Source organism: Thalassophryne amazonica, chromosome 10 (assembly GCF_902500255.1).
Source record: "Thalassophryne amazonica chromosome 10, fThaAma1.1, whole genome shotgun sequence".
In the NCBI taxonomy this organism is placed as follows: domain Eukaryota; kingdom Metazoa; phylum Chordata; class Actinopteri; order Batrachoidiformes; family Batrachoididae; genus Thalassophryne; species Thalassophryne amazonica.
This window is the reverse complement of record NC_047112.1, coordinates 114,105,145-114,249,323: the sequence shown is the minus strand read 5'-3', so window position 1 is coordinate 114,249,323 and position 144,179 is coordinate 114,105,145. Positions and strand designations below refer to the sequence as shown.

General features: G+C 41.1%; 2 protein-coding genes across 2 annotated transcripts; both read right to left on the bottom strand.

Annotated features, from left to right (window-relative positions):
- Positions 1–27,942: 27,942 nt before the first annotated feature.
- On the bottom strand, positions 27,943–88,391 carry dr1 (down-regulator of transcription 1). The gene is made up of 3 exons (XM_034180730.1): positions 87,686–88,391; positions 35,286–35,449; positions 27,943–29,027 (listed from the first exon to the last, which is right to left on the bottom strand). Exons 1-3 carry the CDS (start codon positions 87,903–87,905, stop codon positions 28,881–28,883), a joined length of 531 nt encoding a protein of 176 aa, XP_034036621.1. The 5' UTR covers positions 87,906–88,391; the 3' UTR covers positions 27,943–28,880.
- Positions 88,392–110,355: 21,964 nt separating this feature from the next.
- Positions 110,356–137,571, bottom strand: zgc:109982 (uncharacterized protein LOC553564 homolog). Its single transcript, XM_034180729.1, has 6 exons — positions 137,426–137,571; positions 127,731–127,892; positions 127,421–127,600; positions 127,237–127,330; positions 110,792–110,975; positions 110,356–110,714 (listed from the first exon to the last, which is right to left on the bottom strand). Exons 1-6 carry the CDS (start codon positions 137,520–137,522, stop codon positions 110,478–110,480), a joined length of 954 nt encoding a protein of 317 aa, XP_034036620.1. The 5' UTR covers positions 137,523–137,571; the 3' UTR covers positions 110,356–110,477.
- Positions 137,572–144,179: the final 6,608 nt, after the last annotated feature.

Sequence of the window (144,179 nt, the reverse complement as noted above, 5' to 3'; positions counted from 1 at the left end):
CAGGTGGTTCACAAACTCATGATGGCTGACAATGCTGTCATTATCCAGGACATGATGGAACATGATGTCAATGGGCAAGCTTGGGGTCCGTCCAAACATCAAGTAAAATGGTGCAAAGCCTGCGGTCTCGTGAACTGTGCAGTTATAGCAGAAGTTCAACATCTGCAGCATTTGTGGCCACCTAGATTTGTACTGTGGGGAAAGAGCCCTTATCATGCCTCCAAGAGTTCTGCTGAACCTTTCTGCAATGCTGTTGCCCATTGGGTGATAAGGAGTAATGCGGGACTCAAGAAGATCTTTGATGAGCCTACTTTCAAAGTTAGCTCCCTTATCAGAATGGGTCATTTGGGGAATCCATAAATACAGAAAAATTTGTCCCATAAGCAGCGGGCAACTTGCTTTGCAGATTGGTTCTTACAGGGAAAGGCATGCACCGGCTTTGAGAAATGGTCTGTAACAATGAGGACATCAATGCAGACCAGTTCCATAGGAGGCGAGGTGCGGATAGACTCAAGGGGAGCTCGAGCATCTGGTTCAGGTGTCTTCCCCAAAATGCATCTCTGGCAACGCTTCACATGCATCACAACATCTCTGCCCATACCTGTACAAAAGAATCTGTCACTGGCCAGGGAGAGAGTTATTGAATGGCCCTGGTGACCAGCTGCATCATGAACACCATGCAGGACCTGTTGTTTCAGAGACTCGGGTATGACAAACTGGAAAATTTAATTTAATTAATTTAATTAGCTTATAATGCGCCAAATCACAGCAAAAGCCATCTCAAGGCGCCTTACATAAAACAAGTCAACATAAAATTGAATAATTAATTAAAAATGAATAAAAAAAATTCAAATACATAAATAAAAACAGAAGTAAAAGAATAAAACAAATAAAAATAAAAACTATCCATAAGAAAGAGAATAAAAATAGGTTTTGAGTCTTGACTTAAAAATGTCCACGGACTCAGACTGCCTCACGGTCGCAGGAAGACTGTTCCACAGGGTGGGTGCACAATACAAAAAGGCTCTTTGACCTGCTGACTTCTTCTTCACCCTGGGAACACAGAGACGTCCCGCATCCTGCGACCGCAAAGCCCGGGCCGGCACGTAAAGTTCCACCAGATCAGCCAAATAAGGTGGCGCCAGTCCATGAACAACCTTATAAGTTAATAGCAAAACCTTAAAATCTGCTCTCACAGAGACAGGGAACAAGTGCAAAGATGCCAAAATGGGTGTGATATGGTCAGACCTTCTGCTATGTGTCAGATGTCTGGTGACAGCGTTCTGAACCAGCTGAAAAGCTTCCTGTTGATGTGACGATCTCTCCAAATTTAGTTGAGCTCCCAAAGTCGGGGAACTCAACTAAATTTGTGGGTTCAGAGCCCGTTGTAGGGGTGTCAGCTGCTGTGACTGCCATCCAGAAATGGACCAGGAAGCAGCCCTGGAAACAATGGCAGCACTTGTGACTGCAGGTGGGCAAGACAACTCGTGGAAGGACCAAACCTAAGGTTTTCCAGGGAGCTAGTTGGACTGTGTGTTGGGAATGTCACTGAGACTCCAACAGGTCAGCACATGTACAGGAAGGTGGTCCTCTACAGTATGCCAAAAATGAAAATGTGACTTTCTTAATTTCAATTTTTTTTTTCAATTTATTTTCATTTATATAGCTCCAAATCATAACAGAGTTGCCTCAAGGTGCTTCACACAAGTAAGGTCTAACCTTACTTGAGAACTGAAGGAACCCTATTTTGTTGACAGTATGGACTAGGTTGTGTTCTCAATATTCAGAGAGCATCTGATAATGTACCAGTTGATTCTATCAAAGCAGTTTTGCAGGCCAAACATGTCAGCAGCACCGTAACCAGATGGATTGTTGCCATGCTTCAATGTAGAAGGGTAATGAATTCTCTTGGTGACAGTATAGTGACGATGACAGTGAAGCACGCGTGTCCTCAAAGAGGGGTTATCTCTCCCCCAGAGCAACAGTGGTAAGGAAAAACACCCTCTGAGGAAGAAACCTCAAGCAGACCAGACTCAAAGGGGTGACCCTCTGCTTGGGCCATGATACAGACACAAGTTACAGAACAATTCACAAAACAAATATACAGGAAATACTGTTGGTGCACAGGACAGGAGGGTCTCCAGCACAAATACCACACTCATCTCTCGATGGAGCCACACCTTAAACAGAGAGGAAAAAACAGAATCAAGCATCAGAAAGACAAGAAATACAGTATAATTTGACAGCATTAAACAACAAGAAAAACAGGTATTACTAAGGTGATCGCCGGCCACTAGCCCTAAGCTTCACTTAAAGACCCAGAATTTAGGTAAAGTTGAGGCCGCGGCCCGCTCTGTTTGCTAATAAAATTAATTAAAAGACTAAAAAGTGTAGAACTATACTATGCCAGTATGCTAGCCATAAGAAAGGGAAAATAAGTGCATCTTAAGTCTGGATTTGAACGTCTCCACAGAATCTGACTGTTTTATTGATGCAGGGAGATCATTCCACAGAACAGGGGCACGTTAAGAGAAAGCTCTTATTCACCCGAGGGACACTAAGTACTCCTGTACCCTGAGAATGCAAAGCCAGTACGTAGGGTTTAATGAGGTGCCAGCCCATGAACAACTTTATAGACTAGTAGCAGAACCTTAAAATCTGATCTCACTGGGGCAGGAAGCCAGTGAAGAGACGCCAAAATGGGTGTAATGTGGTCAAACTTTCTGCTTCCTGACAGAATTGTTCATCTTGATGAGAAAATGTTTTGTGGAAAATTTTATTTTGATATGAGTATTCTAACCACTGTCGCACGCTGGGTGGAAATTGCCATAGTTGAGCATATTAGCGCAAACAAGCAATCGTAATGTACCTGTTCACAAATGAAATATCAATTGAAAAAACAATACTTTCTCCTTTAACTGACCATACAGGAGAGATAAAAAAAAAAGTATTACATGCCACTGTCCCCCTATTTGGTGAAAACAGTCATGGGGAGTGGCGTTTGCCTCTGGGAACCTGACGTCAATGCAACTCAACAACTTGCAGCTGGTGTTGCTGCTGCTGTTCATCCTTTGTCAGGATCTGATTGTAATCCTGGATAAGTGCAAGTCCTCACTCAGCAAAATCATCAACAGCAGTAATGTTATCCAGGACCTGCTGTGGCGACTGGAATGATGGGTCATCCTCCCACTCTGAGGGGTGCTTGAAGAGCAAGTCCATTGAAGTTTGAGATGTTGAATGTCTCTAAAATGCAACCTGTGGCAGATGTAACAAAACCTGCCACTAATGCCACTAATGAAGAAATGTATCCAGTCCATAACTCAAAATGTCACTCGCACATCACAATATCATGAAATTTCATCCAATTTATTTTTCCCCTAAGGAACCAAAAAATGAAGAAGCACCGGACCACCCTAATGTACAGCTTGTGTGGAGAAACCTGAGTCTTCACTCCACTTTTTGGGCCAGTGTCCACCATGGGGTAGGCCAAGGCACAGGTTTCTGGGTTCCTTTATTTTGGAACCTGACCAGATTAAAGTTAAAAAAAACCTGGCATCCTTTATCAATGGTAACAAAAGGTTTAACTAAGAAAGTTCATTTTGGGGGGAGCAATGAGCCCTTTTGTGTTCTCCACTCTGCTGGGCTGATAGTCCACCCCCTGTGTCCTAACCTAAAATAAAGCCTTTTAAAGAGAAAGAGGGTCTTTGGTGATCATCTGAAATAAACTTACCATATTTCCTTGATTAAATGCCTGATAGGGGCCTGCCTCATTTAATTGCTGGGTCAAAATTTTGGCTGGAAAAAAAAAAAAAACCCCACCTGCCTTAAATAAGTGCCGGTCTTGTTTAAAGGCCGGGTCTCTCATGTTAGCCGCCAGACAGCTCTGCCTGGGTGATTGGCCATGTGTGCAGTCGTGGGTCAATACGTGGATACGTGACAAGTGTCCAATGCTGGTCTCCTGCTCCAGCATATGTGCTGGCAAACAATATACAAAACATGCTTTTGGAGGGCGGTATGCATTTTCAGAGCCCCTCCATCCATGCCCAGTCGCCCTAAATAACAGATATTTTCCCGAGTTAGACGAGGTAGACTAGGGTGAAAGCATGTTATTTGCATTATTATCACTTAACTGAGATACACAACACGTGGAATCACATTAACAATATTAATGTCATTTAAAAAAACGCAAGACACCCAGGCAAACGTGTACTAATAAGTTGGCTCACTTTAACTTTTGTTGTGTTGCCTGGTACCCTCGCGCTGCTCTCCAAATTCACCAGGGGCGTTCTCATCAAGCTGGCTGCTTGGCTGCTGTTCGTTGTTGTACTATCCATGATAAAATCATCACAGAATATCCATATTGGGACGAACACACACTTCTCGCATTTTCATGACTGTGGACAGTTCTGGGTTGCGCATGATATGATGTCATCACTTCATGCACAGTGGGCAGGTATAGCCAGCTACCGTAAATGTAAATCCACACCTCGCGTTCTATGACTGCTGGGATTGGCCTCCAGTCCCCCATGACCCTTAATTTGGACTAAGAAAATGAGTGTGTGAGTGTGAAACTGCATTCAGGGTGTCAGCTGCAGAGGACATGACCACTGGTGGTGCACTGGTAGTGTTTTGATTTAGCACTGCATTGCTTTTTGTTTTTGAACAATCGAGACTATCTAGCTACATGCTACATGACAGATCTAAAGTAGGGCTGACAACGATTAATTAATTAACTAATTAATTCGATTACAAAAAATGTCAAGGCAAATTCTGTGCCTCAAAGGTCCGTTTAACGTTGTAGTACATATTCGCCCTATTGACGTATCCCATAATCCCTTGCACACCAGAGAGTCACTGCAGTCAAAACAACAGAGAATCCACATGATGACAATTGTAAATGAATATTATACTACAAAAATGTATTTTTTATGCTTTTTGTCACGTTAATAAGAGACTGCTGCATGATACCCTGAAAACTGCTAAACAATTATAACAAATATCCGTGTCTGCTATGTTTAATCTGCGTGTAATTTAATAAACGCATAACTGAATTCCAGACATAGTATATATTTTAGTCTGGAATAAAGAGGACAAACAGTGTTGTAAAGAACAATAATCAAGACAATAATCAAGAGCAAACTTCACTTTCCCCCAGACAACATGATCAGGAAGCGATTGTAGCTCACAGCAGCTCCCATTGAAAATAACGGAGAGACAGCAGTGTTTACATAAAATAAACACAATAACAATGTCTATAAACTCAGAGAATATATTCATGAGAGTTTTAGGCACAATATAAAAATAGTATTATGTTGCAATGTTAATGGTGTTGTCTGTGTGCAGTGGACGGTTAAAGTGCAGCGTGATCAGAGCGTCTCAATGCAGTTCTCAGTGTTACTGAGATCTCGCAGCGCGGCGACTTCTTTGAAGTTTTGCAGGATTTGAAACGTCAATAGGGCGAATGCCAGGCCTGTGTGTGGCACTGTAATATCCCCAGCAAAAACAGAAGACTAGAGCATTCGCATAAGCCGTGTAAGAGCTAATCTGTAGCACCAGAAGCTGCATCTTTCCAACGCGACACAGAATAAAATAAAGCCTTTTAAGGGAAAGAGGGTCCACATTTATCATCTGAAACAGACTTACTGCACATTTAATGCGAAACTCACTCCAAATATGACTAAATTACTAAAGTACTTTTATTTTATTTAAATTGTTAAATTTTTATTTAAATTGTGGGAAAACCCCAGAAGCCTCTAGCCCACATTTACACTGACAGGATGAGGAGAAAGCTGAGAGAGTCCTGGCAGACAGCTCTCATCTCTGTCCTGTCAGTTTGAGCTCTTGAAGTCTGGGAGGCGCTACAGAGCTCCTCTGGCCAAAGGTTCTTTTAAAAAAATCTTTTATACCAAATGCCGTTGCCATAATAAACTCAAAAAAGTGACCACTCCACAAATAAAACCTGAACTGCTTTAATTCTGTTTTATTTGATTTTATTAGATATTTTACATTTTATTTATTTTACTAGGTCTTACTCTACTTCTTCCTTTACTTCTATGTATTTTATGTATCTTATCGTTTTTATTCGTGTGTTTGTATGTCTATGTTTGTATTTTACTGTTGTCTTTTTTATGCTGGTGAGCCAAAGACAATTTTCCACATCGGTGGACAATAAAGAATTATTCTATTCTGTTCTATTCTATTTATTTTCGGAAATGCGCTCCGTTCTCAAAACGGTACGCGAGAAGCAAATGGCCCTCGCCTTTGCAGACGTACAGTGGGATGCACTGCTGCCTCGTCAGCTGTATGCCCCCCCCCCCCCCCCCCCAAAAAAAAATTGCCAGAAATGCGCACATGTACCATTTTGACAATGAGCGCATTTCCGAAAATAAATAGAAGTACTTCATTTAGTCTTCTGGAGTCAGTTTGGGTAAACTGTTGGAGTCAGTTTGGGTAAACTGTTGGAGTCAGTTTGAGTAAACCATTGCACCCATCCCAGAGCCCAGTTTTTCACAGGCTGTGCTCACGTTCACGTGCAGCCTGACTGAGGATCACACCGACCGCCTGCGTGTACGGACCGGTGTCAGGGCAGTGCTGAGTTGAGCTCCTGACACAGGGAAAGATCCAAAACTTATAAAGACGTGGAAAAATAAATTACCCAGGAAAACAGAAAGGGATACACTAAATTTGACAATATGCATGATGGCGCATTGCACCATTGCTAAGGGCCTCTTCACACAGTGCGAATTTCGTCGATTTGCATACAACTCCAAGGGGACTCACAGTGGTAGAGCTCGTATGAGCGCACTGACCGGCAGGCGTGCATGATGCTGGCATGATGGTTCGTGCACACAATGGAGTCTTTTGAGCATGTTTTTAATGCAGCTGCAGCTGTTTTCCATGGGACGAACTGCACCACATCGCGCCGCTGATGTGGCGGAAAATAAAATAAAAAACAGCTGTATAATTAGTGAATATCAATGGGTTGACATAAATAATACATAAAAGGGGACACAATACAGAACCCGGCTGTTAAATAACCATGGCTTAAAAAAAAACTCACTCACAGGATTTGAACCCACACACTCTGATTACCAGAGGAAAACTCTACCACTGTGCCACAATCACTGTCCTGTAACAGGAGCGTGAAATGGCTAAAATCAACAAGCAGTCAAATGTATTTTCTTAAAAAAGAAAGAAAAGTGCTGTGATAACTGACCAAACAGCTTTTGGTATGGTATATTTCTGCTGATATGTTACTGAGGGGCAGGGCACCGCTCACTGTCCTGTCAGACAGATGTGACGTTCAGATCGCCTGCTGCATGTCCACATAAACTGACAGTCCGGTTCAGCTGGAACAGCCTGTCAATGTGCGCGCTCTCCAGCCAGTTGCAGAAGCAATATGTTTTTCGATGTGAGGACCGCAAACGCACACACGGGCATGTCTGTCAAAACACGGTGCATGTTCTACAGCTCTGCTGTCCAGGACCAGAGATGTGAACAGCTGCCCCGCCCCCATGCAGGGGGGGAGCACAAACCACACGCATGCATGTGTTGGGGGGAGCACGTGACAAATGCACGTGTTGTGGGAGGGAGCCGACACTCTGGGCCACATCTTGGCAATTCTGCAGTCGTGGGGGGCTTAGACAAACTTCACTGCCAAACACGACAATGATTGTCTGCAGACTGTTGTCGTGTCAAAAGTGTGACTGGCCACACATTTTGTAAGTGCCAATCGAGTGGTATTAGATGTTCGTGTGTGTCAGGTGGAATTTGGCCAACACCTGCTGCAAGAGGGATCGATGGGTTCGCACAGTGCACACTGTGTATTAGCCACTGGTGTGCGCAAACAGTTGTAGCAACAGGTGTATGAGGCATTTGAGGCAGGAGCAATTTTACATGTTTTGCATATATTTCCTTCTTCATGCAAACGTTGACCAAACTTTGCACTATGTGTGAAGGGGCCCTTAGGGAGAGTCCTGGACTATTGATGTTTAAAAATGCAAAAGTATTTTTTATCCGATTGCTCAATTAATCTTCAGAATAACTGATAGAATACTCGATTACTAAAATAATTGATAGCTGCAGCCCTAATATAAAGTGGTTGTCTTTGGTTCACCACATCCAGGGATACGTGTGAAACTTAATACCATATTACAGTGCAGGCAACAAGCACTGTAATATATTAATAATCACCGGCCTTGAATAAAAGCCTGCCTTGTTTGGGTTCTGGGACTGCACACGGTTAGAAAAATAAAAAACGCCCAGGTTTTTTATCAAGGAAATACAGTGTTGTGTATTTAAAGTGAAACAGTCTGTTCATGTACACTGTGATGTGGCTACTGTCCACCTCACAGATAAAGAAAAAGGACATGGACTTTAAGTAGATCAAACTCAACTCTTCAAAAAAATAAAAACATAAAAAAATCATATTCCATCAGCGTTTTCATCAACAGGGTGTGACAACAGTGGATTTGACAATGCAACGTTTGTGGAAAATCTGCACTCCAGAGCCCAGTTTTTCACAGGCTGCATTCACTGACTGAGGATTTCACCAACTGCCAGCGCTCACGGTCTGGAGAACCCCGAAACGTGTAACAATGCGAAAAAATAATTACTATGGAAAACAGAGCGTGAATACCTTAAATTTGAAAATCTGTATGATGGTGTAGCACTATTGCTTAGGGAGGGTCCTGGCACTATTGATGATATATTGTTTAAAAACACAAAACTTCTTTTTATCTGATTAATTGATAATATAATCGATAGAATACTTGATTCCAAAAATATTTGGAATCAAATATGCATATATGCAGCCCCATATGCAGAGCTACATTATTTACAGAGGCATAAATTTGCTCAGTCACAACATGAAGTTATGGAAAGGAGGAGTAGAAGTTTGGCTTAGAAAGGTGTGACCTCCGAGGAGCAATATGCTGAGAAAGAACACTACAGATACAATGTTTTCTATGAGTAAATCGTCAATGGACTGCAGTTACACAACGCTTTTCCATCTGAATCAGAATCTCAAAGCACTTTACACCCATTTACACACACACACACACACACACACACACATCAATGTCACGTTGCTGCCATGCAAGACACTCAACTGCACACTGGGACCAACTGGGGGGTTAAGGAACCTTGCCAAAAGTGCCCTTAGTGATTTTCCGGTCTGGCGGGTGTTTGAACAGAGGATCCGTTGGTCTCAAGCCCACTGCTTAACCAGAAGACCATCACCTCCCCTATCCTGAGAGTGCTGATGAAGAACTGAAAAGAAAGCCAGAAGGAGTTACCTTGGGTGTTTATGGATTTAGAGAAACCTTATGACAGGGTACAGTAGTGTTCAGAATAATAGTACTATTATAGTACTGGGCTATTAGTAAAAAAAAAAATTAGAAAAGGGGGTGTTCACAATAATAGTAGCATTTGCTGTTGACGCTACAAACTCAAAACTATTATGTTCAAACTGCTTTTTTATCAATCCTGTGAATCACTAAACTAGTATTTAGTTGCATAACTACAGTTTTTCATGATTTCTTCACATCATTCCTACCAGGCTGCTCAAGGAAGCCCTACCATTATTTAATGCTTCGATCTTAAATATGATCAACCTATCTTTATTAGTTGGCTATGTACCACAGGCTTTTAAGGTGGCAGTAATCAAACCATTACTTAAAAAGCCATCACTTGACCCAGCTATCTTAGCTAATTATAGGCCAATCTCCAACCTTCCATTTCTCTCAAAAATTCTTGAAAGGGTAGTTGTAAAACAGCTAACTGATCATCTGCAGAGGAATGGTCTATTTGAAGAGTTTCAGTCAGGTTTTAGAATTCATCAATAGTACAGAAACAGCATTAGTGAAGGTTACAAATGATCTTCTTATGGCTTCGGACAGTGGACTTATCTCTGTGCTTGTTCTGTTGGACCTCAGTGCTGCTTTTGATACTGTTGACCATAAATTTTATTACAAGAGATTAGAGCATGCCATAGGTATTAAAGGCACTGCGCTGCGGTGGTTTGAATCATATTTGTCTAATAGATTACAGTTTGTTCATGTAAATGGGGGAATCTTCTTCACAGACTAAAGTTAATTATGGAGTTCCACAAAGGTTCTGTGCTAGGACCAATTTTATTCACTTTATACATGCTTCCCCTTAGGCAGTATATTAGACGGTATTGCTTAAATTTTCATTGTTACGCAGATGATACCCAGCTTTATCTATCCATGAAGCCAGAGGACACACACCAATTAGCTAAACTGCAGGATTGTCTTACAATGTCATTCAGAAAGGTCTTGTCTCAGAGTGATGCTGAAAAACTAATTCATGCATTTATTTCCTCTAGGCTGGACTATTGTAATTCATTATTATCAGGTTGTCCTAAAAGTTCCCTAAAAAGCCTTCAGTTAATTCAAAATGCTGCAGCTAGAGTACTGACGGGGACTAGAAGGAGAGAGCATATCTCACCCATATTGGCTCTCTTCATTGGCTTCCTGTTAATTCTAGAATAGAATTTAAAATTCTTCTTCTTACTTATAAGGTTTTGAATAATCAGGTCCCATCTTATCTTAGGGACCTCATAGTACCATATCACCCCAATAGAGCGCTTCGCTCTCAGACTGCAGGCTTACTTGTAGTTCCTAGGGTTTGTAAGAGTAGAATGGGAGGCAGAGCCTTCAGCTTTCAGGCTCCTCTCTGTGGAACCAGCTCCCAATTCAGATCAGGGAGACAGACACCCCTCTCTACTTTTAAGATTAGGCTTAAAACTTTCCTTTTTGCTAAAGCTTATAGTTAGGGCTGGATCAGGTGACCCTGAACCGTCCCTTAGTTATGCTGCTATAGACGTAGACTGCTGGGGGGTTCCCATGATGCACTGTTTCTTTCTCTTTTTGCTCTGTATGCACCACTCTGCATTTAATCATTAGTGATCGATCTCTGCTCCCCTCCACAGCATGTCTTTTTCCTGGTTCTCTCCCTCAGCCCCAACCAGTCCCAGCAGAAGACTGCCCCTCCCTGAGCCTGGTTCTGCTGGAGGTTTCTTCCTGTTAAAAGGGAGTTTTTCCTTCCCACTGTAGCCAAGTGCTTGGTCACAGGGGTCGTTTTGACCGTTGGGGTTTTACATAATTATTGTATGGCCTTGCCTTACAATATAAAGCGCTTTGGGGCAACTGTTTGTTGTGATTTGGCGCTATATAAAAAAAAAATTGATTGATTGAATTGATCTGCAAGGCATTCATTTTGTTGGTTTGGAACCAAGATTTTGCTCATTTACTAGTGTGCTTGGGGTCATTGTCTTGTTGAAACACCCATTTCAAGTGCATGTCCTCTTCAGCATAAGGCAACATGACCTCTTCAAGTATTTTGACATATCCAAACTGATCCATGATACCTGGTATGTAATATATAGGCCCAACACCATAGTAGGAGAAACATGCCCATATCATGATGCTTGCACCACCATGCTTCACTGTCTTCACTGTGAACTGTGGCTTGAATTCAGAGTTTGGGGGTCGTCTCACAAACTGTCTGCGGCCCTTGGACCCAAAAAGAACAATTCTACTCTCATCAGTCCACAAAATATTCCTCCATTTCTCTTTAGGCCAGTTGATGTGTTCTTTGGCAAATTGTAACCTCTTCTGCACATGTCTTTTATTTAACAGAGGGACTTTGCGGGGGATTCTTGCAAATAAATTAGCTTCACACAGGCGTCTTCTAACTGTCACAGCACTTACAGGTAACTCCAGACTGTCTTTGATCATCCTGGAGCTGATCAATGGGTGAGCCTTTGCCATTCTGGTTATTCTTCTATCCATTTTGATGGTTGTTTTCTGTTTTCTTCCACACGTCTCTGGTTTTTTGGTCCATTTTAAAGCACTGGAGATCATTGTAGATGAACAGCCTATAATTTTTTGCACCTGCGTATAAGTTTTCCCCTCTCCAATCAACTTTTTAATCAAACTACGCTGTTCTTCTGAACAATGTCTTGAACGTCCCATTTTCCTCAGGCTTTCAAAGAGAAAAGCATGTTCAACAGGTGCTGGCTTCATCCTTAAATAGGGGACACCTGATTCACACCTGTTTGTTCCACAAAACTGATGAACTCACTGACTGAATGCCACACTACTATTATTGTGAACACCCCCTTTTCTACTATTTTTACTAATAGCCCAATTTCATAGCCTTAAGAGTGTGCATATCATGAACGCTTGGACTTGTTGGATTTGTGAGAATCTACTGAATCTACTGGTACCTTGTTTCCCATGTAACAATAAGAAATATACTCAAAACCTGGATTACTCTTTTTGGTCACATAGCACTGCTATTATTCTGAACACTACTGTACCAAGAGAAGAGCTGTGGTTTAGTATGACAAAGTCTGGAGTGGTAAAGACGTATGTGACAGATGGTGACGCAGGATACGTACAAGGATAGTGTGACAGCAGTGAGATGTGTCATAGGAATAAGAGTCCGAGTGATATATCGGTTGGCCGATATGAGCCTTTCACAAACTTATCCGTATGCGCCTTATTTTTATTTTAACCTTATAAATAATGCAGAAAAACACTTTGTCTGCTGGAAATGGTGTCATTACATAGTAGAGGACACTCCCACAATGCTGTCAACGCCCTGGTCACACAAGCTGAACTAGGCAGAGGTTAAACGACCAGTTGCCACTCATTTTCAACAAGAGTGAGCTTTTAACAGCAACTAAAGACAAGTGTTTGCTATGCCGTGAGCTGGGTGCCCATGTATACATAAATACAACCTCTGCATTTAATCCATCCTAATTACAGTTAGGCACAATCCACCCACTGGGCAGCCACAGTCCAATGCCAGGGGGCCGACTCCAGATGTAAGAGAAAGAAGCAGACCCTAAATAAACATGTTTTTGATAGTGGGAGGAAACCGGGGTACCCGGAGGAAACCCATGCAGACATGGGGAGAACATGCAAACTTCACAGAGAAAGGCTGGGAATCGATCCCACGACCTTCTTGCTGTGAGGCACCAGTGCTAACCACTAATCCACCATGCCGCCAAAGACAGAAGACAAGTAGTCTATTTCATACAAATGCTGAGCAATGCGACAAAGTGACTGCCAATCTAAGTGTGTGCAGTTTAAACTGTGCAATATCAACCCTCAGTTATATTTCTTTGTCATAAGGGGTTTGATAATGAAATGTTAATTATCATTGCCATTTTTACGTACAGTCCATCTGGAAAGTATTCATAGCACTTCACGTTTTTCACATTTTGTTATGTTATAGCCTTAGGCCTTTTCCAAAATTGAGTAAACTCTTTTCTTTTCCCTCAAAATTCTACTCACAACACCCCACAATTACATTTTTTTTTTTACATTTTTGCAAATTTATTAAAAAATTAAAAAAAAAAAACCCTAAGAAATCACATGTACATGAGTATTCACACCCTTTGCTCAATACTTTGTTGATACACCTTTAGCAGCAGTTACAGCCTAAAGTCTTGAATATGATGCCACAAGCTTGGTGCACCTGTCTCTGGGGAGTTTGGCCCATTCCTCTTTGCAGCACCTCTCAAGTTCCATCAGGTTGGATGGGGAGCATCGGTGCACAGCCATTTTCAGTCTCTCCACAGATGTTCAATCGGTTTTAGGTCTGAGCTCTGGCTGGGCCACTCAAGGACATTCACAGAGTATCTAGGAAGACTCCTGGTGGATCCAAACTTCTTCCATTTATGGACGATGGAGACCACGGTGCTCATTGGAACTGTCAAAGCAGCAGAAATGTTTCTGTACCCTTCACCAGATTTGTGCCCTGAGACAATCCTGTCTTGGAGGTCTACAGACAATTCCTTTGAGTTCATGCTTGGTTTGTGCTCTGATATAAACTGTCAACTGTGTTATATGTAGACAGGTGTGTGTCTTTCCAAATCATGTCCAATCAACTGAATTTACTCCAGGTGGACTCCAATTAAGCTTTAGAAACATCTCAGGGATGATCAGTGGAAACCTTAAGCACCTGAGCTCAATTCTGAGCTTCATGACAAAGGCTGTGAATACTTATGTACATGTGATTTCATAGTTGTTTATTTTTAATAAATTTGCAATAATCTCAACAACATGTGTAGATGTTTCAGGAAAAAATGAATTTCATGCACTTTGAAATAGGTTTGTAACATAACAAAATGTTGGAAAAAGTGAAGCGCTGTGAATACTTTCTGGATGCACTGTATCGGCTGATATATGATGCTTGGAGATGATGTGATCTGTAGTGAAAGTAGAGAGCAAGTTGAGCCTGGTGGAATAGTGAGGTTGCAAGGAGCAGACATGGTAAAGGTAGATGAGAAGGTTTTGCAAAAGTGAAAGGGAAAGTTTACAAGTCTGTGGTGTTAACAAAAAGACAAGAGGTGGATGTGAATATGCTGTGATTTTCTTTGGGAGAGACAAGGATGGACACAGCACAGGTAGGACAGTTTGGCGACAAAGTCAGCGATGTGAGATTGAGATGGTTTGGACATGTGCAGAGGAGGGACCCGGGGTATATAGGGAGAAGGATGCTGAGGATGGAACCACCATGCAGGAGGAGAAGAGGGAGACCAAAAAGCGTGATAGAGTAAGATGTAAATGGTTGATTTGCTGTGGCGACCCCTAATGGGAGCAGCCAAGAAAAAAAGAAAAAAAAAAGAATGATTTATAAAATTTTAAAAGGGTCTGTTACAACAGAGATGTGTGTGATCACAGGAGCAAACTGAAAGTGCACATAGGCTGTACGCTTCTGTAAGAATTAGAACAACCAACAATGATCTCCTCCATCAACCAACAGACTGTGATGTTTGAACCAAGAATGATCAACACCTACACCAACTGTTCACCGACACAACAACCATGTTTCAATGAAATGATATTAATTGAAAAGTCATGAAAATAAACCATCACTGTGTAAAACACATGACACCCACTGTCCCTGGAATTCATCATAGAATGAAGAGAACAACAACATAGACAAATAAGCATTGTTGTTATTATAGGGAAATATAATATCAATCATGGGGGGTGGAACAAGAGAAACTGATAAAAAAAATATAAGAGATCTTACCACAGGTGATGGACAGCTGTGTTTACCTTCTGATCATAAAGAAATCCAATCAGTAACCACAGCTGTCCATCACCTGTGGTAAGATCTCTTATTACTGTTATCAGAACAGCAGTCACAATGCAGACGCTCCCTCCCCCGCCACCCACTGCACCCACCCACACAAAACCACGAGATCATTGTGATGTGACATATGTTAAAAACGTTAAACTAAATGAAATCACCTGAGGCACGTCCAGATGACCAAAGTTTTACAATTATTCAATAAATGAAACAAATGAATAATAATTACAAAAAAATAATCAACTTAAAAAATCTCAATGATCACATGTTGTGGCTTTTTAAATTCAAAGAGCAGTGATTCTGAGTTCACCTGCTGACAGTCTGTAAATCTGAAGAGGAATGTATCTTACAACATACACAGCATGCAGCTCAGCCGGACATCTGATACGTCATTACAGGTCACAATCCCAGAGTCACGTCACAAAAGCACTGAGAGTTTAATCCACACATCAAGCCGCTGGTGTGTCAATTCATGAGTCTGCTACTGAGTAAGGCAGACTGGAACAGCCACAAAGGCTTATTTTCATCCACGCTGCTGTCACGTTGCCAAGGAAACATTGTTTGACGTCAGCATCCCACTCCTGTCCAACAAACGTCTCTTTCCCCCCTCTTGGAAACACACTGTCCCTGCATTAGGAACCATGCACACCCTAAGTCCACCACAAACACAAGGTAACAATAAACAAAATGTTTGTTAGGATGGCATTTTGTGAAGGTTTAAGCTCTTTACAAGTTAGTCAGTATTCACCCTCTGCTGCTCAGATGTAGCGTTCAGAATAATAGTAGTGCTATGTCACTAAAAAGATTAATCCAGGTTTTGAGTATATTTCTTATTGTTACATGGGAAACAAGGTACCAGTAGATTCAGTAGATTCTCACAAATACAATAAGACCAAGCATTCATGATATGCACACTCTTAAGGCTATGAAATTGGGCTATTAGTAAAAAAAAAAGTAGAAAAGGGGGTGTTCACAATAATAGTAGCATCTGCTGTTGACGCTACAAACAAAACTATTATGTTCAAACTGCTTTTTTATCAATCCTGTGAATCACTAAACTAGTATTTAGTTGTATAACCACAGTTTTTCATGATTTCTTCACATCTGCAAGGCATTAATTTTTTTGGTTTGGAACCAAGATTTTGCTGGTTTACTAGTGTGCTTGGGGTCATTGTCTTGTTGAAACACCCCATTTTCAAGGGCATGTCCTCTTCAGCATAAGGCAACATGACCTCTTCAAGTATTTGACATATCCAAACTGATCCATGATACCTGGTATGTGATATATAGGCCCAACACCATAGTAGGAGAAACATGCCCATATCATGATGCTTGCACCACCATGCTTCACTGTCTTCACTGTGAACTGTGGCTTGAATTCAGAGTTTGGGGGTCATCTCACAAACTGTCTGCGGCCCTTGGACCCAAAAAGAACAATTTTACTCTCATTAGTCCACAAAATATTCCTCCATTTCTCTTTAGGCCAGTTGATGTGTTCTTTGGCAAATTGTAACCTCTTCTGCACGTCTTTTATTTAACAGAGGGACTTTGCGGGGGATTCTTGCAAATAAATTAGCTTCACACAGGCGTCTTCTAACTGTCACAGCACTTACAGGTAACTCCAGACTGTCTTTGATCATCCTGGAGCTGATCAATGGGTGAGCCTTTGCCATTCTGGTTATTCTTCTATCCATTTTGCGGGTGTTTTCCATTTTCTTCCACGTGTCTGTTTTTTTTTTTTTTTGTCCATTTTAAAGCATTGGAGATCATTGTAGATGAACAGCCTATAATTTTTTGCACCTGCGTATACGTTTTCCCCTCTCCAATCAACTTTTTAATCAAACTACACTGTTCTTCTGAACAATGTCTTGAACATCCCATTTTCCTCAGGCTTTCAAAGAGAAAAGCATGTTCAACAGGTGCTGGCTTCATCCTTAAATAGGGGACACCTGATTCACACCTGTTTGTTCCACAAAATTGATGAACTCACTGACTGAATGTCACACTGCTATTATTGTGAACACCCCCTTTTCTACTTTTTTTTTACTAATAGTCCAATTTCATAGCCTTAAGAGTGTGCATATCATGAATGCTTGGTCTTGTTGGATTTGTGAGAATCTACTGAATCTACTGGTACCTTGTTTCCCATGTAACAATAAGAAATATACTCAAAACCTGGATTAATCTTTTTATTCACATAGCACTACTATTATTCTGAACACTACTGTACATTAATGTCCTTGTTCGGGACAAATAAAACTAAATGTGCCAACTTCCAATGGAAGCAGCAACATCTGACTTTTACAGAGAACTATGGTCCAGGTTATCATCCTCCAACAGCGACACTATAACAGAGTCATCTATAATTTTAATAATATAACGCCTCTCAAACAGCCACGGCTTTGTGTACAGAACAAACAAAAGCAGGTAACAAGATACTGAGACACTGGAAAACACAAGAACATAATTTCTGTGTAGGCTCTCAGTTGTCCAGGTGGTTTCCATAGTAGAGAAGCTAGAATCTTCAACTGGACTGGGTTGCTTGACACGAGAACATTTCACTTCAAATCGCAGAAGCTTCCTCAGCTAAAATTCTTGCTCTGGTAGTCTGACTTCTATCTTGACCCTTGTTGAGAAGAAGGAGAAGAGAAGAAGAAGCAGAAGTTCTTCTCAACAAGGGTCAAGATAGAAGTCAGACTACCAGAGCAAGAATTTTAGCTGAGGAAGCTTCTGCGATTTGAAGTGAAACGTTCTCGTGTCAAGCAACCCAGTCCAGTTGAAGATTCTAGCTTCTCTACAAGAACATAATGTGCCGTTGAAGTTAACACGCTGGAACCTATTGGTCAAGAAATCAATAAGCATGTGTGAAAGAACAATATCTGCACCTGATTGTCAGGATACTGTCCAGAGTCCATGTGAGAATACAACTCCAGCCAAGGGACAATGATGGAAGTGGTATTGACACCATGATATAACATCTACAGTGGAGGGGCCTCAAATCACCAAGCAGACGCCACAGTCGGCTACAAGTCAAAATCAGAAGACCATCAATAGGCCATAAGGTGAAAGCCATATCATTTCATCCCGTTCTGACATATGGGGCACTACATTCTTTTTACTCAGGCACAAAGATAAACTGGTCCTGAGCTAGAGGGAAAAAGTTCTTTGTTTGTAACCCTACAGTTTTTATAAAATCATTGTCTGAAGTCGGTACTACTTACTTTATTCACGTAATAGTATTGTTGTCATGTGTGCTGCGGTTTGAGTTACGTGTAACCTGCTGGTCTGATAAAGAGAGCATAAAACATCCAAGATGGCAGTGACCAGGATGCATTCTTCTAACAGTTCAGAGGAGGAAAACACAGTGAAAATGTTTAAAAAGTGTTCACAAATATGGCATATGCACCTGATATCTGTTAAAAAGGAAGAAATACAGGATTTTTCTGCATAACGACGGGAAACGTTCAGAAACTGCATCGAACAATGGCTTTGTTTGAGTGGTGAGAGCAGGACCAGCTGAAACTTATAAACACTGTATCACTCTGACAATATTCAACACTTTTAGACAATACTTCTCTAAAATGTTATCATACGTACATATACGTATAAATATCAATTTGTGAGATTTTGTGTTGCTAAAGTGAATGTTGATCAATAACACATTTTCAACTAGCACCGTACATTTATTATTATTATTATTACTTATATAGATTTCTGTCAGGGGTGGGTAACTTGTTCCAGAAAGGGCCAAGAGGGTGCAGGTTTTCTTTGCAGCCACTGACTCCACCAGGTGATTTCACTGATTAATATCACTTTGAGAAGATGGAATCAGTTAATCAGTGAACTCACCTGGTGGAGTCAGTGGCTGCAAAGAAAACCTGCACCCTCTTGGCCCTTTCTGGACCAAGGTGCCCACCCCTGATTTATGGCTTGTGACAAAAAACTGCAGGATATATTGTAGAGAACTTTTAATCATGGGAATGAAAATCATTTTCTTGCCACTTTGGCCTACAAGGAGCTCCAGAACCTTGAAAGACTCCAAGTCACCATAGCAATGCCCCATGGATTTCTTCAGGGCAGGTCGGCCTGAAACCAAGGATGTGAGGCCAGAAAGAGCCGTTGAATATCCAACCAGAAGGTTGTTGATGCCTGCCGCAAGATCCGGTGTTCTGTCGAGATGAGGTTCTGCATATGTGTGCACTGAAAAAATTACTTGACGAAGTTCGCTTATTTTGATGGGCAAGTAAAAGTATAAATTGTTCATCCGAATGTAGTAATGTATAAAATCTACTCACTATAAAACGTTAAGTATTTTTAACCTGGAGTTAGCTTATTTCAACAGGCAAAATATACATATACATACATTTATGCTCCTAACGTAAAATACAGAAAACGTATTACTTACTAGGCTATAAATACACTGAATGTGATTAATAAAAAAAAACTTTGACAGAAAAAAACAAACAAAAACAAAATGTGCATGCGAAGTTGCACGTTGAGCGAGTTACATCATCTCCACATCTGCAGTTGCGCGAGGCACCTCATCTCGACAGGTGATGTCTTCAAGTCCGGGGTAGAGCGATGTGTGCATGCGCACGCATGCGCAGTAGTGCGACGCACCTCATCTCTACGTTCACCTCATCTCGACAGGACACTGGCTCAATGTGAAACTCGGAAAGTGACATTTAATCTGACCTCATATCAGTCTCAGAAAAACCAAAATGAATTAAAATTGTTTATCAAATTGGTTAGTTTTTGTGTGTGTGTGGGGGGGGGGAGAGATACAATTATTTTACCCCCCTCCCACAAATAATAATAATAATAAATAAATAAATACATTTTTAAAAATAGTTCAGACAAATCCCTGAAAGATCAACATCACCAAGACATTCACAGTGTATTTAAAATTCTGACCACAGCTCTAAATGCATTTTTACAATAACAAGAATAATTTGTCGGCGTAGAAACGTCTAAGGTTTTTTATAAGTTTTTCCACATCACATGAACAACACTTTCTTATGTTTAGAAGCAGCTTTTTGGCTCGCGCTCACCTGCTCCTGCCGGCTCGCGCTCACCTGCTCCTGCCGGCTCGCGCTCACCTGCTCCTGCCGGCTCGCGCTCACCTGCTCCTGCCGGCTCGCGCTCACCTGCTCCTGCCGGCTCGCGCTGCAGCTCCTCTTTAAAATCCAAGTTGAAATTCTGACGGTGGAAAACTTTGAGGAGGTGCTTTACTGACGTCACGTGACCCACTGAGGGACGGTCTGCTTAGCAGCGCCCTCTGCTGTCTGCTGGTGGCAGCTAAACCGGTTTCGGTTTACAACAGCGCCCTCTCTCGACAGAGTAATAAATATTCTGTCGTCATGACATACAGAACAATGTGGAAAAAAACGTATGAAAGATGCTCCTGCATTTTTATATTAAATCAATATGAAAATTTTGTGTAATTATCATCTTGTGACAACCAACGTTTACATAATAGACAAAACACAATTTTGATTTCTTTCCAATTAATTTGACTGAACATGAAAGATACTTGAAGAATTATAGAAGTTCTTGTGGCCATACCCTGACTTTTATCAAAGCCACAATTTAATGATCTATTAAAGAAATGTGTGTTCATGCAATTTATTTGAGATTTTATGACTTTATTGAATGCAGACCACTTGATTTGATAATTTTTTTTTTTGGTTTATTATTTAAAAACATAATTCACCCAGATGTATTTTAGATAAGTCACATGATTTCACACATTTCTTTGTTTTGTGAAGAAGCACACTGGCATTCTGCCTAAATGTTGTGCTAAAATCAACTGTGGCAACCACAAGCAAAAGCCGGACACAGTGCATTTGAAAGCGCTTCACTTTTTGCACATTTTGTTATGTTACAGCTTTATTCCAAAATGGAGTAAATTCACTTTTTCCTTCAAAATTCTACTTACAACACCTCAAAATGGCAACATTAAAAAACGTTGTGGGGTTTTTTATTGTTATTATTTTTGCAATTTTTTTAAAACTAAAAATCTAGGAAATCACATGTATTCACAGCCTTTGTTCAAGACTTTGTTGATGCACCTTTGTTGGCAATTACAGCCTCAAGTCTTCTTAAATATGATGACACAAGCTTGGTGCACTGATCTTTGGACACTTTTGCCCATTCCTCTTTGCAGCACCTCCAGGGCTGGACTGGGACAAAAATTTGGCTCTGGACTTATTGGTCCAGACTGTCCCACCACTACAATCCATGTGGAGATACTTTGCCAACTCACCCCCCGTTGAAGTACATATAAACATACAAGCCCTGCTATACTATACTATACACCCCTTTATATTCGGGAGCTTTGAATAAAATAAATGATGACCAGTGTTGCCACAGTTACTTTGAAAAAGTAATAAAATTACTGATTACTCCTTGAAAAAGTAACTTAGTTACTTTACTGATTACTCAATTGTAAAAGTAACTAAGTTAGATTACTAGTTACTTTTTTAGTTACTTTCCCCAGCTGCTGACAACAACCCTCTGCCACCTCAACATGACAATGATACCTGTTTTGCCAAAACTTACTTTATAGTCACCCTTTCTTAACTTCAATGAAAATAAATACTTGTTTTATAAAAAGTAAACTAAAGACCTCTTTCTTGACCTCATATTTAACTGTTGACAGCACTGTAACAGTAAAACTTGCAATTTCAAACCTACATTGTTTATAAATGTAACTATTAAATTCATTCTAGCATTTTTCTAACATTTAAATTCTCTCTAAATATTTTACTTGTCGAAATTAATATTATTTTAAGTAGTATTAGTAGTTGTAGTAAAAAAAAAAAAGGCTTCAAAACTGGACCTTTAATCTAGGGGTGTTGTGGGGGAGGGGGGCACATCCTTGCCCCACGTCCCCATTCCTTCTGGATTCGCCCCTGCTTTGGCGTTTGAGCACAAAGAATGGATAACATTTATTTATGCAGAAAACATGACCAGATTTACAGGTAAGAAAGTTTTATTGCGTTTTCACATCATGTGGTCCCCAGAAAGAGAGTTTAGTTGCATTTGAGTGGAAAATAGTTGTTGACGCATCGCGGAGGATCAGCTGTTTTTAACGACCAGATACAGAGCGGCTCAGAATTCTAAATAAAGGAGGAAAAAAAAGTATAAAAATGTCTTTGTAAAGCTCAGTGCAGGTGTGCTGATCACCGCGCTTTAAGAGGTGAGGACGAGTCGAGCAGCTGCAAAAAACTGTGGATGAAAAGCTCACAGCTCGCTTAAAGTGGACAGTTCTGTTGTGAAAGTGTAGTGACACGGACCCACAACAGGGGGCGCAAATGAACGGACAATAGAAGGAGTCAAATTTGAACACTTTACTGTTGTGAATGTCACAGCCATACACAGCAGATTATAGAATGATACAAAGTCAATGGATAAAGGTGTCGTGTGGGCAGGCTCGACGATAGGAGACGTCCGTCTAGAGAAGAACCGGAACCACACGATTTCCTCCGCCACCGAACCCGAAGGATACTGGAGCCGCCAGGTCCCGAGTCCCCCAGGTGGCCACCGTCTCCACGTATCTGGTACCGCTGGCGAAGAGCAAAGACAGTCAAGTGTGGGTGGGTGTACACCCCGTAACAACAACGGTGGGAATTCCACCTCCACCTCAAATCACACACTCGTGCAGCTCCTGTTTCAGCACATATCTGGTTGGGGTGTGAAGCGAAGCCGTCGCTGATCACACCAAATGCCAATCTCACGGATAAGGAACACAACAGGAAAGCGGCTGCAAAAAGAGTTCAGACTAAGACACAGTTTAGTTTACGGCTGAGAATATTACCTCCTTAGAAGAACGATATCTCGGCGACATGGTGGAGGTGTCATTCTGCTTTTATCTGGGGTGAAGTGCAGATGATCGGTGACAGCTGTCACAGTTGATGAGTGACAGCTGTCACCTCAGCTGTTCCTGTGAGGCGGCAGCGCCCTCTAGTGCCTGAAGCCTGCACTGCAGGCAGGACGCCCTATGGTGGTGGGCCAGCAGTACCTCCTCTTCTGGCGGCCCACACAACAAGTTCAGTCGAACCCCGACCTTCTTCCCACGGACCAAGAGCAGAGCAGTCTAAAAAGTCGAGCACGGTTGTGTAGCCACCCCGAATGTTTTGCTCATGTTCAAAACATTCGTGGAACAGTCGAAGTGGAAAAATATAGAACGGCAGTCGAGGTGGACTCTAACTGCACTCTGACTGTAGTATAAATACTCTCATGGTGCCAAAACAGCATTCAGAAGAGTATGATTGCTTTCGAGAGACATTCACCAAGGTCAGGCACATCAACTCCTGCCAGCATGTGCCGAATGACAGCACAAGGAGCTGCCGGACAGCACCACCAGTCCATCCCATTTGGGGAGCGCAAAGGACATATTGTAATGTGCAATGTCTGTGGCACGCATTCATTTTATGCACTAGACATGAACAATGCGCAATCAAACCAAAAGCACTGTGTGTCACTGCGAGTCAATGCGTCTCTGAGCAGCGGAGCAGTGTGCACAGCTGAACACGATGTTACAGCCATAATGAGCATGACATTACAGATACATTGTCAGTCCACCTCATGATTTAGAAGATGTACCTGTAATATTATGCTATCATGGCTGTAACACCCCGTTCAGACGGCTGCACTGCGAGTCAGCGTGTCATATAGATGCACGTCGGTGCAGCACTTATGAATGCGGTGTTACAGCCATAATGTTCAAGATATTACAGATACTTTGTCAGTCCACCTCACCTCCTCTCTCCTCTCCCTCTCTGTGTTTCTCTATCTCTGCCCCAACCTTTAAAAGTCCCAACTTCACCAGACCATGTATTCTTCAAACTATATTTGGAATAACCATGGAATTGATCAGCTGGTCTCTTAACGCTATTGACACCATTTTTTCAACAAGGAATCAGGGCTGGGGGACCATGTGTGCCCAGATGGAACCTATCCTGCGGGCTATGTTCTCGACTCCCAGGAGAAGTAGCGTATTGAGTGCTTGGCACCACTCTCCATGGAAGATGTCGAGGATTTAATCTTATTTGCCTTTATGGTATGAGGGTTTTTTCTAGTTAGATTATGCGCTGCCCTGACCTACAAGAAAATTGGCAAGACAGCTGCTACCAAAACCACAACCCCACATCTGTCCGTTATGATTAATGAGGTGAGCAAGGCGGTACAATCTCATAATGCGTTAACTTTTGAACTTAAACGCAAGTGGAAACCATCTGGGAGCAATTGTCTGCCCTGCAAAGGAAGTGATGTTGGAGATCAGTGAATATTCACAATTGGATCTGGACGGTTAAAGAGAGGCCATATTGGAATTCTATGTCGCTTTGCCTAACCCAAATATGGCAGCCTTATTAGCTACTGAAGGTCAAAAGGCCCCGCTGTTTTTCCTCCAGAAGGACTTCAACGGCCTTGGTGAAGCATTTCTTCTGCCCTCCCCTACAGACTCTGTGCACACATGGACAGAGACTGATATGAACTCATCTGCATACACGATGCACGCCCCCCCCCCCCCCCCCCCCCCCCCCCGCTCCTTTGTGTTTCTGGTCCCACCCCCAGCACAGCCTGGCCTCTGCTCTACCACTCCAGGAGGCCGCACACCTCAGCTGCGGCACCCCCACCCAAGCTCAGCTGCACAGGACTCTGCTGCAGCCTACTCACTTTGCCTCAATTCAGATGATGGACTGCTTCAAAGTTTAGCATACATAAACAAATCAAATGTACACTCAACAAAAATATAAATGCAACACTTTTGGTTTTGCTCCCATTTTGTATGAGATGAACTCAAAGATCTAAAACTTTTTCCACATACACAATATCACCATTTCCCTCAAATATTGTTCACAAACCAGTCTAAATCTGTGATAGTGAGCACTTCTCCTTTGCTGAGATAATCCATCCCACCTCACAGGTGTGCCATATCAAGATGCTGATTAGACACCATGATTAGTGCACAGGTGTGCCTTAGACTGCCCACAATAAAAGGCCACTCTGAAAGGTGCAGTTTTATCACACAGCACAATGCCACAGATGTTGCAAGATTTGAGGGAGCGTGCAATTGGCATGCTGACAGCAGGAATGTCAACCAGAGCTGTTGCTCGTGTATTGAATGTTCATTTCTCTACCATAAGCCGTCTCCAAAGGCGTTTCAGAGAATTTGGCAGTACATCCAACCAGCCTCACAACCGTAGACCACATGTAACCACACCAGCCCAGGACCTCCACATCCAGCATGTTCACCTCCAAGATCATCTGAGACCAGCCACTCGGACAGCTGCTGAAACAATCGGTTTGTATAACCAAAGAATTTCTGCACAAACTGTCAGAAACCATCTCAGGGAAGCTCATCTGCATGCTCGTCGTCCTCATCGGGGTCTCGACCTGACTCCAGTTCGTCGTTGTAAAAGACTTGAGTGGGCAAATGCTCACATTCGCTGGCATTTGGCACGTTGGAGAGGTGTTCTCTTCACGGATGAATCCCGGTTCACACTGTTCAGGGCAGATGGCAGACAGCGTGTGTGGCGTCGTGTGGGTGAGCGGTTTTCTGATGTCAATGCTGTGGATCGAGTGGCACATTGTGGCGGTGGGGTTATGGTATGGGCAGGCGTCTATTATGGACGAAGAACACAGGTGCATTTTATTGATGGCATTTTGAAAGCACAGAGATACCGTGACAAGATCCTGAGGCCCATTGTTGTGCCATACATCCAAGAACATCACCTCATGTTGCAGCAGGATAATACACGGCCCCATGTTGCAAGGATCTGTACACAATTCTTGGAAGCTGAAAATGTCCCAGTTCTTGCATGGCCGGCATACTCACCGGACATGTCACCCATTGAGCATGTTTGGGATGCTCTGGACCGGCGTATACGACAGCGTGTACCAGCTCCTGCCAATATCCAGCAACTTTGCACAGCCATTGAAGAGGAGTGGACCAACATTCCGCAATTGACAACCTGATCAACTCTATGCGAAGGAGATGTGTTGCACTGCATGAGGCAAATGGTGGTCACACCAGATACTGACTGGTATCCCCCCCCAATAAAACAAAACTGCACCTTTCAGAGTGGCCTTTTATTGTGGACAGTCTAAGGAACACCTGTGCACTAATCATGGTGTCTAATCAGCATCTTGATATGGCACACCTGTGAGGTGGGATGGATTATCTCAGCAAAGGAGAAGTGCTCACTATCACAGATTTAGACTGGTTTGTGAACAATATTTGAGGGAAATGGTGATATTGTGTATGTGGAAAAAGTTTTAGATCTTTGAGTTCATCTCATACAAAATGGGAGCAAAACCAAAAGTGTTGCATTTATATTTTTGTTGAGTATATATGCGCGGTTGTTGTAATTCTGATGTGTGCCATTATTACATTCAACCAGTAATAATTATGGATTAATTGCTGTATTTCTGAGGTCATTGGGTGTGAAGATAATTTTGCTGCACTTGTAATGACAACAAATCATCATTCATTCATGAATCACTAATATTATGTTATCAGATACTTATTAAATAAGAATCAGCTTTCCTTGGGAAATTGACTAGGATTTATTTATTTTTTTTGACGATATAACTCGTGGTGTGCTATTACTAAATCCAACACATTTCAACTGTTGCTTTTATTAAAATGTACTTAATTTTTTGGTTAGGTTAATAGATTCAATACTTTTTAATCAAATTTGTAGAACTTAAAATCTATTCAATTATATTATGTCACTTTGTTGCCACAATTTTTTTTGAGTAAACATTGGTAGACATTTGGTAGTTGTTTAGAGGCTCCCATGTTGCCACTCAGTAGAAGAGATGCAAAGAGAGGAAACATTTGCAAATGGTCACCTTAAATACCCTTTCTCATGATTAGATTCATCTGTGTAAGGAGGTCAAGGGTCATTGAGCTTACCAAACCAATTGTGTTCCAATAACACTATGTAACAAATTTTTATTTTGTTCCTGGGTACACAGTGTGTTTTCCTAACCTGTTATGCCTTAAATAAATAGAAAATAGTTGTCATTCCACAGAAACTTTACTTCTGTGATCAGGACAATGATATTTCGAAATTTGTGTTTTCAAGAATATTCTCGATTCACCTTCACTACTGAGTAGTCTTCTAAAATATTCTTGAACTGCTAGAACTGTCCAGAATGTTCTGTTTCCAGAATTATCTAGAAATTAAGAAAATTTTAGAACGTTAAAAAAATAAAATCAAAGTTTGTGCTGAATGTAGTCATTTTTTCCAGACTTTAGACATAAGCAGTTGAAATATAACACTTAGAAGCCAGGAACAAAAATTCTGTTACATAGTGTAATTAGGGCTAAATTATTCAAATCAGTAAAATGACAAGGGTGCCCAAATTTATGCATCTGCCCAGTTTTGTTTAATTACTCTGTAAATACTAGAATCTTCATTTCACTTCTCAAATATCAGTGTTTGTCTGCTATGATATATTTAACTGAAATTTCTGATCCAGACAACCAATGACTTATAAAGGAAAATCATGAAAATTATCAGGGGTGTCCAAACTTTTACATTCAACTGTATATATACACACACCTCACGAAGCATTGGAGTTTATTTGCAGCCTAAACCACCGTGTTGATATGATGACTGGGGTCCTTAATTTTTTTTTTTTTTGACAAAAAAGCTTAAACTTGGAAAGTATTCTTGCATTAGGTTAAGACACATACTTGTGGTAGTATCCCACAAAGTAGTTAATAAAGTGCTGCATTTTCAAAACTTTTCCTGGGGTTGGACATGTCTGCATCATAATATCACACAATTGTCTATAAAACAGGTTTCCTTTATTGCTTAAAGAATACAACTTTGAAATATATGTCTGTCACAACAAGGTTTTCTTTACACGGAGGAAATACCAGTCACAATGCAAATGTTTGATACTGCACCCAAACAGACATTATAAACCCGGCCACACAGTCAAGAGGTTAGTCAGCATTAACTGACAATCACATTTACACCTAAAAACAAAGCTAAACATGGGTGTGTTAGTCTGTCCTATGTCTTTGGTTCTGTAGGTTTCTCAGAGGTGTGGCTAATTGGCAATACTGTAGTTGGTTCAAGGTACTGGGGGGGAAAAAAAACAAACATTTTCTTCATGAACAATTCCACTTTCCATGATCTCTCACACGAGCCTTTCTGAAACATGTAGGCTGTCAGTTGAGAGTTGGGGGCTGGAATAATAAAATAAACACAAAACTGGAAAAATGACTATCAAACCAAAAGAAGGGAGAAATTACATTCTGAAATTATCCTATAACTGCTCTCCTAAAACCACAGAAGTGATCAAGTACAACGGCTACCAGATTTCATCTATGTGGGGCTGCACCAACAGCAGTTTCAATATGATCAATAAATCACTAACACAGGTGGCAAATTCTTCTTTCAACATGCCCACATCAAATCCAGAAATCTATAGATTACAACAGAACATCACAAATTAACATCAGCAAGTGGGAAATGGGGAAAATTTGACAAATCAAAAACTTAACTGCCTCTGAGCCCAAATCACTTTCAGTGAGTGGAACCTGCAGAAATCTTCAAATGCTTCTGCATTCTTCTCCACAGAGCCCATCCTCTACGAGCATCTGTCACGTTACTGATATTCCAGCACACAAGTTTTATTCCCATCGGCGACGGTACTGGGAGATCCATGTGCCAACACGGTCCCAGGGAAGGATTTACACAAGTCAAAGAGTCTTGGGATCACATGTCGTCATCTTCATCTTCGTCCTGAGAGGAGCCGGCCTGCTGGGCAGCACTGGCAGATGCTGCTGCCATCTGTGCTTGTTGGGCAGCTTGCTGCATCTGTAACCACTCCTGCTGCGCGAGCTCCTGCTGCTGCTGCCGTGCCTGCACACAGTCACACCACACCAACAGTCAGCTTCCTGCACAATTCACAGCATGCAATGCTTGTAGGCCTCAGAATGTGTATCACAGGACACCTCTGAAGAACGGATGACACAGGAGCAGCTCAAAAAAATACCAGTACCATGAAAAAGATCTATATCTTCAGCCAAGTGGTGAAGTGAACTTGTTTACAGTACAAATGGTTCTTGGTTCAAAACCCACCCCTACACATTCATCAATATGGAGCTGTGTAGGAAGCAAAACATATTCATGTGTTAGAATGGCTCAGTCAGAGTCCAGACCTAAACCCAATTGAGAATCTGTGGCAAAATCTGAAAACTGCTGTGCACAAACGCTCTCCATCTAATCCAGGGGTGGGCATCGAGGGCCAAGACACTGCAGGTTTTCCGTGTAACCAATCACCTCAGCAGGTGGGTGCTGATGAGCTTCTGCTCTGAACATAAACACCTAGTTGTCAATGAAATCACCTGCTGAAACACCTGATCTTTAATGAAATCACCTGCTGAGGCGATTGGATGCACGGAAAACCTGCAGTGTCTCAGCCCTTTATGGCACGATTGCCCACCCCTGATCTGATCTGACTGAGCTTGAGCTGTTTTGCAAAGAAGAATGGGCAAAAAGTTCAGTCTCTAGCTGTGCAAAGCTGGTAGAGACATATCCTGAAAGACTTGCAGCTAAAGGTAGTTCCACAAAGTACTGACTCAGGGGAGCTGAATACTTTTGCACACTGCACTTTTCAGTCTTTTATTTATAAAAACTTTTAAATCATGTATAATTTTTTACTTCACAATTGTATACCACTTTCTGTTGGTGTTTCACAAAAAAATTCCAATAAAATATATTTATGTTTGTGGTTGTAATGTGACAAAATGTGGAAAAGTTCAAGGGGTATGAATACTTTTGCAAGCCACTGTATGCTTCCTGTGCCTTTAACTCATCTTATTAGCAACAGAACAGGTCTCAACCTCACTTTGTCAGTGATGCAAGTGAGCCATGGAAGTTTTTGGCAAGGGCTAAAGGCCTGAAGACCCTGGCGAGGGGTCTGGTTCTTCCCCAGAAAAAAATTTTAAATCTCAGATGCATTCTGGTGCACTTTCAGGTCTATTTGCCCCCCCCAAAAAAATCCCCCCAAAATTACATTGTTTGTTGGGTCAGGTCAATTTTTCCACCCCAGTGAAGAGTCTTTTCACACAACTTCTTACAAGTTGTGTGAAAAGACTCTTCACTATTTTACCATGTTGGCAAGATGAAAAAACTAACACACATTCTGTCACATGGATACTGCGTTATTACTATTTCATAAAAATCCCGTATTTGCATTGGACTATCCCGTTCTAATTCACATTAATATTTCACACCCATGTAACAGAAACAAAAAACATAAAATGCAGATTTTCAGGGTAACATATCACGTTTGCATGGAGACACTTTGAAGTAAATTCATCCCAAAGACAGTTTGATTTGTGTGAAATAACTTGAATAACATCAACTGACAACAAATCCTGTAAAATAAACATGATATAAAATTAAAGATTAACTTATACCTTTTCCATATAAATGATGATTAAAAAAAGTCTTCTCAGCATTTTGATCCTTTTGGTCGAAACAGCCCCATTCCTGAAGTTTGCAGATGATACAACCCTCATCAGACTCATGTCTGATGGGGAGGAGTCGGCCTACAGACGGGAGATCGATCATCTGGTGTCCTGGTGCAAACAGAACACTCTGGATCTCAATGCCTTCAAGACAGTGGAGATGGTTGCTGTCTTCAGGAAGAACCCAGTTCCAGCCAACCCCATCACCGTGTGTGACTCCCCAGTTGCCATTGTTGCCAGTCCTTCCGCTATATGGGAATCACCATCAGCCAGGAGCTGAACGTCAGCTCTCTCACCAAGAGAGCACAACAGAGGATTTACTTTCTGAAAAAAGTTCAACCTGCCAAAAACAATGATGCTGAACTTTTACAATGCTATCACTGTGTCTCCTCCTCCATCACTGTCTGATACGCTGCTGCCACTGCTAAAGACAGGATCAGACACAACGTATCATCCACACAGCAGAGAAGGTGATTGACTGCAATCTGCCATCTCTACAGGACCTGTACACCCCCAGGGCCCTGAGGTGAGCAAGAAGATCCCAATCCCTCTCACCCAGGACACAAACTTTTTGTTACCCTCTACTCTGGCAGATGGCTGAGGTCCGTCAGGACTAAAACAGCTTCTTTCCGTCCGCACCTAGACTTATAAATAATGCCAGAGACCCCCCATTTACCCTGCCTCCACCACCACTCCCACAAAGTACAGACTGATCATCCCTGCATGTTCATCTGTAAGCCTGCACAGCCCCATTCCACTATATCTATTTGAGAGTAAACCTAGCTTTACCCATTTGTCTATTAGACTCCTTTACTTCTTACACAATTTTTTTTTTCATTTTCTTTTATTGTTACGTATGCACCAAAGACACCAGATCAAATTCCTTGTATGTGAGAACTTACTTGGCAATAAATTTGATTCTGATTGAATTTATTCCTGATGAACTTTAGTCTCTGCAGAACAACATTTCCTCCATTTCCTAGCGTCCCTCATTGGGTGCTGTGTGGACGAGTGGCGCCTCATAACATTATCCATCAGGATGTGAAAACGTGAGACTTAATATCCCCTGTGACATCTCAGAAATGTTTACAAACATCGTGAAATGCAGACCATAGATTAAATGTGATGGAAACAAAAATAACCAGGAAAACAAAAATAACCCTTCTTCTTCTTTCGAGTTTATTGGCGGTTTGCAAACCAACCAAATTTTGCTGGGAACATGATGCCGATGGAGGGCGAGCTCAACAAGTTTGTGAGGTATGGAGCCATATGTATTGGTGAGGTCCAGCCAGAGTACAGTGAGATCTCCTTTCCCTTTGTGAGCCTCCCTGATGAGTTGTGTCACCACACCAGTATGTTCCAAACAGCCAGGCACTCCAGGGATCCCACCTTTTGAACAGAGGTGTGAATGTAACTGTGCTTCAGAAGGAACTCTGCTGAAGAAAATCTTGCCTTTGATGCTTAGCAGCGAGACGCTTCTAAACTGACTGAAGTACTTGGAGTCCTCTTCCTTGGGGATCCACACACCCTCTGCACATCTCCATCCAACTGCTACTTTTCCCCTGCACCAGATCACCCCCAAGATCTTCCAAAGCTCCCAAAGGAGTTGCGGGCAGCACTTGTACACAATGTATGGAACACCACTCGGTCCTGGGGCATAAGATGTTCTGGCTCACTTCACAACCTCCTGGACCTCAGACCAACTGGGCTCTTTCATAACAAAGTCCACTGTTGGAGGCTGTGGGCTTATAAGAGCCCTCTATGGCCCAAGCTCCTGGTCTCTCTCTGGGTTGCTCAGGATGTTATGCAGGAAGGCATTTGCATCCTCAGGTGAGCACATGAGGTAGCCGCTGTGCTTGTCCCCTAGCAGCTTCTTGGTCAAGGCAAATGGGTTGGAGATGAATGCAGTGCGCTTCCTCGCATTTCCTTCCCCCGCTTTCAGTGCCATTCTGCCCAGCGCGACATGAGATTCTTCCTCAAGATGTTGCGAAGATTAGCAAGTGGTTGTTTTTCCTTTTCACTACTAACCTTGCATTGTCTTCTAAGGCTTCTGATAAAATATATATACTAAAACATATACACTAAATATAAAAATATATGCTAAATATCAAATATATCAGACTCTAAAAGCAGGGTTGTGAAATTAAAATTATAAAATCCAAGGAAAATCCTCACGGTGGTCTGGGGGCCTGTGCCCCCCAGACCCAGCTGTTTCAATCTTCCATTTGAACTAGGCCTGCACGGTTTAGGCGGTTCATCCGGTAAACGGTATAATTTTGGCTGACGGTAGAGACTTGGACTCCACCGACTAATCGCCATAATGGCCGCAGAGTTTTTCGATCCAGGAAAACTCCTCTGTGAAGTGGCTGTGTGTGTTTGAACCAGTTTTCTGCAGCGGAGAGGGGTGTTCTGAGATGAGGTGACTGACTCTCACTGCTGAAATGTAAGTTTGTGAGACGCCTGTTCTGTCGCTGATATTTGCAAAGCCGTTGTTTATTTATTTCAACTGACAGTGACCGCTGACCATAAATTTATTTAATTCTTTCACCAAAACATCAAATCTAGGCTCGTATCTTCGATGCACCTTCTGGCAAATTGTACCTGTAGTTTAGAGATCTGCACAATAAATGTTTTAAAAATTGCGTATGTTTTTTGTTTTTTTTTGTCATTTTTATTTATTTATTTTGATCAATTTACCTTTGCTAAGGGACCCATTCAGAAACACATTATAATTTTTACACTTAGGTTTATATGGTGATTTATACTGTTACCGTGAAGGGATTCAATTTATACCAGGATATGAATTTTAGGTCATATCGTGCAGCCAACTGTTAATGATAATGTTGAAATAACAGAATATGACATGGAAGTAAGACCTTGAATGACTTTCCTTTTAACTGTAAAGCAAATTATGCATTAACTCAAAACATGGTGTAGTCTTTTCTGTCTACATGATATTCATGAAGACTGAAAAGACTGTTACAGCATTTCAAAAACCATAGCTAAAGCTTGTACAATATTTTGAAAATCATGGTAAAATACCAATAACATATCCTATAGTAAAAAGTCTCCTACTTGTGTGAATTAGTGTAAATCCATTCAAAGCCACAGTGTCTTTTTTCCGATGAAAGAGTCTACATTAATAAAAAAAAAAAGTCACAAAATCTTCTCTGAAATCCTGTTTGAACATTCAATTCTTACCATGTTTCCTGATGGTACAAGATGCAGTTCGCTTTTCCGGTTTCTTTTATCTTTCGAATGTGTTCATGAAGACGACTTTAAATTCAAGCCAGTGCCAATTCCACAGATTCTTGATTCCTTATCCAACTTTTTGACACCATCTTTGTACTGTTCTCCCTGTGCGTTATGTAGCTTAACCCACATTAGCACAGTTAAAGAGCAAGCCAAACTCAGGTATTTACCATGAGCCAGGAAATGAGCGTCTTGCTCCTTTATTCTCATTAAGAGGTGAAATACCAAGAGTGAAAAACCACTGCGTTCATGAGCGTGAAAAGGTTTAGGACGTTTACTGTCTGATCGACCACACATCTCTGCAGCAGCTGCCAATCACAAGAAGCACAAGCTAACCACGCATCCTGCCCTGACGCATCCAAATACAAGTCCGGCCCTCTGTAGAATTACTATGTGTGATTTCTCAATGCAAATACAAGTTTCATTCAAAACACCATTAATTACCATTTAAGCAGTCTTAAATTCTTAAATCCTGCACAGAATCAAAGCAGAACAGTCTTTCTTGCCATCTTCCCTCTGGAAAGACAGCAAGAAATGTCTGTGTCATGGACGTCACTCCATGACACAGACATACTGCAAAATTCTTCTTTTAAAAACTTGATAGCTCTAAAAGTATGCGATGTCCACATGCTATGTTTAACTTAAGAACAGTGTCTTGCAGCAGCTAGGCACAAAACATCGCTGTAGCAACCAGCCAGTCCCGCTTTACGACAACTATCCTAACAGCCACACTTTGACAGAATCTGGACACTGATCTGTATCTGTTATACAGACCAGTGTCCGCGGATTCATAAAACTTGCACGAAGTCGATTAAAAACTCAGTGAAGATCACTATCCCCCCCCCCCCCCGCCCCCCCCATGATAAAACCTGCGGATCTGCAGAGTTTTCATAGCCCTGTCAAAGGAAGGGTAAAAGAAAAAAAACAAAAAAAAAAACACATAAAAGACAACACCCACATACAGACAGAAATTTACATTTCTTTATTTTTTTATTTGATGAAGACAATGCACATTAATGAACACTTTCTACATTTTCATGCCTTAGTGTAAATATGCCAGATTTAGCTAAAAGCTACTTTCCATCTGTAGTCCTCAGACACAGAACAACAAACAATTACAATAAATAACAGGTTGACAGGTTTGATTGTTTTTGAGCTATTTTTTAAGCTCATTTTTAAAAGCACTCAGGGTGGGACTGTCTCATATCCTTGTTGGAAGGCTGTTCCAGTTTGTACAACCCTTCATAGAGATGGTGTTTTGTCCTGTGGCAGTTTGTCTGAGGGGCACCTCATCCCTTACTTATTGCACAATTCTAATAAAGACTGTTGACTGCATGTGCACATTTATGTTTTAGTTTTTGTTTTGGCCGCATTAAGCAGATTCAGAACGTACCTTGGCAAACAGCTCCTGTTGTTGTCTAAGAAGCTCTTCCTCTGGAATGCCAAGATTCTCCAGTCGAGAGCTGGCCTTCCTCCTCTTCAGTGCTACAGTTTTGCACTCCTGCAACACATCTTTCACCTCTGTGATGTATGATGCAAAACCAAGGCTCTCCAGAGCTGTAATAAAATAAATCAAAGTCACTCAAGGACATACATATCTCTTAAGAGATAGTTGTATGAACACAGAAATATTGACACTTCAATACTATCCAACAAGCTGGTAGCAGCATTGGTCTTGGACACCAAAAACACAGATGGGTGGGTGCATGAGTGTGATAGTCTAACCAAACCAACTGGTGGAGGCAGTAACTAAAAAATAGTAAATACCATTGTATTGTAACTCACCAAGTAAAAAGAACTTCATCAGGAAATATAACACAGGTATGCGGCAAAAAGGCTTTCTTCAAATGGTAGTGATACATTTTAATGACGTTTCGCTAAATCTTGAAAAAAATTTTGTTTTTTGCAATTCTCAGGTTTTTAACTTTACTCTTTTTCCCACCAAAGAATTCACGAGGGCTTTAAACTTAATCCCAGAAAACCAGTGTTGTCAGTTTTAGAAGTGTTTATTTCTCACTAGATTTTACATAATATACAGCCCCAATTCCAATGAAGTTAGGACGTTGTGTAAAATGTAAATAAAAACAGAATAGCGCCCACAAAATCAGCTCTCTACTAATCATAATGCTCCGGTCAGGCGGAGGTCTTGAAAAATAAAGTCATACTAACTTATGGTTTTGTGAAAATACTGATAGAATAACTCCATTAATGTCAATTCTGTCATTTGTACAAAGTTAAAATATAACACATATCTTTTAATGTTGAATAATGCATTAATTCTTAGGTTTTGTAAAAAACACAGACCGCAAAGCATTCTGGGTAAAAGTGCCTCTGCTAAACACTGATTGGTTCAGTCATTCATTATGTAAGCCAACACGTTAATGTGACATGTGTTGGTTTAAAGATAAATGTGCTTTTGTAAAATATTCCATTTTTATTTGTAAAAACAGGCATTTTTACGGAGCCCTGGAAGTGTCATCGCAAAATGTTTTACATGTGGCGAGAATGTTTGATGATGTACGCACGTTTTATGATGTTGTAAAACGTGCACTCAATATTAGTAAGCAAGTAAATTTATTTATATAGTGCCTTTCACAGACATAAGTCACAAAGCACTTCACAGGTAAAATGCAATAATAAATAATAAAACATAGATAAACAAAGGACAAGGTTAACAGTTGGTCAGTTCTGAAAAGCCTTATTTTGACACATAAATGTTGGCTTTACACTGTGCGTGTTTTGGCCATTTTTCAGATGATTTTTCATTCGTGCGAGAATTTTTTGGACCGAGTTTCAGGTTAATCGCGCGTCCTGCATCGTGTAGTGGAGTAACAAGCTTTAACATCTCACGACCACCTCCTGCTGCTGAAGAGCTACAAGCATCCAACCGCAGAGCTGTCTTGTAATGTTTTTTTGTTGTTTTTTTTTTTTTTTTTTTTTACAAATTAAGTTTAAAAACAAATCAAAAGCCATTAAGCGAATACTGCCATGAACACTACTTGCCAGTAGATGGCAGTAGCAGCCTTGAAAACTTGCCAAACAAAATTCCAGATAATCCTTGTCTGCTACATTTAAGATGCGTTGAATTTAACAAACGCAAATACACTCAACAAAATATAAATGCAACACTTTTGGTTTTGCTCCCATTTTGTATGAGATGAACTCAAAGATCTAAAACTTTTCCACATACACAATATCACCATTTCCCTTAAATATTGTTCACAAACTAGTCTAAATCTGTGATAGTGAGCACTTCTCCTTTGCTGAGATAATCCATCCCACCTCACAGGTGTGCCATATCAAGATGCTGATTAGACACCATGATTAGTGCACAGGTGTGCCTTAGACTGTCCACAATAAAGGCCACTCTGAAAGGTGCAGTTTTGTTTTATTGGGGGGGGATACCAGTCAGTATCTGGTGTGACCACCATTTGCCTCATGCAGTGCAACACATCTCCTTCGCATAGAGTTGATCAGGTTGTCAATTGTGGCCTGTGGAATGTTGGTCCACTCCTCTTCAATGGCTGTGCGAAGTTGCTGGATATTGGCAGGAACTGGTACACGCTGTCGTATACGCCGGTCCAGAGCATCCCAAACATGCTCAATGGGTGACATGTCCGGTGAGTATGCCGGCCATGCAAGAACTGGGACATTTTCAGCTTCCAAGAATTGTGTACAGATCCTTGCAACATGGGGCCGTGCGTTATCCTGCTGCAACATGAGGTGATGTTCTTGGATGTATGGCATAACAATAGGCCTCAGGATCTCATCACGGTATCTCTGTGCATTCAAAATGCCATCAATAAAATGCACCTGTGTTCTTCGTCCATAACAGACGCCTGCCCATACCATAACCCCACCGGCACCATGGGCCACTCGATCCACAACACTGACATCAGAAAACTTCTCACCCACACGACGCCACACACGCTGTCTGCCATCTGCCCTGGACAGTGTGAACCGGGATTCATCCGTGAAGAGAACACCTCTCCAACGTGCTAAACGCCAGCGAATGTGAGCATTTGCCCACTCAAGTTGGTTACGACGACGAACTGGAGTCAGGTCGAGACCCCGATGAGGACGACGAGCATGCAGATGAGCTTCCCTGAGATGTTTCTGACAGTTTGTGCAGAAATTCTTTGGTTATGCAAACCGATTGTTTCAGCAGCTGTCCGAGTGGCTGGTCTCAGATGATCTTGGAGGTGAACATGCTGGATGTGGAGGTCCTGGGCTGGTGTGGTTACACGTGGTCTGCGAATGTGAGGCTGGTTGGATGTACTGCCAAATTCTCTGAAATGCCTTTGGACACGGCTTATGGTAGAGAAATGAACATTCAATACACGAGCAACAGCTCTGGTTGACATTCCTGCTGTCAGCATGCCAATTGCATGCTCCCTCAAATCTTGTGACATCTGTGGCATTGTGCTGTGTGATAAAACTGCACCTTTCAGAGTGGCCTTTTATTGTGGACAGTCTAAGGCACACCTGTGCACTAATCATGGTGTCTAATCAGCATCTTGGTATGGCACACCTGTGAGGTGGGATGGATTATCTCAGCAAAGGAGAAGTGCTCACTATCACAGATTTAGACTGGTTTGCGAACAATATTTGAGGGAAATGGTGATATTGTGTATGTGGAAAAAGTTTTAGATCTTTGAGTTCATCTCATACAAAATGGGAGCAAAACCAAAAGTGTTGCGTTTATATTTTTGTTGAGTGTACAGTAACGTCTATAAACCCAGAGAATATATTCACGAGAGTTTTAGGCACTAGAGTTTAATGCTGTTGTCCGTGGAGCCTGAAGAGAGTGTCTGAAATGCATTTGTCCTGTCGTGAACATCTGAGATTGCCCTATGCTACCCATAATGCATTGCTGCCGGGCACAGCATGTGCTCACAAAACCTTAAAAATTAGCATATTACTTTAAAACGAAAACATATATCTGATATTTTCACTTTATAAAACTTCAGACATGACAGTAATTTTAAATAACTTGTCCAAAATGAGTAGGTTAAAATTTGAACCACAAGTTAAAAATGTATGCCTCTGGATGACTTGGGTGATATTGCGATTATATCAGTATGGTGTTAAAGGCAGTGGTAGGCACACTTCCAATAATCCGATAACAGATAATTATTGAAGATAATGTTTTCATTATCGGATTATGTTTTTAGATAAATTTAAAAACCATCATCGGACTAATTATCTTCCGATGAATTGCCGTTCGATATCTTTTAGACCGATAACGTAGTAAACTAAGCTGAACAGTGAAAAACAATTTTGAAATTATTAACGCAGTTGAGACCTACCTGTTGAAAGTTTCCTAATAGATACGTTGTTCTAGCCTCTGTAAGCAAAGAACTGGGCCCAAAAAAAAAAAATCATTTCTTTTAACACCATATATGGTATAATCGCAATATCGCCAAGTCATCCAGAGGCATACATTTTTAACTTATGGTTCAAATTTTAACCTACTCATTTTGGACAAGTTATTTAAAATTACTGTCATGTCTGAAGCTTTATAAAGTGAAAATATCATATATATATATATGTTTTCGTTTTAAAGTAATGTGCTAATTTTTAAGGTTTTGTGAGCACATGCTGTGCCAGGCAGCAATGCATTATGGGTAGCATAGGGTAATCTCAGACGTTCACGACAGGACAAATGCATTTCAGACACACTGTTCAGGCTCCACGGATAACAGCATTAAACTCTAGTGCATAAAACTCTCGTGAATATATTCTCTGGGTTTATAGCCGTTAGTGTATTTGTGTTTGTTAAATTCCACGCATCTTAAAAGTTAAATGGAGCAGACATGGATTATCTGGAATTTTGTTTGGCAAGTTTTCAAGGCCGCTACTGCCATCTACTGGCCAGTAGTGTTCATGGCAGTATTCGCCCCAAGAAGTACTAAGCGTCTGGGTACCAGTAGATGGCAGTGTTCTATTTATTTTAACCCGGTTATATCAGATGGTGGTCAAATCAACTTTTTGGCTTTTTTTTTTTTTCCTACAAATTAAGTTTAAAAACAAAACAACAACAACAAAAAACATTACAAGACAGCTCTGCGGTTGGATGCTTGTAGCTTTTAGCAGCAGGAGGTGGTCGTGAGATGTTAAAACTTGTTACTCCACTACACGATGCAGGACGCGCGATTAACCTGAACCTCAGTCCAAAAAAATTCTCGCACGAATGAAAAATCATCTGAAAAATGGCCAAAACACGCACAGTGTAAAGCCAACATTTATGTGTCAAGATAAGGCTTTTCAGAACTGACCAATTGTTAACCTTGTCCTTTGTTTTATCTATGTTTTTATTATTGCGACTTATGTCTGTGAAAGGCACTATATAAATAAATTTACTTGCTTACTAATACTGAGTGCACGTTTTACAACATCATAAAACGTGCGCACATCATCAAACATTCTCGCCACATGTAAAATATTTTAAAAGTTAAAAAGTTTTAAAACATGCACACATCATCAAACGTGTGCACGGCATTAATAAAACATGCGCACATTCTCTCCACATGCAAAACAGTTTGCGATGACACTTCCAGGGCTCCGTAAAAACGGCTGTTTTTACAAATAAAATGGAATATTTTACAAAAGCACATTTATCTTTAAACCAACACACGACACGTCACATTAACGTGTTGGTTTGCATAATGAATGACTGAACCAATCAGTGTTTAGCACTTCCAGTAGGGGCAGAATGTTGAAAGAAAAATAATTATGATTAGTAGTAGAAAGCTGATTTTGTGGGTGCTCTCAGGATTCGTCTGGTGTGTTGTGCAGGGGGCAGCATAGTCAAACATTCTGGCTCATTCTTTGGGTCTTTTGTCGCTTTTGATGCTTTCAAAAGCGATCGTGTTAAAAATTAATTTCAGCTTCTTAGTAATTGCAAATGTACCAGAGTTAACACCGGAATTTATCGGTTATCTGTATTTTCCGATACATTTTTGGTGTGGTTTATCGGTTTATCTTTATCGAAGGTAACTTTCAGTTATCTTATTATCTGTTATCGAAGTTAATTTTTTGGTTATCTGTGCCCACCACTGGTTAAAGGAAATAATTTTTTTGAGGGGTGGGTCACCAGTTCTCCTTTGCCTACAGAGGATAGAGTGGTTTCTTTTGAAAACAGCTCTCTTCTGTTTGCAGAGGGTAGAATAATATACCTATTAGGAAACTTTTAACAGGTAGGTCTCAACTGCTTTTAAGTTTTAAAAATGTTTTTCACTGTTCAGCTTGGTTTACTATGTTATCGGTCTAAAAGTTATCGGACGGCAAATTCTTCAGAAGATAATTAGTCCGATGATGGTTTTTAAAGTTATCTAAAAAGATAATCCGATAATGAAAACATCAATAATTATCCGTTATCGGATTATCGGAAGTGTGCCCACCACTGTTTATAGGCATCGACATTAACGCTTGTCCGGGACAAGTGTAAAATGTGATCGGACAAGCAATAGCTCTAAATCGTTGTCCAACCGGACAAGTGGCATTTTTCTGGTTTAAAACCTTCACATTCTTTATTTTCATCGCTCGGAACCAAAATACCTGACCGCTGCCTTTTTGTTTTCTTATTTACATCACGTCTTGTCTTGCACCTCGTGAGAAAGCGTCTTTGGTTTTTCCCGCCACTCTCCACGCAGCGGACAATCGGAAAACATAATACGTGCACGAGACCGCTGTATGGAGTGTGTCACGTGATTGGGACGGTACGGGATTAAAATTCATGGGAGCAAGAACCAAGGTTTTAGGCAGCAAGCCGTCCTGCTATCATTTGAGTGGTCAATTTTCGAAAAAGATGCCAAAAAAAATAGCAGGCGGCTTTGTTTAAAAGGCATCTAAAATTAAGACTGGGTCAGATCACTGCAGCCCTGTGTGTGTGTGTGTGTGTGTATATATACGTTGAGCACAGAGTGAAAAACAACACAAACTAAACTGTGGCGCTGCCTTTATTTCTCTCTGGACTGTTCTGATGGTTCGTCCTGTTCTCACTGTGTGCGCGTGTCAGTAACAGTTATATTCAAATTATGAGATTAAATAAACTGGTCAAAATTCCTTAAAATGAGAATATATGAATGAACAGAATAAAAATCACACACGTGATAAAAAAAAAAAAACCTGATGTGGAGAAACTCTGCAGTGATGTTCAGAAGTAGAAATCACATAAAGCAGCTGAGAACTCTGAACTTTAACAGACTGTTATTTTACAAAGATATTTTAGATAACTTAATGTAGTTGTTTAATGTTCAAGCATAAAACGTGACTGAGGAGGAGAAAAAAAAGGACATGAACTCTAGTCTTAATAAAAATACAAGCTGCTGATTTTTATTTTTCAAAATTATTAGGCTGCAGCTGTGTTTCATTTATTTTAAAGTAATTTACCGCTTTTATTTTCAAAAATCACGAGTCAAATCAGTCTGCATTGTTCAGTTTTTCCTGCACGTTTGTATATTTTTTTCCTTCTTTATAAGAGTTTGGCCTTGTGTTTGTTCTACTACAAAGTTTTAAAAAACAATAAAATGTTCACACTTTTCCTTATAGCAGTTCTTTAATTTCAGAATGGAACAGAAACCACAAATAAAAAAGTAGGGACTGTATGTAAAATGAAGATAAAATAAAATGTTTTTATATTCCAGTTTCTCCACTCACACCCACAGAAGCCAAATATTCTTCCAGAGTTGTGTCTTGGTGGCTTCCCTCACTTGTCTTCTTCCAGCATGGACATTTAGTTTTTGAGAACTGCCTACCTGACAGATTTACCATCAAGTACCACACCGTTTGTATTTCTCAATGATTGATATTAATGGAGTCTAAGAAATATTCAGTGAGTTGGAAAAGTTCATGTATTCATCCTCTGACATTTCCCAAGGAAACTGTCTGTAAATATTATTAACTAATTCTTCCATTAACAATAAACTGCCCTGTCCCAACCTTTTTTTCTTGGAAAATGCTGCAGGCCTCAAATGTAGAAATGGATATATTACAAAAAAATAAATAAAAATAAAGCTGATCTCAAAAAACATGAAATTGTTGGTTTCATACAGTCTGCAGTTACAGAAATAGAAGACAAAGTAAATGTCAGGATCATTACGTGTCCATCACCACCACATTTCGAAAAACTATAAGACCACAGGCCATGCAATATTTATGTTTTGTGTCTTTTAGTGAAGTTTTTTTTTTTAAATTTGGATTAAGGCAATAAGTATCTCCCTGTATTACCACAGATGAACTGTTTCTGTTGCCACATCTTCTGAAATAAAACTGCAGAACATTAAAGCCTAAAAACTAAAAGAAGGAAAGTAGATGTGATAAATATTTAATCTGAACCTCAGTCCTAGAAATGTTTTTTCTATTTCAGCTGCAATTCTTATGATGGAATATTAAAGCTAAAGTACTTACAAACGATGTATGACAGGTTTTTATTAAGTCAGATTAAGTCACATATACTTGCCCCGTCCCAACTTTTTGAAACGTGTTACATCCATTTCAAAATGAGCAAATATTTGCACAAAAACAAAGTCTATCAGTTTGAACATTAAATATCTTGTCTTTGTGGTGTATTCAATTGAATATAGGTTGAAGAGGATTTGCAAATCATTATATTCTGTTTTTATTTACATTTACAAATCTCAACTTCATTGGAATTGGGGTTGTATGGCAAAAAGGTTATATTTACACACAAACAAAACAGTCTGCAGGTAGCCTGTGACGCCACCACACTAATGTCCGTGAAATGTCTTGTAAATCACTTCAGAGATGTTATTCGGTTCCAAAAAGAGCATTTTTCAGTTGTAGAAATGTTATTCCTCACTAGCTTTTACATAATATATGACAAACATTTTACATAAACACATAAATGAAGTGGTTTTAGAGAGACCTGCCACTGACGTCATGGTGCCGCTCTACTCTGATTGGCTGGCTTGGATGACAGCAGGATTAGGTCAAAACTACTGCAAGGATTCTCACCAAATCTACACCACCGATAGATATTAGGGCATGAAAGACACTGAATTTTGGAGGTGATCTGGATCTGGACTGGCAGATGTCAGAAATCTCAGGGTACACTCAGTGGATTTTAAAGACTGTATGGTTTTAATGACAAGGTGGAAATGACAAAGTTTAGTTTGCCATACATGGATTACTACTGGTCTACCAGCAGCAATAGACATTTAGTTTGACATCCCCATTTGTTTACCAGCAGAACTCTAATTATACCAGTTTTTACCAAAATATCTGTGCCATTTACATGATGTCTAATTTTGATGGGCTCCCAGAACTATTCTGTATTTAGTAGGTAACCACTAAATGGACTAATTTCCCTATCAAAGCCTACTGGATAACAATCTAATGGCCCAGGATCGTTGCTCAGAGCGGAAACGACTTGAAACAGGCATTCAAAAATAAAATGTCTGACAAAAATGCCCTCTCTGGAAATAGATTGCATTTCAAACTCAAGCATCTGTGTTATGTGAATAATAACTTTTTGTTTCAATTTGTACTCCTAAAATTTTCAGTAATGGGCTACAATGCTCCTACTGCAAAAAGTTAGCCTCGAACCCTCCTATTTAAACACACATTCAAGTATGCTCTGTGTGAGGGGGTAGATGCATACTGCGCTTCAATGCCGTGGACAGCAACTGCAGCCCACAAAACACTTTGTGGGAGAGCCTGTTTCCACCACACGTATCCTATGTCAATGAAGTCCCGAATCGGTTTAATGACCTTGTTAATACATTCATGCACTCGTTACTACATCCTTATGTAGTCCTTATTGCATCTTGATACACAACCATGTTACCACAGTGTATATTTTGAACATATCTATTATACTCCCATCCCACTCAGTCACATTTCCAACACATTCGCAAAACCAGGAGGACAAGCCAGAACCTCTATAACTTATTAGGAACCCAGTAGGTACAGCAAAGGGCTCAATATGTTCTCCAGGGATGTGGAGAATATGTTCAAAAAATATCCACGGTAAGGACACGGGCGAACTGGGACAGTTGGTATTAAATAAGGATGTATGAAGGAACGCACTGACTTATTACCGATTTAATTTGAAGTTCACCGACAGCAGAAACGCTGAGTGGACAGGCTCACACAGTCACTGTCTGTGGATAAAATGTGCTAATCAATCACTGTTCATGGTACTGAATACCCCCCACCCACCAAAAAACAAAACAAAACAAAACAAAAAAAATGTGCTTTTGAAATGTGAAATGTGCAAAGCATGTGCTTTGAAGCAACCTATGTGTGCCCGCTCACATTCATGGATGTTGCATATTTGAGTGTGTGCTTAAATGCAGCTAAAATAAATGAATTCTTTCAAAACTCTTCTTTCAAATCCAGGTTGCTTCAAAGCTTCTGTATGTACCCACCCCCATGCAGCACACTGGAGCATGTTAAAAGGAGAGCTGTTTTTGTACATGTAGACACACTTGCAGAACAAATGAAAGAAGTGCAGTGCATGGTGCAAGACAGGATGTATGTGGTGTGAATGTGGCAAGGGTGTGCGCGTCGCGATAGTTTGTACTAAGAACGTTGTCAGAATGAATTGCACTTGGAACGCATGCCTTAAGAAATTTGTACACACGTGTTACACTGTGCAAACATGGCAAGCACACAATCTGGATGAAGTATGGACTTGAAAACGATACATATTTTCATTCTCATCACATCCTCGCTGGGTTTATCAAATTTTTCAGGATGCAGTGTGTTCAAGGGTGTGTTCCCTCCCGCAAGAGGAAATTCTCAATTTTTCACACTTCAAAAGGAGCTATTTTGGTGAATTTTAACAGATGAAAAGATGATTTTATGTGGATTAAAAATGCTCTCATTTTAACCTTTAATTGTTTAGTCTTGGCCATGAATGACAACACACAATAAATCGTATCAAAACTTATTGTGACAAGATATTCCAAAACAATGTTTGTCAACAATAAAACCAAATAGCCAGGATAGTCAGTCCAATGTACATGTAAATCCTGGTCAAATCCATTCAAGACCATACTACAAATGATGTCTTTTTTCAATTTAAAAATCAGGTATGTTGATTTTCACTCAGTCCAATTTAAAATCCAAGTTGACACTATCTACAGTACTGAAAGGAATAAAAAAAAAAAGAGAAACAGACAGCTCTAGCTAGTTTGTGTGGTATTTCACTCTATTCAGTAATTTACGTGTGTTTAACCCTTTTTACCCCATCTTCTTAGTTCATTTGTATTTTCTTACCCTTTTCATTTTTTTTTTGTAAAAAGTACTAACTTACCTCAGGAGTAGATATTCGGTCTGACAACAAAGCAGTTGCAGGGCTGCAGGTTGCCAACATTATTACTTTGTCCAGCCATGTCCATGCAAACTTTTGCAGAATCTTTAGCAATTTCTCAGACACACTTGCCATCTTTGTCTTTTATCTTTTCCAGTGCATGTTTCTCACAAAAACAAAACAAACAACAACTGTCCAAACTTCTCACACACAGGATTTCACATATTTTTCTTACCGCTTAGGGTGCCCCTGCCCCGTCATGAACTACCCAGCCTTTGTTTTGTTCACTGCCTTTATTAACATTTACAGACATAAACTGCGAGATGACATGCTTAGCTCTTTAGTGTAGCAGCTCTTCTTCTACCTATGTCCAGCAAGCCTCTCGTGCACACCAAGTTGCTCTGAGTAACAGCAACGCCTGGTGGCTAATGTGAGAACTGTCACAAACACATCACTGATCAGTTTTTTTTCCTCACCGGATTTTACATATTGGCAGGTGATAAAAATGAATCCCAAGTCAGGAACACCCGATCGGCAGGTGATTCTCATCCCTGTCAAATTCTCTCCAGACATCCTGACATAACCCCAAATTATTACTGCTACTACTTGTATTCACAATAACCAGTGTTCTCATTTCTTTTTTGCTGCTCAATATTTCAATCAAACCAAATATACCTTACAAGCAATGTGAATTTGTCCTTACATTGACAGCCCTACCGCTCAGGTATCCATGTCATGAATGAAAGACTAATGTTAATTGGTGGTATACTCTTACGTTTGTTAGCCTTCTTGCTACGCAAAGACAAGATATTTAATGCACAAACTGATAAACTTTGTTGTTTTTGTGCAAATATTTGCTCATTTTGAAATGGATGCCTGCAACACATTTCAAAAAAGTTGGGATGGGGCAACAAAGACTGGGAAAGTTGATTGAATGCTCAAAGAACACCTAACTGGAAATAGGTGAGTGTCATGATTCAAGCGCCTTGGGGTGACCGTTTGTTGTGATTTGGCGCTATATAAATAAAATTGATTGATGATTGGTATAAAAGGAGCATCCCCAAAAGCCTGAGCCGCTCACAAGCAAAGATGGGGCAAGGATCACACTTGTGAACAACTGTGTGAAAAGATAGTCCAACAATTTAATGACAATGTTTCTCAACGTTCAATTGCAAGGAATTTAGGGATTCCATCATCTACAGTGCATAATATAATAGGAAGATTCAGAGAGTATGGAGAACTTTCTACACATAAGCTGCAAGGCCAAAAACCAACTCAACACCAGATAGTGATCAGTTGACAGCTCTGCCCCTCTCTTCACTCATGTGTCCAGAAAATGCAGTCTCAGATCAGATGATAGGATTAAAAAAAAAAGGATCTTTGGCCCAGCGTGCTCTTGTACCATGTACACTTATGAGCATTATGTTCGAAGATGATGTTCGTTTTGCACAGTCGGGTTTAGATCGAGGAGGCCGTTCCTCCCAATCACACCTCTCCAGGTGTCTGTGTCATTGCCCAAGTGTGCGTTGGAGTCCCCCAGCAGAACAATGGAGTCCCCCAGCAGAACAATGGAGTCCCCCACCGGAGCCTCATACAGGAGTCGATTCAGGGACTCCAGGAATGGCCTAATACAACCCCAATTCCAAAGAAGTTGGGATGTTGTGAAAAAATAAAAATAAAAACAGAATACAATGATTTGCAAATCCTCTTCAACCTACGTATATTCAATGAATACACCACAAAGACAAGATATTTAATGTTCAAACTGATAACATTATTGTTTTTGTGCAAATATTTGCTCAATTTGAAATGGATGACTGCAACACATTTCAAAAAAATCTGGGACAGTGGTATGTTTACCACTGTGTTACATCACCTTTCCTTCTAACAACACTCAATAAGCGTTTGGGAACTGAGGACACTAATTGTTGAAGCTTTGTAGGTGGAATTCTTTCCCATTCTTGCTTGATGTACAACTTCAGTTGTTCAACAGTCCGGGGTCTCCAGTGTCGTATTTTGCGCTTCATAATGCTCTACACATTTTTAATGGGCGACAGGTCTGGACTGCAGGCAGGCCAGTCTAGTACCTGCACTCTTTTACTACGAAGCCACACTGTTGTAACACGTGCAGAATGTGTCTTGGCATTGCCTTGCTGAAATAAGCAGGGACGTCCCCGAAAAAGACATTACTTGGATGGCAGCATGTGTTGCTCCAAAACCTGGATGTACCTTTCAGCATTGTTGGTGCCATCACAGATGTGTACATTGCCCATGCGACCATCGACATTAACGCTTGTCCGATTGTCCAGGACACATGTAAAAGGGGATCGGACAAGCAACAGCTCTAAATCGTTGTCCGACCGGACAGGCTGTTTTCTCATTTACATCACGTCTTGTGTCACACCTCGCGAGAACGCGTCTTCGGTTTTTCCAGCAACTCTCCACGCAGCGGCCAATTGGAGAACATGATATCACAGGGTTCTCCCCAGACAATGGAACAATGGCGCCGCACCACAGTGTTCTGACAGCGCCGTCACACTCTGCTATCAGGTAGGTTTTAAATCCAGCCAGGCTGTTTGTGCTGTACTGGCCGCTCCCTCCCATGCCACCCCACCTCCGGCAGAGAGCCGAGCAGCGCTGCAGCTCAGAGAGAACAGTGGGGAAAAAAAACTGTCAAAGTCTTCAGATAGAAAGAGCTCCTTCTGCTTGCATAGCTCCAGAAATTAATTTATAGGCTTTATTTTACAGTTGAAAGCCTTCATGTTTCCAAAGTTTGCTCAAATACGGTGTGAGAGTGAAGAGACTCTCATTCCCTCAGAGAGAGAAAGAGAGAGAGAGAGAGAAACAATTTTATTAAACTACCATCTTCACCACACAGCCTCAGTGAAACAGTAAAGTGTGAAAAACTGATTCAGAAAGTTTTTCATCCAGGATTCATCTTTAAAAGAGCAGATTTACTCCTTTACTTCTTCCAGAATTAGTTTTTTTATTTTCTTTTTATTATTGTTGTTTATGCACCAATGACACCAGATCCAATTACTTCAATCAATCAATTTTTTTATATAGCACCAAATCACAACAAACAGTTGCCCCAAGGCGCTTTATATTGTAAGGCAAGGCCATACAATAATTATGTAAAACCCCAACGGTCAAAACGACCCCCTGTGAGCAAGCACTTGGCTACAGTGGGAAGGAAAAACTCCCTTTTAACAGGAAGAAACCTCCAGCAGAACCAGGCTCAGGGAGGGGCAGTCTTCTGCTGGGACTGGTTGGGGCTGAGGGAGAGAACCAGGAAAAAGACATGCTGTGGAGGGGAGCAGAGATCGATCACTAATGATTAAATGCAGAGTGGTGCATACAGAGCAAAAAGAGAAAGAAACAGTGCATCATGGGAACCCCCCAGCAGTTTACGTCTATAGCAGCATAACTAAGGGATGGTTCAGGGTCACCTGATCCAGCCCTAACTATAAGCTTTAGCAAAAAGGAAAGTTTTAAGCCTAATCTTAAAAGTAGAGAGGGTGTCTGTCTCCCTGATCTGAATTGGGAGCTGGTTCCACAGGAGAGGAGCCTGAAAGCTGAAGGCTCTGACTCCCATTCTACTCTTACAAACCCTAGGAACTACAAGTAAGCCTGCAGTCTGAGAGCGAAGCGCTCTATTGGGGTGATATGGTACTACGAGGTCCCTAAGATAAGATGGGACCTGATTATTCAAAACCTTATAGGTAAGAAGAAGAATTTTAAATTCTATTCTAGAATTAACAGGAAGCCAATGAAGAGAGGCCAATATGGGTGAGATATGCTCTCTCCTTCTAGTCCCCGTCAGTACTCTAGCTGCAGCATTTTGAATTAACTGAAGGCTTTTTAGGGAACTTTTAGGACAACCTGATAATAATGAATTACAATAGTCCAGCCTAGAGGAAATAAATGCATGAATTAGTTTTTCAGCATCACTCTGAGACAAGACCTTTCTGATTTTAGAGATATTGCGTAAATGCAAAAAAGCAGTCCTACATATTTGTTTAATATGCGCTTTGAATGACACTTGTATGCAAGAACTTGGCAATAAATATGATTCTGATTTGACAATCAAATCAGTCCAGATTTAGCTCTTGTTCAAACAAGACAATTAGGGGTTATATTGTTTTTTTTAATAAGTATGCAATTCCACTCAAAAATTTTGAAAAAAGAGACTTCTGGTTATGGCGACCGTGTAAGGAGACGTGCGTAAGACCTCTCCGCATATCGTGATATAATTGTCGTCTTAATTCGAATTCTTTGCCGCACAGGATTACTCAAGTGGACGCAAGAATGCCTACAAAGGCTAAAACTAATCAAGAAGCCCTTGACAAGGCAAAACAACCAAAGTTAACGGAGTATGGACTGCGCAACGAGAATCAGAAAGCTAACAATTCTAACGACAGCATGCTACCAGGAATGATGGTTTCTGAAGAGGACAGAACTCAGAGCAACAAAGTGGATGCAATATTATCCATTGTTACTGCCATTAAAAGCGATCTGGACAACATATGCCAAGAAGTTAAAGCCTGCACTGAACGAATAACGCAAGCAGAAATACGTATTTCTACTAACGAAGACGAAGTTGAAATTGTACGTGCAAAAATTAATACGATGGAACCCAAACAAAAATCACTGGAGGACAAAGTAATGGACTTGGAGTTGACAGCAAGACACAGCAATATCAGACTTGTTAACTTGCCTGAAGGCACGGAGGGAAGAGAACCATGTGGATTTTTGGAGAAATGGTTACCAGAGGTCCTGGACATTACTCTCTCAAATCCGGTGTTTATTGAAAGAGCACATCGAATAGGACCACGAAGAGGAGAAAACGCAGCGCCCCGCACTCTGATAATGAAAATCCTCAACTACAGGGACAAGGAAGCTATTTTAAAAGCAGCAAAAGCTAAAGGAGACATTCGCTACGAGGGGCAGTGGATCCGCTTCTACCCAGACCTTGCCACGGGTATGCAACAGCTCCGGAAACAATTTGACGCTGTCCGTGAAGCTTTACATAAATTGGGACTGAGACACAGCGTGTCACACCAAGGAAAGCTCCTGGTGACTTACGAAGAAAAGACGCATGTTTTTACGTCCCCAGCGGAGGCGCGTGTGTTCATCAACAAGCTACAGGATAAGTAAAAAAGAAAAAAAAAAATTAACAGCGGATTTTTTTTTGATTTCCTTTTCAAGAATGGGTATTCCAAAATTGTTATTTTAATTTTGAAAATAAGACTGTATTTAGCAACTCTCGTCGTTGGTTAAATCAAAAGGGAAGACAAACTACACAGCTTCAGCAATGGAAAAATGTACAAACAGCAAAGAATCGATAAATACTGCTACAAGAGTGCGATCGGCAGCGGTTTTGTTGTTTTTTTTAGTTAGAACTAAGTGGTTAGACTGCTCCTCCCACAATGTGGAGCAGTCAGCGCAGTAGCAGGAAACGCAAAGAGAGGGGTGGGAGCTCCACAGAAGTGGAATTGGGAGGGGGTTCTGTTCATTTTCTATAATTTGTTCACTTTTCTAAGTTTGTGTTGGGCCAAGTTAAGCTTCAAAAATGTTTTTTGTATTTTGATACAGTCTCAAGGAAAGTCGGTAAATTAATTGTGAAAGTTTAAAATGATGTGAAAATTGTTATCTGGAACTGTAGGGGGCTCCAATGTTTCAGAAAGGTAAAACAAGTCATGACTAAGCTGAAGGATATGGAATCTAAAATTATATTTCTACAAGAGACACATTTAATAGAGGAGGATGAAAAAAAGATTATGAGAAGATGGCAGGGTAGAGTATTCACAGCAGCATTTACTTCACGGGCTAGAGGAGTTATGACTCTGATTCATGAATCAGTTCCATTTAATGTAAAAAATGTTATTAAAGATAAGAGAGGTAGATATTTGATAATCCAAGGATCAATGCTGAAAGAAAACTTGAATTTGGTAAACATTATATGGCCCAAATTCAGACGATGCGATATTCTATGAAGAACTATTTCTCTTGTTAGTAACATTACCGGGGCAATATGTAATAGCTGGGGATTTTAACTGTACTCTAGTACCGAGTTTTGACAGATCAACAGGTATGGATCACTCTCATCAATCTTGCAGAATGACTATTAAAAGATTTATGTTAGATCTGAAACTACTAGATATTTGGAGAGAACTCAACCAACAAACAAAAGCTTACTCCTGTTACTCAGCAACATTCCAGACATATTCAAGAATTGATTATTTCCTAATCTCATCTGATTTGCCCCCTAACCCCACAGAACATAAGATTTCTTTATTTGCTGATGATGTGATTCTGTTTTTATCAAAACTTCACTCTTCAATTCCAGCAGTTCTGGAAGTAATTCAGCTATTTGGAAACATGTCAGGTTACAAACCACGCTAAATCCTCCATTTTACTACTAAAGTCTCTGGAACGAACAAATCCTGCACCACAAATAACAAATTCTAATTTTAAAGTAGTTGATCAATTTAGGGATACAAATACTGCCAAAAGTTGAAAAAATCATTCAAATTAATTATGAAGCAAAAAAACACGAAATTAATAATTTAATAGATAGGTGGGTGAAGTTACCTATATCGGTGATAGGAAGAGTAAATGTCCTGAAAATGATTATGCTACCAAAGCTGATGTATCTATTTCAAAATATTCCCTTGCCGCCTCCTCCAAATTTAAGTGGATAAAAAAAAACTACAGTAAATTTTATTTGGAACAATGGTAAACCAAAAATCCGACTGTCTTTGCTTTACCTACCATTTGATCGTGGGGGGGTTAAAAAGCCCCAACTTCCTATTGTACTACTGGGCCACACAGCTGTGCTCGCTGGAGTTTTACTTCTCAGAAAAGGAGAAACCACACTGGGTAGAGAAGGAATCACAAAATCTAAAATTATCACTACCTCTGCTTCTATATTCCGATACAGCAAAAAAAAAAATACTTAAAACAGATAAAAAAAAAAATCCACGGTGAGAATCTGGATGGCAGTCAGAAAATATTTGAAAGAGACAAGCGTTTTCTCACAGTTTAGCCCAGTTTGGGGAAATCAGCTCTTCACTCCAGGAAGGGCAGATGGCACTTTCAAAATATGGGCATCAAAGGGATTAAAAACCTGTATCCACCAAAGTCAGATGTTTTTATGTCCTTTGGGGAACTACAATTGAAATTCAATTTGGAGAAAAAACATTTCAAATTTTTACAATTAAGAAGTTTTGTGAAGACCAATCAAGGCAATCTTAATAAGATACCCCCTTACACAAATAGAAAAGATGCTTCTAAAAAATATCTCAAGGGTATCATTTCAGAATTCTATACTCTTTTGCTGGGTAATGCAACAGATAATTCCAGAAAGAAATTGACTTCCTGGAGTGAAGACCTACTTACTAATATTAGCGAACTGGACTGGGAAAGAGTATGCAGTAAAGTTCATACAATGTCAATCAACAGTCGTCTAAGTCATCTTGCAATTTAAATGGCTCATGCGCATTTATACAACACCAGTGATATTGAATAGGTACAATAGAAATATACCAGATATATGTATAAAATGTGGTTCAAAAGGAATGTTGATACATTGTATGTGGGAATGCGGTCAAATAAAGGGTTTTTGGGTTGAAATAAAAAGAATAATTGGAATGATAACTGGAAAGCAGATTTTGTTGGATCCCAAAATGTTAATCAATCAATCAATCAATCAATTTTTTTTATATAGCGCCAAATCACAACAAACAGTTGCCCCAAGGCGCTTTATATTGTAAGGCAAGGCCATACAATAATTATGTAAAACCCCAACGGTCAAAACGACCCCCTGTGAGCAAGCACTTGGCTACAGTGGGAAGGAAAAACTCCCTTTTAACAGGAAGAAACCTCCAGCAGAACCAGGCTCAGGGAGGGGCAGTCAGGTGCTATATATTATAGGTGGTATAATGGCTTTATACCCAGAAAACCATAAATTCAGTAAAGCAGAATGTACCTTTATTGATTTTAGTATGCTGATTGCCAAAAGGTGTATAGCTTTGAATTGGAAAAATGTTAAAGGACCAGTCATCTCTCAGTGGTTAAAACAAATGTTATCCAGTTTACCTTTGGAAAGAATAACATATATTCGAAAATCAAAACAACACATATTTGAACAGATTTGGAGACCATTTATAGATTTTGTTAAGGACTTGAACTTTTCTGATGTGACCAATTGAAATACATTTAACAGTTTCAGTGTAAGTATTGTGTTGATTTAATCGCATACTTTCTATTCAGAAAGAAACTTTGTTCATGGAAGGCCCGAGATTATTTTTCTTTTCTTTTTTCTTTTTCTTTCTTGCTTTCTTATTAATATTTGTAAAATGTTAAATACTGAAGATTTTCACAGCGTTGCGGAGGACTTCGCACGTCAGGACGGAGGTGCAGGGCACAGAACAAAACCCAACGCCGTGATGAAGCCTCACAGGACATGTTGTGGCATGTCCAGCTCGTCCACAATTTCTCGGATAGTCACATGACTGAAAAGCCACCGAAAGCCATCTGAATTTTCCGAATGGTGCAAGAGCTGGGCATGCTAGGGCTTGTCCTGTGAGACCAACACGGAGGTGCTTTCGTCCCGCGCAATGAGCGGCTCCGTGGCAAATTTCTCCGCTCCTCTTTCCATTACAGGAACTCCTGTAACAGTGGAATGTGCCAAAAAAGTGCTATGTCCAGCTGTCTTGCCATTTCTCTGGTAGTCAGACGATGTCCCAGATCAACAAAGCGTTCACTTTGGAAATGATCTGGTCGTTTGAGCCTGTCGATCGCCGCTCGGTGCGCCATCCGCCGCTGTGGGCCGTCTTTAATCCAGTTGTAATTGTCCTTAATCTGTGTGATCCCCATAAGATCTTCACCGAAAGCCATCTGAATTTTCCAAATGGTTTCCACCTGACTGTCTCTCACACTTTCTGAAAAAATTTTGATGAAGCAAAGTGGCAGTCGATCAGCCAATTTCCTGACAATGAAAATCTGACGAGCGGGCTGGACCACTCCTCCCACAAGGCCTGCTCACAGGTGAATGACGCAACCGACAGGCGTGAAAAAACTCTCGCATGCGCACGAAGGTTCAAGCTTGGCTGATGCAATCACACGATTCAAATCCATATAGTTTTTGCAAAAAATAATAAAGGTCTGTTACTTTTGTAACAGACCTCGTAAAACCAGTCAAAATGACTCAGAACGCACGCCACTTCGGGTGATAAAACACTAAAAAGTTCTGGGGAGAACCCTGTATCATGTGTGCACGAGACCACTGTATATGGAGTGTGTGTTCGTAGCATCTTCTTGCAAGATGCTGTGGCGGGAAACATTAGATAACGAACATCACATCGATTAACATGCCTTTTGAAGAATATATTGAACAGAATGTCTTTTCTAAAACCTACGAAACCGGGCCAGATACCAGGGAAAGCACCAGTCAAACGCAAAGCATCAACCCCTGCAAGTGTAGAAGCTTCAAAGAAGAGTTATGAAGAGAAAGGAAGAGAGACGAAGTTTGTGAGTAGCTGGACACAGGATTATCTGTGGCTGTAGCACAAGGAAGAGGACAACACATACTGCCATGTCTATCGGGATTTTCCTTCAATTGCGGACCAGTACGGCATTTTTAAATGTTGAAATAAAATAATTTGATTTGCTTTGTCAAAAAATATACTGGCAAATGATCATGCATTGAACAGTGATGAATTCAGAAAATACACAGGAGAGAAGCAGATGCATATTGGCATTTACCAATTATTTAATTTTTTCCCCAATTATGAACAATCGCAGGAGAGAAAAATTATGAGCTATGTCTTGGTTAACAGATTAAAAGGCTCGAGGCTATGCATGCAATATGTAATTAAATGTATTTTTGGGAAATTCGATTTTAGCGCCCACACAGGAGAGAAGCAATTTATGAAAAGGTGTAATTTCAGTACTTCCACAGTAGCATGCCCCCAGACACCCCTAGGTGACACGCGCCATTGGCGTATCGCGTGCCTTCGGCATGCTTCACGCGACTCGTGCCTGTGGCACTCGCTTGTCCAGACAACCAGCTATTCTGGTGAATTTCAATGGGTATGAAGCCCTTTGGAACAAAGAAACTCACTTTAAACTGTTAAGTTAAAAACAGCAGTACTGATTATGGGGGTCTGGGGGATCTCCCCAAGAATGTTTTAAAGAGCATTTCAAATTTGTATATTCTGGTGAATTTTAATGGGTATGAAGCCCTCTGAAACAAAGAAACTCACTTCAAACTGTTACATAAAAACACAGTATTGGTTATGGGGGTCTGGGGGATCTCCCCTAGAATTTTGTTCAAAAGAGCAAGTCAAATTTTGTATATTCTGGTGAATTTTAATGGGTTTGAAGCCCTCTGAAACAAAGAAACTCACTTCAAACTGTTAAGTAAAAACACACTACTGATTATGGGGGTCTGTGGGGATCTCCCCCAGAATGTTTAAAAGAGCAAGTCAAATTTTGTATATTCTGGTGAATTTTAATGAGTATGAAGCCATCTGAAACAAATAAAAGACACCTCAAACTGTTAAGTAAAAACACACTACTGATTATGGGGTCTGGGGGATCTCCCCCAGAATAGTTTTAAAAGAGCAAGTCAAATTTTGGTGAATTTTAAGGCCGTGACTATGCGCACGGCGGCCGTGTCCATAACTCTCATTTGGCTATTTGCACGGCAAGACTCTGGCAGCAAAATGTGGAACTACTGGTATAAACAAACATACTGCATTCAAGATGTCATAACTTATTTAATATTTTTCGATTTTGATGATTTTTATTTATTTTTTTTATTCGGCTGTGTCCATAACTCTCATTTCACTATTCGCACGGCAAGAGTCTGGTGGCAAAAGTTGGAACTACTTGTACAAACAAACATACTGCATTCAAGATGTCGTAACTCATTTTTGATTCGATGATTTTGTTTTTGTTTTTTGTTTTTTTAAATTCGGCCGGGTCCATAACGTCTCATTTCACAATTGCCACAGCAAGACTGGTGGCAAAAACCTATTCGAACGGCGGCCGTGTCCATAATTCTCATTGAATGCAGTATGTTTATACAAGTACGAGGTCTGTCAATAAAGTAAGTCCTTTTTATTTTTTTCAAAATCTATATGGATTTCATTCATATGTTTTTACGTCAGACATGCTTGAACCCTCGTGCGCATGAGTGAGTTTTTCCACGCCTGTCGGTGACGTCATTCGCCTGTGAGCACGCCTTGGGAAGGAGTGGTCCCGCCCTCTCGTCGGATTTTCATTGTCTGGAAATGGCGGAATCAATCAATCAATCAATCAATTTTTTTATATAGCGCCAAATCACAACAACAGTTGCCCCAAGGCGCTTTAATATTGTAAGGCAAGGCCATACATAATTCTGTAAAACCCCAACGGTCAAAACTACCCCCTGGTAGCAAGCACTTGGCTACAGTGGGAAGGAAAAACTCCCTTTTAACAGGAAGAAACCTCCAGAACCAGGCTCGGGAGGGGCAGTCTTCTGCTGGACTGGTTGGGGCTGAGGGAGAGAACCAGGAAAAGACATGCTGTGGAGGGGAGCAGAGATCATCACTAATGATTAAATGCAGAGTGGTGCATACAGAGCAAAAAGAGAAAGAAACAGTGCATCATGGGAACCCCCCAGCAGTCTACGTCTATAGCAGCATAACTAAGGGATGGTTCAGGGTCACCTGATCCAGCCCTAACTATAAGCTTTTAGCAAAAAGGAAAGTTTAAGTCTAATCGTAAAAGTAGAGAGGGTGTCTGTCTCCCTGATCTGAATTGGGAGCTGGTTCCACAGGAGAGGAGCCTGAAAAGCTGAAGGCTCTGCCTCCCATTCTACCTCTTACAAACCCTAGGAACTACAAGTAAGCCTGCAGTCTGAAAGCGAAGCACTCTATTGGGGTGATATGGTACTACGAGGTCCCTAAGATAAGATGGGACCTGATTATTCAAAACCTTATAAGTAAGAAGAAGAATTTTAAATTCTATTCTAGAATTAACAGGAAGCCAATGAAGAGAGGCCAATATGGGTGAGATATGCTCTCTCCTTCTAGTCCCCGTCAGGTACTCTAGCTGCAGCATTTTGAATTAACTGAAGGCTTTTTTAAGGGAACTTTTAGGACAACCTGATATAATGAATTACAATAGTCCCAGCCTAGAGGAAATAAATGAATGAATTAGTTTTTCAGCATCACTCTGAGACAAGACCTTTCTGATTTTAGAGATATTGCGTAAATGCAAAAAAGCAGTCCTACATATTTGTTTAATATACGCTTTGAATGACATACCTGATCAAAAATGACTCCAAGATTTCTCACAGTATTACTAGAGGTCAGGGTAATGCATCCAGAGTAAGGATCTGGTTAGACACCATGTTTCTAAGATTTGTGGGGCCAAGTACAATAACTTCAGTTTTATCTGAGTTTAAAAGCAGGAAAATTAGAGGTCATCCCTGTCTTTATGTCTGTAAGACAATCCTGCAGTTTATCTAATTGGTGTGTGTCCTCTGGCTTCATGGATAGATAAGCTGGGTATCATCTGCGTAACAATGAAAATTTAAGCATACCGTCTAATAATACTGCCTAAGGGAAGCATGGTATAAAGTGAATAAAATTGGTCCTAGCACAGAACCTTGTGGAACTCCATAATTAACTTAGTCTGTGAAGAAGATCCCCATTTACATGAACAAATTGTAATCTATTAGACAAATATGATTCAAACCCACCGCAGCGCAGTGCCTTAATACCTATGGCATGCTCTAATCTCTGTAATAAAAATTTATGGTCAACATTATCAAAAAGCCACTGAGGTCAACAGAACAAGCACAGAGATGAGTCCACTGTCCGATGCCATAAGGATGATCATTTGTAACCTTCACTATGCTGTTTCTGTACTATGATGAATTCTAAAACCTGACTGAACTCTTCAAACAGACCATTCCTCTGCAGATGATCAGTTAGCTGTGTTTACAACTACCCTTTCAAGAATTTTTGAGAGAAAAGGAAGGTTGGAGATTGGCCTATAATTAGCTAAGATAGCTGGGTCAAGTGATGGCTTTTTAAGTAATGGTTAATTACTGCCACCTTAAAAGCCTGTGGTACATAGCCAACTAACAAAGATAGATTGATCATATTTAAGATCGAAGCATTAAATAATGGTAGGGCTTCCTTGAGCAGCCTGGTAGGAATGGGGTCTAATAAACATGTTGATGGTTTGGATGAAGTAACTAATGAAAATAACTCAGACAGAACAATCGGAGAGAAAGAGTCTAACCAAATACCGGCATCACTGAAAGCAGCCAAAGATAACGATACGTCTTTGGGATGGTTATGAGTAATTTTTTCTCTAATAGTTAAAATTTTGTTAGCAAAGAAAGTCATGAAGTCATTACTAGTTAAAGTTAATGGAATACTGAGCTCAATAGAGCTCTGACTCTTTGTCAGCCTGGCTACAGTGCTGAAAAGAAACCTGGGATTGTTCTTATTTTCTTCAATTAGTGATGAGTAGAAAGATGTCCTAGCTTTACGGAGGGCTTTTTTATAGAGCAACAGACTCTTTTTCCAGGCTAAGTGAAGATCTTCTAAATTAGTGAGACGCCATTTCCTCTCCAACTTACGGGTTATCTGCTTTAAGCTACGAGTTTGTGAGTTATACCACGGAGTCAGGCACTTCTGATTTAAAGCTCTCTTTTTAGAGGAGCTACAGCATTCAAAGTTGTCTTCAATGAGGATGTAAAACTATTGATGAGATACTCTATCTCACTTACAGAGTTTAGGTAGCTACTCTGCACTGTGTTGGTATATGGCATTAGAGAACATAAAGAAGGAATCATATCCTTAAACCTAGTTACAGCGCTTTCTGAAAGACTTCTAGTGTAATGAAACTTATTCCCCACTGCTGGGTAGTCCATCAGAGTAAATGTAAATGTTATTAAGAAATGATCAGACAGAAGGGAGTTTTCAGGGAATACTGTTAAGTCTTCTATTTCCATACCATAAGTCAGAACAAGATCTAAGATATGATTAAAGTGGTGGGTGGACTCATTTACTTTTTGAGCAAAGCCAATAGAGTCTAATAATAGATTAAATGCAGTGTTGAGGCTGTCATTCTCAGCATCTGTGTGGATGTTAAAATCGCCCACTATAATTATCTTATCTGAGCTAAGCACTAAGTCAGACAAAAGGTCTGAAAATTCACAGAGAAACTCACAGTAACGACCAGGTGGACGATAGATTAATAACAAATAAAACTGGTTTTTGGGACTTCCAATTTGGATGGACAAGACTAAGAGTCAAGCTTTCAAATAATTAAAGCTCTGTCTGGTTTTTGATTAATTAATAAGCTGGAATGGAAGATTGCTGCTAATCCTCCGCCCGGCCCGTGCTACGAGCATTCTGACAGTTAGTGTGACTCGGGGGTGTTGACTCATTTAAACTACATATTCAGCCTGCTGTAGCCAGGTTTCTGTAAGGCAGAATAAATCAATATGTTGATCAATTATTATATCATTTACCACAGGGACTTAGAAGAGAGAGACCTAATGTTTAATAGACCACATTTACTGTTTAGTCTGTGGTGGCAGTTGAAGGTGCTATATTATTTTTTCTTTTTGAATTTTATGCTTAAATAGATTTTTGCTGGTTATTGGTAGTCTGGGAGCAGGCACCGTCTCTACGGGGATGGGGTAATGAGGGGATGGCAGGGGGAGAGAAGCTGCAGAGAGGTGTGTAAGACTACAACTCTGCTTCCTGGTCCCAACCCTGGATAGTCACGGTTTGGAGGATTTAAGAAAATTGGCCAGATTTCTAGAAATGAGAGCTGCTCCATCCAAAGTGGGATGGATGCCGTCTCTCCTAACAAGACCAGGTTTTCCCCAGAAGCTTTGCCAATTATCTATGAAGCCCACCTCATTTTTTGGACACCACTCAGACAGCCAACAATTCAAGGAGAACATGCGGCTAAACATGTCACTCCCGGTCTGATTGGGGAGGGGCCCAGAGAAAACTACAGAGTCTGACATTGTTTTTGCAAAGTTACACACCGATTTAATGTTAATTTTAGTGACCTCCGATTGACGTAACCGGGTGTCATTACTGCCGACGTGAATTACAATCTTACCAAATTTACGCTTAGCCTTAGCCAGCAGTTTCAAATTTCCTTCAATGTCGCCTGCTCTGGCCCCCGGAAGACAATTGACTATGGTTGCTGGTGTCGCTAACTTCACATTTCGCAAAACAGAGTCGCCAATAACCAGAGTTTGATCCTCGGCGGGTGTGTCGCCGAGTGGGGAAAAACGGTTAGAGATGTGAATGGGTTGGCGGTGTACACGGGGCTTCTGTTTAGAACTACGCTTCCTCCTCACAGTCACCCAGTTGGCCTGCTTTCCCGGCTGCTCGGGATCTGCCAGGGGGTAACTAACGGCGGCTAAGCTACCTTGGTCCGCACAGACTACAGGGGCCTGGCTAGCTGTAGAATTTTCCACGGTGCGGAGCCGAGTCTCCAATTCGCCCAGCCTGGCCTCCAAAGCTACGGATAAGCTACACTTATTACAAGTACCATTACTGCTAAAGGAGGCCAAGGAATAACTAAACATTTCACACCCAGAGCAGAAAAGTGCGGGAGAGACAGGAGAAGCCGCCATGCTAAACCGGCTAAGAGCTAGTAGCTACGCTAAGCTAGCGGATTCCTAAAAACACGCAAAGTGAATAATGTGTAAATAATTTAGAGGTGATTCAGCAGAAGGAGTGCTTTAGTTAAGACACGTAAAGATTACACTGGGAAACAAATCGTAATCTAGATAACTAGATCAATCTAACTGCGCAGATTAAACAGCTAACAGATACAGAAAAACACCGCTGTGCTCCGGAACAGGAAGTGATACAATACCGCAGTGAGAGCCAACCACCAGTAGAAGCAGTGTTTCGCAGATTCCTTAAGGACCCCCTTAAGGACGCTCGGCGCGCCATGCTCCGAGCTGCGACGACGCGGCACAGGCCACCGGACCATTTCTAAATGGATGGCTCTGTGGATACGAGAGCATCGTGTGCTCTTTCTCTGGTTATCACAAGAGCTGGACATCAGCCATTTTCCGGCAGATTTCACTTTTAACAAGAGATTTTGTCATGGAAAGCCATGCGGAGGCTTCGTGCGTCAAGACCGATTCGCTTTGGAAGCGAGACAAAGGAACACCTCCGTTTCGGCGTGTCAGAGGACAAGTTTGGACATGTCTATCTCGGCTTTCAACGCTTACCAGTCCAGTAAGTATCAGTGAAATTGTGGAAAGCTGGACATGTTCAAACTTGTCCTCTGACACGCCGAAACGGAGGTGTTCCTTTGTCTCGCTTCCAAAGCGAATCAGTTTGTGCTGCGTCGTCGCAGCTCGGAGCGCCGAGCGTCCTTAAAGGGGCCCTTAAAGCTGTAGTAACACACCTTATTCTCTGTGAAGCCCGTAAAATTTTCACAGAAAGCCAGATAAATTTTTCAAATGGTTTCCAGGTGGCAGTCTCTAACAGCTTCTGAAAAAATTCTGATGGAAAAAAAGTCCTTTTCATTCCGCCATTTCCAGACAATGAAAATCCGACAAGGGGGCGGGACCACTTGATTGATTATGAGGGGCTCTGATGGTGCTCCCTCAGAAAGTTTTTAAAAGAGCAAGTCAAATTTTGTATATTCAGGCGAATTTTCATGGCTCGAAATAGTATGTGCATGTGCTAGTTTGTGCACGTATTATTCGAGCGGTGCATGTAATTTTATACTGCACTTGCACTGGTGCAAGTAACTTTATGCAAGTTTTATCAACTATAAGCACCAGTAGAATGAACCAATAAAGGAATAAATAAGGAAAAAAACAATTTCCAGTGTGTTGTCTTTGTCTTCCCTGCGTTTTAGGACTCTCACACACGGAGCGAGTTGCTGTGCTCTATTTGTTGTGGAAAGCTGACAAATGTCGCCAGCGGCGCCGTCCCTGGGTTCACAACATCCTCATGAGATGTTCTCAATTCGGGGGGTTTGCTGCAAGTGCTGCAACAAGTTTGAGGACCTCCTGTCCCGTTCGCGCGCACACATATAAACAAAGAAAAGAAAAAAAAAAGAACTGGCTGCTGTGGTTCCTCACTCTCTCTCCCCTCAAACTGTCATCATTGTGTTATAAACCAGTCACCATTTGTTTTATTATACATCTGTGTAGTTAATAAAATAATCTTCACTGACGATTCAGTGTCGGACTCTGTAGTTTTCTCTGGGCCCCTCCCCAATCAGACCGGGAGTGACATGTTTAGCCGCATGTTCTCCTTGAATTGCTGGCTGTCTGAGTGGTGTCCAAAAAATGAGGTGGGCTTCATAGATAATTGGCAAAGCTTCTGGGGAAAACCTGGTCTTGTTAGGAGAGACGGCATCCATCCCACTTTGGATGGAGCAGCTCTCATTTCTAGAAATCTGGCCAATTTTCTTAAATCCTCCAAACTGTGACTATCCAGGGTTGGGACCAGGAAGCAGAGCTGTAGTCTTACACACCTCTCTGCAGCTTCTCTCCCCCTGCCATCCCCTCATTACCCCATCCCCGTAGAGACGGTGCCTGCTCCTAGACCACCAATAACCAGCAAAAATCTATTTAAGCATAAAAATTCAAAAAGAAAAAATAATATAGCACCTTCAACTGCACCACAGACTAAAACAGTTAAATGTGGTCTATTAAACATTAGGTCTCTCTCTTCTAAGTCCCTGTTGGTAAATGATATAATAATTGATCAACATATTGATTTATTCTGCCTTACAGAAACCTGGTTACAGCAGGATGAATATGTTAGTTTAAATGAGTCAACACCCCCGAGTCACACTAACTGTCAGAATGCTCGTAGCACGGGCCGGGGGGGAGGATTAGCAGCAATCTTCCATTCCAGCTTATTAATTAATCAAAAACCCAGACAGAGCTTTAATTCATTTGAAAGCTTGACTCTTAGTCTTGTCCATCCAAATTGGAAGTCCCAAAAACCAGTTTTATTTGTTATTATCTATCGTCCACCTGGTCGTTACTGTGAGTTTCTCTGTGAATTTTCAGACCTTTTGTCTGACTTAGTGATTAGCTCAGATAAGATAATTATAGTGGGCGATTTTAACATCCACACAGATGCTGAGAATGACAGCCTCAACACTGCATTTAATCTATTATTAGACTCTATTGGCTTTGCTCAAAAAGTAAATGAGTCCACCCACCACTTTAATCATATCTTAGATCTTGTTCTGACTTATGGTATGGAAATAGAAGACTTAACAGTATTCCCTGAAAACTCCCTTCTGTCTGATCATTTCTTAATAACATTTACATTTATTCTGATGGACTACCCAGCAGTGGGGAATAAGTTTCATTACACTAGAAGTCTTTCAGAAAGCGCTGTAACTAGGTTTAAGGATATGATTCCTTCTTTATGTTCTCTAATGCCATATACCAACACAGTGCAGAGTAGCTACCTAAACTCTCTAAGTGAGATAGAGTATCTCGTCAATAGTTTTACATCCTCATTGAAGACAACTTTGGATGCTGTAGCTCCTCTGAAAAAGAGAGCTTTAAATCAGAAGTGCCTGACTCCGTGGTATAACTCACAAACTCGTAGCGTAAAGCAGATAACCCGTAAGTTGGAGAGGAAATGGCGTCTCACTAATTTAGAAGATCTTCACTTAGCCTGGAAAAAGAGTCTGTTGCTCTATAAAAAAGCCCTCCGTAAAGCTAGGACATCTTTCTACTCATCACTAATTGAAGAAAATAAGAACAACCCCAGGTTTCTTTTCAGCACTGTAGCCAGGCTGACAAAGAGTCAGAGCTCTATTGAGCTGAGTATTCCATTAACTTTAACTAGTAATGACTTCATGACTTTCTTTGCTAACAAAATTTTAACTATTAGAGAAAAAATTACTCATAACCATCCCAAAGACGTATCGTTATCTTTGGATGCTTTCAGTGATGCCGGTATTTGGTTAGACTCTTTCTCTCCGATTGTTCTGTCTGAGTTATTTTCATTAGTTACTTCATCCAAACCATCAACATGTTTATTAGACCCCATTCCTACCAAGCTGCTCAAGGAAGCCCTACCATTATTTAATGCTTCGATCTTAAATATGATCAATCTATCTTTATTAGTTGGCTATGTACCACAGGCTTTTAAGGTGGCAGTAATTAAACCATTACTTAAAAAGCCATCACTTGACCCAGCTATCTTAGCTAATTATAGGCCAATCTCCAACCTTCCTTTTCTCTCAAAAATTCTTGAAAGGGTAGTTGTAAACAGCTAACTGATCATCTGCAGAGGAATGGTCTATTTGAAGAGTTTCAGTCAGGTTTTAGAATTCATCATAGTACAGAAACAGCATTAGTGAAGGTTACAAATGATCTTCTTATGGCCTCGGACAGTGGACTCATCTCTGTGCTTGTTCTGTTAGACCTCATTGCTGCTTTTGATACTGTTGACCATAAAATTTTATTACAGAGATTAGAGCATGCCATAGGTATTAAAGGCACTGCGCTGCGGTGGTTTGAATCATAATTGTCTAATAGATTACAATTTGTTCATGTAAATGGGGAATCTTCTTCACAGACTAAAGTTAATTATGGAGTTCCACAAGGTTCTGTGCTAGGACCAATTTTATTCACTTTATACATGCTTCGCTTAGGTAGTATTATTAGACGGTATTGCTTAAATTTTCATTGTTACGCAGATGATACCCAGCTTTATCTATCCATGAAGCCAGAGGACACACACCAATTAGCTAAACTGCAGGATTGTCTTACAGACATAAAGACATGGATGACCTCTAATTTCCTGCTTTTAAACTCAGATAAAACTGAAGTTATTGTACTTGGCCCCACAAATCTTAGAAACATGGTGTCTAACCAGATCCTTACACTGGATGGCATTACCCTGACCTCTAGTAATACTGTGAGAAATCTTGGAGTCATTTTTGATCAGGATATGTCATTCAAAGCGTATATTAAACAAATATGTAGGACTGCTTTTTTGCATTTACGCAATATCTCTAAAATCAGAAAGGTCTTGTCTCAGAGTGATGCTGAAAAACTAATTCATGCATTTATTTCCTCTAGGCTGGACTATTGTAATTCATTATTATCAGGTTGTCCTAAAAGTTCCCTAAAAAGCCTTCAGTTAATTCAAAATGCTGCAGCTAGAGTACTGACGGGGACTAGAAGGAGAGAGCATATCTCACCCATATTGGCCTCTTTTCATTGGCTTCCTGTTAATTCTAGAATAGAATTTAAAATTCTTTTTCTTACTTATAAGGTTTTGAATAATCAGGTCCCATCTTATCTTAGGGACCTCGTAGTACCATATCACCCCAATAGAGCGCTTCGCTCTCAGACTGCAGGCTTACTTGTAGTTCCTAGGGTTTGTAAGAGTAGAATGGGAGGCAGAGCCTTCAGCTTTCAGGCTCCTCTCCTGTGGAACCAGCTCCCAATTCAGATCAGGGAGACAGACACCCTCTCTACTTTTAAGATTAGGCTTAAAACTTTCCTTTTTGCTAAAGCTTATAGTTAGGGCTGGATCAGGTGACCCTGAACCATCCCTTAGTTATGCTGCTATAGACGTAGACTGCTGGGGGGTTCCCATGATGCACTGTTTCTTTCTCTTTTTGCTCTGTATGCACCACTCTGCATTTAATCATTAGTGATCGATCTCTGCTCCCCTCCACAGCATGTCTTTTTCCTGGTTCTCTCCCTCAGCCCCAACCAGTCCCAGCAGAAGACTGCCCCTCCCTGAGCCTGGTTCTGCTGGAGGTTTCTTCCTGTTAAAAGGGAGTTTTTCCTTCCCACTGTAGCCAAGTGCTTGCTCACAGGGGGTCGTTTTGACCGTTGGGGTTTTACATAATTATTGTATGGCCTTGCCTTACAATATAAAGCGCCTTGGGGCAACTGTTTGTTGTGATTTGGCGCTATATAAAAAAATTGATTGATTCATTCATTCATTCATTCTCACGCGCATGCATCTGAACAAAAAACAAACAACACCGGCTGCTGCTGCACTTCCTCGCTTTCTGTCCTCAAACTGTCATCATTGTGTTATAAACCAGTCACCATTTGTTTTATTATACATCTGTGTAGTTAATAAAATAATCTTCACGGATGATTCGTTCGCGCGCGCACACGTGAAAGCCATCTGAAACAAATAAAAGACACCTCAAACTGTTAAGTAAAAACACACTACTGATTATGGGGTCTGGGGGATCTCCCCCAGAATAGTTTTAAAAGAGCAAGTCAAATTTTGTATATTCTGGTGAATTTTAATGAATATGAAGCCATCTGAAACAAATAAAAGACACCTCAAACTGTTAAGTAAAAACACAGTATTGATTATGGGGGGTCTGGGGGATCTCTCCTAGAATTTTTTTTAAAAGAGCATTTCAAATTTTGTATATTCTGGTGAATTTTAATGGGTATGAAGCCATCTGAAACAAATAAAAGACACCTCAAACTGTCAAGTAAAAACACAGTATTGGTTACGGGGGGTCTGGGGGTACTCCCCCAGAAAGTTTTTAAAAGAGCAAGTCAAATTTTGTATATTCTGGTGGAAAAAAAGTCCTTTCCATTCCGCCATTTCCAGACAATGAAAATCCGACGAGGGGGCGGGACCACTCCTTCCCAAGGCGTGCTCACAGGCGAATGATGTCACCGACAGGCGTGGAAAAACTCACGCATGCGCACGAGGGTTCAAGCATGTCTGACGTAAAAACATATGAATGAAATCCATATAGTATTTGAAAAAAATAAAAAGGACCGTTACTTTATTGACAGACCTCGTAGTTCCAAGTTTTGCCACCAGAGTCTTGCCGTTCGAATAGCCAAATGAAAGTTACGGACATGGGGGCCATGCAAATAGCCACTTCCGAATTTTAATGAGTATGAAGCCCTCTGAAACAAAGAAAACTCACTTCAAACTGTCAAGTAAAAACACATTATTGATTATGGGGGCTCTGATGGTGCTCCCTCAGAAAGTTTTTAAAAGAACAAGTCAAATTTTGTATATTCAGGCGAATTTTCATGGCTCGAAATAGTACGTGCATGTGCTAGTTTGTGCACGTATTATTCGAGCGGTGCATGTAATTTTATACTGCACTTGCACTGGTGCAAGTAACTTTATCCAAGTTTTATCAACTATAAGCACCAGTAGAATGAACCAATAAAGGAATAAATAAGGAAAAAAACAATTTCCAGTGTGTTGTCTTTGTCTTCCCTGCGTTTTATGACTCACACGGAGCGAGTTGCTGTGCTCTATTTGTTGTGGAAAGCTGAAAAATGTCGCCAGCGGCGCCGTCCCTGGGTTCACAACATCCTCATGAGACGTTCTCAATTCGGGGGGGTTTGCTGCAAGTGCTGCAACAAGTTTGAGAACCTCCTGTCCCGTTCGCGCACACACATATAAACAAAGAAAAGAAAAACAAAAAAAACTGGCTGCCATGGTTCCTCACTCTCTCTCCCCTCAAACTGTCATCATTGTGTTATAAACCAGTCACCATTTGTTTTATTATACATCTGTGTAGTTAATAAAATAATCTTCACGGACGATTCATTCTCACACGCATGCATGTGAACAAAAAACAAAAACTAACAAAAAAAAAAAAAAAACAACACCGGCTGCTGCTGCACTTCCTCGCTTTCTCTCCTCAAACTGTCATCATTGTGTTATAAACCAGTCACCATTTGTTTTATTATACATCTGTGTAGTTAATAAAATAATCTTCACGGATGATTCGTTCTCGCGCGAGCGCACACGTGGAAAAAAAAACAAAAAACGGTCTGCCGGTGCTGCTGCTGCTCTCCCCTCAAACTCTGTTATAATTGTGAAATAAAGGACAAAAGGGACATAAGTCCTGCTTACAGGCTGGCTACCAGAGACAGGACATGTCCACATCAACTATAAACTCCAGACATCTCCACGTCACTACATATCCAGTCCCTGATTGGTCATCGCGGCGTGACAAGTAGAAAAAGTTCAGATTTTTTCCGTGTTGTCATTTTCCCAGGGAACGAGCTGCCCATGTTCCCGATATGCTTACGCACATGTGGTTGGTAGTAGAAACTCCCAGAAGCCACGGCGGCCTGGGAAAGTATTATCAACAAAAACAACATGCGTCAGATGTAACGTTACGTGCATAAACATGTCAAAACAGCGGTCTATCGTGGTGTTCCTGGCAAGCAAGCAGAAGGTTTCCGCGCCCAAGGAGTTGAAGCAAAAGCGGGAAGGAGATGGTAGGGGGCAAAGTGGAAAATCTCCATCCAGGCCAGTGGAAGAGATCTGCGAACCCAGCGGCAGCGTTCAAGACCCTCCATCCCCGCCAGAAGATGTGAATTGTGAAGCCAGCGTCAAATCTCTGTCCCAACAAGAACTGGGTACCGAGCCACAAGCCGGGACATCCGGAGCTTCAGCAACCTTATCGCGGACTGAAGAATTGCCCGACCAGTCGTCTAAGGATTCCTCTGGGGAGGACGCAATGAGGGCCAAGAAGCCGAAACTATCCGTAGGATATTTTTAATTTTACGAATTTATGTTTTGTTTACAATGGGATTATCTTCTTTGTATGAATTTCATGTCAAAAACGATGCTAATGCACATATTTAGATATGCATAGATATTTTTGATGGAGCCGCAAAAGCCAAGTTTTCTCTGTAATTGGCATTATTTTCTTTTTAATTCAACCAGTCAGCCATGCCATGTGCTTCGGAATGTCTTAATTAATACACCAACATGGTTGCCAGAAGGATGAGACTGTTAACAATATTTCCATACAGCATAAAGATCGTGTCATCAATATTTTAAAATCTTTTGCTTTTGTTAATTAATTAGGTCATAACAGTGTCATGCAACATTGCCACAAGCAAAGGGAGTGAATTTTTTTTTAATAATTGATACTAGCTGTTCTAAGTCAAGTTAATAACAGATGTTGATTTTTATTAATCATGTTAAAAAGTCCACAAACTTTATTTTTCTGCAGGAAAAGGAGGGAGAGAAGTCAAAGAAAGAATATACGTTCCAAGAGTCATGGGTTCATGGACAAGGGTGATTCTTTAACTATGGGCACTATTGGCCTTGTAAATGTAATTTCCACCACACCATTGCCTTACAATATAAAGCACCTTGGGGCAACTGTTTGTTGTGATTTGGCGCTATATACATGTGCTCTGATGTCACTGTTTATCTCCATAGAAACTACCCAAACAATCTTTCATACAAACTGTTTAGGGACATTACAGTGTTGTGGTAGAAATTACGGCAATAGTGTGGGACAACTACATTTTGTTTAAAAAAACTAACAACAGTTGTATGACATTGAATACCCCAATTATGTTTTGATTATTTTACTGATATTTTATTCAGAGATATTTTAAAACATTAGAAAAAACGTTTCTTTACCATTCATTTTTATCACTGAAGATCAAAAGTCTGGGTGTGGGACAAGCACAAAATGGCAATATTTGCATATAATGATGCTGAAAAAAGGTGAAAAAATCATCATAGACTACTAGAACAAATTTCTTAACACACTTTTATTGTAAAGATAACTATAAACGTGTGAAATCTCCCCTTTTTTCTGTTTTTCATACAATATGATCAAAGGACATAAGTGCCCGTAGTCTAAGAATCACCCACAAACAAAAAGACCATGGTTGAAACATGACAAATCTAAGAAGCTGATGTGGTGTGAGGCCTGCAGACGATTTGACAAAAGTGGCAAGAAAAATTCTTTCATTAAAAGGGACCACAAGTATGAGACTGTGGAATGTCCAGTGTCATGAGAAATCCCCAAACCACATTATGGCTTGGAGCAAGATGATTGTTGCAAAACAGCCAGTGCCAGAAAGACCAATGCCTCAAGCAGTACTAAGAATGGAGGAAAAAAAGGTGGAGCAGATGTGCACCTTGTTCTGCAGTGCATATTACCTTACAAAGAGAGCTAGACCATTTACAGATTTTCCACACCTCGTGCATCTGCAAAAAGCAAATGGTTTGGAGTCTGTAGGGAAACCAACAACAGCTTTTGTAGCATTGAAGCCTCTAGAAAGGGGTGATGCCCAACACATAACAGAAGCAATAAAGTCTGCACTTCAGGATGACTTGAACATGGGAGAAACATGGACTGACAACCTCACATTTGCGTGCTTTGATAGAGGTCAATATGGGGCACATAAGTGGGATGGGGGTTAGGCTGAAGGAGGACTGCCCTCACCTACTTGTGCTTTCTTGTTGTGTTCATAGACTGGAATTAGTATTTAAGGATGTCCCAGGAGAGATCCACTACTTTGCCATGGTTCATGACACAGGGCTCGAAATAGTACGTGCATGTGCTAGTTTGTGCACGTATTATTCGAGCGGTGCACGTAATTTTATACTGCACTTGCACAAGTAACTTTATCCAAGTTTTATCAACTATAAACACCAGTAAAATGAACCAATAAAGGGATAAATAAGGAAAAAAACAAAACAATTTCCAGTGTGTTGTCTTCGACTTCCCTGCGTTTTATGACTCAGACACACGGAGCGAGTAGCTGTGCTCCATTTGTTGTGTTTGCGCACGCACATGTAAACAAAGAAAAGAAAAAAAAAACTGGCTGGCTGCGGTTCCTCTCTCTCTGCCCTCAAAGTCTGTCATCATTGTGTTATAAACCAGTCACCATTTGTTTTATTATACGCCTTGGGGCAACTGTTTGTTGTGATTTGGCGCTATATAAAAAAAAAGTTGATTGATTGAAGTTGACATCTGTGTAGTTAATAAAATTATCTTCATCGACAATTAGTTTTCACGCACACATGAAAAAAAGAAGTGGCTGCCGCTGCGGTTCCTTTACGGAACCCAAGAAATGTGACTTAAAGTGATTTTTTTTTCTGACCATGATAATTTGTGCGCACGTTTTCCTTTAATTGAGCCCTCGAATTAATAAAACGTGCGCACGTTTTCCTTTCGTTCAAAATGAACTCCATAATATGACCTAAACTGTCATCCTCATGACGGGGAGACGCTTCGACCTCAGCATCCTTTTTAATGTGCTTAAACTCCAGATGATGCCATGCCGGGCAGCTTGTTCTCTGTATGTCCTTGTGCGCCCAAACCATGATATACCCTGACCAGATCGATTTCTAATGGGGAAATGTATTACACTGTCTCCTGGTTTGTTGACTAACAGTCAACATTTATGTGTCAAGGCAATACTGAGTGCACGTTTTACAAATTGTGGCCACGTTTAAGTAGATCGTGCCCTTGTTTTACTCAAATAATGCTTAAAACATGCGCACAATATCATAAAATGAGCGCCCAATATAATAAAACGTGCGCACATTCTCTCCACATACAAAACATTTTGCGATGACACTTCCAGGGCTCCGTAGTTCCTCGCTCTCTCTCCCCTGAAAATCTGTCATAATTGTGATATAAACCAGTCACCATTTGTTTTATTATACATCTGTGTAGTTAATAAATAAAATAATCTTCACGGACAATTCGTTCACGCGCGCATGTGGAAAAAAAAAAAACTGAGGGGAGAGCAGCAGCAGCGGCGGCAAACTCTCCCCAGAGGAATTAAGAGTGACACATCAGAGGAGGAGTTTTAAGGTTGATATAAGACTGACTTTTGGTTGTGCAAGTAATTTTTTTGTTATAAGCACTAGTGCAAGTAGGTTAAAAAATGTATTTCGACCCCTGTGACATGTTGTGCAGCCTCTATAAATTTTACCATTACTCACCACTGAACTGGCAAGGCAAGCAGGAAATCATGCAACATACAAGGAAGAAGTGCTGCAAGATTGTCAGCAAATCTGCAACAGTACACTGCATCACTTAGGGCGAAGATTCAACGTCTTCTTCAGCGACTCTGTGTTTGCCTCTGCCAGAGTGTTGTTCGAGTTCTCCACATGGCCAGAAGAGGATGAAGATGATGACTTTGGAGAAGACAACATCAGAACCTTGCATCAACACTTTCAGGCAGTTCTGGAGCGCAAAGGATTTGACATAGACAGCAGTATTAGAGAGTGGGGAGAACTGAAATCTGTTTGCCGTGCAAAGCGACAGCTAACTTTCAAGAGCTTTTGGACTTCTATTCTAAGGAGAGAAGAGGAAGAAGACTTCAGGCATATATTCACCATTCTCAGACTGGTGATACCAATCCATACCGCAGAATGCGAGAGGTCAATTTCTCTAATGAATAGAGTAAAGACTGACTGGAGAGCTACACTTCAACCAGCAACTCTGACAAGCCATATGGCGATCACCCTTGACAACAAAGACGAGAAAACGTTCGACCCCTTGCCAGCTGTCAGGTTGTGGTGGGCAGGGGGAAAGCGGAGGCCGTCCACCACACCTTACGGGCCCAGAGAGGAAGAGTCTGACACATCAGAGGAGTTTTAAGGTTGATAAGACTGACTTTTGGTTGTGCAAGTAACTTTTTTGGTGTAAGTAATTTTTTTGTTATGAGCACCAGTGCAAGTAGGTTAAAAAAATGTATTTCGACCCCTGGGCCCTGAATGGGTATGAAGCCCTCTGAAACAAAGAAAACTCACTTCAAACTATGAACACATTATTGATTATGGGGAGTCTTTCTCCTCTAGAAATGTTTTAAAAGAGCAAGTCAAATTTTGTATATTCTAGTGAATTTTAATGGGTATGAAGTACTCTGAAACAAAGAAAACTTACTTCAAACTGTCAAGTAAAAATTCTTTGTCTTCTGTAGTATTTTGATCTGTTCTAATCCGGTAAATGCGCCAAACGTGTGCTGTGTCACTGACTGTACAGTAAATAAATTCCAAAATTAGGGCCTAAAGCAACTGACAATGTTGTTCTGCTGTGCACAAAGTAACACTGTCACCAGTTTTGAAAACGCATGCGCACTGAGAAATTCAAAAACTGGCTTATTCACATTTAATTGGTAAATCACTCGTAAAACAAACTAGGGCTGCAACTACCAATTATTTTATAACCCCTGGCAATAATTATGGAATCACTGGCCTCGGAGGATGTTCATTCAGTTGTTTAATTTTGTAGAAAAAAAGCAGATCACAGACATGACACAAAACTAAAGTCATTTCAAATGGCATCTTTCTGGCTTTAAGAAACACTATAAGAAATCAAGAAAAAAAATTGTGGCAGTCAGTAAGGGTTACTTTTTTAGACCAAGCAGATGGAAAAAAATACGGACTCACTCAATTCTGAGGAATAAATTATGGAATCACCCTGTAAATTTTCATCCCCAAAACTAACACCTGCATCAAATCATATTTGCTCATTACTCTGCATCTAAAAAGGAGTGATCACACCTTGGAGAGCTGTTGCACCAAGTGGACTGACATGAATCATGGCTCCAACACGAGAGATGTCAATTGAAACAAAGGAGAGGATTATCAAACTCTTAAAAGAGGGTAAATCATCACGCAATGTTGCAAAAGATGTTGGTTGTTCACAGTCAGGTGTGTCTAAACTCTGGACCAAATACAAACGACATGGGAAGGTTGTTAAAGGCAAACATACTGGTAGACCAAGGAAGACATCAAAGCGTCAAGACACAAAACTTAAATATGTCTCAAAAATTGAAAATGCACAACAAAACAAATGAGGAACGAATGGGAGGAAACTGGAGTCAACATCTGTGACCGAACTGTAAGAAACCGCCTAAAGGAAATGGGATTTACATACAGAAAAGCTAAACGAAAGCCATCATTAACACCTAAACAGAAAAAACAAAGTTACAATGGGCTAAGGAAAAGCAATCGTGGACTGTGGATGAAAGTCATATTCAGTGATGACTCTCGAATCTGCATTGGGCAAGGTAATGATGGTGGAACTTTTGTTTGGTGCTGTTCCAATGAGATTCATAAAGATGACTGCCTGAAGAGAACATGTAAATTTCCACAGTCACTGATGATATGGGGCTGCATGTCAGGTAAAGGCACTGGGGAGATGGCTGTCATTACATCATCAATAAATGCACGTTTACGTTGATATTTTGGACACTTTTCTTATCCCATCAATTGAAATGATGTCTGGGGATGATGAAATCATTTCTCAAGATGATAATGCATCTTGTCATAGAGCAAAAACTGTGAAAACATTCCTTGCAAAAAGACACATAGGATCAATGTCATGGCCTGCAAACAGTCCGGATCTTAATCCAATTGAAAATCTTTGGTGGAAGTTGAAGAAAATGGTCCATGACAAGGCTCCAACCTGCAAAGCTGATCTGGCAACAGCAATCAGAGAAAGTTGGAGCCAGATTGATGAAGAGTACTGTTTGTTATTCATTAAGTCTAAGTCTGTTATAAAAGCCAGAGGTGGTGCAACAAAATTCTAGTGATGTGTTGGAGCGTTCTTTTGTTTTTCATGATTCCATAATTTTTTCCTCAGAATTGAGTGATTCCATATTTTTTTCCCTCTACTTGGTCTAAAAAAAGTAACTGTTACTGACTGCCACAATTTTTTTCCTGATTTCTCATAGTGTTTCTTAAAGCCAGAAAGTTGCCATTTGAAATGACTTTAGTTTTGTGTCATGTCTGTGATCTGCTTTTTTTCTACAAAATTAAACAACTGAATGAACATCCTCCGAGGCCAGTGATTCCATAATTTTTGCCAGGGGTTGTAGTAATCGATTAATCGGACGATTATTTTTTCAATTAATATTTTTTTTTTGTTTACTTACATGTGAGTTTTGCCATTATTTCTTTAAGTGAGTTATTATTAAAAGGCCTTTATCGTGCAACACCAATGTTTGACCTTGTAACAAAGTTATGTTATATTCTCGTCAAAAACGTACCTGAAAACTGTTTATTTCGAACATTTGATACAACAACAATTACAAGATAGATCAGTAAAGACAACAACAAAAAAGTTCCTACTGTGTACCCAACATGTCCGAAAAGGGGTAGGGTGAAGCATCAGCTTATTTATCCCTACCCCTTCTTCCCCACAACCAGTAATACCCTTTGCCACATATACATATATACTCAACAAAAATATAAACGCAACACTTTTGGTTTTGCTCCCATTTTGTATGAGATGAACTCAAAGATCTAAAACTTTTTCCACATACACAGTATCACCATTTCCCTCAAATATTGTTCACAAACCAGTCTAAATCTGTGATAGTGAGCACTTCTCCTTTGCTGAGATAATCCATCCCACCTCACAGGTGTGCCATATCAAGATGCTGATTAGACACCATGATTAGTGCACAGGTGTGCCTTAGACTGCCCACAATAAAAGGCCACTCTGAAAGGTGCAGTTTTATCACACAGCACAATGCCACAGATGTCGCAAGATTTGAGGGAGCGTGCAATTGGCATGCTGACAGCAGGAATGTCAACCAGAGCTGTTGCTCGTGTATTGAATGTTCATGTCTCTACCATAAGCCATCTCCAAAGTCGTTTCAGAGAATTTGGCAGTACATCCAACCAGCCTCACAACCGCAGACCACGTGTAACCACACCAGCCCAGGACCTCCACATCCAGCATGTTCACCTCCAAGATCGTCTGAGACCAGCCACTCGGACAGCTGCTGAAACAATCGGTTTGCAAAACCAAAGAATTTCTGCACAAACTGTCAGAAACCATCTCAGGGAAGCTCATCTGCATGCTCGTCGTCCTCATCGGGGTCTCGACCTGACTCCAGTTTGTCATCGTAACCGACTTGAGTGGGCAAATGCTCACATTCGCTGGCATTTGGCACGTTGGAGAGGTGTTTTCTTCACGGATGATGTGAAGGAGATGTGTTGCACTGCATGAGGCAAATGGTGGTCACACCAGATACTGACTGGTATCCCCCCCCAATAAAACAAAACTGCACCTTTCAGAGTGGCCTTTTATTGTGGGCAGTCTAAGGCACACCTGTGCACTAATCATGGTGTCTAATCAGCATCTTGATATGGCACACCTGTGAGGTGGGATGGATTATCTCAGCAAAGGAGAAGTGCTCACTATCACAGATTTAGACTGGTTTGTGAACAATATTTGAGGGAAATGGTGATACTGTGTATGTGGAAAAAGTTTTAGATCTTTGAGTTCATCTCATACAAAATGGGAGCAAAACCAAAAGTGTTGCGTTTATATTTTTGTTGAGTATAGATTCCTACACACCTAAACCGATATATATATATATATATATATATATATATATATATATATATATATATATATATATACATATATACATACATACACACACATATATACATACACACATATATATACATACACATATACATACACAAACATAAATATACACCTACACATACCTACTTACATACAAAATACTATATATTTACAAGCCGAAGCAAAAAACAAAAACACCCTAACCCTCATTACCCTTCCTCCTCCCTATACCTAGAAAAAACCATATTTTTGTACGGCTGTTTGAACTGGTTCATGCTTGGACATTGCTTGAGCCCCACTCCCAATCTGTTCCACAGCCTCACCCCACAGACAAAAATACAGAAACCTTTTAATGTTGTTCGTACCCACTGATGCTTTAAATTAAATTTCCCCCTCAGACTGTAATCCCCTGATGTTAAAAAACATATTTTTAATATTTGCTGGAAGTAAATTGTTTATTGCTTTATACACAATTTGTACTGTTTGAAAATGAACCAAGTCTGTGAATTTTAAGAATTTGGATTGTAAAAATAGTGGATTTGTATGATCTCTATAGCCAGTATTATGAATAATTCTTATAGCTCTTTTCTGCATTACTGATAGTGATTGTGTTGTACCTTTATAAGTATTACCCCATACCTCTGCACAGTACTGTAAATATGGTAAAACCAGTGAGCAGTAAAGAATGCGGAGTGAGTTGTGGTCCAGAATATGTTTCGCTTTGTTTAGAACTGAAATGCTTCTTGACAGTTTACTTTGTATATGTTTTATATGAGTCTTCCAGTTTATCTTATCTATTATCACCCCCAGAAACTTATTTTCATGTACCCTTTCAATATCTACCCCCTCGACTTGTAACTGAACCTGTATGTCTGTATTACAATAGCCAAATAACATGTATTTTGTTTTACTTAAGTTTAATGATAATTTGTTTCTGTCAAACCATATTTTCAATTTTCCCATTTCTATACTGATCCTCCTCGGTAACTCCTGCAAATCCCCCCCGAACAAAAAATGCTTGTGTCATCTGCAAATAATACTAATTTTAATATTTTGGAAACATTGACAATATCATTTATATAAATTAGAAACAGTTTTGGACCCAATACTGACCCCTGTGGGACGCCACAAGCATTGTCCAAGCATGATGATGTATATTCCCCCAACTTCACAAACTGTTTTCTGTTACTTAAGTAGCTTCTCACCCAGTGCAACACCAACCCCCTAATCCCATACTGTTCAAGTTTATTGATTAATATGTCATGATTGATTGTATCAAAAGCCTTTTTAAGGTCTATAAATATTCCAACTGAATGTAATTTGTGGTCTATGGCGTTTGTAATCTCCTCAACTGATTCTATTAATGCAAGTGATGTTGAACTATGTGCTCTGAATCCATATTGACTATCAGTAAGTAATTTATGTTTATTTATGAATTTATCTAATCTATTATTGATAACTTTTCTAATAATTTGGAAAATTGTGGAAGCAAAGAAACAGGTCTATAATTTGTGAAGTGGTGTCTATCCCCAGTCTTATACAGCGGCACAACCTTAGCTATTTTCATTTGATTGGGAAATTTAGCGGTTTGAAATGATAAGTTACAGATGTATGTTAATGGTTCTACAATCCATTCAATGACCTGTTTTACCACCACCATATCAATTTCATTTAAATCGGTAGATGTTTTATATTTACAATTATTCACAATGTCTATAATTTCTTTTCCATCCACTGCTGTGAGGAATATTGAACAGGGATTTCTTTCTATGAGATTATTATCCCAATCCTCAGGTTGGGAATCGGGAATTTTTTCTGCCAAGCTTGGTCCAATATTTACAAAAAAATTATTAAAACCGTTGACTACCTCATCCTTATTTTCCTTCTTGACATTATTATCAATGAAATACTGAGGGTAACTCTGTTTTTTATTACCATTTTTGATAATGCTATTTAATATATCCCATATTCCTTTAATATTGTTTTTGTTATTATATAATATGTTACTATAATATTCCTTCCTACATACCCGTATAATATTAGTTAACCTGGAGTAGTGTTGTGTTTTATTTTGCACATACATACATCACCGACACACCACAAAGGGATTTCCATCAGATTTAACCCAATTATGAGCATTTTTAAATGCCTACAGCAACTATCTCAACCACTGACAACATATTACAGCGAGAGTACATGAAAGTATTTTAAAGGCCTGACTAAAGTGTAATATGTGATCTTTAATAAGATGTTTTCATGAAAAAGACATAAATGTGCAGTTTACTGCATTTATATTTCCTTGTGTAAAAACACAGCTTAGATGTGGTTTGACCAAAACAAATTGTCATTAAACTCAAATAAAACAGGGATGAAGTGGAGGTGTAAGAGTCACTAGGTGTTCACAGGAAAGGATTTATTTATTTCTGTATTTATATTCATTGTTAGTTGGTTTTATCTTTTCTGTTGTGTTGTGTTTTATCAGGTTCTTTTTGTCCGTTTCTCTAAAATTGTACTGTAGCATTATTAGTTGTTGATATTATTACTATTATTGTTGTTGCTATTATTATTATTATTAATATATAAATAAAAATATTACAATTTGTAATATATTTGACTCTTCAAATCAATTTTATTTATATAGCCCCAAATCACAATAGTTGCCCCAAGGTGCTTTATATTATAAGGCAAAGCCATACAATAATTACGGAAAAACCCCAAAGGTCAAAACAACCCCCTGTGAGCAAGCACTTGGCGACAGTGGGAAGGAAAAACTCCCTTTTAACAGGAAGAAACCTCCAGCAGAACCAGGCTCAGGGAGGGGAAGTCTTCTGCTGGGACTGGTTGGGGCTGAGGGAGAGAACCAGGAAAAAGACATGCTGTGGAGGGGAGCAGAGATCAATCACTAATGAACCAGGCTCAGGGAGGGGAAGTCTTCTGCTGGGACTGGTTGGGGCTGAGGGAGAGAACCAGGAAAAAGACATGCTGTGGAGGGGAGCAGAGATCAATCACTAATGATTAAATGCAGAGTGGTGCATACAGAGCAAAAACTCATGACAACAAACGCTGAGCCATTGATTATTACACAAAAAACAAATGCACACAAACATGCTGAGATGTGAACAGCTTAATGCTAACTTTAACATTGAAAATGACATAGACATGCTAACACGTTAGCATCGGTCCTGTTTTTAAGCTATAAAATACATCTATCAACTGTTTCAGAAGATCATAAAAGGTCAGTTTAACATAAAAAGGTAAATATTACAGACATATGCTCTTTAGGGTTTTAGCAGGGAAAAATTAAGATAAAGCAAAATAAAACAACAAACCATTGGAGCAGTGAGTCGGATCAATGCTTCATTGGTTCAAAGCAAAGCCATGCCCTGCTCTGCTCTACTTGGGGAAGGTCTGCCAATATTCCCACGAAGACAGGGAGGAGAAGGACCGTGACTCATGGAAAACAGTAAACAGAGCGGAGAGGAGTGAAAATTCACACAGTCCCTTCCTCTGCAGTCCACGATAACATTGCTGCTGCTTTGATTAGCGAAAAATGGGTTGTTGCTTTGACAGTGAGAGTATCATATTTCGGCCCCAAAACACGCATGACACCATGTGTGCACGCATGTATATGTGGTTAAATTTTCCAAATGACAGAAATCCGTCGTGGTGACGGAGAACTTTAACCCATGAGTTAGCATTAAACTGTTCGCATCTCAGCACGTTTGTGAGCATTTGTTTTCTGTATAATAATTAATGGCTCAGCTATCATTGTCGTACAAGAGTCAAATTGTAGTTTTTTTTTATTTATTTTTATTCATATATTAATAATAATAGCAACAACAACAATAGTAATAACTCATAATGCTACAATACAATTTTAGAGAAAGAGACAAAAAGAACCTGATGAAACAAAAGAAAAGATAAAAACCAACTAACAATGAACATACATAAATACATATAGAAATAAATAAGTGCTTCCTGTGAACACCTAGTGACTCTCACACCTCCACTTCATCCCTGTTTTATTTACGTTTAATGACAATTTGTTTCGGTCAAACCATATTTTCAATTTGTTAATTTCTTCAGTGATTTCCTCCAGAACTATCTGCCAAGCTAGAAAACTGCTGCATCCTAGTAAGAGCAAAATACTATAGGAATGAATTTGAATAAGGAAAGTTGGGTTTTTTTCTCACCAAATGGATGCTGCACTCACTGCAGTTTATTGTCTGGAATAGTCCCAGTGGTGGTGCGGATGGTCTATTTTTTTTTTTTCACCACTTTCATACCTGAATGTCAATTGTGAGTCACTTTTGTGCATATTAAAGTCACGAACTGGGACTCCTGTCTTGTTGCGAGAAAGAAACAAGAATCGTCTTGCGTTCTGTTCACACAGCTCCACATGCTGTGCGGCTCTCTGCCGAGTCAAGTTAGAATGATAGAGTCCAGTCGGAATTAATAAATTCAAAGCGAAACACTGTTTAAATCATATGACACCTCTTTCCAAACGTTATAATAGAATATAATGCACGTCTGTCTCAATGTACCGAAAAAGTGCTGATGTCCACGTCTTCCGCAATCCCTGTGCTAGTCAGACGACATACCGGATCAAGACAGCGTCCAGTTTAGAAATGAACGGCAGATTCCACTGTTACAGGAGTTTTTGTCATGGAAAGAGGAGCGGAGGAATTCCGCGCGTCGCGGCGGTGCTGTATGGCGCAAAGCAACGCCGTGATGAAGCCTCACAGGACATGTTGGGGCATGTCCAGCTCATGCACAATTTCTCGGATAGTCACATGACTGAAAAGCCACCGGAAGCCATCTGAAAGCCACCTGAAAGCCATCCTGTGAGACCAACACGGAGGTGGTTTTGTCCCACTCCATGAGCGGCACGGTGGTGCAATCCTCCGCTTCACTTTCCATGAAAAAAACTCCTGTAACAGTGGAATGTGCCGAAAAAGTGCTGATGTCCACGCCTTATGCCTTTTTTGTGAAAGTCAGATGACGTCCCGGATCAACAAAGCCTTCACTTTGGAAATGATCTGGTTGTTTCAGCGGGGTTTCAGCCTGTCGATCGGCGCTCGGAGTGCGCCGCGCTCTCAGCAGCTGTGGGCAATCTTTAAACCGGCTGGATCACTCCTTAATCTGTGTAATCCCATAAATCGTCCCTGAAAGCCATCTAAATTTTCCGAATGGTGTCCACCTGGAGGTCTCTCACACTTTCTGGAAAAACTTGATGCAGCAAAGCTCCAAATCGTTCAGACATTTATTCGCAATAAAAATCCGACGAGAGGGGTGGACCACTGCTCACACAAAGCCTGCTCACAGGCGAATGACGCAACCGACAGGCGTGTAAAAACTCACGCATGCGCACGAAGGTTCAAGCTTGGCTGATGCAATCACACGTGATTCAAATCCATATGGTATTTGCAAAAAATAAAAAAGTCCGATACTTTTTGGACAGACCTTGTATATTATGGACTGTAAATGATGGAATCCCTAAATTCATTGCAATCGAAAGTTGAGAAACATTGTTCTTAAAGTGTTGGACTATTTTTTTCACGCAGTTGTTCACAAAGTGGTGATCCTCCCCCCATATTTGCCTTTTGGGGATGCTCCTTTTATACCCAATAATGACACCTGTTTCCAATTAACCTGTTCACCTGTGGAATGTTCCAAACAGGTGTTCTTTGAGCATTCATCAACTATTTCCAGTCTTTTGTTGCCCCTGTCCCAGCTTTTTTGAAATGTGGTTCACGCATCCATTTCAAAATGAGCAAATATTTGCACAAAAACAAAAAGGTTTATCAATCAATCAATCAATCAATTTTATTTATATAGCGCCAAATCACAACAAACAGTTGCCCCAAGGCGCTTTATATTGTAAGGCAAGGCCATACAATAATTACGGAAAAACCCCAACGGTCAAAAGGACCCACTGTGAGCAAGCACTTGGCGACAGTGGGAAGGAAAAACTCCCTTTTAACAGGAAGAAACCTCCAGCAGAACCAGGCTCAGGGAGGTGCAGTCTTCTGCTGGGACTGGTTGGGGCTGAGGGAGAGAACCAGGAAAAAGACATGCTGTGGAGGGGAGCAGAGATCAATCACTAATGATTAAATGCAGAGTGGTGCATACAGAGCAAAAAGAGAAAGAAACACTCAGTGCATCATGGGAACCCCCCAGCAGTCTAAGTCTATAGCAGCATAACTAAGGGATAGTTCAGGGTCACCTGATCCAGCCCTAACTATAAGCTTTAGCAAAAAGGAAAGTTTTAAGCCTAATCTTAAAAGTAGAGAGGGTGTCTGTCTCCCTGATCTGAATTGGGAGCTGGTTCCACAGGAGAGGAGCCTGAAAGCTGAAGGCTCTGCCTCCCATTCTACTCTTACAAACCCTAGGAACTACAAGTAAGCCTGCAGTCTGAGAGCAAAGCGCTCTATTGGGGTGATATGGTACTACGAGGTCCCTAAGATAAGATGGGACCTGATTATTCAAAACCTTATAAGTAAGAAGAAGAATTTTAAATTCTATTCTAGAATTAACAGGAAGCCAATGAAGAGAGGCCAATATGGGTGAGATATGCTCTCTCCTTCTAGTCCCCGTCAGTACTCTAGCTGCAGCATTTTGAATTAACTGAAGGCTTTTTAGGGAACTTTTAGGACAACCTGATAATAATGAATTACAATAGTCCAGCCTAGAGGAAATAAATGCATGAATTAGTTTTTCAGCATCACTCTGAGACAAGACCTTTCTGATTTTAGAGATATTGCGTAAATGCAAAAAAGCAGTCCTACATATTTGTTTAATATGCGCTTTGAATGACATATCCTGATCAAAAATGACTCCAAGATTTCTCACAGTATTACTAGAGGTCAGGGTAATGCCATCCAGAGTAAGGATCTGGTTAGACACCATGTTTCTAAGATTTGTGGGGCCAAGTACAATAACTTCAGTTTTATCTGAGTTTAAAAGCAGGAAATTAGAGGTCATCCATGTCTTTATGTCTGTAAGACAATCCTGCAGTTTAGCTAATTGGTGTGTGTCCTCTGGCTTCATGGATAAATAAAGCTGGGTATCATCTGCGTAACAATGAAAATTTAAGCAATACCGTCTAATAATACTGCCTAAGGGAAGCATGTATAAAGTGAATAAAATTGGTCCTAGCACAGAACCTTGTGGAACTCCATAATTAACTTTAGTCTGTGAAGAAGATTCCCCATTTACATGAACAAATTGTAATCTATTAGACAAATATGATTCAAACCACCGCAGTGCAGTGCCTTTAATACCTATGGCATGCTCTAATCTCTGTAATAAAATTTTATGGTCAACAGTATCAAAAGCAGCACTGAGGTCTAACAGAACAAGCACAGAGATGAGTCCACTGTCCGAGGCCATAAGAAGATCATTTGTAACCTTCACTAATGCTGTTTCTGTACTATGATGAATTCTAAAACCTGACTGAAACTCTTCAAATAGACCATTCCTCTGCAGATGATCAGTTAGCTGTTTTACAACTACCCTTTCAAGACTTTTTGAGAGAAAAGGAAGGTTGGAGATTGGCCTATAATTAGCTAAGATAGCTGGGTCAAGTGATGGCTTTTTAAGTAATGGTTTAATTACTGCCACCTTAAAAGCCTGTGGTACATAGCCAACTAACAAAGATAGATTGATCATATTTAAGATCGAAGCATTAAAGATTCCCCATTTACATCTATCTATTAGATAAATATGATATCAGTTTGAACATTAAATATCTTGTCTTTGTGGTGTATTCAACTGATCATAGGTTGAAGAGGATTTGCAAATCATTGTATTCTGTTTTTAATTTACATTTTGCACAATGTCCCAACTTCATTGGAATTGGGGTTGTACTCCAAAAAATCTGGCACTCAAAACGCAGGCAATCGTGTTTCAGAGCGTCATAAATTTAAATTTTTCTGGGGAATAATAGCCCGAGTCGCCCCTACAAAACTCGCGCACGCAGCACTCGCCGCACAGCACACTGTAGGAGAACTTTTCTCTTGCAGGAGAACGTGGTTATAAGAAAACTTCTCCTGCATCTGACAGAAAGTGCGCCTAAGCTCTCCTGCAGCAGAGGAACTTTTCCCCTATAGTTGGAGAACATGGCTAGTCCACCCCAGAGAACCTTTGTGTGCTGTCCCACAGAAATGGCACATTATGAGGAATGGGGGAAAAAAAAAAAACTACTGTGTGAAATATAAACACGGATGAGTCTCTTTTCTTGCTCGCAACAACAGTCCAGGTATTCATGACTAAGATTTTTAAAGGTTTAAAAATCGAAATTGTGCACATGCTGCTTCTATCAAAACCAGCGCATCCGCATTTAGAATTGGTGAATCGATGTTTTCAACCCAGCACTACTCATCATATTCATTCAGATGAGCTGCGCTGTGATGTGCTACGCTGACGCAATGACTTCCAGTGATACACAGTGGTTTTGAATTTATCTGCGCAATGTTCACGTGTAGTTCACAAAATTTATGCATGCCAAAGATTCTGAACATTTCAAAATTTTCTTTGCACACTTGCACGCACCCGCGGACAATTTACATCAGTTTACAACTCTGGCACGGCAGATTATGTGCCAGTGTGGGACTCAAATTCATGCAAATGTCAAGGTACCTTAACACTGAACAGTATTTTTTTTTTTTTTTTTTTTGACTATTTCACCCTCTCTCTCTGTGGTAAACCTGCCTCAACATAATTTTTTATTGAAAATAAATATTTTTTTCCCATCTGAATGATAAGTCAGACTGTATTGCCACTTTTATGTATATAGTGTATATTTGTTTAAGTTCTAATAACTTATACTGTTTTGTGCAGAACTGCCTCAGTCTTTGTTGGACGTGGGAGGAGATTGTGCACCTTATTGTTATAATAAGAAATGGCTGTTTGTGCAAAAAATTTCAAAGTAGAACCACCACTCTCTGTAATACACTGCACAGGTTCTTACTGTGTCCTCCCAGTTTTTGCAGATGATGTGGAAGCGTGGTCGAATGTGATGGGGTATTATATGAGGTCTGTTAGAAACGTATCCGACCTTTTTATTTTTTTCAAAAACCATATGGATTTGAATCTCGTGTGATTGCATCAGCCAAGCTTGAACCTTTGTGCGCATGCGTGAGTTTTTTCACGCCTGTCTGTTGCGTCATTCGCCTGTGAGCAGGCTTTGTGTGAGCAGTGGTCCACCCTTTTCCTCGGATTTTTATTGCGAATAAAATGAACGATTTGGAGCTTTGCTGCATCAAATTTTTCCAGAAACGTTGGAGAGATCTCCAGGTGGACACAATTCGGAAAATTCAGATGGCTTTCAGGGATGATTTTTTGGGATTACACAGATTAAGGAGGCTCCAGGCGGTTTTAAGACCGCCCACAGTGTCTGAGAGCGCGGCGCACTCCGAGCGCCGATCGACAGGCTGAAACCCCGCTGAAACAACCAGATCATTTCCAAAGTGAAGGCTTTGTTGATCCGGGACGTCGTCTGACTTCCACAGAAATGGCAGAAGACGTGGACATCGGCACTTTTTCGGCACATTCTACTGTTACAGGAGTTTTTTTCATGGAAAGAGAAGCGGAGGATTGCGCCACACAGCCGCTCATGGCGCGGACAAAAGCACCTCTGTGTTGGTCTCACAGGACGGCTTTCAGACGGCTTCCGATGGCTTTTTAGTCGTGTGACTATCCGAGAAATTGTGAATGACCTGGACATGCCAGGACATGTCTTGTGAGGCTTCATCACGGCATTGCTTTGCGCCATGCGGCTCCGTCCCGACGCGCAAATTTCTCCGCATGTGTCTCAATGTGCCGAAAAAGTGCTGATGTCTACATCTTCTGCAATTTCTGTGGAAGTCAGACCCGGATCAACAAAGCCTTCACTTTGGAAATGAACAGCACATTCCATTGTTACAGGAGTTTTTGTCATGGAAAGAGGAGCTTGGCACACCTCGTACAGGTGTGCCAAGCTCCCCAGCCCAGTGTGACAAGACAGAAGAAATTACATTCTATGGATAAAACAATAAACCACAAGCCTAATATTCTAAATGACCAAATTTTGGACAGTATACTGTTACAAAACAGTGACATCTGCAAACAGTGTTTTACCCTTTGTGCTGGTTGCTGTATCATGCATTGCAATACACTGTGGGAGCCAAGATCAAGTACTTCATTGTCCAAAATGCAAATTATTCACCAAATTAAGTTCCTGATGTGTTGCATCTTTCACAGTGACGTCTGTTTTTCATGGAAATGAACTAAGGGCACCATTTTGTGCCATACGGTCTGTTTGAGCAGTGACAGACTTGTGGGTGGCACAGACACAGACACTGGGAAGGACTCACCGTTGATAACATGTTCAGGAGAGATGGTCTTCTTGTCAGACTTGTTGCAGATCTCATTGGCCTCGGAAGAGATGAGGTGTATGAACTCGGTGCAGCAGTTCACCACCAGCTCTCTGGCGTCGTTGGCCACTCGCACGTTGGGCAGAGTTTCTTTAATCATCTTATTGATCGCTGCTCTGGGGATGGTGAGATCGTCATCATTTCCAGAAGACGAAGCCATGGTTTGTAAAGAAATAAATACTCCAGTTCAAGACTGGGCGACGGCAAAACTGAGAAATAAAACTTAAGAGTCTTCTCCTGCGAATCGACCCGGTTTTTGTACGCGGTTCGATACAACGCCAACACTAAATGAGCTAAATGTTGCTAAGCACCGAGACGGCTAGCGAATAAGGAAAAACGGGTCTGAATGACCTCAAAGAATCAACAGCACAGCAGAATAATGCGTGGTTAGCTAGCTTCCAAACTAGCTGGTAGCTGTGGTCCCAAAGTGAAAGCACAACTAAGCTAACAACGATACGCCAAACACGTACAATTATTATTCCTACTATTACCCACTACTAATACTAGGCATTAATACACAATTTTGGAATTCGGACTACATTAGCCCGAGTATAGCGTCGAACAAAGAGCCGGATAATGTGTGTGACGCTACGTTCGAAGCATGAAGCTCAACAGTATCGATCTCTTCGAAGCGGAAATGTTTCGAAGCTTGCTTCAGCCAGGAAAACTCTCCAAATGCTTTGCAAAATTGATCTCTGGATCACTCTGAATCTGTAAGCAGCCAGCCATCCGCCATGTTGACACTCCCTTCTGACCATTTGTCCACTCAGTCATCACTCATCTTCAACTGCTTATCCGGTAGTATTTCAGGGGACCCCAAACTTCCCTTTCCCAGGCCACATTAACCACCTCTGACTGAGGGATCCGGAGGCATTCCCAGGGCAGTGTGGAGAGATAATCGCTGGCATGAATGTTCTTCATAAGTCAGTGTTTGAGAAAAAAGTGCGGGCCACTTGAAAATCCAACATGACGGCCAGGTAGGGGTCAGTGAAGAAAATTTAGGGGTCAAGGGTAGGGGTCAGGGGTCAAAATTTAAAAATGCTCCAATCATATTGAAAAGTATAACACAGTACTTGTCTGATCATAAATATTCCAAAAAGGTATAGTTTGGACTATCTATGACTGAATCTTAGGGAGTTATGGGGTAAAAGCACCAAGAAGACAAAGGTCAGTTTCAGTTTGTATGGGGCCAAAAGTTAAAGTTGCTCCAATTTTTGTAAAATATGATGCAAATTATTGGTTGAGTTAACAACCAACCCCTAGGAGCAAGCACACAGGCGACAGCGGTAAGGAAAAACTGGAGCATGATATTGAGGAAGAAACCTCAAGCAGACCAGACTCAGAGGGGTGACCCTCTGCTCATACCATTCTAGCAGTTATAAAGTTTTTACAAACTTTTGCAAAGGTAAATAAACAGAAAATCAAAACAACATGACATAATAAAAGAATATGTACAGTGCTGTGAAAAGGTTTGTGCCACCTTGAGTTTTTACATGTTTGAATTTTTTTAGGACATCAAAAAAAATGTAGGCTTTTAATATTAAAATGACAAAAATGATTGCCTTTAAACTCAGTGAAACGTAATCTCTACATTATGAATTAAAAGAAACAACAAAATAGCTAAAAGCTACAATGATGGTGTGAATTCCAAGACACTGGTTATGTCTTGGACTTTACTGACACCAGTTATGTAGGAAATACAAACAGTATGTGTTCTATGGTAAATCTGTGTAGAGTAGATAGTTCTCAAAAACTAAGACCATGCAAGAAGGAGAAGACTAAGGGCCCCTTCAGACATAGTGCAAAGTTTGGATGAAGTGCACACTTAGTGCGCATGACGCAGGAATGACGTGCAAACCATGCAGTGTTGTATAGTAACGAAGTAAAAATACTTCACTACTGTACTTAAGTACGTTTTGGGAGACTTTGTACTTTACTTGAGTTTTTTAAATTCAGCTTACTTTCACTTTTACTTCACTACATTTCCGACCTTAATTGCATACTTCTACTCTGATACATTTTCTATGCGCCATGCCGTTACTCGTTACAAAAAAAAAAAAACACACACACATACGAAAAAAGTTGTGTTTTCACCCAGAGACACCACTGATTACTAGTGACTGCAACGAAGTCAGGCCGATTTGTCATGAGGCATGTACGGTAGACCTTTTTTTTTTTGCAGTTGCACACTTGGGGGGTGTTTGTCAGGAAAATGATTATTTCTCTACATTTATTACAGACCTGCAGCGGGTCTGTAATCAACTTTTCTGCAGCACAGCTTTGCTTTGAACCTTGAACCAATCAAAGCAGTGATTTGCAGATCGAAGCAGTGCTTCGATTTACGATTCCTGGAGTCATTGTTTTATTTTGCTTTATTCTAATTTTTCCCCGCTAAAACCCTGAAGAGCATATTTCTGTGAGTAATATTTAATATTTTTATGTTTTTATGGTCTTCTAAAACAGTTGGTAGATGTATTTTATAACTTAAAAACGGGACTGATGCTAACGCGTTAGCATGTCTATGGCGTTTTCAATGTTAAAGTTAGCATTAAGCTGTTCGCATCAGCACGTTTGTGTTGATTTGTTTTCTGTATAATTAATGGCTCAGTGTTCATTGTCGTAAAAGAGTCAAATTGTAATTTTTTTAATTAATTTTTATTCATATATTATAGCAACAACAATAATAGTCTACATAATAGACAATAATAGTCAATAATAATATACTAATAATGTTACAATACAATTTTAGAGAACGAGACAAAAAGAACCTAATGAAACAAAAAAACCATGTAACAATGAAAATAAATAAATACATATAGAAATAACTGTTTCCTGTGAACACCTAGCGAGTAGCCTACTCTCGTTTAGGTTTGAAACCTTGTTTCTGAAGTGTTTTTGTGTGATGTACACAATTTTCAGTATTTTGTCTAATACTACCAGTCATTTACAAGCCTAGATAAACTAGATAAACTTTAATATAAAAAAATCAGTCTGTTTTTGATTATTAACATTTACTTGTACTTTTACTTTCAGTACTTGAGTACATTTAGTTGAACATTACTTGTCATACTTAAGTACAATAAATACTAGATACTTTAAGACTTTTACTTGAGTAGCATTTCAGTCAGTGACTTGAACTTCTACCAAAGTCATTTTTTTTAATGGGTATCTGTACTTTTAAGTGTGATTTTTCGGTACTTAATACAACACTGAAACCGTGTAATGTCGTCCCTGCCTCCAAAGCCTTGTACACCTGTTGCTACAATTATTTGCGTGCACAAGCATCTGAAAGACAAAGTGTGCGCTGTGTGAACCCACTGGACCTTCTCGCGGCAGGTGCCGGTCAAATTCCAGGTGACATGCACGAACATCTAACACCGCTCGTATGCCACTCAAAAATGTGTGGCCAGACGCACTCTTGGCATGATAGGAGACTGCAGACAATCACTTTTGTACTCGCAGAGAAATTTGTCTAAGTCCCACATGAGTGTGGCTTTAGTGTGTGCGCTGACAGGAGGTGTGTCCTCCCACTGAAGGGGCTGTGGAAATCTGTGGATCTGGACATTCCAGCTGGACACCACGTACTGTGTTTGGACGGACATGGACAAACAACTGCCCACTGTGATGCGCGTGTGTCTGTTTGGCATTATCAAGTAGACATAAATAAAAACATATCATTGTGGCGACGTGCTGCAGTGAGCGAGCGCGCGCTCATTTACGGAGGAACAGAATGGATCATATGTTTGCTCGCTTGAAAATGTGGTGTTTTTAGATGGTGTGTGATTTAATTTTTTTTTTTGTGTAATACTTCCATGTCCTTCCTGATATGAGGCAGATCCCCACAGCTTTCAAAGAACAGCGCCATAGCTCAGTGGTAAAGTTGCTGACTAGAAATCAGAGCTTTTGAAAGATGCGAGTTCGCGTCCAGTGGGTGGTGTGTTTTTTCTTTGTTTTTTTATTTATTCTACATAAGCGGCGCAATGTGGCTCCACATGTACCAGGTGGTTTTATTTTTTATTTCTTCCACATAAGCAGTGCCATGTGCTGCACCTCGCACTGTTCCTGCTCGAAAGACACCGGCACGTGCACGAACTCTCACACCGGGTTTATGCATGCCTGCCCATTGGTGCGATGTTTTGTAGTGCGCTAATTTTGAACTGTTTCACGCTGTTTCGCCGTAATCAACCAGACATCGACCAAACTTCGCACTATGTGTGAAGGGGCCCTAAGGAAGGCCATCAATACACCCAGACAACCCTGAAGAAGTTATAGGCTTCTGTGGCTATGACTGGAGAAATTGTATGTAGTGCAAATTTTTGAATTTTACACCAGTTATACAGTTTCATGATTAAGTGGTAAAAAGAAGGATTAAAAAAAGAAAACTTGAAAGTTCAGCTACAATTTGCCAGAAGGCACATCGGAGATGCAAGCCTAGATTTGATCTGTTTTAAAGAAATTTCTTCTCTGCTCCACTCTGCTGTGATGCTATGAGTGGTGATGCAAAATCTGGATCACGTTTCACTTTATATAGGCTTTGAAGGATTACTGTTACCAGGCTTACGTCAAAACTACTGCATGGACTTTGACAAAATTGTCACCACAGATATATATTAGGCCATTTTGCAAGTGATCTGGATCTGGATCCTGGCTCAAGATTTCACTTTATATAGGCTTTTAAGCATTACATCAAAACTACTTCACGGATTCTCAGCAAATTTGAACCACAGGTAGATATTAGGGCATGGAAGACTCTGAATTTTGGAAGTGATCTGGATCAAGATTTCACTTTATAAAGGCTTTGATGGATTACATCAAAAATACTTCACATACTTTCATCACGTTTGTCCCACAGATAGATATTAGGGCATGGAAGACTCCACTGAATTTTGGAGGTGATCTGGATCTGGATTGGCGGACGTCAGTAATCTCTGATTGCTCCTGTTTGTCTATTAATTTTAAATGGCTTTAACTGAAAGCAGTTATGGCATGTACAGAGCTGTATGTATTTCAATTGTAATGGCAGAGCTCGCACCCCCCCCCCCCCCCCATCCTTAAGCTGCTGACCAAAAGTGTAATAAAACATGGGAAAAGTCTTGCATAGAGTAAGACTGATTGACAAGTGCTGCTTCATGCAGAATTAGAAGACTTCTAGTGTTTAAAATAAAAATTGTGTTTTAAAACAATGACTACATTATCAAATCCCAGATCACCTAAGAAAAGGCAATTACTTGGCTATTATTTGGTGGGGGGGGAGGGGGGGTCACCATTTTTAAATATCTACCCCCTTCAGTTTTCCAGAAAACACATTTGCTTTAGTAATCAACATGTTTATTAGACCCCATTCCTACCAGGCTGCTCAAGGAAGCCCTACCATTAATTAATCCTTCGATCTTAAATATGATCAATCTATCTTTGTTAGTTGGCTATGTACCACAGGCTTTTAAGGTGGCAGTAATTAAACCATTACTTAAAAAGCCATCACTTGACCCAGCTATCTTAGCTAATTATAGGCCAATCTCCAACCTTCCTTTTCTCTCAAAAATTCTTGAAAGGGTAGTTGTAAACAGCTAACTGATCATCTGCAGAGGAATGGTCTATTTGAAGAGTTTCAGTCAGGTTTTAGAATTCATCATAGTACAGAAACAGCATTAGTGAAGGTTACAAATGATCTTCTTATGGCCTCAGACAGTGGACTCATCTCTGTGCTTGTTCTGTTAGACCTCAGTGCTGCTTTTGATACTGTTGACCATAAAATTTTATTACAGAGATTAGAGCATGCCATAGGTATTAAAGGCACTGCGCTGCGGTGGTTTGAATCATATTTGTCTAATAGATTACAATTTGTTCATGTAAATGGGGAATCTTCTTCACAGACTAAAGTTAATTATGGAGTTCCACAAGGTTCTGTGCTAGGACCAATTTTATTCACTTTATATATGCTTCCCTTAGGCAGTATTATTAGACGGTATTGCTTAAATTTTCATTGTTACGCAGATGATACCCAGCTTTATCTATCCATGAAGCCAGAGGACACACACCAATTAGCTAAACTGCAGGATTGTCTTACAGACATAAAGACATGGATGACCTCTAATTTCCTGCTTTTAAACTCAGATAAAACTGAAGTTATTGTACTTGGCCCCACAAATCTTAGAAACATGGTGTCTAACCAGATCCTTACTCTGGATGGCATTACCCTGACCTCTAGTAATACTGTGAGAAATCTTGGAGTCATTTTTGATCAGGATATGTCATTCAAAGCGCATATTAAACAAATATGTAGGACTGCTTTTTTGCATTTACGCAATATCTCTAAAATCAGAAAGGTCTTGTCTCAGAGTGATGCTGAAAAACTAATTCATGCATTTATTTCCTCTAGGCTGGACTATTGTAATTCATTATTATCAGGTTGTCCTAAAAGTTCCCTAAAAAGCCTTCAGTTAATTCAAAATGCTGCAGCTAGAGTACTGACGGGGACTAGAAGGAGAGAGCATATCTCACCCATATTGGCCTCTCTTCATTGGCTTCCTGTTAATTCTAGAATAGAATTTAAAATTCTTCTTCTTACTTATAAGGTTTTGAATAATCAGGTCCCATCTTATCTTAGGGACCTCGTAGTACCATATCACCCCAATAGAGCGCTTCGCTCTCAGACTGCAGGCTTACTTGTAGTTCCTAGGGTTTGTAAGAGTAGAATGGGAGGCAGAGCCTTCAGCTTTCAGGCTCCTCTCCTGTGGAACCAGCTCCCAATTCAGATCAGGGAGACAGACACCCTCTCTACTTTTAAGATTAGGCTTAAAACTTTCCTTTTTGCTAAAGCTTATAGTTAGGGCTGGATCGGGTGACCCTGAACCATCCCTTAGTTATGCTGCTATAGACGTAGACTGCTGGGGGGTTCCCATGATGCACTGTTTCTTTCTCTTTTTGCTCTGTATGCACCACTCTGCATTTAATCATTAGTGATTGATCTCTGCTCCCCTCCACAGCATGTCTTTTTCCTGGTTCTCTCCCTCAGCCCCAACCAGTCCCAGCAGAAGACTGCCCCTCCCTGAGCCTGGTTCTGCTGGAGGTTTCTTCCTGTTAAAAGGGAGTTTTTCCTTCCCACTGTAGCCAAGTGCTTGCTCACAGGGGGTCGTTTTGACCGTTGGGGTTTTACATAATTATTGTATGGCCTTGCCTTACAATATAAAGCGCCTTGGGGCAACTGTTTGTTGTGATTTGGCGCTATATAAAAAAAATTGATTGAATTGATTGATTGATTGATTGATTGATTAATCAAGGGATTTAACAAAGATGTTGCATAAACCATGGAACAATGGCATTTTTATACACATTTTCTACATTTTCAGAGGTCATAAATAATAGGACAAACTAAATTTAAGGATATTTACCTCAGACAAAGAGGTAATGTTTTCACCTGCGTTTGTTGTTTGTTTGTTGTTAACGGGATAACTCAAAACATAACTCAAAACATATTCAAATGAAATTTGCTTAGCATAATGATAATGTGCTCGGAAATGGGTGATATCAGTGTTGGGGGGGAACCTGGAATATATTCTGGACCTGAGATCCAGACAAATATTTGTGCATGTAGCAACATTGAATTCAAAAAGTTCTAAGACCATGTTGATGAAATTTGGTGAGCAGATGGATAATATCCTAGAAAATGGGAGTGGGGGGGGGGGGGGGTGTATTTTTAATTTGAACCAGAACATATCTTTGAGCATTCAGGAATGTTTCATTAAAAGTTTGTTCACATTGAACTTTGACACCATTTTGTCAGCAGAGGCATAATGTCCAAGAAAATCATTTTTGTCATGTTAAGGCGATCCAAAACATGTTCTTGATTTGGGATCCAGAAGACTGCTAGAGATACAGTGACACTGAACTCAAATTTATGAATTGATCTTGATTCAATTTTATGAGCAGGTAATTTGCTTGATGCTATATTCTAGTGAAGGTGGGTATTTTGGTGGTTGGGAATATGTGGCCTTGGAGGAGGTGTACACTCTCTGAGTGCCCTCTAGTTGTTCATACTTATCATCACTTTTACAGCTGGTTTTCCTGAAATAAATCAGGAGATGGATACATGAAATTTCCCTGTGCAGGCAGGTGACTGGCAGGCCTCATCGATGGAGGCGACTGTGTGGCCAGGTGATCGGCAGACATTGTCACTATGCACAGAGACTGATGCGGCTGCCTGGGCATCTTCAGCCAAGGGAGCTGACTGCTCCCAGATGATGTTGTCACTGGCTTTGACAACGGGGACCATTGTGACACCTTCAGCTGGATGGACGTCCCTGGGTGCAGAGGCAGCCTGCTCCTCTGCTTCCTCTGTTCCACCTCCGGCTGCACGCTCCAACCTACGAAATATGGTACAAGGATTAGAAGGACCCTCCCCCACCCCACAGCCAGGAAGCTCCTCGGCTGCAGAACCTGGCGGCTCCTCCGGGCCACTGCCAGGGTATAGGCACAGCATCTCCTCAGGAGTATTCTCCAGAGAGGAGGTGGCTTGCTCCACCATGACCTCAGCAGGGGCTGGACTGGGAATCCTCTCCGTGACATCTCCGGGGTCAGCGTTGGTATTCCCCACCTTCTTCCTGGTGCCGCAGGACATGCTCACAGGACTGCAAAATAAACAACAGGCATTAGTCACCCCCCCCCCCCCCAAATGTCAAGAGACGGCTCGTCAGAGAGGACCGATGTTGTATTCCCTACCAGCCCTGTGGCTGTGGAGCTACTCCCCATAGGCCTTTGAGCGGTCATTCCTCCTCCTCTTGCAAGCCCTGCCTGAGCTGTCGCAGACGTCTGGGGTGGGTGCCGACCCAGAAAAAGCATCCGAAACCTCCACGGGCAGCAAGGAAGAGTCCACGGGAGACAGAAGAGGTGGGGAGGCCGGTCGTGGAGTGCCCACGGGGCATCAGATGTTGAATCTGACAGGGAAGCGGGTGAGCAAGGTGGAGTTGCAGCAGGCTGAGGAAATGCTGACAAGAGAATGTTAAACACCATCTGGAATGAGGACACAAAGGAAGAACCATGTCGGGATCTGGGAAACTGGAGTGAATGATGACACAAAGGATGACACCATGTCGGGATCTGGGGAACTGGAGTGAATGAGGACACAAAGGATGACACCATGTTGGAATCTGAGGAACTGGAGTGAATGAGGACACAAAGGATGACACCATGTCGGGATCTGGGGAACTGGAGTGAATGAGGACACAAAGGATGACACCATGTTGGAATCTGAGGAACTGGAGTGAATGAGGACACAAAGGATGACACCATGTCGGGATCTGGGGAACTGGAGTGAATGAGGACACAAAGGATGACACCATGTTGGAATCTGAGGAACTGGAGTGAATGAGGACACAAAGGATGACACCATGTCCGGATCTGGGGAACTGGAGTGAATGAGGACACAAAGAATGACACCATGTTGGGATATGGGGAACTGGATTGAGCTTGGAGCTCCTCCACCAGGTGATGACAAGTGACTGTGTTTTATGTAAGGCAACCACATCCAGATAAAGCATGCCTTGCACAGAGGCTACTAGTTGCTGCAGAGGTGTGTGGTCAGTAGCAGCTGACATGTTTGTCTGGACTGGTGGGATGGAAGTGAGGTGAGGATCATCGATGGAAGTGGAGGAACCCGGAGTGGGTTGAAGGGTCTGGTGGTGATGCTCTATTAATGATGAGTGTGTCTCCTCTGAGTCCGAATGAGGCACGTTCACCAGTGGCATGTGCTCCTCAGGGTGAAGAACACATTCGGGGAGTCTGTCTCATTCCAAAATTTCCTCCAGTGCATACAGATTTGGGAATGGGTCCAACACCCAGTGGTTCATCTCTATCAAGTCCCATAATTGTTTTACAAAGTTTTGTCTGTTTATTTGTTACTACAGCAGTGCATGCAATTCAATAACAAATTAAATTTATCACAGAAGGATTTCAAAATGGGGAGATTGGGGTGAGGGGGAGCGCTACTAGAGTCGCCTTTATTCAGAGCGTAGCGACATGACGAGTCGAAAAAAAAACGGTCATGTGACTCATGGTGCCATTTTGGGGCCAAAATATCATGCGCTGTTAATCTATCTGCATGTAAATCCAGCTATTTCATTTCTTTATTCAGTGAGACCTGGAGGGGGGTGATCGGCCTCCCCAATCTGAATGCGAGTGGTGTTCAGTTGTTGGACTTCTGTGCTAGTCACAGTTTGTCCATCACGAGCACCATGTTCAAGCACAAGGGTGTCCATAAGTGCACGTGGCACCAGGACACCCTTAGCTGAAGGTTGATGATCGACTTTGTAGTCGTATCATCTGACCTTCGGCCACGTGTCTCGGACACTCAGGTGAAGAGACGAGCTGAGCTGTTGTCTGATGAACACCCGATGGTGAGTTGGATCTGCTAGGAGGGGAGGAAGACGGTCAGACCTGGCAGGCCCAAACGTATTGTGAGGGTCTGCTGGGAACGACTGGCGGAACCCTGTGTCAGCGAGGTCTTCAACTCCCACCTCCGGGAGAGCTTCTCCCAGATCCTGGGGGAGTTTGCAGACATGGAGTCCGAGTGGACCATGTTCTCCACCTCCATTGTCGATGCAGCCGCTCGTAGCTGTGGTCACAAGGTCTCTGGTGCCTGTCGCAGAGGCAATCCCAGAACCCGGTGGTGAACGCCATAAGTAAGGGATGCCGTCAAGCTGAAGAAGGAGTCCTACTTGTCTTTTTTGGTAAGTGGGACCCCGGAGGCAGCTGACAGGTACGCGCAGGCCAAGCATGCTGCAGCCCGTGTGGATGCAGAGGCAAAAACTCATGTCTGGGAGGAGTTGGGGAGGCCATGGAGGAGGACTATCGGTCAGCCTCGAAGAAATTCTCGCAAACCGTCCGACGCCTCAGGAGGTGGAAGCATTCCATCGGGTGCTTGAGGGTTCATGGGAATTCGCCCAACCAGTCCACATGTGCTTTGTGGATCTAGAGAAGGCGTTCGACCATGTCCCTCGGGGCACCCTGTGGGGGGTGCTCCGGGAGCATGGGGTGCGGGGTCCTTTGCTAAGGGCTATCTGGTCCCTGTACGACCGCAGCAGGAGCTTGGTTCACATTGATGGTAGTAAGCCAAACCTGTTTCCAGTGCATGTTGGCCTCCGCCAGTTCTGTTCTGTTCATTATCTTTATGGACAGAATTTCTAGGCGCAGCCAGGGTGCAGAGGGGGTTCGGTTTGGGAACCACAGAATGTCATCTCTGCTGTTTGCGGACGATGTGGTTCTGTTGGCTTCGTCAAATCAGGACCTTCAGCATGCATTGGGGCGGTTTGCAGCCAAGTGTGAAGCGTCCGGGATGAAAATCAGCATCTCCAAATCCGAGGCCATGGTTCTCGACCGGAAAAAGGTGCTTGCCCTCTTAAGGTCGGTGGAGTGTTCCTTGCCTCAAGTGGAGGAGTTTAAGTATATCAGGGTCTTGTTCGTGAGCGAGTGACAGATGGAGCATGAGATCGACAGACAGATCATGTTCATAGCCTCTACAAAAACTAAAGAATCATAGATTATATGTAGTCACACTTAACAGCTCATTTTAATTAGGCAAAAACACATCAGTCTTCACCCTCATCTTCTTCCAAGTCTTCTTCCAGATCTGCTGCCTCAAGAAGGGAGAATAAAGGTGTAGTTACGTTATGAGAGTGCTGTAACATTTGATAGGGGGAGTGCCCCTAATCTGGTGTCCAAGGCAGTGGTGATGCATTTGACAGACAAATGTCTTATACAAAGGGCCAGTACAATTACCGCTACAGCCAAATTAATTAGAATTTAAGGTACCAGCCTTTTGGGCAGCATGGTGGCTTAGTGGTTAGCGCTGTTGCCTCACAGCGAGAAGGTCATGGGTTCAATTCCCGCCTGTGGCCTTTCTGTGCGGCATTTGCATGTTCTTCCCATGTTTGCGTGGGTTTCCTCCGGGTGCTCTGGTTTGCTCCCACATCCAAAAATATGCGGGTTAGGTGGATTGGGATCTATAAATTGTCCGTAGGTGTGCAAGTGTGTGTGTGTGTGTGTGTGTGTGTGTATGGGTGGGTGGGTACCAGCCTTTCCACTTGCCAAAATGGTTTTACCAACTCAGTCAACAAACAATTTGTTAAATTCAAAATTCTCAACCAATCCCTCAGAGCAAGGGCGTAGGTTTGGCCTCAGCTTTGGTAGGGACAATACCACCCCCCCGCCCCCCTGCCCACCACCACCACCCCCTAACCCACTCATACCATTAGACACACAAGTACAGCATAATACATAACATATGACGACATAATGCTGAATAATTTAACACTTTATTTACAATATTAAGCGTGTAGGCAAACAAACCTTAATAGCTTAAATAACAAAATTGCACCCAAAATCACGAATCTATTCGATAGGCCTACACCTGAGAGAACAAGACAACAAAAAAATACTTGTGGAGCTACAACCAAGATGTATAATTTATTATCTTCATCAATAATGCAGTTGTAGGTATTTGGCAACCTAATTAAAAAAAAAGAAGGGATTTCCACTGATATATATGGTGTATTACGGTAAACGAAGCCTGTGATGTCATAACGCAGAGGAAAAACACGGAAGTTTCACACTAATGCGCCGCTGATTCTCATTACCGTAAGTTCTCATGTAAGCCCTCACTCTGAAAAATTTCAACTGACAGCAAGCCAAGAACCCGTGCTTTCCAACAGTGTGCTATATGTTGCATATATTACGGTAATAAAGTGCGTTGGGTGACTTTTGAAACGAGGGAAAAGTATGAAAAAGAGCGCAAAAGTGACAAAAAAGTACAGAGACAGACAGCAAACATAAATGTAGTAATTTCTGAGGACAAGGCAGGATGTTAGTGTCATTTGTGAAGGTGTGTGTGTGGGTGTGCAGTTTATTTTAAGTGTGGCGCACAGCATTGTTCTCCAGCCCCGCCCTTCTTGTTTTTCTGCACCGGAGCAGTGTTGCCAGATATGAAATATGAAACTATCGTAGCAAAACCTCAAAATTATCGTATTTTGGGAGAAATTATCGTACACAAACAAAACGCATACAACGTAGCTATTTTAGCGTTTTTTTTTTAATTTCCAAAGAATTTTATGTCACATTTTTAAACAGTAATTATAGTAATAGGGAAAGTTTTTTTTTTTTTTTCTGTGAAGGGACACAAACGTGTTAATTACCAGACTAGAAAGAGTCGAATTCAACCTCGAGGTCGCTGTCGTCATCCGATGCCACTTGTGCAGATTTTGTTGAACACAGAAAAAATGTTGACACCTCCATAAGGAACTTTAACTTTTTTTTTATTTTTCTTGTATATCTCTTTGCTCTTGTGTTTTCTTCGTTTGTTGTTGCATTTGTTGAAATAAAGTTTTTTTTAAAAAAAGGTGTTTTTTGGGGAATCTTCCTGTCACGGCACAGATTGGATGGAACTCATTACTTTGTATGGGAGGGGGCGGGCTTTCAAATGACGTTGTCCCGGGCGGCCAAAGCTGTGTGTGTTGTGTCTTTGATGCCGCCTGAGTGCAACGCCTGCAAAATGATTCTTGGGTGTCAGAGAGAGATGCGTGTTTGGGCAACCAACTGAAATTATCGTACATATTGGATTTTTTCCCATTATTGATCGTACATTTATTGATCGTACAGAGGGCAAAACTATCGTACAAATACGATAATTATCATACATCTGGCAACACTGCACCGGAGCCACCCATCCTCTGCGCTCCGGGACCTCCCACTTTACAAATGAAGCGCTGCCTGCCACCAGATGCGCTTTGTTTACGGCCATGTGAGAAGAACGTGAGCCAATGAAATTGCAACATGGGTAACCGTGTCACTCTGGCACGTCGAAAACACAAAACGTGACGACTAAAATTATAGTATCGAGTTCGCAAAAAAAAATAGTGAATGATTTTGTTATATAAAAAAAAATGCTAAATATTGGTAGGGACTATTTTGCCATCCCAAAATAATGGTTGTGACTTGTCCCTATGGTCCATATGCAAACCTACGCCCCTGCCTCAGAGTGTCTTTAGTCCAATCAGGGCTCCAGATACAGAGCCATCAGGTGCAGTATTGTTTGGAATGAACGTACAGCGCTCTTAGCCAGGTATGTGACATACTCCTCCTTTTTTGGCTAGAAAAAAATCTAGAAGCATTCTGTTTTGGTGAGCCACCAATAAAGTGGCTCTTAGTTACTCATGTAGTCCAGTCACAACATCTCTGGTCAGCTCAAGGGTGTAAGTAAGCCGAAACACAGCGGAACTCTGTACCGGTAACAGATATTCAGCCCTTTACAGCCCGAACGCAGTAACCTTTCACCCCTGTTTATAGTCTGAGAGGAAAGAAAAGAGAAACTTCCAGCACCAACAGCCAAAAAATGGTAGGCTGCTTTGTGTCTGTCTTCAGCTACTTTTGCATTTTTAAAGAGCTGGAAGTTTGATTCATGACACCAAACAGAGATGCATTTCGGAGCACGCAAACAGTGCGTTATTCTGCCTTCTGAATCAACACCTGCACACAAATGCGTGTCCTATGCAGAACACATCAGGGGGATGTCAGGCTGGGCAGGTGCCTGGCACCCACAGCAGCTGGACCCGCTGTGCAGACTCCCAGACATGGTTTTGGTGTAAGAGATAACATGGACTTAATTTCAGGCACAGGTACAGTACACATGTGGTCAGTCAGAGGAGCAGAGGTACAATCAGGATCAGGCAAAAACACAGTCACTGATGAGCAGGGTTCAGTGGCACAATCAAACACAGACATGAGGGATAAGGCAAAAGGTGCAGTCAAAAACACAGAGGAAAAATACGGTACACAGCTAGACAAAAACAGGGCTGTGAACAAAGGCTGGAAAGTGTACAAAGGACAACAATCTGGCAGTGAGCTGTGAGACTGTGAGGGCTTAAATAACAGGTGGTGTTAATGAAGTGCACATGCAGGCTGACTGGGTAACAAGTTGCACATGTGGAGGAAAGATTCTAGAAAAGGGGAGGCTGGCTGCTGGACAAAGATGATACATTGTGCAAGACAGTGAGGGAGGACTATAAGGTAGAGTGATGTGAGATACAAAGATGCGTGAACAGGTTGCAAGAGTGTGAGGGACAGAAAACACAAGGCAGACAGCATCAGAGTGTGAGTCCAAGATACGAGGCAGCAGCGGTGATGTGGTGTGAACCAAATCAGATGGGAGTGAGGGAAACGGGGAATTATGAACTGAGTTAAAGCAGAATATAATACTACTATGGACAGGAACAAGAATTGTGGATGACCATGAGAACTAAAAGCGAACCAAGATATAATAAGTACAAAGGAAGAAACTACATGACAACTGATCAGGGAATAAATGGAAAATACACACTAGGACAAAACTAAACTGGAACTGACTATGACTGACAAATACAATAAGAGATCACCAGATGACAGGACAAACCAAGACTAAATAATTAACAGAAAACAAAGACCGATATTACAGCATAACTGATAATTAAATGTTAAACAATCAAAACATAAACTGGCAGAACAAACTAGAATAGAACTGAGCCATGGCTGGTGTGAAAAGTGACAAAGAAACAAAACGGCAAAGTAAAATTCAACAGAGAATAAACCATGAAGAAAATAAACAACTAATAAATCAGAACTGGGGCAGAAAGAGAACAAAAGAAAGGGGGGTGGAAATGGGGTCAAAGCCCTGATCAGGCCGAAATCATGACAGGTGAGGAAGACAAAAAAAAAAGCTTTTTGAAGCTGATCTGCTGTTTGTGCTCAGCAGATGGCTTGATATCAGCGTCACTTTCAGAAAATGACCATTCAGTAGACAGGCTTGTGGAACTCTTACAACCACACTCTACATTACCGCTCCACCTATTTTACCCCCCCCCCCCCCCAAAAAAAAAACCCACTGTCGCCTTGGTTCAGTGATTACTTACATGGCCCCAAACGTAAGGCTAGAGGTCTAGAATGAAAATGGCGTAGTTCAAAACTAGAAATATTCCACCTCACGTGGCGCGATACTACTCTAGATTATAAGCATGCATTACTAGCTACAAAGCGGACCTATTACTCTAATTTGTTCAAAACAAAACCAGGCATAATTAAAAGTTCCTGTTTGACATGGTGGCAACACGTATTCATGGATGACAACCTGTAAGTTGCAACAAAGATTTTTTAGATTACTTTGAGAAGAAAATAGATGACATTAGATTAAATATACCCCAGCATGCCTTAACCCAGCCACTACACCCTGTTATCTACTACTTTTTACTCTTTATTTTACTTTTTCTTTTATCCGTTTTATTGCCTGTTGTAAATTTATTGTTATTTTTAATTGATTTAGTTATGATTGGGGGTAACTTGCCATTTTTAAATTATGTACAGCACTTTGGTCGACTGCTGTCATTTTAAATGTGCTTTAGAAATAAAGGTTGAGTTGAGTTGGGTGCCATCACTAAGGTACCCAGGTACCGCGGATGTGAGAGTTATCAAAAATAAAAAGAAAAAAGAAAGAAAAAGAAATACTGGAAAATATAGTGCCTCACAGTTTCGCTGATTTTTTTTTTTAGTCCAATTTTGCATGCTTTTTTTTTGTTTTTTTTAACAGCGCATTGTGCTCTGCGTCCTCATCAAGCAGGCCGGTATTCTGTCGAGATGACGGGACACCTGTTGCAGCACCGTGAAGGGAGAGTACGCGCATTGTGTTCTGCGTGTCTATTTATAAGAATCTTCTCGCCCAGAAGAAAAAAGAGTGCCAACAACTACCCATAATTGTGTTCTTCACTCGGAAAAAGACACCTGCAGCGAGGTGTGAGTGGAAAAAGGCGCAACAGCCGGTGACAAAGGGCAGCCCTGGCGGAGGCCAACGTGCACTGGAAACAGGTTTGACTTAGCAGCAGATAACCCGTAAGTTGGAGAGGAAATGGCGTCTCACTAATTTAGAAGATCTTCACTTAGCCTGGAAAAAGAGTCTGTTGCTCTATAAAAAAGCCCTCCGTAAAGCTAGGACATCTTTCTACTCATCACTAATTGAAGAAAATAAGAACAACCCCAGGTTTCTTTTCAGCACTGTAGCCAGGCTGACAAAGAGTCAGAGCTCTATTGAGCTGAGTATTCCATTAACTTTAACTAGTAATGACTTCATGACTTTCTTTGCTAACAAAATTTTAACTATTAGAGAAAAAATTACTCATAACCATCCCAAAGACGTATCGTTATCTTTGGCTGCTTTCAGTGATCAATCAATCAATCAATTTTTTTATATAGCGCCAAATCACAACAAACAGTTGCCCCAAGGCGCTTTATATTGTAAGGCAAGGCCATACAATAATTATGTAAAACCCCAACGGTCAAAACGACCCCCTGTGAGCAAGCATTTGGCTACAGTGGGAAGGAAAAACTCCCTGCCGGTATTTGGTTAGACTCTTTCTCTCCGATTGTTCTGTCTGAGTTATTTTCATTAGTTACTTCATCCAAACCATCAACATGTTTATTAGACCCCATTCCTACCAGGCTGCTCAAGGAAGCCCTACCATTATTTAATGCTTCGATCTTAAATATGATCAATCTATCTTTGTTAGGTGGCTATGTACCACAGGCTTTTAAGGTGGCAGTAATTAAACCATTACTTAAAAAGCCATCACTTGACCCAGCTATCTTAGCTAATTATAGGCCAATCTCCAACCTTCCTTTTCTCTCAAAAATTCTTGAAAGGGTAGTTGTAAAACAGCTAACTGATCATCTGCAGAGGAATGGTCTATTTGAAGAGTTTCAGTCAGGTTTTAGAATTCATCATAGTACAGAAACAGCATTAGTGAAGGTTACAAATGATCTTCTTATGGCCTCGGACAGTGGACTCATCTCTGTGCTTGTTCTGTTAGACCTCAGTGCTGCTTTTGATACTGTTGACCATAAAATTTTATTACAGAGATTAGAGCATGCCATAGGTATTAAAGGCACTGCACTGCGGTGGTTTGAATCATATTTGTCTAATAGATTACAATTTGTTCATGTAAATGGGGAATCTTCTTCACAGACTAAAGTTAATTATGGAGTTCCACAAGGTTCTGTGCTAGGACCAATTTTATTCACTTTATACATGCTTCCCTTAGGCAGTATTATTAGACGGTATTGCTTAAATTTTCATTGTTACGCAGATGATACCCAGCTTTATCTATCCATGAAGCCAGAGGACACACACCAATTAGCTAAACTGCAGGATTGTCTTACAGACATAAAGACATGGATGACCTCTAATTTCCTGCTTTTAAACTCAGATAAAACTGAAGTTATTGTACTTGGCCCCACAAATCTTAGAAACATGGTGTCTAACCAGATCCTTACTCTGGATGGCATTACCCTGACCTCTAGTAATACTGTGAGAAATCTTGGAGTCATTTTTGATCAGGATATGTCATTCAAAGCGCATATTAAACAAATATGTAGGACTGCTTTTTTGCATTTACGCAATATCTCTAAAATCAGAAAGGTCTTGTCTCAGAGTGATGCTGAAAAACTAATTCATGCATTTATTTCCTCTAGGCTGGACTATTGTAATTCATTATTATCAGGTTGTCCTAAAAGTTCCCTAAAAAGCCTTCAGTTAATTCAAAATGCTGCAGCTAGAGTACTGATGGGGACTAGAAGGAGAGAGCATATCTCACCCATATTGGCCTCTCTTCATTGGCTTCCTGTTAATTCTAGAATAGAATTTAAAATTCTTCTTCTTACTTATAAGGTTTTGAATAATCAGGTCCCATCTTATCTTAGGGACCTCGTAGTACCATATCACCCCAATAGAGCGCTTCGCTCTAAGACTGCAGGCTTACTTGTAGTTCCTAAGGTTTGTAAGAGTAGAATGGGAGGCAGAGCCTTCAGCTTTCAGGCTCCTCTCCTGTGGAACCAGCTCCCAATTCAGATCAGGGAGACAGACACCCTCTCTACTTTTAAGATTAGGCTTAAAACTTTCCTTTTTGCTAAAGCTTATAGTTAGGGCTGGATCAGGTGACCCTGAACCATCCCTTAGTTATGCTGCTATAGACGTAGACTGCTGGGGGGTTCCCATGATGCACTGTTTCTTTCTCTTTTTGCTCTGTATGCACCACTCTGCATTTAATCATTAGTGATCGATCTCTGCTCCCCTCCACAGCATGTCTTTTTCCTGGTTCTCTCCCTCAGCCCCAACCAGTCCCAGCAGAAGACTGCCCCTCCCTGAGCCTGGTTCTGCTGGAGGTTTCTTCCTGTTAAAAGGGAGTTTTTCCTTCCCACTGTAGCCAAATGCTTGCTCACAGGGGGTCGTTTTGACCGTTGGGGTTTTACATAATTATTGTATGGCCTTGCCTTACAATATAAAGCGCCTTGGGGCAACTGTTTGTTGTGATTTGGCGCTATATAAAAAAATTGATTGATTGATTGACTTACTACCGGCAATGCGAACCAAGCTCCTGCTGCGGTTGTACAGGGACCGGATAGCCCTTAGCAAAGGACCCCGGACCCCGTACTCCCGGAGCACTCCCCACAGGGTGCGCCGAGGGACACGGTCGAATGCCTTCTCCAGATCCACAAAACACAAGTGGACTGGTTGGGCAAACTCCCATGAAACCTCGAGCACCCGATGGAGCGTGTAGAGCTGGTCCACTGTGCCGCGACCAGGACGAAAACCACACTGCTCCTCCTGAATCCGAGGTTCGACCATCGGTCGAAGTCTCCTCTCCAGTACTCTGGAATAGACCTTACCGGGGAGGCTGAGGAGTGTGATCCCCCTATAGTTGGAACACACCCTCCGGTCCCCCTTCTTAAACAGAGGGACCACCACCCCGGTCTGCCAATCCAGAGGCACTGTCCCCGATCGCCTCGCGATGTTGCAGAGGCGTGTCAGCCAAGACAGCCCCACAACATCCAGAGACTTAAGGTACTCAGGACGGATTTCATCCAACCCAGCAGCCTTGCCACCGAGGAGCTTTCTAACCACCTCTGTGACTTCGGCCTGGGTAATGGATGAGTCCGCCTCCGAGTCCCCAGTCTCTGCTTCCTCTTCGGCAGACGTGACGATGGGATTGAGGAGATCCTCGAAGTACTCCTTCCACCGCCCGACAACATCCCCAGTCAGGGGGTGATCAGTCGACAGCTCTGCCCCTCTCTTCACTCGAGTGTCCTAGACACGTGGCCGAAGGTCAGATGATACGACTACAAAGTCGTACTGACCTCCGGCTCAGGGTGTCCTGGTGCCACGTGCACTTATGGACACCCTTGTGCTCGAACATGGTGACTAGCACAGAAGTCCAACAACTGAACACCACTCGGGTTCAGATCGGGGAGGCCGTGCTTCCCGATCACCCCCCTCCAGGTCTCACTGTCGCTGCTCATGTGGGCGTTGAAATCCCCCAGGAGAACAATGGAGTCCCCAGTCGGAGCGCTAACTAGTACCCCTCCCAGGGACTCCAGGAAGGTCGGGTACTCTGCACTGCCGCTCGGCCCGTAGGCCGAGACAACGGTGAGAGACCTGTCCCCGACCCGAAGGCGTAGGGACGCGACCCTCTCGTTCACCGGAGTGAACTCCAACACTTGGCGACTGAGCTGGGGAGCAATAAGCAATGCGACCCCAGCTCTCCGCCTCTCCCCGTGGACGACGCCAGAAAAATGAAGCGTCCAGCCCCTCTCCAGGAGTTGGGTACCAGAGCCCAAGCTGTGCATGGAGGTGAGCCCGACTACCTCTAGTCGGTATCTCTCAACCTCCCGCACAAGCTCAGGCTCCTTCCCCCCCTAGCGAGGTGACATTCCACGTCCCAACAGCCAGGGACTGTGAGCATGGACCGGGCCGCCGGGCCACCTGCCCTCGACCGCCACCCAATCCTCTCTGCACCCGACCCCCATGGCCCCCTCTGCAGGTGGTGAACCCACAGGAGAGTTCTAAAAGCCATCATAAATATTTATAGGAAAACGTTCTATTTTTATTTCTCAAACAAATGTTTGGGCCTGAAAACACGTTGGTCTTATTTTTCTACTAAGGTTTGAACTTTGAGAGTGTTTACACACGAGAGAAAAGTGAGAAAATGTTAATGCCTGTTTGAGAAAAGTGTATAAAGTGTGTAGTGAGGAGTTTTACAGCCTTAAAACGTCTATAATAATTGACTACTTCACGGATTTCGCCTATTGCGGGCTACTTTTAGAACGTAACTCGCAATAAACCCGCAATAAACGAGGGACCACTGTATATCTACATGATAGGTTTATGTGGGGTTAATCTACTGTCTCGTGTCGTTTCTCAGATCAGTTGTTGGTTTGGTTTTGTGGTATGCAGGAGATCACTTGACTATCACTTGACTGGTCTATACATTCAAATAATAATTAAAAAATACTGTCATCACTCTTTACTCTTAGTCAGTCTCTTACAACGGTGTAGCCTAAATACACAAGCTTTCTAGGAGCGCACCCAATTCATTACGCACGCTCAGAGGCAGGTACCCTCCGGTGCCCACTTTTGTTGTGTGTGTGTGTGGGGGGGGGGGGGGCCGCCCCCTGTGATAAACTCATCGCCCCCTTAATATTTTTTTCTGGCGCCGGGCCTGTACAGCACACTGCAGTCTGCGTTTGGAATGGACTCTGCCGTGGGAACAGGCTCACTGATGGCATGAGAAATGATGGATGACCCCTGCCTGTGGAAACAATGCCTGCGTAGATGTCTCATCAAATGCATCTTTTTTGTTATGTTGTTTTGATTTCTGTTTTCTGTTTCTCCTGTTTTGTAAAACTTTGTAAAAACCTTGTAACTGTTAGAATGGCTTGAGCAGTGGGTCACCCCTATGTGTCTGGTCTGCTTGAGGGTTCTTCCTCATGGTCATCAGAGCAAGTTTTTCTTTACCACTCTTGCCTATGTGCTTGCTCTAGGGGTTGGTAAGGTTAGACCTTACTTGTGTGAAGCGCCTTGAGGCAGCTTTGTTGTGATCTGATGCTATATAAAATGAAATAAATGGAAATTGAAGACTCTTTTTTATGCACACACTTATTCTCTTATGGTCACCTTTGTATATAGCATTTTTAGTATCTGTATTTTTTTGTAACTTACTTTTTTGTACAGTTTTTGTACACTGTTTTTAGGAATGAGCACCTAAATTTTGCTGTACCTCACTGTGCAATAACAATAAAGCCTGATTCTCATCCTGATTCATTGCTTTTTTTTTCTCAATGCCAAAACATCTTTTAAGTGAGCAGAAATGACAACATTACAAAGTGGTAAATGCTTTATTGTCCCAACTCTTATTCTTTTGTTGCAGACATTAAATGCCAGAATGGATGTATATTAACAAATGAAATGAAGTTGACCAGGAAAATACAAAATATATTCTGCAATGAAATAATGGTCACAGTAAATATAAAACTCACTACAGTTTTCTTCTCTCTCTCTCTCTCTCTCTCTCTCTCACACACACACACACACACCATACCAACACTTTGTGATTTGGGATTGTACAATCACACACATGCATTTTCTTAACAAGTGCTCTTCACTGATTTCTGTTGATTTTATCAAAAACATCTTGCACCCTTATAGCCTCATAAATTAGCCTGTGATATAAAGTCTTCAGGAAGACTGTCTATTCACAGCTCATCTTTCAATTTGGTCATAACTGTTTCAGAGTTTCTCAGCAAATAATTCTGATACCTACCTAAATATAAGAAAACTGAGGATACAAAGCTGTAAATTGCTCCCAAAAAGGACAAAGTTGAGGCATGGGTATCAGGTGCTGTGATCTTTCTCCAAGGTGAAGCTCTGTCGACTTCTCCAGCGCAACATTTTGAGGAAGTTCAGACTTGCATTGAACACTTTATCGTGTTCAAACACCATTTTGTAAAACGTGTCAATTGGTAGGTCACCACTGGGATCGGCGTATTTGAGAGTGGTCATCGGTGTGTAGAGAGCATTTGTCTGGTGACGAAAAGGAGGATTCTCCATGATGATGATCTTGTGTGTATGCTGGGAGCAAAAAAGATGTGACTGTGATTATCCAGCAATTCTTATATGTGCAGTGTAAGTTAAGAAGCAAACTGTACCTCTGCTATATCGTCAGCACTCTGCCCAAGGCTTTCAAAGATCTGGTAGTAGTTCTTCAGGTAGATGTTAGTGAACATGTCAGCAGTCACTTTATCAGCTTTGCTGAGATCAGTCTTCAAGCCCTCCTCATACACTTTACGCTCAAACTCTGTTATGACTGGTCCTGGCTCAATCAGGGTGATACTGGGACAAGAAAAGAACAGAGTACAATACAGGCAGGATATTGGATAGTGGCTTCACCTCTGTTACATAATGCAACAGGTAACACAGGAGTTAGATCCCCTTTAGTTTGCATACCAGGAACATATGATAGTGGATGATGCTGTACTGAAAAAAAATGCTGCTTTGGATCAACTTTAAAAAATTGATGTAATTTGTTACAGCTAATTTTTTTTAGTTTCTCACAATGTATATTTATGATTTTGTAAAGTGATACCAGCAGATTTAAACTGGAAACCACAGTTTTCCATTAGACCAATGTAAATAAGTACTTTGAATGAAGTGCACTGTGTTTCACTTTTTTCAGTGTATGTTGCACCGGGTACATGCCTACTTGGAGGTTTCTGGTACCTATGTGAGGATTTTTTTTTTTTTTTTTACTTTTCCAGTGTGTTTAATACCATTCAGCCCTCCATGCTGAGAGAGAAGTTTGAAAATATGGGTGTGGCCATCTCCTTAATTTCATGGATTATGGACTATCTCACATCAACATCACAGTTTGTCAGGTCGGGGACTGGTGTTTCAGAGACACAGGAGAGTACAACCCCAGTTCCAGTGAAGTTGGGACATTGTGTGAAATGTAAATAAAAACAAAATACAATGATTTGCAAATCCTCTTTGACCTATATTCAATTGAATACATCACAAAGACAAGATATTTAATATTCAAACTGATAAACTTTATTGTTTTTGTGCAAATATTTGCTAATTTTGAAATGGATACCTGCAACACGTTTCAAAAAAGCTGGACAGTGGTATGTTTCCCACTGTGTTACATCACCTTTCCTTCTAACAACACTCAATAAGCGTTTGGGAACTGAGGACACTCATGACTGGGTATTAAAGGAGCATCCCCAAAAGTCTCAGCCATTCACAAGCAAAGATGGGGTGAGGATCACCACTTTGTGAACACCTGCGGGAAAAAATAGTCCAACAGTTTGAGAACAATGTTTCTCAACATTCAATTGCAAGGAATTTAGGGATTTCATCATCTACAGTCCATAAAATAATCAGAAGATTCAGAGAATCTCGAGAACTTTGTACAAGCGGCAAGGCCGAAAACCAACATTGAATGCCCGTGACTTTCAATCCTTCAGGTGGCACTGCATTAAAAACCGATGTCATTGTGTAAAGGATCTTACAATGTGGGCTCAGGAACACTTCAGAAAACCATTGTCAGTTAACACAGTTTGTCGCCACATCTACAAGTGCAAGTTAAAACTCTACCACGGAAAATGAAAGTCATATATCAACAACATCCAGAAACGCCACCGCCTTCTCTGGGCCTGAGCTCATTTGAAATGAACAGACGCAAAGTGGAAAAGTGTGCTGTGGTCTGATGAGTCCACATTTCAAATTGTTTTTGGAAATCATGGACAAAAGAGGAAAAAGACCATCCAGATTGTTACCAGCGCAAAGTTCAAAAGCCGGCATCTGTGATGGTATGGGGGTGTGTTAGTGCCCATGGAATGCTGAAAGGTACATACAGGTTTTGGAGCAACACATGCTGCCATCCACGCAATGTCTTTTTCAGGGACGTCCCTGCTTATTTCAGCAAGAAAATGCCAAGCCACATTCTGCACGTGTTACAACAGCGTGGCTTCATAGTAAAAGAGCGCGGGTACTAGACTGGCCTGCCTGCAGTCCAGACCTGTCGCCCATTGAAAATGTGTGGCGCATTATGAAGTGCAAATACGACAACGGAGACCCCGGACTGTTGAACAACTGAAGTCGTACATCAAGCAAGAATGGGAAAGAATTCCACCTACAAAGCTTCAACAATTAGTGTCCTCAGTTCCCAAACGCTTATTGAGTGTTGTTAGAAGGAAAGGTGATGTAACACAGTGGTAAACAGACCACTGTCCCAGCTTTTTTGAAACGTGTTGCAGGCATCCATTTCAAAATGAGCAAATATTTGCACAAAAACAATAAAGTTTATCAGTTTGAACATTAAATATCTTGTCTTTGTGATGTATTCAATTGAATATAGGTTGAAGAGGATTTGCAAATCATTGTATTCTGCTTTTAATTTACATTTTACACAACGTCCCAACTTCATTGGAATTGGGGTTTTAGCATGGGAGCCCCACAGGGCACTGTTTTGGCTCCGTTGCTGTTCCCAATATAGACATCTGACTACAGATACAACTCTGAGTCTTGCCACATTCAGAAGTATTCAGATGATACTGCTGTGGTGGCATCTGTGTGAAGTGGACAGGAGGTGGAACACGGGGACCTTGTGGAAGCCTTCAGTGATTGGAGTGTTAAGTAAAGCCTCCTCCTGAACACCACCAAGACTAAGGAGATGGTGGTTGATTTTTCGAAGATCAAAGTCACCTTGTCCGCCTGTTTGGCTATGAGAGGGAAATTATTGAGGTTGTCCAGAACTACAGATATTTGGATGTAGTTCTGGACTATAAGCTGGACTGGTCTGTGAACATGGCTGCTCTTATAAGAAGGGACAGAGCTGCCTCTTCTTCCTCAGGAGACTTAAATCTTTTAATCTTTTGATGTCTGCAGTGAGCTGCTGTTCATCTTTTATCAGACTGGTAGCGAGTGCCCTGTTTTCTGCTGCAGTATGTTGGGGAGGCAGTATGGCAATCAAAAACAGCGGATGCCTGGACAAACTGGTTAAAAGGTTCGGTGCTGGGCAGGAGACTTGATTTACTGAAAACTGTGGTGGAAGGACATGGAGCAACCTCTAAGTTATAAAGAACAATGTGAATCACCCCACAATGTTTTGGACGAGCAAAGGAGCAGTTGCAGTGCGCTGCAGGACTGAGAGGTTCAGGAGAACCTTTGTTCCCACAGACATCAGACTTTTTAATGCCTCTTGATACCACTACAGCCTTTGTATCTAGTTTTATCTTTTTATCTTTTTCACCTCCAGAGACTTTTCTTTGCTTACACTATGCAGCACTGTTAATTTAATTTATTTATATATACTTTAGTTGTAAGCGGTGTGTTGTTTTTATGTGATTGGCTTTTTTTTTTTTTTTTTACTAATATTCCATATTTCAACACCCTGCACAGTTATTCCTTTAAGTATTTAGTGATGCAAAAACGTAAGACCCCAAGATCAGAGAAGTGAGAAGCCTGGGTAGGGCAGAGTCCCATGACAAATCTACATCTGACAGTTTACATCCCGATTCAAACATCAAGGAAATTCGGCCTGATGTATTAAAACAGCAGTCCCACGATTACAAACGAGTGTAACTTGATTATTGTCAAGTGTTGCTGGTTGTTGCCCAATGCATCAGATTATGTACACGTGTTTGTAAATGTACACAAGGCCAGGAAGGATGTTCGCCAATGAACAGAGGTAGAGAAGGACATCATGAGTCACAGGTCCTGGATGAATAAAAAGTACAGGATGTCCATCACTGAAGCCCTGGAAACTGCCAAACAAAGGCTCACAGCTCTGGCTACTCGGCTGAGGAGATACACCAGAGAAGCAGAGGCCAAGAGAATAATCAGTCTGTTCTCCAATGACCCATCTAGGGTGTACTCCCAGCGGAAAGGGGAAAAGAGTAACACAAGAACAGACCTGCCCAGAACTAAGACTGAGCGTTACTGGAAGAACATCTGGGAGTTAAGAGGCATCAAACACCACCAATGTCAAGTGGCTGGTGGACCTAAGAGCACACCATAGCAACCTCCCAGAAGAGAAGAGAAGAGACTTTATTGTCATTGTACATATAAACATACAACAAAATTTGTCCTCTGCATTTAACCCATCTAATTACGAGGTCTCTTAGATAATAAACCGACCCTTGTATTTTTTTAACTATATGGATTTGAATGACGTGCGATTACACCAATCATGCTTGAACCCTCGTGCGCATGCGTGAGTTTTTTCACGCGTCGGTGACGTCATTTCCCTGTGGGCAGGCCTTGAGTGAGATGTGGTCCCGCCCTCTCGGCTGAATTCCTTTGTTTCACACGCTGCTCGAGACGGCGCGCGTTGCTTTATCAACATTTTTTCTGGACCTGTGAGGAATATCCGAGTGGACACTATTCGAGAAATTAAGCTGGTTTTCGGTGAAAAGTTTAACGGCTGATGAGAGATTATGGGGTGTTTCTGTCGCTGTAAGGACTTCCCACGGAGCGGGACGTCCTGCAGCGCTTCCAGGCGCTGTCGTCGGCCTGTTTCGACCTGAAAACATCCTAATTTAAGGCTTAATTCACCCAGGACGTTGTGAGAGAACAGAGAAGATTCAGAAGAGGCCGGCATGAGGACTTTATGCGGACATTCCACTGTTTAAGGACATTTTTTAATGAAAGACGTGCGCGCAAATTTGCCGAGTCGTTTCCGTGACGACTCGGCAAATCTGTGTGCGCCGCGACAGGAAAAACACCTCCGTGTTGAAAACCATTTGTAAAATTCAGGCGGCTTTTGATGGCTTTCAACAAGTGAGTAGCTGAGAAATTGTTTAACAGCTTGGGCATGTTCTAACTTCAATCAATCAATCAGTTTTTTTTTATATAGCGCCAAATCACAACAAACACTTGCCCCAAGGCGCTTTATATTGTAAGGCAAGGCCATACAATAATTATGTAAAACCCCAACGGTCAAAACAACCCCCTGTGAGCAAGCACTTGGCTACAGTGGGAAGGAAAAACTCCCTTTTAACAGGAAGAAACCTCCAGCAGAACCAGGCTCAGGGAGGGGCAGTCTTCTGCTGGGACTGGTTGGGGCTGAGGGAGAGAACCAGGAAAAAGACATGCTGTGGAGGGGAGCAGAGATCGATCACTAATGATTAAATGCAGAGTGGTGCATACAGAGCAAAAAGAGAAAGAAACAGTGCATCATGGGAACCCCCCAGCCGTCTAAGTCTATAGCAGCATAACTAAGGGATGGTTCAGGGTCACCTGATCCAGCCCTAACTATAAGCTTTAGCAAAAAGGAAAGTTTTAAGCCTAATCTTAAAAGTAGAGAGGGTGTCTGTCTCCCTGATCTGAATTGGGAGCTGGTTCCACAGGAGAGCAGCCTGAAAGCTGAAGGCTCTGCCTCCCATTCTACTCTTACAAACCCTAGGAACTACAAGTAAGCCTGCAGTCTGAGAGCGAAGCCCTCTATTGGGGTGATATGGTACTACGAGGTCCCTAAGATAAGATGGGACCTGATTATTCAAAACCTTATAAGTAAGAAGAAGAATTTTAAATTCTATTCTAGAATTAACAGGAAGCCAATGAAGAGAGGCCAATATGGGTGAGACATGCTCTCTCCTTCTAGTCCCCGTCAGTACTCTAGCTGCAGCATTTTGAATTAACTGAAGGCTTTTCAGGGAACTTTTAGGACAACCTGATAATAATGAATTACAATAGTCCAGCCTAGAGGAAATAAATGCATGAATTAGTTTTTCAGCATCACTCTGAGACAAGACCTTTCTAATTTTAGAGATATTGCGTAAATGCAAAAAAGCAGTCCTACATATTTGTTTAATATGCACTTTGAATGACATATCCTGATCAAAAATGACTCCAAGATTTCTCACAGTATTACTAGAGGTCAGGGTAATGCCATCCAGAGTAAGGATCTGGTTAGACACCATGTTTCTAAGATTTGTGGGGCCAAGTACAATAACTTCAGTTTTATCTGAGTTTAAAAGCAGGAAATTAGAGGTCATCCATGTCTTTATGTCTGTAAGACAATCCTGCAGTTTAGCTAATTGGTGTGTGTCCTCTGGCTTCATGGATAGATAAAGCTGGGTATCATCTGCGTAACAATGAAAATTTAAGCAATACCGTCTAATAATACTGCCTAAGGGAAGCATGTATAAAGTGAATAAAATTGGTCCTAGCACAGAACCTTGTGGAACTCCATAATTAACCTTAGTCTGTGAAGAAGATTCCCCATTTACATGAACAATTAGACAAATATGATTCAAACCACCGCAGTGCAGTGCCTTTAATACCTATGGCATGCTCTAATCTCTGTAATAAAAGTTTATGGTCAACAGTATCAAAAGCAGCACTGAGGTCTAACAGAACAAGCACAGAGATGAGTCCACTGTCTGAGGCCATAAGAAGATCATTTGTAACCTTCACTAATGCTGTTTCTGTACTATGATGAATTCTAAAACCTGACTGAAACTCTTCAAATAGACCATTCCTCTGCAGATGATCAGTTAGCTGTTTTACAACTACCCTATCAAGAATTTTTGAGAGAAAAGGAAGGTTGGAGATTGGCCTATAATTAGCTAAGATAGCTGGGTCAAGTGATGGCTTTTTAAGTAATGGTTTAATTACTGCCACCTTAAAAGCCTGTGGTACATAGCCAAATAATAAAGATAGATTGATCATATTTAAGATCGAAGCATTAAATAATGGTAGGGCTTCCTTGAGCAGCCTGGTAGGAATGGGGTCTAATAGACATGTTGATGGTTTGGATGAAGTAACTAATGAAAATAACTCAGACAGAACAATCTGAGAGAAAGAGTCTAACCAAATACCGGCATCACTGAAAGCAGCCAAAGATAACGATACGTCTTTGGGATGGTTATGAGAAATTTTTTCTCTAATAGTTAAAATTTTGTTAGCAAAGAAAGTCATGAAGTCATTACTACTTAAAGTTAATGGAATACTCAGCTCAATAGAGCTCTGACTCTTTGTCAGCCTGGCTACAGTGCTGAAAAGAAACCTGGGGTTGTTCTTATTTTCTTCAATTAGTGATGACTAGAAAGATGTCCTAGCTTTACGGAGGGCTTTTTTATAGAGCAACAGACTCTTTTTCCAGGCTAAGTGAAGATCTTCTAAATTAGTGAGACGCCATTTCCTCTCCAACTTACGGGTTATCTGCTTTAAGCTACGAGTTTGTGAGTTATACCACGGAGTCAGGCACTTCTGATTTAAAGCTCTCTTTTTCAGAGGAGCTACAGCATCCAAAGTTGTCTTCAATGAGGATGTAAAACTATTGACGAGATACTCTATCTCACTTACAGAGTTTAGGTAGCTACTCTGCACTGTGTTGGTATATGGCATTAGAGAACATAAAGAAGGAATCATATATGTTGTGATTTGGCGCTATATAAAAAAATTGATTGATTGATATCCTTAAACCTAGTTACAGCGCTTTCTGAAAGACTTCTAGTGTAATGAAACTTATTCCCCACTGCTGGGTAGTCCATCAGAGTAAATGTAAATGTTATTAAGAAATGATCAGACAGAAGGGAGTTTTTCCTTAACTTGCCCGTTAAGGTTTCCAACGGAGGTGTTTTTCCTGTCGCGACCCCCCGCGGTCGGGTCCGGCCCGACATGCGACTCTGCCCGCACGTTCTTTCATTACAAAATGTCCGTTAACAATGGAATGTCCGAATAAACTCCTCATGCCGACTTCTTCTGAAAGTTCTCTGTTCTCTGATGACTTCCTGGGTCAACAGAGCCTGAAATGTGGAAGTTTTCAACTTGAAACAGTGAGACGCTGCCGCCTCGAAGCGCAGATCGCCGTCAGGCGCCGTGGGCCATCCTTACGGCGACACTACCAGACCAAAATCTCTCATCAGCCGTTAAAATTTTTACCGAAAACCAGCTGAATTTATCGAATGGTGTCCACTCAGTTGTGCCTTACAGTTTTGAAAAAATTTTGATCAAACAAAGCAGCAGTCTCAGAGCCATTCCTAAACAATGAAAAAATCGACGAGAGAGTGGGCGACTCCTCACTCAAAGACTGCCCACGGGCGAATGATGTAACCGACAGGCGTGAAAAAACTCTCGCATGCCCACGAGGGTTCAAGCATGTCTGATGTAATCACACGTGATTCAAATCCATATGGTTTTTGAAAAAAATAATAAGGTCGAATACTTTTCTAATAGACCTCGTACAGTTTGACACAATCCAACCACAAGGGGCAGTGGGCAGCCACAGTCTGCGCCCATGGACCAACTCCAGCAACTCCAAATCATGTAGAGATGCCATCTTGGTCAAGGTCAGAGATAGAAGCAGACTATAAATGAACATCAGCCAGTCATCATCACAAAGTCATCCAACAATGGGTCTCAAAAAACTGACTCACTGGATTGGATTTACATCTAATAAACATATCTAGTCCCAACTAAATTAAATTAAATGATCTTGCATGGATGTGCTTCACTTGGGTTGGGGCTACATACATTTATTAGATGGAAATCCTGCTCGTCACTGAACTGAGTTCATCCAATGAGTCATTGTTTTGAGTGAGTAATGAAGAGCAGGAGAGCACCAGGGCCTGATATGATCCACATCTAGTGACTGACGAAGCTAATGGTTTTTAACTTTTGTGTGCTTTTATCTGTGCAATTTTAAACTCACACAATAACTGTTATGTTAAGTTATGCCGTTAGCATTCAACATTAAATCCAACAAGTTTCACTCAGCATGTCTATTGCAACAGTGGTGTGTGATCCGTTAGGACTAGGGATGTGGAGATTAATCGATACGAATAGGTATCTAGATACAAATGTGCGTGATGCGAGTGTATCAATTCATTAAGTGTGCATCATTTCAATTGATGGATGAAATTGCGATGGATTGGTCGTTGCGTGCTTGCTTTGATGTTTTTCCGACGCACATTGAATGCATCATGGACGGAAGCCTGAAAGCACATTTATACTGCAACAAATCTATTTCAAAATGGAGGCCCGCGATAATGGAGTTGTAGGAGATTTTGATACACCTAAAATATTTAAATCAGGTGTTTGGAATTATTTTGGCTTTTTTGCCCCCTAACTTGGCAAAACTAGTATCTCATATTACCTTTTCCATGGCGGTACTCTGTCAGTGAGTAACTCACTTTAAATCACTCGTTGAGAGTGATGTTGTTTTACTGATTACTGTTTAAGTTCTGACAGTGTGATCAAACAGGTTCCAAATGTGAGGGAACTGATTCCTGTTCCTTAATGTTGAATCTGGTAAATTTGCTACTTATAGGGAGTAAAACAAATTCTCTGCCTCGAATAGAATCAGAAGAAGAAGAAGAAGAATACCACTGTACCATACCAAATTTCAGCTTCTTATTTTCTATTTAAATTTTTGGTATAATTTCTTTGCATCGTGTTGAGTTGCGTCGTATTGCACCAAATCGCACCAAATTGAATCACCATCAATTACATATCAAATCGCATCAAATCGGAAACAGGGGTCAATTGTATTGCATCGTATCATTAGAATCATTATGTATTGCTATATATGTGTTGTGTGTTGGGGGGTTTGGCTGGACATTTTGGTGTTGTTTTCTTTTCTTTGCTCTCCAGGTGGTATGCAAACTGTTTTTTTCTGTGGAGAAGGTGCTGGCGGAAGAGTCCTTCACCTTCATCAGAACTGTTGGCTGCACCTGTGGATGATGCTCACGTGCAAACTTAAAGACTTTCAGCTGAAGCAGATAATGAGATGGCGTTCTGCATTTAAGCCATGAGTGATTCGAGCAGAATTGCCGGGAACTCGACCTTGTGACGTTCGTTTATGAGACGCTGAGAACCGCGCCAGGGTTTGACACATCGTGCCTGTGAAGGATGATGGGTGAGGGACACATGCTGTCAGCACACATCAGAGGTGATGATTGTCTGAATAAGTGTTAACAGTAATTTGGTATTTTGTTACGCAGTATATTTGAACATTGATGAGAATTGTGCAGTTTACTCCTCACTGTCGTGGCGTACGGATTGATGATCCTCCACCTGTTGTGAGAAGCTGCTCATTTACATAAAGTTTAAATTCAGACCTGAATGTGTTGCTGATAGTGTGTGCCTTTGAAGGATATTTATTGTAGCTCTGTTGACTTACCTCACCTTTTCCGTCCTTCACAGAGTCAGTTTGTCGTATCCACCTGGGGGGTGTTCGGCGGTGAATCTGAGTCCAGAAGCGCCGGGCTTTGATCCATTTGGGCGCTGGAGAGCGCGCCGTCCTTCACCTCGCCAGACAACCGAACATTTATGTTGTACACAAATTATTGCACAGGAGGGAAATAAATTTGTTTTGTTTTTGGAACCGCTTTCTGGTTATTTAGTGCTGGGCCCTTGTCAGATGCTGGTTCGGATCTCTGATCCGCGTCAGCTCATAACAATATGTATCGTATTGCTTGGTAGTGTATAGAGATGCGTATTGAATCGTTGTCAGTGATGAGATTCACCTGCCTAGTTAGGATGTTTCACCGTACAACAAGCCAGATTATTCCAGGTGTTTGTCATAAAATACTGCAAACTAGACCACCGTGCTTCCTTCCATTGCTATCAATCAATCAATCAATTTTTTTTTTATATAGCGCCAAATCACAACAAACAGTTGCCCCATGGCGCCTTATATTGTAAGGCAAGGCCATACAATAATTACGGAAAAACCCCAATGGTCAAAACGACCCCCTGTGAGCAAGTACTTGGCAACAGTGGGAAGGAAAAACTCCCTTTTAACAGGAAGAAACCTCCAGCAGAACCAGGCTCAGGGAGGGGCAGTCTTCTGCTGGGACTGGTTGGGGCTGAGGGAGAGAACCAGGAAAAAGACATGCTGTGGAGGGGAGCAGAGATCAATCACTAATGATTAAATGCAGAGTGGTGCATACAGAGCAAAAAGAGAAAGAAACAGTGCATCATGGGAACCCCCCAGCAGTCTAAGTCTATAGCAGCATAACTAAGGGATGGTTCAGGGTCACCCGATCCAGCCCTAACTATAAGCTTTAGCAAAAAGGAAAGTTTTAAGCCTAATCTTAAAAGTAGAGAGGGTGTCTGTCTCCCTGATCTGAATTGGGAGCTGGTTCCACAGGAGAGGAGCCTGAAAGCTGAAGGCTCTGCCTCCCATTCTACTCGAACAAACCCTAGGAACTACAAGTAAGCCTGCAGTTTGAGAGCGAAGCGCTCTATTGGGGTGATATGGTACTATGAGGTCCCTAAGATAAGATGGGACCTGATTATTCAAAACCTTATAAGTAAGAAGAAGAATTTTAAATTCTATTCTAGAATTAACAGGAAGCCAATGAAGAGAGGCCAATATGGGTGAGATATGCTCTCTCCTTCTAGTCCCTGTTAGCACTCTAGCTGCAGCATTTTGAATTAACTGAAGGCTTTTCAGGGAACTTTTAGGACAACCTGATAATAATGAATTACAATAGTCCAGCCTAGAGGAAATAAATGCATGAATTAGTTTTTCAGCATCACTCTGAGACAAGACCTTTCTAATTTTAGAGATATTGCGCAAATGCAAAAAAGCAGTCCTACATATTTGTTTAATATGCGCATTGAATGACATATCCTGATCAAAAATGACTCCAAGATTTCTCACAGTATTACTAGAGGTCAGGGTAATGCCATCCAGAGTAAGGATCTGGTTAGACACCATGTTTCTAAGATTTGTGGGGCCAAGTACAATAACTTCAGTTTTATCTGAGTTTAAAAGCAGGAAATTAGAGGTCATCCATGTCTTTATGTCTGTAAGACAATCCTGCAGTTTAGCTAATTGGTGTGTGTCCTCTGGCTTCATGGATAGATAAAGCTGGGTATCATCTGCGTAACAATGAAAATTTAAGCAATGCCGTCTAATAATACTGCCTAAGGGAAACATGTATAAAGTGAATAAAATTGATCCTAGCACAGAACCTTGTGGAACTCCATAATTAACCTTAGTCTGTGAAGAAGATTCCCCATTTACATGAACAAATTGTAATCTATTAGATAAATATGATTCAAACCACCGCAGCGCAGTGCCTTTAATGCCTATGGCATGCTCTAATCTCTGTAATAAAATTTTATGGTCAACAGTATCAAAAGCTGCACTGAGGTCTAACAGGACAAGCACAGAGATGAGTCCACTGTCTGAAGCCATAAGAAGATCATTTGTAAGCTTCACTAATGCTGTTTCTGTACTATGATGAATTCTAAAATCTGACTGAAACTCTTCAAATAGACCATTCCTCTGCAGATGATCAGTTAGCTGTTTTACAACTACCCTTTCAAGAATTTTTGAGAGAAAGGAAGGTTGGAGATTGGCCTATAATTAGCTAAGATAGCTGGGTCAAGTGATGGCTTTTTAAGTAATGGTTTAATTACTGCCACCTTAAAAGCCTGTGGTACATAGCCAACTAATAAAGATAGATTGATCATATTTAAGATCGAAGCATTAATTAATGGTAGGGCTTCCTTGAGCAGCCTGGTAGGAATGGGGTCTAATAGACATGTTGATGGTTTGGAGGAAGTAACTAATGAAAATAACTCAGACAGAACAATCGGAGAGAAAGAGTCTAACCAAATACCGGCATCACTGAAAGCAGCCAAAGATAACAATACGTCTTTGGGATGGTTATGAGTAATTTATATATATATATATATATATATATATATATATATATATATGGAATATCTGGAATGGATAGTCTCACAGGACATGTTGTGGCATGTCCAGCTGTTACACAATTTCTCGGATACTCACTCGAATGAAAGCCATTGAAAGGTGTCTGAATCTTCTGAATGGTTTCCAACACAGAGGTGTTTTTTTTGTTGCGCGCCATGAGCAGTTCCGTGCCAACGCGCGAAATCCTCCGCACGTCTTTCATTACAAAATCTCCTGTAACAGTGGAATGTGCCGCAAAAGTGCTATGTCCAGCTCTCTTGCCATTTCTGTGGTACAGTCACACGATGTCCCGGATCAACACAGCATTCAGTTTAGAAATGATCTGGTCGATCCAGCCTGTCGATGGCCGCTCGATGTGCCGCGCGCCCTCCGCCGTTGTGGGCCGTCTTTAAAAAGGTTTTAACAGTCCTTAATCCCTGTGACGCCGACAGAATCTTCACCGATATCCATCTGAATCTTTCGAATGGTTTCCAACTGGCTGTCTCTAACAGTTTCTGAAAAAAATTTCATGGAGCAAAGTGGCAGTTGCTCAGCCAGTTCCCAGACAAAAGAAATCCGATGAGGGGGGTGGACCAGTGCTCACTCAAAGCCTGCCCACAGGCAAATGACGCAACCGACAGGCGTGAAAAAACTCACGCATGCACACGAAGGTTCAAGCTTGGCTGATGCAATCCACGTGATTCAAAGCCATATAGTTTTTGAAAAAAATAAAAAGGTCCGTTACTTTTTGGACAGACCTCGTATTTGGACATTGCTTGAGCTGAGGTACCAAACTATTCCACAGCTTAATGCCACACACGGACACACATAAACTTTTCCTGGTAGTTCTCACTGCCTTGACTTTAAAGTTACCACATCCCCTAAAATTATAGCTCCCTTCTCTCTGAGTGAAGAGACTCAGAATATTACTAGGTAATGAGTTTTTAGTGGCTTTACATAATAATTGTGCATTGTAGAAATTAACCAAATCTGGCATTTTCAACAATTTGGATTGCAAAAATAGACTGTGTGATCGAGATATCCTACCTTATAGATGATTCTTATTGCACACTTTTGGAGTATACAGAGGGGATGTAGCAAACCTTTGTAATTGTTGTCCCAGATTTCTATACAGTATGTTAAATATAGAGAGACTAAAGAACAATACAATAAATATAATGCATTATGATCCAGAAAATATTTTGCTTTGTACATAATAGAGACATTCTTGGAAACTTTTTTATGTATGTGGCTGATATGAGACCTCCAGCTTAATTTACTATCAATGGTTATCCCCAAAAATTTGATTTCTGACACTTTATCTATTTCGACACCATCTATATTTATTGGTAAATTAGAATTGTCATTATGATTTCCGAAAAAAATGACTTTAGTCTTATTTATATTTAGGGATAATTTATTAATATTCAACCAGGTTTTCAGCTTAATTAATTCACTATTTACCACATTAATAAGTTTGCTATAATTATCACAGGAATAGAATATATTGGTGTCATCTGCAAATAATAATAATTTTAATAATTGTGACACATTAAAATTGTCATTTATATAAAGATTAAAAAATGTGGACCCAGTATGGATCCCTGTGGGACCCCACAAGCGATGCCCAAACATGCAGATTTGAATGCACCCATCTGCACAAACTGTTAAATAGCTTTGAATCCAGTTCCAAGCCACTCCCCTGATACCATATCTTTCCAGTTTATTGAGTAGAATTGAGTGATTAAGTGTGTCAAACGCTTTCTTTAAATCAATGAATATTCCAACTATATAGTTTTTACTATGTATCTAAGGTGTTTGTGATCTCTTCTATTGCTTCAATTATTGCAAGTGAAGTTGACCTTCCAGACCTAAACCCATATTGACTTTCGTTAATTATGTTATATTTTCTATAAAGGATTCTAACCTGTTGTTAAAAAGGTTTTCTAAAATTTTGGAAAATTGTGGGAGTAGAGAGACCGGTCTGTAGTTTGTGAAGATGTGTTTATTTCCATTTTTGTATAGTGGAATAACTTTTGCCATTTTCGCTTTGTTCGGGAATGTCCCAGTTTGAAATGACAAGTTACATATATGAGTCAGGGGTTTTGATATGCTTTTAATTATGCTTCATATCTATGTCATAACAGTCAGTTGATTTTTTATTTTTACATTTATTAACAATATATATTATTTCGGCTTCACTAACACTGGAGAGAAACATTGTGTTTGGATTGATTTTTATGAGTGATTCCTGCTCCTTGTTACCACCTTCGGGAATTTTTGCTGCCAAGTCAGGTCCAATATTAACAAAGAAGTTATTAAAACCATTAACTATGTTATACATATTATAGATGTCCCTGTTCTTATCAATAAAATAATTTGAATAAGAATGACCTCTTACCTTATTTTTGATTATAGTGTTAAGAATTTCCCAGATTCTCTTGGTGTCATTTTTATTATTATTTAATAGATTGGTATAATATAATTTCTTGCTGGCTCTAATTATATTAGTTAGTTTGTTTTTATATAATTTATATCTATGTTCAGATTCTTTTGTCCTTAGTCTAACAAATTGTCTGTATAATGTATTCTTCTTTTTACAAGCATTTTGTAGACCTTTTGTTAACCATGGACTTTTGGCGACAGTACTGTTTTTGTTGACTTGGCGTATTGGACAGTTTATCTCATATAATGAACTGAAAATGTCTAGAAATTTATTGAAGGCACAATCCACATCATTCTCCCTGTACACAGTGTGCCAGTCTTATTTTGTTAAGTTATTATTGAGGTGATCTATTGCTTTTTGGGTTCTTACTCGTTTAAATGCAGAGTATTGGGGTTTTACTTGAAAATTACAATTGGAGTCATACACAGTGAACACAGGAAGATGGTCAGTTATGTCACAAACCAATAAACCACTTGTATTTTTAGTTTCTATGTTGTTTGTGAAGATGTTATCTATTAGAGTTGCACTATTCAGTGTAATTCTGCTTGGCCTGGTGATAACTGGGTATAAGCTCATGCTGTACATTGTGTTTATAAATTCGTCAGTTGATGTGTGTCTATTGGGGTTTATTAAATCAATGTTATAATCTCCACATATAAATATTTTTTTGTTATTTATTGATGAAAACATTTTGTCCACCCAGTTTGTAAATGTAGCCATATTTGAGCCTGGCGCCCTAAATAAACAACTTATAATAATGTTTTTCTTGTTTCCATTATAAACTTCTATTGATATACATTCTAACACATCTTTTATTGTTAATGTCATACTTTCTATTACCTTAAATTTAATATTTTTATGCACATATATAGCAACACCTCCATCTCCTTTATTCACTCTGTTGATGTAGTTTAGATTAGAACCATCCAACTCAAATTGTATCCCTTTTTGCACATTGAACCATGTTTCTGAAAGTGTGATTATACTAAAGGGTTTTGTAAACTGCTGGAGATATTCTTAGATACTGTTAAAGTTTGTGTACATACTTCTGCTGTTAAAGTGGATGATTGATAATTTCTTAAATCTTTATTTCCTTAAGCTGTAGGAAGCCTGTATCCAGTTGATTTTTGGTGATTGAACTGGTAACTCTCTCTCTCTCTCTCTCTCTCTCTCTCTCTCTCTCTCTCTCTCTCTCTCTCTCTCTCTCTCTCTCTCACACACACACACACACAGAGTACAATTCCATATTCTCCATCTAGCAGTACACTTGACAAGGAATACAATCACAAGGGGCTATAATCTGGATGGATTAACTATGTGGCTATAATCTACTTTACTACTTTGCATGAATCCACGCCACCTTTTGGTGAAGAAAAAGGAACTGCTCCACAATTCCCTTGTTGAGCTCGACACATCATCCTGAGTTTCACTGAAAAACCAGTGCAAAATGAGAAGCAATGTGTGATCAGGAGAAGTTAGTTTCTTACCTTAATTTAAACCTCAGTGCCTGCACTGCGAGACTTTCACAGAATCCTTCCACTGCAAACTTGGATGCTGCATAGACATCGTTGAATAAAATCCCTGAAAATCAGAGTGAGACATTGCAACGAGACTCCTGTACAATGATAATTAAAAGCTGACATGATGTTAATAAGACGTGTGGCTGCTCACCCTGGATGCCCATGACACTGCTAATTACAACAATATGACCTTTTTTCCTCCTCTTCATGTCTGGCAAAATTTCCTTGAGCAACCGTACAAGCCCAAAGAAGTTGGTGTCCATCACAGTCTTCATCTGATCTATAGACTGACACTCAATGGGGCCAATAAGACCCATTCCAGCGTTGCTTACTATGAAAAGTGAAGCATGACAAACAACACAATGAAGCCTAGGTGAATATAATTATAGAGTACTGATGGTGTAGTTGGCAGATGCATTAACGATTCAGATTTCCCATTTTTCTTGGAGGCTTGTGCTTACTAAGAATGTCCACTCTGCGCTCCGGCAGGCTGTCCACACAGGCTTTGATGGAGCTCTCGTCACACACGTCCAGCTGCTTAATTTCCAAGGTCCTGCCCAGAGTCCGACCTGCTGCCTCAATTAGGGCCTCACCCTTACTCAGGTTCCTCATGGTGGCATAAACTACACCACACAAAACACACGCACAAACATTTGAATTTTTTAAATCTTCCACTTTCATTACTTACCTTAAAGTAATGGTCAATGTTCCACATCTGCCCTTATGAAACAAAAATATATTGCAGTATATTAGAGAATATCATGCAATACATTTATCAATATATTTCCATATATGAGATTCTGCATTTATATTTTTGAATATATTGCAATATATCCGTAGACCATATATGTGTATATATTGGTAAATATAAAAATATATATTGCAATCAAGACCAAAGAGGCCACTATATTTTTACATGTAATAGTCTGACTTTATTTGCATCAATATACGGCAATATATATTGTGCCATATATGGTTATGTGTGTATATACGAGGTCTATTAGAAAAGAAACCGACAGTTTTATTTTTTTAAAAAACTATATGGATTTAAATCACGTGTGATTACATCAGCCATGCTTGAACCCTCGTGCGCATGCATGAGTTTTTTCACGCCTGTCGGTGACGTCATTCGCCTGTGAGCACGCCTTGTGGGAGGAGTGGTCCAGCCCCCTCGTCGGATTTTCATTGTCTGAGAAGTTGCTGAGAGACTGGCGCTGTGCTTGATCAAAATTTTTTCAAGAACTGTGAGGCACATCCGACTGGACACCATTCGAGAAATTCAGCTGGTTTTCGGTGTAAATTTTAACGGCTGATGAGAGATTTTGGATTGTTTCTATCGCTGTAAGGACTTCCCACAGAGCGGGACGTTGCACAGCGCTCCGAGGCGACGTCGTCATCCTGTTTCAAGCTGAAAACCTCCAAATTTAAGCCTCTGTTGACCCAGGACATCGTGAGAGAACAGAGAACTTTCAGAAGAGGTCGGAATCAGCAGTTTATCCGGACATTCCACTGTTAAAGGAGATTCTTTTAATGAAAGACGTGCGGACGGATTGGCGCGTCGGCTCGCAGCCGGTGTGGCGCACCCGCCACAGGAAAAACACCTCCGTGTTGATAACCATTTGTAAAATCCAGGCGGCTTTTGGTGGCTTTCAGTTGAGTGAGTATCTGAGAAATTGTTTAACAGCAGGGCATGTTCCAACTTGTCCTTAAGGCTTCCAACAGAGGTGTTTTTGCTGTGGCGGGCGCGCCGCGCCGGCTGCGAGCTGACACACCAATCCGTCCGCACGTCTTTCATTAAAAAAATGTCCTTTAACAGTGGAATGTCTGGATAAACTGCTGATTCCGACCTCTTCTGAAAGTTCTCTGTTCTCTCACGATGTCCTGGGTCAACAGAGGCTTAAATTTGGAGGTTTTCAGCTTGAAACAGGATGACGACGTCGCCTCAGTGCGCTGCGCAACGTCCCGCTCTGTGGGAAGTCCTTACAGCGATAGAAACAATGCAAAATCTCTCATCAGCCGTTAAAATTTACACCAAAAACCAGCTGAATTTCTCGAATGGTGTCCAGTCGGATGTGCCTCACAGTTCTTGAAAAAATTTTGATCAAGCACAGCGCCAGTCTCTCAGAAACTTCTCAGACAAGGAATTCCGATGAGGGGGCTGGACCACTCCTTCCACAAGGCGTGCTCACAGGCGAATGACGTCACCGACAGGCGTGAAAAAACTCTCGCATGCCTACGAGGGTTCAAGCTTGGCTGATGTAATCACACGTGATTCAAATCCATAAGGTTTTTTAAAAAAATAATAAGGTCAGATACTTTTCTCACAGACCTCGTATATATATATATATATACTCAACAAAAATATAAACGCAACACTTTTGCTTTTGCTCCCATTTTGTATGAGATGAACTCAAAGATCTAAAACTTTTTCCACATACACAATATCACCATTTCCCTCAAATATTGTTCACAAACCAGTCTAAATCTGTAATAGTGAGCACTTCTCCTTTGCTGAGATAATCCATCCCACCTCACAGGTGTGCCATATCAAGATGCTGATTAGACACCATGATTAGTGCACAGGTGTGCCTTAGACTGTCCACAATAAAAGGCCACTCTGAAAGGTGCAGTTTTGTTTTATTGGGGGGGATACCAGTCAGTATCTGGTGTGACCACCATTTGCCTCATGCAGTGCAAGAGAACACCTCTCCAACATGCCAAACGCCAGCGAATGTGAGCATTTGCCCACTCAAGTCGGTTACGACGACGAACTGGAGTCAGGTCGAGACCCCGATGAGGACGACGAGCATGCAGATGAGCTTCCCTGAGACGATTTCTGACAGTTTGTGCAGAAATTCTTTGGTTATGCAAACCGATTGTTTCAGCAGCTGTCCGAGTGGCTGGTCTCAGACGATCTTGGAGGTGAACATGCTGGATGTGGAGGTCCTGGGCTGGTGTGGTTACACGTGGTCTGTGGTTGTGAGGCTGGTTGGATGTACTGCCAAATTCTCTGAAACGCCTTTGGAGACGGCTTATAGTAGAGAAATGAACTTTCAATACACGAGCAACAGCTCTGGTTGACATTCCTGCTGTCAGCATGCCAATTGCACGCTCCCTCAAATCTTGCGACATCTGTGGCATTGTGCTGTGTGATAAAACTGCACCTTTCAGAGTGGTCTTTTATTGTGGGCAGTCTAAGGCACACCTGTGCACTAATCATGGTGTCTAATCAGCATCTTGATATGGCACACCTGTGAGGTGGGATGGATTATCTCAGCAAAGGAGAAGTGCTCACTATCACAGATTTAGACTGGTTTGTGAACAATATTTGAGGGAAAGGTGATATTGTGTATGTGGAAAAAGTTTTAGATCTTTGAGTTCATCTCATACAAAATGGGAGCAAAACCAAAAGTGTTGCGTTTATATTTTTGTTGAGTGTATATATATATATATATATATATATATATATATATATATATATATACACGAGGGCTGTCAATAAAGTAACAGTCCTTTTTATTTTTTTCAAAAACTATATGGATTTCATTCATATGTTTTTACGTCAGACATGCTTGAAACCCTCGTGCGCATGCGTGAGTTTTTCCACGCCTGTCGGTGACGTCATTCGCCTGTGAGCACTCCTTGTGGGAGGAGTCGTCCAGCCCCTCGTCGGAATTCCTTTGTCTGAGAAGTTGCTGAGAGACTGGCGCGTTGTTTGATCAAAATTTTTTCTAAACCTGTGAGACACATCGAAGTGGACACGGTTCGAAAAATTAAGCTGGTTTTCAGTGAAAATTTTAACGGCTGATGAGAGATTTTGAGGTGATTCTGTCGCTTTAAGGACTTCCCACAGTGCGAGACGTCGCTCAGCGCTCTCAGCCGCCGTCGTCAGCCTGTTTCAAGCTGAAACCTCCACATTTCAGGCTCTATTGATCCAGGACGTCGTGAGAGAACAGAGAAGTTTCAGAAGAAGTCGGTTTCAGCATTTTATCCGGATATTCCACTGTTAAAGGAGATTTTTTTAATGAAAGACGTGCGGACGGATCCGCGCGTCGGGACGCAGCCGGCGCGGAGCGGCGGCACAGGAAAAACACCTCCGTGTTGATAACCATTTGTAAAATCCAGGCGGCTTTTGATGGCTTTCAGTGGAGTGAGTATATGAGAAATTGTTTAACAGGCAGGACATGTTCCAACGTGTCCTTAAGGCTTCCAACAGAGGTGTTTTTCCTGTGGCGGAGCGTCGCGTCGGCTGCGTCCCGACGTGCGGACATTAAAAAAATCTCCTTTAACAGTGGAATATCCGGATAAAATGCTGAAACCGACTTCTTCTGAAACTTCTCTGTTCTCTCACGACATCCTGGATCAATAGAGCCTGAAATGTGGAGGTTTTCAGCTTGAACAGGCTGACGACGGCGCCTGGGAGCGCTGAGCGACGTCTCGCACCGTGGGAAGTCCTTAAAGCGACAGAATCACCTCAAAATCTCTCATCAGCCGTTAAAATTTTCACTGAAAACCAGCTTAATTTTTCGAACCGTGTCCACTTCGATGTGTCTCACAGGTTTAGAAAAAATTTTGATCAAACAAAGCGCCAGTCTCTCAGCAACTTCTCAGACAAAGGAATTCCGACGAGGGGCTGGACGACTCCTCCCACAAGGAGTGCTCACAGGCGAATGACATCACCGACAGGCGTGGAAAAACTCACGCATGCGCACGAGGGTTCAAGCATGTCTGACGTAAAAACATATGAATGAAATCCATATAGTTTTTGAAAAAAATAAAAAGGACCGTAACTTTATTGACAGCCCTCGTATATATGTTCAATTATATAAAACTGTTGCTGAAAGCTTGTTATTTTTATACCAGTATGTGTTGCACGGTGAAAGGTTGTATATATATATTGTTCAATTTCATAAAAGTGTTGCTGAACGTTTTAAGTTGCTTTAATTTAAATTTTGAATACCAGCATGTTGCACTGTGGAAGTTTGTTTCAGCTGAGTCTCTGAACATGTTCAAAGTTTGTACTGGTAAAATCTACTTCAACATCCTGAGGATTTGTGCCTCAAAAGAAAATAAAGGTGAATTTGATGGACACCCATGAGTTTGTGTTGATTATCGTATACATGTTTGTATTCATATAAGAAGTTCAGGGTGTTCTCCATATTATTTAACATATATTTAAAATGTATTGTACCATATATTAAACATTATAAATTTACATATATTTCATGTGTTTCCATATAATGTTACATATATTTACAATATATTCCACCATATATTGTGTATATATATTAACATATATTTAATGTATGTTTCCATATAATTTTCCACACATGTATAATACATTTACCATATATTGAACATATAAGTGACAATATATTTTTACATAAAATACCAATACATTTGCCCATATAAATTGCAATACATGATGGCTGATATTTAGAAACATAAAATTACATATATTTTGGGATATATAAACACATATATTATATATTCATGCTAAATATATTGTAATATATGGAAAGCGGCAATCATTTGTATATTTTACAATATATTGCAATATATTTTGTGAATATATAATATGGTGTGTAATATATGTATCAACAATATATTAATCCATGTATTTACAATATATAATGTATTGGAGGTAATAATGTATTGAAATATATTTCAATATATTAAAGAAAATATATTGGTAAATATATTTTCTTTTCGTAAGGGTGTCCATGGACAAGACTCTTACTTCACCTGTATTGTCCCAGTCCACCCAGCTGGAAGAATGTACCTTGGCTGGGGAAGTAACCTGTGTCAGACTGGTGTCCCATCCTGTAGACTCTCATCTGTGTCACAATATGGAAATTAGGCCAGTGCAGCACTTCCTTATTCTTATTCAATTACCCCTTAAGACACCCTGTTAACCCCCAAATCGTGAATCAGCTGCAAATCGTGAATTCTCCACAAACTGTTAATTGTTAATTAAATGTAGTTAAGTGATCAAATGTACATACATTTGCAATTTATGGTAATTTATTTAATTAATTTAAAGACTGATTTGTGCTTCTGCAGCTCTGTAACTCTGTGTCATGCAGTGACGTGCGTGACAGTTTTAAAGTTCTCCGTCTCTGGATTATGCTTTATTCTGGACTAATTTGACCCTCAGCAATCTTTTCTTTCTACAGTCATCACCTCCAAATCAAAGGTAAACTGTACACTTTCCTCTTTTGCCGACTTCGTGCTGTAAACGTGCGGAATTTTTAGATACATTTATCAGCGTGCACGCTATATAATATGATGGGAGATGAAGGATTAACTGCGGAAAAGTGTCAAATCACAGCCTTTTGTGTTTGATTTAACAGGTGCACGTCAGGCTTCAGGCCCCAGTCAGGGTTTGAAAAAATAAAAGGTCAGATTTTTAATCACAGAAATGACTCCGGTCCCACTTTCCTCACATTGGCGAGTGTCAGAGCTGAACTTTAATTTGTACCTCTGCACGTCCAGACTGCTCGGGGTTTTTAATGGAAATACATTGCGATCAGATCTGATGTGAGCCACATGTATGTAACGGATTAGTTACAGTCAGGATGCACTGAACATCTATGGGGAATCCTGCATCGGGACGTGTGCCTCATTAATGACCGGGTCAAAATTTCCTCTGAATTTTTTTTCTACCAAATGTATTTGATCCAAAATGTATCAAAATGTGATCTTGCGTGTGCACTGTAAAAACTATTAAAACATGATGAAAGATGAAGGATTGAAAGCAGCACAGTGTCAAATCACAGCCTGTTGCTGTGTCTGATTTAATGTCAGGCTGCAGCTCCGAGTCTGAGCACAGCGTGAAAAAATAAACGGTCTGACTTTTAATCAACAAAAAAAAACTCTGGTCCCACATGTGAGGGGTTTAATGGAAATTCATTAAGATCTGAGAGGACATTTTATCTGATGTACAAAATCTGTTATACACGGTGTTAAGAACAATAAAATACAATGCAACTCATTTTGTGAAATATATTTATGGTCAGATAAAAAAAACAAAAAAAAAACAAAAAAAACAGTCAAACACTTGTTTATCATTGTGGTTTTCCCCAAAATGCTGCCACATATGGGCATCCCACTTTTGGACACATATTTTCCCACATTGTTTCTTTTTGTTTTCACTCACTCATCTTCACCCCCTCATCTCGGATTGGGTCGTGGGGGGCAACAGCTCCAGTAGGGGACCCCAAACTTCCCTCTTCTGGGTCACATTGACCACCTCTGACTGGTGGATCCTGAGGTGTTCCCAGGCCACTGTGGAGATATAATCTCTCCACTTAGTCCTGGGTCTTCCTTGAATTATTCATATCCATCCATCCATCCATTTTCTTCCGCTTTATCCGGAGTCGGGTCGCGGGGGCAGCAGCACAAGCAAAGCTGCCCAGACCTCCCGATCCACACACACCTCCCCCAGCTCCTCTGGGGGAACCCCAAGGCGTTCCCAAGCCAGCCGAGAGATGTAGTCCCTCCAGCGTGTCCTGGGTCTTCCCCGGGGCCTCCTCCCAATGGGACGTGCCCGGAACACCTCTCCAGTGAGGCGTCCAGGGAGCATCCGGAAAAGATGCCCGAGCCACCTCAACTGACTCCTTTCGACGTGGAGGAGCAGCGGCACGACTCCGAGCTCCTCCCGAGTGACCGAGCTCCTCACCCTATCTCTAAGGGAGTGCCCAGCCACCCTGCGGGGGAAACTCATCTCGGTCGCTTGTACCCGCGATCTCGTTCTTTCAGTCATGAGCCAAATCTCCTGACCATAGGTGAGGATCGGAACGTAGATCGATCAGTAAATCGAGAGCTTTGCCCCCCTACTCAGCCCTCTCTTCACCACGACGGTCCAATACAGCGACCGTATCACTGCAGATGCTGCACTGATGCTCCATCCGTCCCTCACTCGTGCACAAGACCCCGAGATACTTAAACTCCTCCACTTGAGGCAAGGACACTCCACCAACCTGAAGACGGCAAAGCACCTTTTTCCGGTCGAGAACCATGGCCTCGGATTTGGAGGTGCTGATTTTCATCCCGGACGCCTCACACTCGGCTGCAAACCGCCCCAGTGCACGCTGAAGGTCCTGATTTGACGAAGCCAACAGAACCACATCGTCCGCAAACAGCAGTGACGAGATTCTGTGGTTCCCAAACCAGACCCCCTCTACACCCTGGCTGCGCCTAGAAATTCTGTCCATAAAAATAATGAACAGAACCGATGACAAAGGGCAGCCCTGGCGGAGGCCAACGTGCACTGGAAACAGGTTTGACTTACTACCGGCAATGCATTGCCGGAATTATTCATATAGGAATGTCAAATCATTATTCACACATTATGGCTGGTGAGAATTCTGGAATGGGAATCCAGCGTTTATGAACAACTGGATATGTGTACTATCCCATAAAAACCCCATTCTTGGACCACATTTAAAAATGATTTATTGGCCACACTCGTGAATTAAGATGATCCAAAATAACTTAACAAAAATGTCCACTTGTTAACTTAATTTAGACAAATTTGATTTACTTGGTTGTTACTCGCTAAGAACTTTAATGAGGTACAAACTTTTGTCAGAACAAGTGGAAGTAATTGACATACAAGAGATCACTGAGTGATATTTACCTAACGTGGAGCAGGTAGCACAGTGGGAAAATGGGCTACCAATATGTAGACCTGGGTTTGATTCTTCCTCACACTACCAGTATATGTCTTTGGACAAGACACTTAATCTGCATCGTCTCAGTCCAGCCAGCTGTAAACAGGTACCAGCCTTGGCTGAGAAAGTAATGTGCATCCGACTAGTGTTTAATTCGGGGAGGAGTTGTAGATCAGTTAACCACATACAGCAACACATCCAGGTACACGTACTATAAAATATAAAAATAGTTAAGCTACTGAATTTACAATTTATGATTTATTTAATTAATTTAAAGACTGATTTATGCTTCTCTGACTCTGTATCTCCGTGTTATGCAATGAAGTGTGTGACAGTTTTAAAGTTCTCCGTCTCTGGATTATGCTTTATTCTGGATTATTTGACCCTCAACAATCTTTTCTTTCCACAATCATCACCTCCAATTCAAAGGTAAGATGTACAATTTCATCTTTCTCTGACTCCATGTTGTAAATTTGCAGACTTTTCTGATCCATTTGTAATCAGCGTGCGCACTGCAAAAACTATTAAAATATGAAAGAATCAAAGCAGAAAAGTGTCAAATCACAGCCTTTTGCTGTGTCTGATTTAACAGGTGCACGTCAGACTGTGGGTTGGAGTCTGAGCACGGTGTGAAAAAAATAAACGGTCGGGCTTTTAATCATGGAAATGACTCCGGTCCCACATGCGAGGGGTTTTTAATGGAAATACATTGTGATCGGACGGGACATTTTATCCAATGTGAGCGAAAATATGTTATTTAAGGTGTTTATTAAATTGAAAACAATACAAAAACTTTGGGACTTTTTTTGTCCAGTAACTGCAAATATTATGTGATGACTGTTTAGGTGAGTTTTACTGTACATGGGACTGAACAATAAATTTACCTCTCAAAGCTTTGACAATGAAGTTGCTTCCATCCCACACAGCTGACTTTATTTTCCCAAATTTTTCTTCTGTTCGGACTCTAAAATGGACTCCACTTGTAGACTCTCACACACTTCACACTACACAATCCAGGGATAAGCACCTGCACCATCGGGCCTCAGGCCCTATGGAGGACTGATTTATTTACGGTGTTCTTCTTGTCCCCCTGCACTGCTTTGGTTTAAAGATGGTTCACATGAATCACAGACATTCCTCAACAATTTACAAGTTCCATCATATTTTTATTCATAAAAACTGCCTCACTCTTACTCTGCTTTTCTATTAGAATATATGTTTCACTCAGGACCATAATGTGATCATCACCAAAGTTTTTTAGTTTGGTTGTTCAAAAAAAAGATTGTTAAACATATATTGTTAAACAAGAATTCATTTAATTATTACTCAGCTGTAACAACATCATGCAATAAAACAAAATGAAATATAAATCTATAGTCAATAGATGAGACTTTAATCTGTTTATTTTTGGACAGCAATGATGCAGTTTGAAGAGATGTGGTGTTGACAAGGATGAAAGTTGTAGAATGTGGCTACTTTACCCATGAACCTCTTCTTCTCGTCCTTTGCAATGCGTGCAGCCAAGGCCAGGCCGATCCCGGAGGAGCAGCCTGTGATAAGAACAATCTTCTGGTTCATTGTGTTCAGCAGCGTTCGTCCTGCACTTCCAGATGATGAACAAGAACAAAAGGAAGTACAAGAGACAACCTGGAGCTAAAGTCGGCTCCTTAATCCACAGGTCTGCAAGTCAGCAGATCGGCCTCCTGCAGGCTGTATGAGGATTACCATCAAACGTGGCCTGTGTGCCTTCAGGGACCAGACAACAACTACAGGCTCTTCTGTTATCATAGCGGTTGGTGAGATCTGAAAAATAAGTTCAAATAGAAGCATGTTTCTGAGATCAAAAATGGAATAAGTGAAGACAAATGTCAGCAGGTAAATTGTCATGTTGTCATTTGTGTGTCAGAGCTTTAACACATACAACCACTCAGTCTCATGTGTTCAACAATGCCAAGGTTACTGTCAGTGGGTAGACCAGTCTGTATTTCCCTGCACTTTGCGAGGAAACTGGTGTCCGCAGACAGAACCCACATAAATACAAAAACAACATGCAAACTGTAAAATATATATTTACATGCCATTAGACATCATTCAGGTAACCTGAACCATGAGGCTCTCTGGATGTTCTGCCCTGTGCTGCTGTGTTTACCGCTGGAGTTTATGGCAGTGGAGGTTTTAAGGTTTTTAATAAAATCTTGGGACATGAGAGGATATCTGAAGAGTGGAGGAGAAGTGTTCTGGTACCAGTGCTTATCAGTACGGGTAATGTGACTACAGATGAATAAATCTGATCTGACACAGCATGAAAAAGGAGCAGAATGTAGGCTGAGAAAAGAGGTGAAGATGTCTGAGCAGCAATATGGTTTCATGCTGAACCAAGCACAAGCCTGCCTTTGTTTCATCTCACATTATTGTAACATATTATTCTCCTGCTTGCCGACATCAGTAGTCTATAGTTGGTTCAGAATGTTGCTGCTGGAGTTCTAACAAGGTGAAGAAATCTAACCATATTACCACAGGTTTGGCCTCACTTCACTGGCTTCTACTCTTACATTTTTGGGCTATTTTCCTGGCAGGACCGCAGCAGGTGGTGAAGGGCCAGGGGACACCCACAGCTCACCTAGTTGTGGTTACTTTTAAAAAGGGATGGATCAGCACCCAGGCCTCAGGGTGCTTCCACAGTGTAGTGGATTCAATGACACGTGACACCGGCTCATGTTGCCAGACTTCACTTGACTTCTTTGGTTTCTTGTTTATCTTAGGTCAGATTTTCAGGTTCTGTTATTAATATATAAAATCCTACATGAACTAGCACCTCCCTGTATAGCATCCCTAAGAAACCTGCATGTGCTCTGCGTTCTCACGGTCTAGGAATATTGCGTTGCAAATGTAAAGACGTCAGGGGATCACAAAGCCTTTTCTTCTTGTGCACCTTTTCTGTAGAATAGTAATCAGTCTGTAAAGTAAACAGTCTGCTTGTTTGTAGTTATTTCAATCCAGATTCATGACTCATTTGTTCTCGCTATCTTTAAATCATATTATACTTAGCTGTATTCAATCAATGGCTTTTCACTCATTCATACATATTAGTCACATTACTGATGGGGAAGGACTCAGTCTCATCCAAACTAAATTCCTCTGCAATGTCAGTGAAGTATAGGACCCTACTGCTGGTGAGCATGTTAGTGTGTTATCTGTTAATATGCTTTTAAAGATGAAGTTCTGTTGGATTAGTCATGGTGACTGATTGATTCTAGATTAGATAGAACTTTATTAATCCTCTGGGAGGTTGAGATTCCTTCAGCACTGTATTGAAGCACACAGCGTATCAAAAGTAAAAATAAAAACAGTTTGCAAAATGTAAATACAAATATAAATACCAGAGTACTGCCCGCTACTGGCTACGAATGTTCCTCTCGTTCCAGTCCTCTGTCTTCCTGTTACTCGTCCTCCTCCTGAGTGAGGAGATGCACAGTCTGATAGCCTGAGGGACAAAGGAGTTTTTCAGTCTGTTGGTCCTGCACTTGGGAAGGAGCAGTCTGTGGCTGGAGGGGCTCCTCTGGTTCCTGATGACGGTGTGCAGAGGTTGACTGGCATCATCCATAATGTCCATCAGTTTGTCCAGTGTTCTCTTCTCTGCCCCTGTCACCAGAGTCCAGCTTCATGCCAACCACAGAGCCAGCCCACCTGATCGGTTTGTCCAGCCTGGATGTGTTCTTCTTGGATGTGCTGTCCCCCCACTGGCTACTACTGACTGGTAGAACATCCACAAGAGTTTCCTGCAGATGTTAAATGGCCAAGCCTCCTCAGGAAGTCCAGCCTGCTCTGTCTCTTCCTGAACAGGTGGTTGGTGTGGGTTGTCCAGTCCAGTTTGCTGTCCAGCCACAGCCCAAGGTACTTGTAGGAATCCACAGACTCCAACTCAACTCCTTCAATCAGAACTGGACGCGGGCTGCCTTTGGACCAGGGGGCTTGTGCTGTGGCTGTAGACTTTCCTGGGGGAGGTGGTGACTCTGTATGCATCCATCACACTAACATACAGTGAAGTCAGTTGTCCTGTTGTTCCTTGTTGGACAGTACACAACTTGGTGAAAAGCAGCCAAAGTAGAGTCCAATGTTGCGTAGTTAAAATCCCCAGAAATGATCATCAGTGCCTCAGTGTGCTTTGTCTGCAACCTCACTGTGATGGAGTGAATCTTCTCACATGCAGTGGCTGCGTCTGCTTCTGGGGGGATGTAAACACAGATGTGATTACGTGACTATGCTCCCTCAGTAGATCATATGGCCTCAGCTGGCAACACAAGACCGTCTTTACTGAGATATGTCCTGGGTTATACCAGCGGTTCTTAACGTTCATCGTGAGCCACCCGCCTTTGCTTTTTCTGCATGCTTTAGTGTCTCTGTCGGCTCTCACAGCAGTGAATCCCAGCAGGTCCACTTTAGCGTCCGGTACGAGGTGGGTTAGCCACGTCTCCGTAAAGATAATTAAGCTGCTCTCACGGTAAATCCACTGGTTTTTCAGTGTGGACATCTCATCAATCTTTAGTTCACATTTCAATCCAGTCTCATGGCAGTTCGTGGGACTGGGTTATGAAAAGTACATTAATCTATGGGTTCGTGAGGTGGAGGGGGATATAAAAATGGGGTGCTTTTCGTGACGGTCGCACAAAACAAAATGTGAGACCGGGCTGCAAATTTACCATGATCATGAATGTTCCCATGAACATTTAATCACAGACAGCAACACATTCAGGTACAGGTGCTGTCAAAATAAATATAAAAATAGTTAAGCTATCAAATTTACATAAATTTACAATTTATCATGGTTTACTCAATTAATTCATTTAAAGCCTGATCTACGCTTCTGCAGCTCCGTGTCTTGACGCCGACATGCGTGAGTTTTAAAGTTCTCCACCTCTGGATTATACTTTATTCTGGACTAATTTGACCCTCAACAAGCTTTTCTTTCTACAATTTTTACTGAGTCCGTGTAGTAAATTTGCAGACTTTTCTGATCCATTTGTAATCACCGTGTGCACTGCAAAAACTATTAAAATATGAAAGAGTGAAAACAGCAAAGTGTCAAATCATAGTCTTTTGCTGTGTCATTTTGTCACTACTCTCTGAATTAAGTGACTCTAGAGAGGACAAAGTTCTACAGTAGGGGGGCAGTTGCCCTCCCTTTCTCCCCTGTAGAGCCACACCTGTATGACAGCTGCATACATTTACTGTGCACATTAAAATCTCACACGTGTAACTGCCACTTGCAGATAAACGATGAAGTACAATACGATACGATACACTTTATTGTCCCCAAAGGGAAATTTGTGTTGGACTTCAAGTGCTCTGCAAACATTTCTGTTTCAAAAATCAATAAATACTGCTTGTATGCCTATATGGATCATTCATCAGCATATTGCACATTTCCCATAATATAATTTACAATTAAAACAGCATAATAAAACAAATAAAAACAGATTGAAACAGATAATAAGTTAAAGTACACACCTTACTTGTACACATGCACATTTGCACATAGACACACATAGTACACACACACACACACATATATTCACACATGCATACACATCCATGCACAAAAGCCCTCAGCGCTGCTCCCGGACAGCCCTGCAACATTCAGGAGTCTGACTGAGGTTGGAACAAAAGAGTTCTTGTATGTGTTCAGTTTGCACTTGGGGACTCTGTATCATCTCCCACATGATAAAAGTTCAGACTCCTGATGGAGGATGTAGGACGGATCACAGAGTATTTTCTGTGCTCGCCTGTAGACAGACTGAAGGGGAAGTGCAGGTTTCGAACTTGAAAAGCAAACATATAGCTTTGTGAATGAGGGATGAGAGTGCGTTCTGTGTGACTTTGTCCTTGTTACGGGCCTCCGCGCTATGGCGCTGTGGTTCTAAACTCTGCTGTGGATTATTCAGGTCAGGGTGAGCACATGAAATCCCCTCACAGCATGTGACTGTGTGAAACACACATTGCTAAATTAAGTGGAGGAGACACAAATAGCGCTTTCAGATAGATGATTCACTGCAAACAACTGATTATTGACTCAAAGACATACTGTCTGTGAAAGATATATTACAAAGTGCACAGGACACAAGTCTGTGTCACATATTTTACAAACTGTCCTAGAACATTTTGTATGAGGAGTCTGCCTCAAAAACAAACACATTTGTCCAGTAAAACTGACTCAGTACTGCTTATCACAACTTTACTGATATAATTGTACAAACAAAACCATTAATATTCCCAGTCCGTACCACAGTCTACAAAGATCAAAAATATTAGAGGCTAGGTTTCTATAAAAGAGACGGTACAGTTCCTGTGATTTTTATTAATGGTTCATGTGTTGCGGTCTGGCTCCTGTCTGTGTCCCTGTGTTAACTGTCATTGTGTTTTCAGTCCTGTGTCCATGTCTGTTGGTTGTGTGGTTTCCCTGTTTGCACTCATTTACATTTTGAGTTCCATGTTAGTTTTCTGCCCTTTCTTCTTCAGTTTTTATATTTGGTTTCTGCAAGGTTCTCCTTTTTGTTTTCGATGTTTTTTGGTTCTACTCACCCTCAGTTGTTTTGAGGTTTGTGTCATTTTGCATGTGTCAGTTTCTGTGTGTGTTTGTAGGCATGTCTTGTTACCCGGTCTCCCCTACACCTGTTGCACTTCACACCTGTAGCTCGTCTGTTTGTTTGTGTTCATTATTTAAGACTGCACAGTTCCTTTTTCCGTTGCCAACTGATTCTTTATCACCTCCCTTGTGTATCTCTTTGTAAAGTCATGAGTATTGATTATCCTAAATGCAATGGGGAGGTGATGGTCTAGTGGTTAAGGTGTTGGGCTTGAGTCCAGAAGATCATGGGTTCAAATCCCTGCCTGACTGGAAAATCACTAAGGGCCCTTGGGCAAGGTCTTTAATCCCCTAGTTGCTCCCGGTGTGTAGTGAGCACCTTGTATGGCAGCACCCTGACATCGGGGTGAATGTGAAGCATAATTGTAAAGCGCTTTGAGCGTCTGATGCAGATGGAAAAGCGCTATATAAATGCAGTCCATTTTATCCTTGACGCCTCCAGTGAGTTTTGCTGTTGTTTATCATCTCCATATTTGTTGCCCTTTATTTAACCCCGTTGTTTGTTGCCTGTGTTATGGTTTGAGTTACACATTTTCTGCTGTTGTACCATTTGAACTCCTTCTGTTTGTTTGAACTGGATTCCCATGTTTTGGAATAAATAAATCACCTTTGTTCTCCTTTTATATCCTGTGTGGTTACTGCCTGCAGCTTTGGGTTCACCCTGTAACTGAACATGCAACATCATATTCCGTCATCTTGGAAAAAATGATCCACAGGATGCAGATAAAAAAAACTAACAAAATCACACACACACACACACACATATGTGTGTGTATGCAGTAACACTCACCTAAACCATCACTGTATAAAGTAAATATTTGCACTCAAAAGCAAAAGATTTTGAATAATGGATTTTTGCTCACTTTGGATAAAATGTCCCATTCCATCACAATTATTTCCATTAAAAACCCCTCGTATATAACGGACAGAGCAGTCTGGACATACTCATTTGCAACAGAGGTATGAAATGAAGTTCAACACTGACACTTGCCGATTTGAGGAGAGTGGGTACCCTGCTTCCGTGATTAAAAGACCGGGCATTTATTTTTTTCAAACCAATGCTCAGACCTGGGACGTCACTGAGGCAGGGCTAATTCAAGCCCGGTGATTATTAACAAAAAGCTGCTTGTTGCCTGCACTGTAATGTGGTGTTAAGTTTCACACATATCCCTGGGTGTGATGAACCAAACCGCATTGGATCAGAGCCCTCTGCCTGGCTGTGAACCCTCCCTGGAGCCTGATGTGCACTTGCTAAATGACAAAGACTGTAAAGGCTGTGATTTGTCACTTTTATATTTTAACTCCTTACTCACTCCTTACATCATATTTATCAGTTTTTAAGGGGGCTGCCGATTACATTTCAATCATAGATCATATACATTTAGCAGAAAAGTCTGCAAATGTAACCAACTTTACAACAAGGAGTCAGAACATGATGTTCAAGTCACCCACAATTCATGGAGGAAATTGTACATAACATACTGTTTGGAGGTTAATGATTTTATAAAAAAGTGGAGCTTGTTGAGGGACAAATTAATCCAGACCACTGTTCCTGCTGTAAATTGCATAAACATGTGATGGAGAACTTCAAG

Bases quoted from the DNA above. Each gene is read 5' to 3' on its own strand.
- dr1 (XM_034180730.1), bottom strand. From the start codon at position 87,905: ATGGCTTCGTCTTCTGGAAATGATGACGATCTCACCATCCCCAGAGCA. The intron at 35,450-87,685 runs GTGAGTCCTTCC...ATTTTATTACAG, and splicing joins TCCTGAACATGTTATCAACG to CTCTGGAGAGCCTTGGTTTT. The intron at 29,028-35,285 runs GTACGTTCTGAA...GACTGTGTGCAG, and splicing joins AACAGGAGCTGTTTGCCAAG to GCACGGCAGCAGCAGCAGGA.
- zgc:109982 (XM_034180729.1), bottom strand. From the start codon at position 137,522: ATGAACCAGAAGATTGTTCTTATCACAGGCTGCTCCTCCGGGATCGGC. The intron at 127,601-127,730 runs GTAAGCACAAGC...CACTTTTCATAG, and splicing joins GCGCAGAGTGGACATTCTTA to TAAGCAACGCTGGAATGGGT. The intron at 127,331-127,420 runs GTGAGCAGCCAC...TCTGATTTTCAG, and splicing joins CAGTGTCATGGGCATCCAGG to GGATTTTATTCAACGATGTC.